The 139,184-nt window shown below is 45.6% G+C and overlaps 10 protein-coding genes across 17 annotated transcripts in view; 6 read left to right on the top strand and 4 right to left on the bottom strand.

Annotated features, from left to right (window-relative positions):
* znf593 (zinc finger protein 593) overlaps positions 1-1,471 on the bottom strand; it is a 1,488-nt gene extending 17 nt beyond the window's left edge. Inside the window, exons 1-4 of one of the 2 annotated variants that reach the window (XM_076157509.1) lie at positions 1,405-1,471; positions 867-1,111; positions 676-738; positions 1-584 (exon numbers count right to left, since the gene is read on the bottom strand). The exon at positions 1-584 is cut by the window's left edge and continues 17 nt beyond it. In XM_076157509.1, coding sequence (XP_076013624.1) covers positions 458-584; positions 676-738; positions 867-1,066 — 390 coding nt within the window. In that variant the 5' untranslated portion in view covers positions 1,067-1,111; positions 1,405-1,471 and the 3' untranslated portion in view covers positions 1-457. Of the gene's footprint in view, positions 585-675; positions 739-866; positions 1,112-1,212; positions 1,385-1,404 lie in introns of those variants that run through there. The other variant, XM_076157508.1, reaches the window with a different exon arrangement.
* Positions 1,472-2,305: 834 nt separating this feature from the next.
* Positions 2,306-14,935, top strand: rlf (RLF zinc finger). Of its 2 annotated transcripts, XM_076157804.1 has the most exons (8): positions 2,306-2,550; positions 4,446-4,600; positions 5,755-5,836; positions 6,370-6,505; positions 6,630-6,832; positions 6,924-7,060; positions 7,220-7,361; positions 9,873-14,935. In XM_076157804.1, exons 1-8 carry the CDS (start codon positions 2,371-2,373, stop codon positions 14,481-14,483), a joined length of 5,646 nt encoding a protein of 1,881 aa, XP_076013919.1. In that variant the 5' UTR covers positions 2,306-2,370; the 3' UTR covers positions 14,484-14,935. The 2 variants fall into 2 exon arrangements, with proteins under 2 accessions (XP_076013919.1, XP_076013920.1); XM_076157805.1 differs by lacking the exons at positions 2,306-2,550; positions 4,446-4,600; positions 5,755-5,836; ... (2 more) ...; positions 6,924-7,060; positions 7,220-7,361 and adding an exon at positions 7,439-8,841 and having other exon boundaries at positions 8,955-14,935.
* A 457-nt stretch (positions 14,936-15,392) lies between these two features.
* On the top strand, positions 15,393-19,224 carry zmpste24 (zinc metallopeptidase, STE24 homolog). The gene is made up of 9 exons (XM_076157806.1): positions 15,393-15,788; positions 16,046-16,192; positions 16,288-16,491; positions 16,597-16,749; positions 16,844-16,985; positions 17,072-17,256; positions 17,341-17,445; positions 17,592-17,735; positions 17,828-19,224. The coding sequence occupies exons 1-9, from the start codon at positions 15,681-15,683 to the stop codon at positions 18,050-18,052; spliced, it is 1,413 nt and encodes a 470-aa protein (XP_076013921.1). The 5' UTR covers positions 15,393-15,680; the 3' UTR covers positions 18,053-19,224.
* Positions 19,225-21,324: 2,100 nt separating this feature from the next.
* Positions 21,325-22,680, top strand: atp5if1b (ATP synthase inhibitory factor subunit 1b). The gene is made up of 3 exons (XM_076157665.1): positions 21,325-21,484; positions 22,037-22,149; positions 22,519-22,680. The coding sequence occupies exons 1-3, from the start codon at positions 21,416-21,418 to the stop codon at positions 22,658-22,660; spliced, it is 324 nt and encodes a 107-aa protein (XP_076013780.1). The 5' UTR covers positions 21,325-21,415; the 3' UTR covers positions 22,661-22,680.
* A 457-nt stretch (positions 22,681-23,137) lies between these two features.
* asb3 (ankyrin repeat and SOCS box containing 3) lies at positions 23,138-28,276 on the bottom strand. 2 transcript variants are annotated; one of them, XM_076157664.1, is made up of 10 exons: positions 28,198-28,271; positions 27,593-27,822; positions 27,318-27,485; positions 26,998-27,110; positions 26,341-26,473; positions 25,389-25,566; positions 25,022-25,240; positions 24,636-24,941; positions 24,422-24,555; positions 23,138-24,053 (listed from the first exon to the last, which is right to left on the bottom strand). In XM_076157664.1, exons 2-10 carry the CDS (start codon positions 27,789-27,791, stop codon positions 23,818-23,820), a joined length of 1,686 nt encoding a protein of 561 aa, XP_076013779.1. In that variant the 5' UTR covers positions 27,792-27,822; positions 28,198-28,271; the 3' UTR covers positions 23,138-23,817. The 2 variants fall into 2 exon arrangements, with proteins under 2 accessions (XP_076013779.1, XP_076013778.1); XM_076157663.1 differs by having other exon boundaries at positions 23,139-24,053; positions 27,593-27,819; positions 28,198-28,276.
* A 32-nt stretch (positions 28,277-28,308) lies between these two features.
* Positions 28,309-36,981, top strand: cdan1 (codanin 1). 2 transcript variants are annotated; one of them, XM_076157776.1, is made up of 28 exons: positions 28,309-28,400; positions 28,738-29,459; positions 29,540-29,740; positions 29,902-30,092; positions 30,254-30,361; positions 30,433-30,511; positions 30,625-30,745; positions 30,831-30,940; positions 31,093-31,182; positions 31,307-31,382; positions 31,539-31,744; positions 31,852-31,984; positions 32,177-32,320; positions 32,448-32,614; positions 32,723-32,807; positions 32,933-33,022; positions 33,113-33,167; positions 33,395-33,531; positions 33,630-33,733; positions 33,884-34,033; positions 34,163-34,226; positions 34,342-34,420; positions 34,815-35,038; positions 35,257-35,364; positions 35,553-35,616; positions 35,735-35,919; positions 36,067-36,174; positions 36,282-36,981. In XM_076157776.1, the coding sequence occupies exons 1-28, from the start codon at positions 28,323-28,325 to the stop codon at positions 36,402-36,404; spliced, it is 4,002 nt and encodes a 1,333-aa protein (XP_076013891.1). In that variant the 5' UTR covers positions 28,309-28,322; the 3' UTR covers positions 36,405-36,981. The 2 variants fall into 2 exon arrangements, with proteins under 2 accessions (XP_076013891.1, XP_076013890.1); XM_076157775.1 differs by having other exon boundaries at positions 28,735-29,459.
* Positions 36,982-37,422: 441 nt separating this feature from the next.
* Positions 37,423-71,703, top strand: stard9 (StAR-related lipid transfer (START) domain containing 9). 2 transcript variants are annotated; one of them, XM_076157332.1, is made up of 32 exons: positions 37,423-37,647; positions 40,162-40,231; positions 42,497-42,613; positions 51,025-51,141; positions 51,357-51,389; positions 51,497-51,558; positions 52,174-52,286; positions 53,698-53,840; positions 53,980-54,047; positions 54,291-54,388; positions 54,508-54,726; positions 55,291-55,388; positions 55,479-55,556; positions 55,706-55,780; positions 56,194-56,373; positions 57,081-57,132; positions 57,558-57,683; positions 57,953-58,035; positions 58,322-58,383; positions 59,009-59,193; positions 59,434-59,914; positions 60,185-67,039; positions 67,141-67,341; positions 67,433-67,610; positions 67,721-67,867; positions 68,071-68,170; positions 68,321-68,484; positions 68,568-68,632; positions 68,840-69,042; positions 69,154-69,233; positions 69,467-69,625; positions 69,712-71,703. In XM_076157332.1, the coding sequence occupies exons 1-32, from the start codon at positions 37,601-37,603 to the stop codon at positions 69,811-69,813; spliced, it is 10,761 nt and encodes a 3,586-aa protein (XP_076013447.1). In that variant the 5' UTR covers positions 37,423-37,600; the 3' UTR covers positions 69,814-71,703. The 2 variants fall into 2 exon arrangements, with proteins under 2 accessions (XP_076013447.1, XP_076013446.1); XM_076157331.1 differs by having other exon boundaries at positions 55,703-55,780.
* A 911-nt stretch (positions 71,704-72,614) lies between these two features.
* Positions 72,615-99,241, top strand: sptb (spectrin, beta, erythrocytic). Its single transcript, XM_076157544.1, has 37 exons — positions 72,615-72,974; positions 76,205-76,459; positions 82,600-82,751; positions 82,860-83,033; positions 84,235-84,332; positions 84,618-84,698; positions 84,867-84,982; positions 85,114-85,226; positions 85,311-85,498; positions 85,708-85,825; positions 86,005-86,163; positions 86,346-86,648; positions 86,742-86,892; positions 87,045-87,915; positions 88,019-88,156; positions 88,366-89,125; positions 89,280-89,482; positions 89,898-89,988; positions 90,223-90,369; positions 91,075-91,341; positions 91,504-91,728; positions 92,060-92,149; positions 92,335-92,625; positions 92,731-92,861; positions 92,950-93,154; positions 93,245-93,468; positions 93,597-93,747; positions 94,109-94,353; positions 94,995-95,133; positions 95,572-95,656; positions 95,925-96,121; positions 96,245-96,324; positions 96,457-96,520; positions 96,657-96,913; positions 97,003-97,176; positions 97,384-97,426; positions 97,777-99,241. The coding sequence occupies exons 2-37, from the start codon at positions 76,312-76,314 to the stop codon at positions 97,966-97,968; spliced, it is 7,071 nt and encodes a 2,356-aa protein (XP_076013659.1). The 5' UTR covers positions 72,615-72,974; positions 76,205-76,311; the 3' UTR covers positions 97,969-99,241.
* A 1,876-nt stretch (positions 99,242-101,117) lies between these two features.
* snap23.1 (synaptosome associated protein 23.1) lies at positions 101,118-111,847 on the bottom strand. 3 transcript variants are annotated; one of them, XM_076157547.1, is made up of 8 exons: positions 111,700-111,847; positions 108,486-108,600; positions 105,611-105,652; positions 105,286-105,334; positions 104,735-104,852; positions 103,826-103,990; positions 103,444-103,588; positions 101,118-103,343 (listed from the first exon to the last, which is right to left on the bottom strand). In XM_076157547.1, the coding sequence occupies exons 2-8, from the start codon at positions 108,540-108,542 to the stop codon at positions 103,281-103,283; spliced, it is 639 nt and encodes a 212-aa protein (XP_076013662.1). In that variant the 5' UTR covers positions 108,543-108,600; positions 111,700-111,847; the 3' UTR covers positions 101,118-103,280. The 3 variants fall into 3 exon arrangements, with proteins under 3 accessions (XP_076013662.1, XP_076013661.1, XP_076013660.1); XM_076157546.1 differs by lacking the exon at positions 111,700-111,847 and adding an exon at positions 111,529-111,689; XM_076157545.1 differs by lacking the exon at positions 111,700-111,847 and adding an exon at positions 110,812-110,903.
* Positions 111,848-116,936: 5,089 nt separating this feature from the next.
* The window catches only part of efna2a (ephrin-A2a), a 53,733-nt gene continuing 31,485 nt past the window's right edge, over positions 116,937-139,184 (bottom strand). The window contains exons 2-4 of the mRNA XM_076157553.1: positions 123,046-123,338; positions 119,359-119,424; positions 116,937-117,831 (exon numbers count right to left, since the gene is read on the bottom strand). Of these exons, the coding sequence (XP_076013668.1) occupies positions 117,707-117,831; positions 119,359-119,424; positions 123,046-123,338 (484 nt within the window). The 3' untranslated portion in view covers positions 116,937-117,706. The remainder of the gene's footprint in view (positions 117,832-119,358; positions 119,425-123,045; positions 123,339-139,184) is intronic.

The raw sequence follows: 139,184 nt of genomic DNA, 5'->3' as shown, positions 1-139,184 counted from the left end.
GTATTTATTCCACACATTTATAACAATAGTATTTACATACATGTTGCAAAAGATTACCTATTATAAGGAACAATTTCCTTTTTCTGTTGAGTTCTTGTAGGGTTACTGAGTAAGGTGGGCGCTGATCTAGTTCAAAGGCACAATTATAATTTGCAGCCAGCAAGGAAGTAATTAACAATGCACATTAAACTAGTTCATCTTACTTTGCACATGACAAAGCACAGAGCCTGAAATTGCAATTACTTCACTCAAATGAATGCATTTGAGGAACCTAAACACCAAATTTCTCACAAATAACATTGGGAGTTGAAATTGAAATAAGTCTCAGTATTTATCAAACCACCCTCATCACAATTGCCACGCTAAGCAATTAATGATGCATTTGCGATTTGTGATGGTGAGATATAGGAGCGTTATCCAGGGCTTCAATGCTTTTGTCTCTGGGTTAATCAGGTTTTCAGTCCATGTCCTCCTCCACAGTCTGTGTCTTCACTTCCACAGATTTAGGGGCGATATACGAGCCCATACCTGCTGCTCTCTCTGCCTCTGCCTGGGTGTAAGGTTCCTCTCTGAGCAACTTCAGACTGAAGAAGAGAGGGACACACACACACACTCTCAGTACATTTGGGAAACTGGATTTACAAACACTCTGCAATTGCAGATGAGATATCTTACCGTTTCTTGTGCCCTTTAGTTTTGAAGTGTTCTTTCATGGATCTCATATCCACAAAATATCTCCTGCAAAACATTAAAGGCATTATTAACACCATAATTTAGGAGTGATCACTGTCTGGGTTGCATTATAGAGAGCAGATGTATTACCCAGTGGTCCGATACCTCAGATAAACAAACAGTGAGATACTTACGCGCAGTGTAGGCAGTAATGCTGAGCACAGCCTGTGACATCCAAGTCCACATTTTGTTTCAGCAACTTGGTCGCAGTCTCTGGCGTCAGGTCTGAGTGGATCTGGTCCAGGTCCTTCGTCCTTCGCTTTGTCTTCCATGTCTTAGCAATGTGTTTCTTCTTGTCGCTCTTGTGGTTTTTTGTTTGCTTCGACTTTCCCATGGTGCCTGACTGGACTAAATGTTACGTTCCAGACTGTAAATAAGACTGAAACGGGGGGCATTTAAATGAATATATTGTTAAATGTGCATTCTGCTTTGTTGTTACGATCTATAGATTTAGTAACTGACAAGAGAGACTAGGCGGACCTTCTGTACAACGCCGAGAACCCAGTTGCGTCACAAACTAAGCTAAAACAAGCTATTCCACGTCTTCAACTCTTGTTCAGTACTACTTTATAAACTGTTTGACCAATCGATTTTCTCACATGACGGGGCAATCACAATATAGGCGTACTGTTAGTATAAAATCCTTAGAACACGTATCGCAGTTTTGCTTACCTTTCACCCATGCGGCCGAGACTGGGAAATTCACATCCGGGTCAAGAAAGTGTTGCATGCACCCGCCCGCCTGTAGAGGGCACCAAATACCACAAAAGCAATTCAATCCATGGTAAATAAATTATAAAATGAACAAATGTTCTCATACTTAAATTTAACATCCAAAGCAATAAAAAAAACGATATGTCCTAGTGATAATATTTCTTTCTTTCATTAATCATAAGACATTAGAATATACAATATAAACATAAAACAAACACACCCGCATGAGCAGTTATTAAGAATTCACAATTTAGCAGTAAGAGCAGTAGATCATTTATGGTCATGTTACCTTTATGAACTCTGTAAATTCCAGTGTTAAATGAGGTGCCTTTCATCGAAGATTGGGAAAAGAAACCATTTCGATTTTCATTCAAGCAGTTCAACCAATGCATTGGCCAACGTCAATCTATTTAGACGACTCATAATAATGCTCATTGTTAGAAATGTGCAAATTGAATGTCATTTTCAACACTTCCAAATCCAAGCATTTCTTTAATTTTAATTTATTTTTTAAAGTGCAATGCGAAGTCATAATTATGGGAAACACTCGGAAATTTGAGAAACGTTCTGAAAATAAAAGATATTGGGTCATAACGGAGACATCTACCTACTGTGAAAGATTCCCTGATCTTATCGCTTGTTTAGTAGAAATCATGTATTTTTTATTTTTGAGGAGGGGGACTTAATTATTATTAAGAGGCGGAGATGGGCTGCGATATGTAAATAAACCCATATGCAACACCTGCCACAGGCACTGGTGTCTGACAGCTCCTCCGTGTTCTCTGTCACCTAAACGTCACATTTCCCCTAAGCCACAGTATCATTCTACTGTGGCCCATCCAGGTGAACTTAACCGCATATTTCCTACAGCATTTGAAGGCGTCACCGGGCTGCACTGCATACGCGCCGTGGCGGAGAGCGAAGATGGCGGAGAATAATGTCGAACCAGAGCCCGAATGGAGCGACGGGGCCCTGGACACGACCGATGACACTCTAGTGGCAATGGAAACCCTGCTGGCCACCCTGAGAGCCTTCGAGGACGTGCTAAGACAGCAAGAAATATCCACGGCATCTTCCACGGAGTACTGCGACAACTTCTGTCAGGTAATGTGTACATGCACAATTGAAGCTACCATTAGCTTAGCTTAGTTGCCCCAGGATTGTTTTTCTTGCTGCCTGCAGGCGGCTGTCGCTGGCCCGCTGGCTGCATGTCTGACGTTCAGGCGGTGTTTGTATCTACACCGCAGTGGAGTAGAGATTAATTCCCTCCATGTTTACCTTATGCATGTAATTCACCGCATAACTCGTTAGGTTAAGGATATTAACACGCATTTGGTCCCCGGGTGATGCTGACAGTGTCGCTGTCTCCTAGCTCAAGTTAAACCGCCAGCTGGCCTTAGGCTGCATCCATCAAACCCAGATACACATTATTTGGTGAAATAGTGATGCATAACATGTTTTATGTGCACCCGATGACTCTACAGCTGACAAAACGCACATAAATCCATGCATGCGTGCTCGCGGGGCGGGGCGGCATCGTGTTTTGGTTTATCAAAATCTCCTATCTAACATAATCGCCTGCAGATCAGTCTAGTATTTGCACATATTACTATAGATATCGATTACCGGTGTTTGATTCAAGCAAACTAAATGTGCCCTGGCTTTGATTGCTGTGTCACTCCCTGTGTTTGAACAATTTTCATATCCAATAACAATGGAGTTGCAAGATTTACATTTATACTTTATTATACAGAACATAATCACACACTCTATAGTGTTTGTGACAGAAATGTGAGAGGAAACCATGCTGGATATCAAATCTGGGAAATTCCCTATTGCACAAGTATCAGGATCAGATTCATCATTGGAAGTTTGTGGAGTGAAGTTTTTATTTCCTGCCAAAGGGAATCTACATAAGAAAATGAAGTAAGCCACTCTATCAACTGGCTGTGCATTTACATCTACTTTAATTAAACATTTTGGTTTGAGGGGCAAAATGCTTTAGTTTGAGTCTAAATCTGATTTTCTCTTCAAAGCGGAAGCAGTCCAGATGTAATTAGCACACTGATACGGGTCTCCAGAGTTTGAGCTGTTGTCCCCGTAGAAGGATCTGTATATTTAGACTGAGGGGAATTAATTAAGTAACTCCGTAGACAAGAATGGCAGCAGGCAGCGAGGAACCTGCTGTCTGCAAAATGGGACTCTGGGGGGATGTTGATAGTGCTGTGATGGTTTAATGTGTTTCCTAACCAGCTGCATGGAGGTGACACACACGCTTGTCTTAACTAGTAAATATTTTTGTGCTTAAAGACAGTGGACAGCTAAGGAAATATTTACTGTAAACAAAGGAGTTATGATGCAAACCAATATGACATCGTGGTGGTTTAAATAAAAGAAGGATTCTGAACTTCAACTAGTTGTTTTTGTTACTTAACACAATTGAAGTGTGGGGTCATAGTGTTGAATAATCGATGACATGTATTTTGCAACTATTATTTGTTTATTACAATCAATTAAATGGGACAGCCCTAATATGAAACAGAGAAAATAGGTCAATTGTTGCATTTGAGAATGTGGAACCAAATCATTGCTTTCATTACTTATCAATAAAGTAATAGCAAACAATCCAATATTAAAGTAGTTCTTGATTGATTTAATTTCACCATCAAAATGAAACTTTCCATTTTATAGTGAGTTCTCATTATTCCCAGAGTCAGAAAGAGAGAACAGGTCAGACTGGCATCATTTTCACAATTTTGTCAGAATTGATGCAATGTTGATGAGGACCTGCAACAGTTCCCTCAGGCCCAATCAGGAAAACCTCACACCAGACAGAATGCCAGCTGGGATCAGTCAGGTACAGACTGACATCTCCCATAGGTGGGAAAACCCCTCTTTCCCAGACATGTTTGTCTCGTAGGATCTCTCCCCCTTTTTTGAAAATCTTGTCTAACGTATTTGCAAATGTTTTGCTTTGTGTTTTTCTGTGTGTTGTATAGGCACTGATGCACTATGCTGGGAGCAGGAACTCTGTGGAACACGGTCTGTCTCTTCTAGAGGTCTACTGCCTGTCCATCAACTGCTTTGCTGCTGCCAGATCCCACCTCACCGCAGAGTCTGACAGAGTGGCTCTGGTGTTGAAGAGACTAGCTTTGTGAGTTCATGTAATATGAAACATACTTTACTCCTAAAGACTCGAGACAATAAAATCCCCATTGTTAACATCAGTACGCACAGAAATGTTTCATTTCGCAGACTTGTCAAAAACCCTGTGACATTGTGCATTAATGACTAATTTACGTACTCTATGTTGGATGGCAGGGCTGCTACGAAGCGACGCATTGCTTGTCGTTGGTAAGCTAAAAGATTTGCAAGTGGATCAATTTGCAAAGTATGTTGTGCGCTTGAGTTGCTCAGAAAACACTTAACCGGATGAAACCTGATAACACACACACACACACATACAAACACTTGGCATACAAACACCATTCAGATCCTAAAACACAGGTGTGATATCACAGAGACAGAGAGTCTCTGCTCTCACGATTGAGAATGGGCTGATAATATTCTCCTGTAGCCAAAATCATTATTTTTTTTTTACTTTTAATATCCTCAACTGGCAGTTTTCTGTGCGAAGGGTTTGACTGGATTAATATGTCTTCTGGTTTGATGCATTCATGTACAGTCGTATAGTTTGGGAATATGACTGCCCTTGACATAACTGTTATCCAGTTCTTTAATTTTTTTTGTTGTTGTACATTTTCATCGAAGCAAGCATTTGACATGACAGTGTGCATACAGAAATAGGTGGAAGTGGAGAGAGATAGAGAAAAGAAAGAAGGTTGTATATTTGTTATTATCGTTGTTTTTTCAAAGGGAGAGAGAGAAAGGGGAACTTAAACCCTGAGGCAAAATAGGCAATCTATTGCTCAAGTTAAATGTGAAACAGCAATGGCAGGAAGCCACAGCCGCGGAAGGTTGTGAGAAAATGGCACAGTAGTGTGGACGCCTGTGGAGTCCTGGATGACATCAGTGTTCTTGGTTCAATTATCTCATAGGTCCAGTTTTTACAGGATAATGTCAAGCAGCAGTGTAGGCAGCTACAGATCGCATCATAGGCTGTGGTCAATAGAAGAAAGGGGGAAGGGGACACACGAGGGAGGGAGAAAAACACAGAAGATATCCCATCCAAAGACCCGACCCTTCCCAACAGTCACACAACCCCGTCCGTGCCCGCCTGGGATGAAAAATAAAATAAAATAAAACTGCGATTGTACAAACATTGTGCTTTGTTTTTCCTTCTTCCAGGAGCTGTTTTGAGCTGTTGCTTTCAGTGCCTGATAATGAAATCCCATATGAAGCCTGGCTTCAATTCCACCACTCTGTGCAGGTAAAGGGCCTCATTTCAAAAGGGGATTTGTTGCTAGGTGACAGATTTTTAAACGATAATGAAAGAAGGGTTTGATCAATTCATTCAACTGAGCTCAATACCTGGCATGTCCCAGGTGATGTAGTTTTCGTAACATGGATATTAATACTAAGAGGACAAAAACGATACATAACATTTCCCTCAGCCGTTTCCTGTAACAGCTGTCACTTTAACTTTGACTTAGCATTTATCATTATGTTTGGCAGGATGTATCATTAGTTTAATTGTTTGATGATCTCAGCTGTCAAATTTCCTTCAGACATCAGCTGCGCCTTTTAGAATAATTTACTTGCTCTATTTAAGGTCCAAAAATTGGGTCTACAACTTAAACTCGTTTGAACTGGTTTACCAAGGTCCTTAGGCTTGATCTATTTTCTGAATATGTTGTTTGATTGTTAATCAATTCGTTTTTCAAACGAGATAGATATTGTATAGAATAGGAATAGAGAGCAAGCGTCTTATGTTAATTCTCCTCTCGCATCCATGTATTGCAGATTGCCCATGATAACTTGCTGCAGTACGGGAGCACAGACCTCCAAGCTCTGCTCCAGATCACAGGAGAGGGAGGAGCATGGAGCAACCCGGTGCTCACCGCCCTCCTCACCGGCCAGTCCACCAACACAGAAGAAGGTTGGAATCTGGAATCTGTCTCACTGTCAGGCTGTAACCTTCTCTCTCTCTCTCTCTCTCTCTCTCTCTCTGTTGTGGTTGTTCCCTAAGCAGAATCTCTTTGTATTCCCCATGTCTTCTCCAGTGGATGCGTATATCAGCTTGGAGGGCGAGGGCTTCATGGAGATGCGAGTGAAGCACCTGGAGAAGATGGGCGAATTGGCGAAGGCGGTGGTGCTGGCCAAATCTTGTACCGAATGTAGCTTCATCTCCAACCAAGCGACCTTTCGTCAAACGTACGTCGCCCTGCTTTGTCATCTGCTGCCCAACGAAGAAGCCATTATGGAGGTACAGTATATCAATGATATAGCGGGATTTTCAAATGGTTCCTCTAGATTTACTCTTCCAGCATTCGATATTGTATTTTGTCCCTGCACAGATTTCCAGACTTGACTGCAAAGATGTGCTGGAGATCACTTGTAATCTGGAGACGGAGGGGGAGGAGAACACCGCCTTCATCTTGTGTACCACGTTCCTGACACAGCAGCTCCAGCAGCAGAACCTTTACTGTTCCTGGTGTGTAGACACTGTCAGGGAATCAAGGGGTCGGGGACATGGATAGGAACACTCACACACATTTCAGGTGTAATTCATGCATTGAAATGGTAGAAACTCCTGATTTCTGAATGATTTCAAATGAGTTTGTCTCCTGTCTTTCTTTGGGGGGGCCAAAAGGGAGTTGACCCTTCTGTGGAGTAAGCTTCAAAGGAGGATCGACCCATCTTTGGAATCTCTTCTGGAACGGTGCCTTCAGCTGGGCGCCATCGCCAAAACAGTCTACCATTTGCTTTACCTGGTCCGAGTTATTCAGACAGAGGTAAGCCCAGCAGCCATCTAGCGCATCTAGCAGCGCTCGGCCTGAATCCACTCGGTTACTTTGTGTGTCTCGCATCTATGTTGTGTCCTCATCACACGCTTGTTTCATTGATTTAAATCTCATTCAAATGTTTCTCCCGATGGACAGATTGAATTTGCACGGGATATGTAAATAGGCTTTAGATGTCTGTTGACTTCCTGTGTTGTTCCAGCATCTTATCATCTCCACAGTTAAACCAGTTGAGGGTAGTATGCTATGACACACACACACACACATACAGTATATACTCTCACAAGGGGTGACATGGAGGAGTAGTAGTAGCTGGTCTGTAGCCTTCTCCAGATTGTCTCCCCTTTACACTTTCCATCACTTATCTGGCTCAAGCACCATCTCAAAACTTTGAAAACTTCAACAAACCCAAAGTATACCAGTATTTGGTTTCCCTCTTCACACCGGGAGCCAGCAGAGCTCTGGCTTCTGGTCGGGCTGCTGCTGTTCCCTGCAGTGCTGTGGCCACGGACCGGATGACAATGGAATTTCCGCCGACCGACCACGTGTGTGTTCCCTCCATGTACTCCCTCCTGGGTTTGTTGTGATGGTGACATAAGAGCTTCCACACTGGGTCGAACCTAGTTGCGTAACTTTTTGTAATGGGCAGGCTCTGGTTGTCACATATGGCGTCTGTTCTAGATAGATAGGTTAATATCTGGTAAAACTGAAAGACTTGGACTTAAAACTGACATCTGTGCCACTTGTAAGGCCTGGCTATGAAAGCGTTATTGTGTTGGTCTAAGGAAGGAAGGAAGGAAGGAAGGAAGGAAACGTCACTGACATGACAGCAGAGCAGTTGAATGACCCAGTTTAATAAGTGATAGCTGTTCTCTCCTCTCTGTCCTTGAGCCCATTTTTTGCGACAGTCCTGGCTTGTGTGTTTTGGCGAAGCTTACTAAGTGGAATGTGGAATATAACCTTTCATCAATCAAGTCTCGGCTGGAAAGGACTTTTGAACTGAAGCGGTCTTTTGTAACAGACTGGCTAATGTTCGCCTGCGCCATGTGTTACCCACCCTACTCGCTCCGATGCCTTTCACCAAACAACAGCTTTCGTTCATTGAACATTCCCTGAATTTGAAGTCCTATTGAGTGTGTGGAGCGCCCCTTGACATGAGCCGATTTCTGGTGAGCCTTCTGAAGGACGCTCAAGTGCCCCGGCAGCTGGAATCCCATTTGAAATCTAACATGCGTTCAACCTCCGTTTGACCAATGAGCGTGTTCCTCCCGTGTCATTTACATGCAAATACGCAGCCAAAACTATGGCACGAAAAGAAGCACCTGGGCCGAAACAGCTGCCCGCACAGCAACAAGGACAATGGACAAAGACTGAGGAAGAATTCAAAGCTAGAAGGGAAGAAGCATCGGCCGTGCCTTTATTTGATGTAGACAACACAAAGACCAGAATGGTTCCCAAACTGACTTAACAGGTATGTACTTGTACTCTCTTTTTACAATTTGAATGTAAATATACATGCGGTGGAAATGCTCATTGTATCCCTAAACTTGTCTAATGTCTTTGTACGTCTCTGTGTGAGTGCAGCTTGTATACAGGAAGCATCCCGACAGCTACGGCCCAGAACTACGTAGACCAACACTGAGGACCTGGTTGCAGTGGGGACATCAGAGCGCCGGCTGACCCACATACAGTGTTGACTCATTCAGGAGCGGAGAAATACTGCTGATGATGTCATTAGTTATTCTGCATGTACTGCAAATTGTATATGTATTTTTTCTGTACGTTAAAGAAACAAACCGTGTCTTGCTTTTGTGAACACCAACACTCAAGATATTGTTTACCAAGTTTAATATTTATTCCTACTAATAAAGCCACTAAATCTAAACGTATACATGTGCCTTCACAAGTAGCCCTGACTCACTTGCATAAATCAACATCTACATAAAACGTCTCAAAACTACTGTCGAATAACAAAACAAAGGGGTTTAACTAAGTCTTCCAAAACAGCATGCAAGCTTTCAAATGCTACACTTCTATCAACTGTGCCTTTTGTTTGTGTAAATGTTTCATCTGTACAGAGAAAAATGGAGTACGACCTCAATGATGTGAAACATTCATCATATTTCCTGTTTGTTTTGTAAAACTGACCCTAAACAGAGTTTTACAAGAGATTACATGCTGGAAGTAGCAGTGTAGAGTACAGGCGCACCCTCTGTGTTTACTGTTATGTGTGCAGGAGTTGCAGGAGTTGGTGGGAGTGGGAGGATGGAGGCATTTTCGTTCCCTCAGTGATTCCTACAACTTCTCCCACTCCACAATCTTACAGGCTGATGCTTCAACTGAGACATATTTCTGGCTTGGGTTCCAAGAAAAATAATGTGTTGATAAATTAAATAATGATGAATCGTTTCCACCGTGAGATTATTCAGTAGTGGAATGTGATGTGTTAAGTGGTGTCGTTTGGAAATGAAAGCTAATGAGATGCTACCGTTTTCTTTCCAGGCTGAAGAGATGGGTATGGCTTCATCCGTGGAACTTTGTGTCAAGGCCCTCCAACTTCCAAGGCAAGACGACTTGGACACGAGGATCTCTGTCTGTAAGACGGTGACCTGCCTTCTTCCAGATGACCTTGAGGTGTTACGCGGCTGCTTACTCACAGAGTTCCTGCTCGGCCCCTGCCAGGAGGTGTTCGGCTGCCTTGAAGAGGTCCACCTGCGCCCAGACCAGAAGTACGATCAGGAGAAAGGGGTCATTCCCAACTCACTCCGCTGCGAGTTGCTCCTCGCGCTGAAAGCCTACTGGCCTTTTGACCCTGAATTCTGGGACTGGAAAACCCTCAAGTATCACTGTGTCTCCCTTCTGGGGCTGATGCCAGAGTCTGAAGGAGAAGAGGAGGACGTTGTAGATGGACAGGAGAGGAGTAAACAGCGTGAGACAGAGTGTGAAAAGGAGACTGCCATAGAATCCGAACACCATTACGAGCTAAATGGCCATCTGGGTGATCTGGAACAACACGATGAAAACGCTAACTTGGTAGAAGAATCGGAGGCACAGAAACTTAAGTTCTGCTGTCAGATATGTAAGAGGTCAGTTAGTGACACTCAGATAGTTCACCACTCCAAAAGACATGCAGAAGAAGACAACCACCCCTGCCCTGTTTGTTTGGAAAGGTTTAAGAGCAGGAAGGAACTCGTCCCTCACGTGAAAGAACACATTCAGAATCACACACACTTTTCCACGGACTGTGAAACGAAAAAGGACTCGCAGGAACAGCCGGACGAGGACGAGGACATTGAGCCGGGCGAGATCACCGTCGACCCGTCCTTAATGCTGTATTACAAATCCACCCACGATCCGGACGTGTTGCACCACATCGTGCAGCAAGCCAAGTCGCTCAAAGCGAAGCACGTGGACGACGACGATCACGTTACTTTCGATTACGTCGAACATCACTTCAATCTGCAGAACAGAGACGTGTACCCGTGTCCAGGAAGCGGATGTAAGAAGACCTTTAAACATTCCAAGTACTTATACGTCCACTTAAAGTCCGAGCACAAGGGTGACGAGAACGTAAAACACTTTCACGAGATGAGGGACAAGAGGGAAAAGTGTGCTTTTTGCAGACGCCATTTCGTGTCGGCCTACCATCACCGCAAGCACCGCAGGGTTCACTATGGCGATCAGCCGTACACGTGTGTGGTAATGGGCTGCGGCGCTCAGTTCGGTTCTTCCAACGAGCTCTTGGTGCACAAACAGACCCACGGCTACCAGCTCAACTACCAGTGCGAGCTCAACGGCTGTTACATCACGTACTCTGACCTGGGACAGATGTATCACCACGAAGCACAGCATTTCAGAGACGCCGCGTTCACCTGCTCAAGCCCCGGCTGTAAGAAATTCTATTTCTCCAAAAGGGAATTGGTGCAACATCTATCAACGCATAATATCACATTCACGGAAGACGACTTTGAGGCCCAGAGGAAGTCCAAACGGAAACGATTTAAGATTATTCCAGAGGAGGCGGCCTGCTTAAAGAAGTCGGAGGATACAGCGACTGGGCCCGAGGAGAATGTGAGTGTGGATGACCTCACCTCTTCACCGGTGAGTTGTTCCTCTTCTTTGCAGTCGGCAGGCTGTAAAGAGCCGAAGGGGACGATGACCTTGGTAGCCGTGTGTTTCGACGGGAGTAAGTTCACCTGCGGGTTTGAGAAGTGCGGCATGACATTCTCGAGAGCCCGAGACGTCCAAAGGCACCTGAAGTGTGCACACAGAGAGCACCTCAAGTTGGAGAACAGAGAGTTCAAACACGACAAAGAGCGAGGGCCCAACACCAAAGGGCCAAATACGGATGCTGAAGCAAACGGCGAGGAAAAGGGGGAAAACAAGAACGCAGGTCCACTTCAGCTGACTGAGGGTGGGAATGAGAGGAACGCACCATCGCATCTCAAACAAGACGAGACAAACTCCTCAACCGTTGCCAAAAACGACGTCCTGAGTGAAATCCTTATCGGACTCAGCCAGCTTGACCTGAATTCCGGCTCTGAAAGTGAACCCAGCGAGCCGGCCCCGTCCGCCCTGGAGCCACAAACGTCCCTCCACAAAGATGTCCTGGCCAAGCCGCCGGTCTCATCCCTCCAGAAGAGGCCAACGCAGTCTGACGACGAAGAAGCCGCAAAGGCCAAATGCGGCGAGCCACTTGTAACTGCGGACCAATGCAGTAGTGAAACCTTAGCCACTGCTAAGCCATATATCTGTCACATCGAAAGTTGCGGTTTCAGGACGGCGCAGAGTTACAGCTTGTTGCGCCACTATAAAAGCAAACATCGCCACACCATTGCACAGGCCAGAATGTTGACGTCTCTGAAAACCACGTCCTTTAAGCCGTACGCGTGCCAGCTGTGCTCCAAGACTCACAGAGAGAAGAGCGCGCTGAAGGCCCACTACCTCCACATGCATAAACTCAGCAAGGCACTGGTGGAGAGGATCAGCTGTACGGTTGTCCAGGACAAAGGAAGCAAAGCCACGGAGCCCACAGAGCATCCGCCTCAATCCCTGACAAACCATACAGCCATCAAGAAGGAGTGGGACCAAGCCGAGCCAGTCGTGACAAGTGCAATCGACACAAACGAACCACACTCTGACAATCATTCTCCTTCCGAAGAGGAGGCGGAAAACGATGCAGGGGATAAGAAAGAAGACGGCGAGAAAAAGGGAGATGAGGCGGAGAACGGGACGGCGCATCAGGGCCGGACCCCGAGGCGCCTGGTCGCCAAGAACAATCTGTGCTACATATTGGATAAATTCAGCAAACCCTTCCACTGTGTGGTGAGGGACTGCGACGCCGCCTTCTCCACTCAGGGAGGCCTAGTGCGCCACCTGCAGTTGGTCCACCACTACAACCGCTCGCAGCTCCTGTTGGAAAAAGACGTCGACACGTATCAGAACGCCGAAGTCCGGAAAGAGCCGGCCAAGAAGAGGCCCGTCCCTAACTCGGACGAACCCCAACCCCAGTACAAGTGTCACTTTGCCAACTGCACGGCGTCGTACCACCTGAAGAGCAGCTTGGTCCGGCATACGCGCGAGTTCCACTCTCCACCCCCGGAGCTCATCCAGTGCAAGTACGAGGGATGTACCCGGGTGTTCAGCCAACCTAACGCACTTAAAAAACATATTCTTTACTGTCACTATGAATATTATGATTCGCTGGTGTTACGTCTACAAAGCACTCACAAAAACTCGGTCAGCGGTTGCCAAAAGAAGCTCATCGTCACCGCACAGAGTCCACAGAAGGATGAGCCCGACTCGCCCAACGCGCCGCCTGGGGAGGCCAAGCCCGAGGAGGCGGCGGCACAGTCTGAGGAAACGGGCGAGGCGGCTCCTGAAGACGACAGCGCGTCCGACAGCAAGGAGGACAAAAACCAGTATGACAGTTTTGTCTACAGATCTCACGAGGAAGCGCTACAAATGTGCCAGGATCGCTGTCTGCGTGTTGGATACCCGTGCATGGTGCAGGACTGTGATTCTGTGGTGCGATACATGAAGAGTATGCAGCGCCACTACATCAAAGTTCATGGCATGAGTCACCAGGAGTTTGTTAGGAATGAGGACAAGCTTGTTTTTAATGCGGAGCAGCTGGAGGAACTAATTCAGAGGAAGTCAGCCAGGCCCACTGTGGCGTGTCAACCCAACGGGGTTCAGAAAATGGAATATCAGGCAGAGCCGGAAAACCCCGAGGGACAGTCCACGCCTATGAGCCTGCACTCCATCAGCATGGACACGCAGGAGGATAATCAGTACCCACTTGACGTCAAGGAGGAAGTACCACCCACAGAGAAAAACAGTGTCGTCCTTGGCACCGCCGATGTGATCTACGGTGAACCGAGCACCGAGCACCCTGAGGAGCCGCCGGCACCCACTGAGACGCAGAGCAGTCCCAAGCAGGAGGAAACACTCAGCTTGCAAAACATCAAGGCACTTCTCCGTCCGGTCACCGTCGACCTCTCCCCGCCATCCTCGCTGCGCCTCAGAATCGATGAGGGCTTCCTAGACGCGGCGAGTGGCAAAGACGCCAGTAAAGTAACAAACGGGTCAGCATCAGCTTTGCCCACCACCCCAGTTCGCCAGCCACTGAAGCGTAAAAACGAGCTGCCGGAGCAACCTTCAAACTTGAAAGAGGCGCCGCCCTGTAGCCCCTCGCCACGCACTTTCGACATTGCTACTTATAAACCGATGGGCTTCGAATCGTCCTTCCTGAAGTTCATCCAAGACACCACGCCTAAAGACAAAGACGCGCCGGTCAAAAGGCGGGACACTTTCCGGCGCAGCTGTTCCGTCAAGGAGAACAACCAGTTGGGAATCTCGCACACCCGCAACAAACGCACTCATTCCCCTCTGCTGAAGCCCCTCGCTTTGACTGGGGACTTATCAGCAGTCCAAAACTTGAAGTCCATCTTGGACAAAGCCCTGGCTGGGTGTGGGGACCTGGCCATTAAACAGCTTCAGTACCTCAGACCTGTGGTGGTTCTGGAGCGACCCGTATACCCCGACGCTACCGCCCTGCCTGAACTCTTTCCCTCAGACACGAGCAACGGCAAAATGCTCCTCGGAAGTTAGTTGATCAAAAAGAAATCTTTTAAGATGGCAACAAAGAACAATCACAGAATCGGTATTTCTTTTCCTCCAAAAATGTTTGTATGAAGTTTCTGATGGAAGTTTTTTTTAATTGCCAAGTTCTAGAATTTAGCGATCAAGAAGCTTTTCAACAATAATTACAGATAACAGCAATTCTGTTCAGCTGTGATCTCACAGATGTATATAGCTCATGATAAATGTACAGGATCTCAGAAAGGAATGGTCAGTAGTGTGGCGAGGCCTCCGCCCGAAAGAAATGTGACTGAAAAAAACATTTATTCACTGCAAAGATCTAAGTTTGGTTATTTTTCACCTCAGTTTCCATTCCAGTCTGTGTTTGGATTCAGTGGACAGATGATGGCAAGGAAGTATGTAACACTTTCTAATTAAATGTAAATTAAACAAAAAATACACATAAAATTGTAATTTTGGAATTGTGTCTTTGTTTTGTTTTTCTTGATCAAGTTCAAGTCAAGACGGCTGCTTTGGGTGTTCTGTCCAGATAAGCAGACAGTGGTGTGTCCATGGATACACAATGAGGGCACCACTCAATATACACTTTTATCATAGCAATTTCATTTTGGTTTAAGAAAGCAAACGATTAAAAAAGCATTTGTCATTGTGACCTTTAAAACTTTATAATAAGTGTTATTATTCCTGGGCTCCATTTCATTTTCTCCCATTTTATTTTCACTTTCCAGTCAAAACTTCATGAATAACTTTAAAGTTGGCCAACATCCGCAGCTAAAACATCTGGGGAAACGAAAAAAGCAAAACATTGAAGTTATAAAGTTAATAAACCATTACTTTGTACATTAAGTCCACGTATTTGGCGTGAATCATCGGAGCAACTCTCAATTGAATCAGCTGTGGAACTGAAAGCGGAGTCGATGTTTCAGCGGGGACGGAATACGATGCCGCTCTTCACGAACAAGCTCGCATGAATGGAAGATATTAGCTAGAAAGCCTTTACTTGAGCATGGAAACCGGGTGTGAAGATTCCCCAGTCAACTTTATTAGTTAATACATATTGCTTTAAAGTGAAAATACTCGAACTCAAAAGTAGCGTCTGTTTGTGTATAGAGCGGAAGAATAGCAGCTTGTAGCGTTTCCCTTTACATTTCCGGTTAGCTTGCGTTAGCTTAACTCAGCTCGCACACGAACCAAAAAACAGTAAAGATGGTTGAAAATCTATTTGATCTCCCGATAGAAAAGCTTATATTCTACGCCGTGTTGGGGTTTTCATGGACAGTGTATTTATGGGAGGCGTACCTTGCTTACAGACAGGTAAGATAATACTATAACATATGACTCCAACTTTGACATTTCTGCCTTTAAAGTTGTTTTATAGAGGGACAAACCATTAAATGAGGAGGTAAATCTAAACTATGGTGATTGCAGGTGACTAATGTGATTTAAAATGTAGACAGATTTGTGTTTTGGTGTAGTTATTGTTTATGGTGACATGTTACATCATATTTGGCTGTATATTGTAATAGAAATTATTAGATTGTACAGATATTCATATTCTTTCCACGCTACAGAGACGGATATACAGGTCAACCACACATGTGCCACTGGAGCTTGGGAAGATCATCGACTCTGAAACGTTTGAGAAGTCTCGTCTTTACCAGCTGGATAAAAGCACCTTCAGCTTTTGGTCCGGACTCTACTCCGAGACGGAAGGAACGGTAAGACGAGCGATAGATTACAACACGAGAAACAAGAAACGAGACCGAAATAAGACCAAATATAGAAGATGTGCTAACTTGTTTCCTCTCTGTAGCTGATCCTCCTCTTGGGTGGAATCCCGTTTCTGTGGGATGCGGCTGGTTCAGTGACAGCTCGCTTCGGGTTCGGCCCGGAGTACGAGATCTCTCAGTCCCTGGCCTTTCTCACGCTCTCCACCCTGTTCAGCGCCGTCACCGGACTGCCCTGGAGCTTGTACAACACGTTTGTCATCGAGGAGAAACACGGGTTCAACCAGCAGGTATGAACCCCAACCTGAACCTCCGTCATCACACACATCCTAACTTCTCCTTTGTCGCCCTGCCTTCATTTGTATCTTCCTCATATCCCGGTCTTCCCTCCCTAGACGGTGGGGTTCTTCCTTAAGGACGCTGTGAAGAAGTTTGCGGTGACTCAGTGCATCCTGCTTCCTGTGACCTCCCTGCTTCTGTACATCATCAAGATCGGTGGAGACTACTTCTTCATCTACGCCTGGCTCTTCACCTTGGCCGTCTCTCTGGTTAGTGTGTATGTGTGTGTGACAGCAGAACCACCAGAGACCTGAGTCACTTAGTCGTCATTATAATGCGGCGTCTCTCTTTTCTTGCTGTCAGGTTCTTGTCACCATCTATGCCGACTACATCGCTCCCCTGTTTGACAAATTCACTCCGTTGCCAGAAGGAGAGCTGAAGACGGAGATCGAGTCGATGGCCAAGAGTATCAGCTTCCCCCTCACTAAGGTTTATGTAGTAGAAGGTAAAGCACGAGGAATGAACTCAGCCAGCAGGTTGCTTTGTGTGTTTTGGAGATGGAACATTCTTTAATTGTTTCCACTCTTCCAGGGTCCAAGCGTTCGTCGCATAGCAATGCGTACTTCTACGGCTTCTTCAAAAACAAGCGCATCGTGCTGTTCGACACCCTGCTGGAAGACTACTCCCCTCTGAACGCAGCCGGAGAGCCGCAGGCCGAGCAGCCGGAGCAGCCAGAGGGCGAGGATGCACCCAGCGAGTCAAAACCCAAACCCAAGGTCATCATCATCATCATCAACATCAGGAACTTGGTCATAGTACGTTGTTATTTGGTGTAACTGTTCCCTGAAATATGTGTACAGAACAAGAAACAAGGCTGCAACAACCCCGAGATTCTGGCAGTTCTGGGCCACGAGCTCGGCCACTGGAAGCTCGGCCACACTGTCAAGAACATCGTCATCAGTCAGGTGTGGATTTCATGTTCTCCCTTCTTCAAATAGTAATTTTTGTCTCTCTGTATGTATCTGTTTACCCATTGAAACACGTGATCAGATGTATTCCCATCTCTGTAAGTGACGACATGTATGTTAATAAGCAAATTAATTTCCCGCAGATGAACTCCTTCCTGTGCTTCTCCCTGTTTGCCGTTCTGATTGGACGCAAGGAGCTGTTTGTAGCTTTTGGCTTCACAGACAGCCAGCCCACATTAATAGGCTTGATGATTATCTTCCAGTTCATCTTCTCCCCGTACAATGAGGTAACCTTGGGAGAGACATAAACATGGTGACAGTACTAAGAGGTTAACCAAACCAACAAGCAACTCATGAAAAATGTGTTTTGTCCTTGCAGCTCTTGTCCTTCTGTTTGACGGTCCTGAGTCGCAGGTTCGAGTTCCAGGCAGACGCCTTCGCGCGCGCCATGGGCAAAGCCTCTGAGCTCTACTCCGCCCTCATCAAGCTCAACAAGGACAACCTGGGCTTCCCCGTGGCTGACTGGTTGTTCTCCATGTGGCACTACTCCCACCCCCCCCTGCTGGAGCGCCTCCGAGCCCTGGGCAGCATCAAGCAGGACTGACGGGCCTGGAAGATGGGGCAGCGGCGAGAGAAGCCTCCCCCAAAAGGCCTCCGCAAACCGCTCCTGGCCCTGTGACGCACCTCCTTCTTGTTTCCCCCTTAATGTTTTATCTCATTTTAAGTTGTTTCATCAATAGGCCACAGTCGCCGCACCCTTCCTTTCGCTTAGAACAAAACCAAAACGGATCAGCACAAGCCAGCCTGAACTGAATTCAGCCTCTGCTCCCTGTAGAGAAACCTCACATGCACTTGTGGGGCAATGTGTGTTTACAAAAGTCGATATCAAAGCACAGGTCACATTTTTGCTCACACGGGTTGACCTGATTACATTTTTGAAATTATTTCCCGTCCGATTGTAACTGCATCCTTTTTGTTGAAAGACAATTAACAGTTTTTACATTTACCAAAACCCTATGATCACTTCCTCGCAGAGCATCCTGTTGTTACAGCAAGGACACGGTGTTCCGATTATTGAGCATAAGAGTGTTTGTTAAGTAACGTCTTGTCATAGAATTTATTTGGGGTTTTATTAGTTTTATGTAATCATGACAAAGCTTTTGCAAATGCCCAGGCCTCTAATTGTCCTCAAGTGCAGCCGGTTGTTGTTTCAGTATTTCCAGGCAAACTGAGGCTTGGCACACCACACATCTTGCAACCCTGAGTTTAATAGATGAAACTTTATAGATTTATGAGTATTTGAGTGCCTCTAATTCCCTGCAACTTGTTTTGACGACAGATAGCATAATGTACAGAACAGTGCAGAAACTTTCATTTGAACTTAGGTTAGAATTGTGAATTTGATTTTTTTTACACACATTAAGGGGGAGTCTTGTTTTCCTTTTTTTTTAATGCACTTGCTTGTACAAAAGGTTCCAACCGTACCTGTACATATGTAACTTGGATGAAAAGCTCAGTGATGTTTGAAGTAAATTGTGGAAAAATGTTGAATGTGGTGTGAAATTCTATGTTGATATGACATTACTTAGTTTCTTCTCGTTTTTTGGGGGGGCCAGTTTGAGCCCAGAGTTGCCGGGTAAGCAAAGAGTGTATTGGGGCCACAGGGACGGGGTACTGGGGTCGTGACCCCAATGCCACACAGACCAGTGTTTGTTAAAGAAGGGAAGCATATACTTTCTTCGCAGCATTGAATAAAAACCCTCAAAGCATCTCTCACACTGGCTGGATTTTGTATGTTGTTGCTTTATTGAAGTGAGGAAATTGAACAGAATTAGTGGTTCAGTTTATGGCACCACATCACCACAATGACTGCAATTAGGCAGACCACTGGTAAAGTTATGTATTAATCAATATGATGGATGTATTTTATTACTGGCAACATTTTGACAGGTTTTAACTCAACAGGTGTCACTAATGACAGATTATAGCTCACTTCAATTACAGTGCCAGCGAGCCATTATTCCCAAAAGGGCCCTGGCACAGAGCAGCAAAATTAAATGTTAAATTGATTTGTTACCTAAGATAATTAACTACTATAATGTTTGGTATTAGTCATAGTTTTTATACTATTTTTCCTATATTATGTCAACTATATCGTGTGAAATAGGCTGGAACTACTAGGAAATGCATAAAAATATAAAAAATCTTGTTATGATATGTCCCCTCTTGGTCACCTGTTGCTTCCTGTGTTGCTTACCGCAGTGTCTGACTAGAGCGCACTTCAATAGACAATAGTGATGTCATCTAAAAAGCAAAGTATAACAGTTATGTCATCTAAACAAACACAACAATGGTGACACTTATACGTTACTAGACCAAGTTCATGTTTGGCTCTTCTCATACGGAATTAGAGATGTGACGTTCGCGAACGATCCAGTTCTTTTGAACGGCTCATTAACATGAACGATGAGAGCCAGGTCGCGATTGGTTGGGAGCCGTTCTTTTTTTCGTCCATTTTTTTTCTCTCCCTGCGATCACGCCTCTAGCAAACAGATGCTTACAAAAGCTCCTCCCTCCACTGTCCACGCTCTCTCCACGCCTCACCTGCGAGGAGGGCTTATTTAAGTAGTGGTGGTGGAAGTGGTGGAAAAGTCGGGTCCTTGTGTACCCCAGGCTTAGCCAACTCATGGCTAAGAAGCTTTTTGTCGTGGCTACATCAGTTCCATCCGAGAGAATTTTCTCTAAAACAGGACAAATAATTACAGAGAGAAGTCGCCTCAAGCCCGAAAAAGTAAGGGCACTTACCTTCCTCAATGCAAATTTGCCAAGGGACAAGAAAGAGAGGCCGTAAAGCATGGTTTATCATTGCTGCTTTATTATTTATTTCATTTATTTTTTATTTTGTCTACAGTTGATGTTGTTATTTGAGTTATGGTTATGGTTTTAGTCTATTGTACAGTTTGTACCAGTATTTCCAGTAGCGTGTATGCACATTTTTTCCAAATTTATTGCAGTTTTATATGTTTTGATAACACTTGAAGTATTGTTTTAGAGTTTTGTATGCAAATATTTTGTCATTTATATTAGTTATTGTTTTCTTTAAAATGTGCACCTTTATTATAAGCCTGTGTTATATAATATTGTTTGTATTGAGGGTTTTTTTGTATTATTCTTGAAATCTGTATTGTAATGTTCTTGAATTTTTTGCACTAAAAGCTTTTGCAACTTCTTTGTAGCTTGCTTTGGGCTTTTTGTATGTATTTGTAAGTATTAAGGTGTTGGATAAGTAAAATAAGTCAAAGTAGGTTTACGCGCGTACACACACTTTATACAATGAGTAAATTGTCATCTCACTGTCAATCAGACTTAAAAAATCTTGTCCACACATGTCAAATGAAGCTATAATCTATACTATAGAATAATTAAAATTGAAATATTTGTGGGAAATCTAAGTTAGAAATTATTCTGATCCAAATCTCAGCCCATCATTCCTCCCTTCTTTCTTATTTACAGGATAATAGGAATTAACCCCAGACTGGCTTCTTAAAAAGTGAATATATAGAAAAGAGCCAAATGAGCCAGTTTTTTGAACGGCTCTTTGAAGTGAACGGATCCCAAATGAACGGCTCCCTCCAAAGAGCCAAAAATCCCATCTCTATACGGAATCAACGTGAAGTCACTCAGCACGCGCGTCCTCACGTCCCCCCGACTGTACCATTACGCGAACAAAGGGGAATTCTAAGTTTTATTTTCAGATAAATAGCATATAATTTCTTGTTAATCACTCGGTACGAATCCCCCCAAAAGATAAATACAAAAACAAATAATATCAGAAATTTTCAGGATTTTCCTTTGTTTAAAATCAAAGTGACGCGGATTTGATCACCCCTCTGTGGGAAATGGTGCCGTCCGGTGGTGTATTTTGGTGGACAAGGGCAAACTTCACTGTCATCGTTGTTTGTCAAACATGGCGAGGTTTCTAAGGCCTAATTTAAGGAGTTTTATCTCTTCACAACTGAGAATGTCATCTGACCAGGTAAATTGGATCCCGTTATTTAGAGACATCATTATAACCAGGCTTATTTCTTACTGTCGTGATGTGAAATGCCATTTTAAAACAATAAGGACATCGCTCAAAACGCGCGTGACACCTGTATGTATAATTTAGTGGCGTGATTATAGGTTAGAGCCTTTTGTATGGGTAAGTTTAGATAATTTATAATTCTATGTAGGTGAAAGAGCTACAACTGAAAGCTATTTTAGTCAGAGAAATATGCAGCCATGTGAATGAATAGCTTCTGCTATTTTGCTTTGTGTGAAGCTTCTGGTCTGTTCCAGGAAGCACCTATGCAAACAAACCTTTTTGAAATGATTGTGTCTTGACCTTCAGAACAGGCAGGCTTCCACATGACCACTGACTAGAGTTTCTACTGCCATATCAACTTGATCGACATGTCCAAGCCTTGACAACAAAGTCCATGAATGAAATTGAGATGAATTGGAAGCATCGATAAGACATTCACATGAAAAATCTCATGTTTTTGTTGAGCTTATTCCATGCACAAACTGTTTCCCATTATGTTTTTAGCTGGGCGAGCTGGGTAAAGGTGCAGGAAAAGGTGGTGGAGGTGGAGGGTCCATCAGAGAGGCAGGTGGATCCATGGGGAAGAAACAGGCCGCTGAAGAGGAAATGTACTTCAAGTATGTATTTCCCTACAGTACAGCAACCAACAGACTGAAGCACAACCAGCATTAGGAACAGCTACTAAATATAACGTGGTATTTCTTTCCCAATTTAGTTCTGAAAGTGTGTAGAAAACACCCAAGACAAGCCTTTACAACTATAAATAGCAATAATGGAAAATATCATTCAATGGAATATGTTAGTATGTGGTATGTGGTTTTTTGGTATGTGGTCATAAATGTTCATGACTTGAGGATTTCCAAAATGTTAAATGCTGACTAATGAACTGTGAATGTTATGAAAACTAGCATAAAAGGGTTCCATTAGAATTACCCATCATAGACCACAATTCCCCACAATTTCCCCTCTCTCTATTTCTGAATAAGGCGGAAGGAGCAGGAGCAGCTGGTGGCATTGAAGCAACACCACCAGGAGGAAATCGATCATCACAAAATGGAAATTGAACGTTTGCAGCGTGAGATTGACCGCCACAAGGGAAAGATCAGAAAGCTGAAGCACGACGACTGAGTGAAGCACAACAACTACATTTTGCCTTAAAAAAAGTTCCAGTTATCATTGCACCAGCCAGACGTGTTTCATTCATTGATTTCACAGATTGCTGCATGCATTGTCTCAGTGGGCCAGTCACTGATTTGTGTGTGTGTTTATTAAATGCTTGATAGTTATTAGACAGTTAAATGAAAAATTGAGGGCATCGCATGTTGAGTGAAACGAGCTTTATGAAACATGTTTCATTTTTGTATAGTAGGTAAGTGTGCATTAATCTGCATGCAAAACCTAGATGTTCTCTTATGCTTCATATGGTACTTTCAGCTCTTCTGCCCATTGTATGATTAAATTTGTAATGTACGTAACTGTGCCAACTGAGTACCTTTCTTTTGTAGCAAGTAACTAAGAACTGAAAGTGAACGCAGCCTGTGTTCAGAATCACAGATTAAGCACAGTAGCGGTCACAAGATATAGATTTTAGTGTTTAGTGTAAATTTATTACACAACTACAGAGGACATAGGCCAGCACAGGCATGCAAAGATAGTACTGATAATAGTATTGTTGTGTATTGAATGAACCACAAACACGGTCTAACTTGACACAACACTGAAATAAGAACTGGTGCAGCTTATACCTAACATAGTCAATTGAGACAGCAAGCTAAAGAAAGGAACAATGGATTTATAATATACTAGAATCATTCTGATATTATAAAATATAAAACCGTTCCCATCCACTGTGGGGAGCATCTGGAATAAAATTAGAGGTTTTACTGCTCCAAATAGGGCCACTAGATCATCTGTATGGAGTAAATTATGTGGTAAGGATGTAGAATTCTATCTGCATTCAGTTTCAGCTTTTTCCATTTACAACAATCAGACATGAGACAAAGTGACATACATTTTTTTAATGTAACAAACAAGGAACTAAGGTACAAATGCCACCAGTACAACTGCATTTAAATCCTGATCCATAAATTCATAAATAACAGTCAAAGAACTAATGAAATACTAATAAGGTGATAATATTGTACGCAAATGACAAATGTATCAAAACCCCTACTTATGTAAATCTAGCAATACCACAATGGAAATAGAATCAATGAAGAGTCCTTTATCTACGTTCTACTCAATGAAGAGATGAAGGAAAACAGTAAGTAAGTAAGTAACTGTGTTTATAGAACATGTATGTGTTGGTGTGTGTTCTGGTATCCATCAATTCGATATGAAACTGGAGTCGCTGGCGATGAGTGTGTATAGGACGACGGCTCCACGTCGCTGAAGTGGAGGTATCGGTGAAGTAAGGAGGGCACAGGGAGCTGCGAGACCACATCGGTCATCATCAGTCTGTGTGAATCCAGCATGGTGCGGACCTGGAGCCGGCACAGGTGGGACAGACTGGGAACGCTGTCTGGAGGAGGAGAGGAGGGAAAACAGGCATTCAGTGTCATGCTGGAACATCGAGTCAATACTTCAAGTCATCAATTATTCATGTTACAAAATCAAACATGGAAAGCTCAAATCAGACATGACATCATATTTTATTTCCCAACATCCATCCAACTTGACACACCTATGCCAATGATGGTGGAGGACATTTATGCCAGAAAAGCTAATATGATATCTGAAGCCGTAAATTATTAATCTGTAAGATTAGAATCAATAACCTCAAATGAAAAACATTTATCTTATTTCAACAGAATCCGTATATCAATGAGAATCTAAATAATTACTAATTAAAGCCTAATTAGCAATAGATCCTCATTGCATAATTCATACCAAAATCTATAGATGGCATCCAGGTCTTCTGCTCTTTTCTTCGCTCCAGCACGTGTTTTAAAGGTAGAGGCAGAACAGCCCAGTTTACAAACTCCAGCAAGTAATTCAGCGCTCCACTCTCTGCCTGCTCCATCCTAGGAAGACATCGGATATGGGAGGTGATGAGATAAGAACTGATCAAAAGGTGAAAAAGAGAGAGAGCGGAGACACTCACATGTTGTGCTGCAGCAGTAATGAAGGTTCTAGTCCTGCATTTAGAAGAACGGGAAGCCAGCAGGCTGCGAAATGAACATGATTGAGTGCCACACAGAGTAGATCCCTCAGCTCCTGCAGATTCAATGCAGTCTCCCCTGTGTGACTGTTTGGCGCTGAACCGTCCTTGTTGAAATGCTGCGGCGATGGGATCCACCTGTGCTCCAGTATCAGCCCCAGCAGCTCCGTTTTGTCGGTGGCCAAAGCGTACGTCCAGCTCTCCTCGTCCAGAGTTGCTCCTGCGACCACCAGCAACCTCACACACTCACTGTCAAGAGATTTTAAACAGTAAGCAGAACCACAAGAAAGGAAGAAAAAGAAAGAGCATGAATAAGCTTTCTTACAAACCTGACTTGGTGGTCAGACGTTAGAGTGAGGGCGAGGCAAAGTGGCGACTGAAGGCTGAGGATGTGTGTGCAGTCCTGGGCGTCTGGACTGTAACCTTCACTCAGCAGCAGCTCCACAGTCTGGCTCTGGTTGCTGTGCACGGCCACGTACAATGGACTCACCATGCCCTCACCGCGGTCGCATGCGCGATCACTCACAGGGATCAGCTTCCTGAGGATTCTGTGTGGTCACAAAAGCTTGATGAACACTGAACTTCTTAGACTTTTACCGCTAAACACAAATACAACATTTGGTTTCCTCTTCTGTGCGGCGACCATTTAGGCTAGCTCAGATTCAGCTTCAGGTGTGTTAGTGGGTTAACACGTACTGGTTGTGGCCAGCCTCGGCCGCGGCGTGTATAGGAAGCTGAGGCCAGTCCTGGCTGCAGGCAATGTTAGGGTCTGCACTGTGGTCCAACAGGAAGTCCACGCAGGCCTCATGGCCCTCCTGAGAGGCGATCATCAGCGGTGTGGCCAGGTCTGCTGCCTGGGCGTTCACATTGGCACCTACAGAGAAAACCAAGGGAAAATATATTAGATATTCCATTAATCTATATTTTACCTGGTTATTGGTCCCATAGACACACACGGAGAGAGAGAGAGAGAAGTAGTACATCAGTATGTATAAAACTCCCAAACAACTTTAAGTGTCTAATCAATATTCATTTGCCACTGCTCAAATATACGAGGGCTTATCGCAGATAGTTACAGAAATGTCTGTGTTAGTGAGATAACACTGAACTTTGTTGATTCCTAGAGGGGAATTCAGGTGATAGGGCACATTGAGCATGCCAAGAGGTAGACAGAGTACACAGTAGATTGTCAAGTGAAGATTAATTCTCAGGATTAAATAAATCAAACAAACATAGAAAGTTAAAAAGTAACCCTAAAGTGCAGTTGAATATTACGTCTGATTTTTACTACTACTACTAATTCTTGTACATATTCACAATTTCTTATGCATATTGAAATATTCACATATACCATTCCTAGTACTACTTTACTGTTATGTTTACTGCAAATTCTTGAATAACTCTTAAAGGGACATGTGGGCTACTTTGCTCATCATGTTATTTCTACAACCTGGACACAGGTGGCTGATGGGAAATGGACAAAGGTATGAATGGTTGGATAGACGGATTATTAAATGTAATACCTCCTCCATCAGAACATTGCAACATAAGTTTTGAGTATTGATATTGGCCTTACAAATCCATACAAAGGTAACTCAACCTCAGCTATACTGTACCCGTGAACACGCATTGGAAAAAAGTGACCTACCAGCACTAAAAAGGATCTCCAGGCACTCCATCCGTCCGTACTGTGCAGCTAGAAACAGAGGCGTCACCTTGTGGTCGTCTAGTGCCTCCAGGTCACACACCTTAACCAGCATACCCACAACTTCAATGTGATCCTGAAGGAGGGAAGGAAGTTGTTTGTTAGTCTTGCTTCCTCTTCAGCAAAGATGTGTCACTTCACAGGTCACATGCACAACAAGACTAGGTAACTCTCTTCTAAATGTTTAATTACAAAACACAACATTACAAGGTCAATTGTACGGTCAAAGAACTCTTGCTCAAAATGTAAAGCTACTTAAATACACAACAGGGACATCACCAAACGAGCAAAGTTACAATAGTGATGTCATCTTTGAAGAAGAAACATTATTGTGTCATGTCCCAGACGAACATGTGTATCGGAAATTTGTCTTGCAGCTCAAGGGCAACTTGGCAGTGCCCTGTAGGCAAAGTGGCAACTCTCCAGCTGCCAGTCCACTTTCTTGGTTCATACTGAGTCCCTATGAACTCAGCTTCTTTTGCTCTTAGAGTCAGGATACACCTTACAGAGCTATGTATGTATGTGTGTGTGTGTGTGTGTGTGTGTGTGTGTGTGTGTGTGTGTGTGTGTGTGTGTGTGTGTGTGTGTGTGTGTGCTTACCTTATAAACAGCTTGATGCAGGCAGGTCCAGCAGGATGCAGTGTGTATTCTGTTCACCTCGGCATCTTGGCTAATCAAGAATTCCACGGCATCCTTGTATCCTGCATTTACAGCTGTTAAAAAGCAATTAACAGCAGATAGACATTAGTGACTGATGGCACTCAGAGGCCATATACATATGAATTTGACATCAAGGCCACTGGTGTAACAAGTCTGACAAAAAATTAATCATTTATACAATTTACACAATCTTATCCCTGAATCTTGTCCGACAACAGACATAACAACATAAGCTTCCTGTTGTTGTGCTTGTGATGTACCTGCATAGAGAGGAGAGGACAGGTTATTGGTCAGCTGGTTGACGTTGGCGTGTGATGCCACCAGGAGTCGGATCATTGCCACGTGTCCACGCCGAGCAGCGAGGTAACACGGCGACTCCCCCTGATGTGTCACAGAGTTCACATAAGCACGGAACCCAGGGCCCGAGCCTGCAACACACACACACACACACAAGCAGAAGAATCAGATCTTTACTCACATGAAGAAGCAGGACGGCACAGGTGACAAGAAGGAAGCGATCAAACTCATTCCTTACCAGCTGCTTTCAGGATCTCCCTCACACACTCCTTGTTACCATAAGCCACAGCTTCATGCAGGGCATTCCAGCCTCGGTTGTCCCTGATGTCCACACTCATGCCTCTGTTGATCAGACTCCTCACCTTCTCCCAGCAGCCAGTACGAGCCGCCATAGCAACACTAGACACTGTGTCAGTGTAGCACTCTGTGAAGTCCATATGCTGCTCCCACACACACCTACAATTGCTGCTGACAGAGGATGGAGAGGATTACATCATCTCGGTTAAGAGACGATAGTTAATGTTCTGATCTTAACTAAATCACTGATGTAAACAAACCCCCACTAGCCTCAGAAAACATTGATAACTCTGCTTTAATTCTGATTACAGCGTTGGCCTCTTTATTAAAATACCTTATTTATTTAACCTTATCGATCCCAGGAAGACAGTCACATAAAGAGTTAGCCACCGAGCTACTAGACGCCTGACGTAAACAACCGCTTTATAGCCAGTGTTATACATCACCATTATTTTTTTTCACAATTTCACAATTTAATTCATGTTACGCATTTAAATACTCCATAAAGAAATTGTCACGGTGGATATTTTTTTTGTTAAAACTCACCCAAATGCCTTGTTAGCATGAATGGTCAGTCAGCAGTGGCCAGTAATCGCGAAGGGTTCAGAGTCTTGGCTGAGTCGCTCTTTAATGACGTCATTCCAGAAATTCCGCGCAGCAACTCTGGCAGAATGGCGGCTCTTTTGGAATCGCTCCTGTTACACAAAGTGGACGTTAATACGGCTTTGGGGTGGCTAAAAAACGCCGAGGTAGGTGTAAATTAAGTGTGAGCCACCCGGGTGCCGTACTTGATACATTATTATTATTATATAGTTTGAAATATGACGTGACATAGCGAATAACGGATTGTAAACAAAACTTTTAGCGCGCGAGCTAGCAAGCTGGGCCAATGTAGCCCTGGAATGGACCGCTAATCAGACTCAGCTTCTTTGCCATGATGTCTGCTTGGTTTGCAAGTTAAAACGAGCCATGTTTGTGAGGTGTTATCTAGTATTATTTGTTTGGACGCATCTCAAATCTACAAATGTACCATTTCAGTGTTAATTCTGCAGTTAAGCCTCACAGAAATGTCTCTCACTTCAGCAGGAGAGAGAGAAGCTGTCATTCAGTGACTCCAGGGTGTCGGTCCAGAAACAAGAGTTTGTCCCTTTCCTGTTGAATTTCCTGAGAGAGCAAAGCAGTCACGCCCTAACTCATGGACCCGCCACGCCTGCCAAGACCCCTAACCGCCCCAGGCCGGCCTCGCAGACCCACGGTTTCTCTGAGAGGAGGGGATGCAGGTCAGCAGGAGGCGGGCCCAGTTCTGGTTCTCGAAGCGCCAGCCGAGTCCAGCTGTTTTCCCCCGCCAACGCTTTGTCCCCTGGGAATGAGTGCGATGCAGCGGGTCAGCCGGGGTCTAACTGTCTGAGCGGGATCAGTGCCTTCAGCAGCCCCTCCTTTAACTCAGGATGGAGCCCCGCGTCCAGGCCTTCAGCATCTGAGCGCCGTTCCGGTCAGAGAATCAGTCTGGGGGACTACATGATATCTCCGGACCAGCAGAGCCCCAACTTGCAGTCACAGAAAGGCCGCAGGAGGAGCGCTGGTGGTGGCAGTGGTGGCAACATGCCGGCAGGGTCGCAAGGGAGACATGGTGGAGTTCGTGGCGGACATCACGGCGAGGAGACTGGAAGGTGGGAGAGTGGGGGGAGGAGATCAGGCAGAGGAGGAGGAGGAGGAGGGCACAGCAGGATAAACGAGCAGGTTTCACCTCCTCCTGACTTCAACTTGGAGGACTTCCCTCCTGTCGGCACGTCACCTGCTCCCTCAGCGTGAGTCCACACACTAATCTCAATCTCTACACTGCCATTTCCCTGCCTGTGCTTAAACGTACTATCCTACATTTTTACAGCACAACCAAACCATCGAGAAGAATCAACCCTACACCAGTCAGTGCAGAGCGGCCTCACTCCAAACCAAAGACTTGCTTCACCTCCACCCCGTTCAGTAAGCCCTCCAGTCCTCCATTAGGGACAGAGGCACAGGAGGGGTCAGTGACAGTGGGCAGTCCTCTCAGTCTGCAGGAGGAGAGGGAGCTACTAAAGAGGGAGAAGTAAGTGATTTAATAGTAGTAAATGGCCTATAAGTCAGTTTTTGTATATATAATCCTCTCATTTCCCTTATTAATTGTGGGAATGAATGAACTCTGTCTTTGCTGTCACTGCATCTCTGTTTATGTTTGCCTTTTCATAATGTGGATTTTCTTGTTTTCAGGACTAAACGTGCCCAGCAAATTGCCTCCCCTCTTCCGGCTCCTCTGGATGTCTGCACCCCAACCAAGTCCGGTCTATGCACGGGGTCAAAGGTTACACCAGATGCGCAGGTGGCGTGTCCCGAGCCATCCAAAGTTACCTTCGCCTTGGAATTGGATCTTCTCGCGGCACTGTACTGTACCTGCATTTCTGGTAAACGACCACAGGGAGGGGTTAATGTGTCAAAAAGAGGACTTCTGTTTGTGTGACACTTCTCAAGACAAAGACATTTACAGATAAAGGCGTTGATAATTTCAAAATAAGATTTCAAAGTTGAGCAAAAGAAGATGCAATTTTGTTTTCTTTTTTTACAGAAAACCTTGTGCCAAACGTTTTCCTGGAGCTTTTCTTTGTCGTGCAGTTGCTAACATCTCGGTTTCCTCCCAACGATGATGAAGGAAGTTTGTGTGCTGTGAATTTAGGTTAGTAATTATTTGTTCTTGCCATTAAAACCTATGATATTGTGTTTACCAATGTTATTTTCCTTTTCCAGATGTTCTGGAGAGAGGTTACCTGACACAAGTACACAACTGTGTGTATTTTGCCGTGAAGGTGCTGGAGAATCAGTTTCAGTAAGTCTCTGTAGTTGTGTGGTGCTTCGCTTATCTCATATTCAAAGAAACACACTGCTCTCGTAACTCTTCTCCTTTTGTGTTTTCCATAACCGTGTCCTATCATGTTACAGGTTGGTGGCTAATTTGGACAAGTGTACGCTGCGTCTGCTGGCAGAGAATGAAAGAGTGGCCTCGTTCTCTCCGGCTCTGAGGGACGAGCTGACTCGGGCACAGGACACCAGCACAGCCAAGGTATATATATATAAAGTACACGCCACTTTACTTCTTAACTATGTATTTGGTTGCTAAATTTTGTATTCTTTATTTCTTCTTTAAGCTCTCTCCTTCGGTCTCTACATTCATCCACTCAGTCTCATTCCAGCCTGCTACTGACAACCGGTCCAACTTCAGCAGTAACAAAGCCTTCCACACTTTTAAAAAACAGAGGTAACGTAACATAACGTATTCTTCTTTCCTTGACTACCCTCTTGCCACATCTTGAAAGTACAAACTGCTTATTGTGACTGAAAGTTAACGCTTCCAAACGGGCTGAATTTTGAGTTGATCATTGTTTCTCTTGCTTCTCCTCTTCCTCACAGAGATGTTTTCTACGAGGTGCTTAGAGAGTGGGAGGACTTTCACAAGGAACCAGGATGGAACTTCGATGCCGCTCTAGGAAGTAGGATCAGGCAAGTCCAAAATAACTACACATAACCTTTATTATGTTTCCCCGTGAACCAGGTACTAATTAGAGTAATTATAAATAGTTATGTTTTATCCCTTCATTCTTTTGTCCTGTTTTTTTATTTTTAGAGGAATGATGAATCAACTGACCGATGCAGGGAACCACTCACATTTTGCCCGTCTGTTCTTGAAGCAACTTGTTCAGGTAGGTGTACCATTTCATTTTACACTTGCACAATAGTTCTTGGATAAGTTCCTTTTAAGAGGAAGTTTTCTGGGAGTAAAAACAGCTTTTTGTGATTTGTTCTCGTTGGCACAGTGGGGTCCATAAAATCATGAAAATCTTCTTTTCTTTCTCCAGATGTGTAAAGACCCACGTGTAAACAGCTCTCCCGGGGACACTCCTGACGCTGACCTGCTCGGCATGCTGGGAGCTGACAGCTTGGGGCGCCTGAAGCGTCTGGAGGAGCGTCTCATTCAGCCCCACGGAGTCGTTGGCCCGTGCCCTCCCCCATCCTTTCCTGGCCACCAGGAGTTCTTCAAGGACTTCCTGCAGGCAGCCAGCTGGTGAGATGACACCATCGACACAAATGCCATAAACAGGGAAATGAAACGTCTTTAGCCTCATGTGGTGCTTTTGTGTGAGCTAACATGTCATGGATGCTGTGTCCTAGCTGCCAGCTGAACCAGCATCTGCAGGACAGCCTCTGTCAGCAGCTCCTGCAGCTGGATGAAGTCTCCATCCTGAGCCCTGCTGCTTCCATCGGGGAGAAAGGGGGGGAAGGAGATGGAGACATGGAGCAGCAGGTATATGAGAGTTGCATATTAAAATGAACCTCTCACGTGTTTGTTTACATGTACAAGACAACTGAATCTTTAGGTACAGGTCATTTGTCATGGCATAAACTCTAGTAATGGTTGTACTCCTGACTGATGCAACTCCATCTCTAAAACAATCCTGTCTTGTCTCTTTCTTCTCGTTTCATCGATTCCCAACAGGATGAGAAGCAGCGATTCTCCTCAGTGCTGCTCCTGGCTCGTCTTCTGGCAAAATTTCTGGGATTTATTTCCTTTCTGCCTTACCAAACAGCTGAGAAACCTTCCAGGGAGATACAGGAGGCTGCTGTTGCCCTCCGCATCAAGGTGAGAAACTAAAGCACAAATGTCTGTCAACTAGTACACTATAGGACAAAACTTGACTTTAAATGATTCAACGCTGTATCGTCGGAAGTGCACATTTGTTCAATCGTCTCTTCTCTTGTTCCCTCAGAGCTCTCCGGTATTGGATGTGTGTGCTGTGTTGCGTAACAGTATCCAGAGGAGGCGCACCGTGCTCACCGTCCCCTGGCTGGTGGAGTTTCTCTCCATGCTGGACTTTGTTGGCCCCCTGCTGCTGTGCTACAGGACTGTGCTCGGCTCGCTGCTGCTCCTGTACCGGTCCGTCTACATAAGTTACATTTGTCATTTACAAAATACAACATAAGTAGCATAACTAACTACCTAACCTTCCTGAAAAGAGTTGATGTTTTTGTCTTGTGCCTGTAGGAGAATGCTGCTGGGTGAATGCGGTGGAGAAATGTGTTACCTGAACAAGCTGCTCATGGTGGCTGTATTGGGCTGGCTTTTCCAGGTGAGTGATGACGCTGATATTAAATGTTTAGTAGTGTTTCAGTTGTGTATTTTGGTAGTGAGTTGCACCGTATTATATTATCTTTGTCATGGGAACTATAAGTCTTTCACTTGTGTAATCTCCAGATCCCAGTGATCCCTGAGGACCTTTTCTTCACCAGCGACTTCTCTAAGTTGTCTCAGCTGGAGGACAGCAACACAAGTGGAGCAGGACTTGTAAGTAAAATATTCATATTGTTGGGTATTTGTCTATTAAATTCAGCTGATGTTTCATGCATAGTGATATTTCCTTTCTTACATCTTTAGGACTACATTCCCCTGGTGGATCAGCAGCTTCTCTATACTTGTTGTCCGTTTCTGGGTAAGTAGGACTCTTTAGATATTGACAGATTTGTTTATGATGCCATGGTAGTTATAAAGGCGTCCGTGTTGTTCCACTGTAGCAATGTGGTCATGGAACTTTGTAGTTAGTTATGGACAGGTTTTTGAATTTAATTTGCGAATAAGCATTGAAACCCTGTCATTTCCTGTCGAGGATTAAGGATACATTCACAACAATTGATGGTGTTCCTTGTTTCTATCGATCAGGGGAATTCCGTAAGCTCCTAGCGGCCTTTGTGTCGGGAAGCACGGCCAAGAGTGGAGGAATTATCCGCAAGATCACTCCGACCTCTGCTGAGCTGAGGGATACACCTCCGACGAACAGGTCACAGCAGAAACTACAGGTGAATCATTAAGGGCGGGTGAAGAACAGAGAGATGGATTCACTTTCCTGTGTATTCATACCAATTATTTTAATCTTGACAAATCCCCTGTTGTAAAGGTCGACCTGGAGCAAGCCTTCTTTCACAACCAGCCACCATCCTTGCATCGCACTGTGGAGTTTGTAGCTGAAAGGGTCGGATCCAACGCCGTCAAGCATATGAAGTGGGTATCAAAGACCTGGGGGTGGTTGGGTCGGAAGTCTGTTTTTCCACAACATTTAACATGTGGTGTAGAGTGTAATGTGAGTGTTAGTGTGTTGGTGTGTTTGTGTTTGTGCTTGTTTTTACAAATTTGACTTTGGTTGTCATCCAGGGCTACATTCGTCAGTGAGTTAGTAGAGCGAGGTGAGAAGATGCTGAGAGACGGAATGGAAGCTCCGAACTCCAGTCCTTCAAAGCTCAACGACTCCATCTGTGCTCAGCTGTGTGATTCAGGCATGGAGGCCCTGACAAGAGCCACCAGGTACAACAGCATCTTTTACATGCACTTTGATAAAATACTTCTAATCCAGAGCATCATATGTATTCCAGATATCGCTACAAAGCTCCTACTCCTATTTGATTTGATGCATGGTATTGTGTGATTGTGTAGATTTTGTAGTGAGAAGAGTCCTGAAGCCATAAGGATCCTGCTGCCTGATGAGACGTCTCCTGCTGTAAGTCGTGTACAGATCAAGTTTCAAAAGCAACGATGCAAATGCTAATCCATTTACAAAGCACTCAAAGTATTTCTGCAACGGTCTCCTTCTGTATTCACGACACACTCTGCAGGTCCTGACCACGTCTGAAAACATCACTAAACGCCTCGCAACGGAGAAAGCCTGCAGCTGGCTGGCTGCCAACATTAAAGGTAGCTGGTTTAAACAGAAGACCTGATTTTGCATTTACCCTTTACATTCATACAAAGCTTTCTTACCCAAACTAGTCACAGCCTGAAACGACATCACCATGTAACTGGGGTTTCAGATGACATCAGGGATGATGTCACAGGTGCAGTTTTTACAGGATGACATCATTCCACTTTGTCAGTAGTTGCAAAATGCATCATGGGCTGTGGCAAGACAAACGAGTGAAGAAAAAAAGGAAAAGAGAAACCCCATCCCAGAAATCCAATAAAATAGCCCTGTAACAAAGCTGTCTTTGTGAAACTAACAATGTGTGGTTTTTATGAAGGACGTGTATGATGGAGTGCACGCCAACATTATAGATTTTTCTCTCCATCCTTGTTGACCTCTCAACCTCAGCACTGATTCGGCGAGAGTGGAAGGGCAGGTTTGATCGCGTGATGAAGGCTCTGACCCAGGTGACCCAGGACGCTGAGGATGCGGGGGGGCCTGCAGATGAGCTGGTTTTCCAGGCACGATTCACAGCGCCCAAACGAAAACAGAGCAGTGAGAGAGTGACCTCCTGCCCTCCACACTGCAGCCACAGCGCCTCACTGCCCTCTGACATCCTCATTGAGATAAAGGTACACTGCTGCATGTTAATATTGTTGAACTTTCCTTTGTCCGTTTGTCTTTTGATTTCTTAGATGTGATCTTAACATTGTATGAGTATTTCTTTCCTTTTGTATCTATCAAATGATGGAGGAAAGTTGGGACTGACTGATGCTCAAAGTTTAAGTCTCCAGGATGAAGTAAAGTTGACTAATGTCGAATAAATCGAGTTTGACTTCATGGCTTGCAGGAGTTGTTGAGTGTCGCAGTCGGCCCCAGGACCGATCAGGAGCAGGCTACTGTTCCTCAGCTCCAAGCGCTGCTGCAAAGAGTGGGAGACACACTGACCTGCAGAAAGGTACACAAATGCAACAGAACATTGAATTGAACTGATTAGTCTATTGTTTTTTCTAAGTATCACTCCCATGTCAAGTTCTTTTATCTACCTTTGTTGAACACACTTATTGTAAGTCGCTTTGGATAAAAGCGTCTGCTAAATGACCGTAATGTAATGTAATGTAATGTCCTCTTATCTCCCTCTCTTAGTTCTCGACTGCAGTGTCAGAGCAGATGCTCCTTCACACAACTGTCCTACTGGCATGCAAACTGGGTAAGATGTCCATCGATTGCCGTCAATGATCAGGGCAGGCAGATTGCCATGTGCTGCTCATGTGCAAGCAACATGAATGCTGCGTGATTTAATGCACTGTGTGTGTTTTTGTGCTCAGTGTCTGCAGAGCTGCCCCTGTTGTGTCTCCCTGTATGCGATGGCGTTGCTGGGGAGCCTCCTGTCAGGGCTGTGCTGGAGGTGCTGTCTGAGCTGTGGGAGAGAGACTGCTGCTCCTCCGCTCCTCTCCACCTGCTTTTCACGCCACTCACTGTCACTGCTGTGCTGAAGGCCAGTGACTCTGAGGTACAATTAATACTACTGCTTACTATTACCAACCCTCCAATGTTCAGGCATTTTCTGTGTATAAGCATTGATCTCTTTAGAACCATTCACCACAAAGCTAGTGACATAATAAAGTTACAATTAACTGATTTATCTGACTTTTTTCAGTGGAACACCTACTTGTTCCTGGTCAGAAAGCTGGTTGAAAGAGGAGTTTTGGGAGAGGAAGAAGTGATTTCTTATTGGAAGAAGCTGTCAAGCTTGGCCTTGCCAACGGTGAGGGGTCATTGTATTCATCTTCATGCTTTCTGTGGACATTGCTGTGGTTACTTCTGCACGTGACCTTTCACTTTTTTGCTTAATCTGCCGTCCTCTACTTTCAGGAACTGATAGAGAAATTCCATCTCCAATCTCAGAGTATCAATCCCTCATCACCTCTGCCGGAGTTACAAACTCACATGGACATGCTGCAGGTCTCACAGCAGACAGTAGAGGGCGCTACTTAACAAAGCTAATAATTCCCTAAAATGAGGGAGCAACAACCAGTGTTTTATTATTCCAGTTCAAGACAGAAACAGCTCTGGTTGACTTTGTAGTCTGCTAAGCATTTTCTTAGTCACAATCTCAGCACAGTAGGTCTCAGGATGGGTCCTGCAAACGTCCGAATCTGGAGCCTTTCTTCAATTTAAAAGTGTTATGTATTGCCATTTTAGTGAAGAATTACCCATTCACGGGCTCAACTTGTGTAACAACCATATGTTTATATTTATGACATATGGGGACTGATCGGAAGAGCTGTTGTTAAGAGACACTGCTTTACACAAAGGGGTCAAATTGGTTAAAACAGTTTTTAGTGTTGACTCCCCTAGAAAGACAATAAATGCCTTTATTTTAATATGGCACTTTTCACACAATGCCTTTGAACCGCCACTACTCGTGACTGCATGTTTGATTTCATGAATGCAGCACTGCATTTGTGATGTGTTTTTTAGTTCACGTTGAACACACTGTATTCCATGCTGCTTTTAAAATGAAGTATTTTTTATGTTGCAACAAAGTGAAATAATGATAATAAAGATGTATTCTGGTCAGACATGTCTTGGCGAGAATCATTATGAAGAAGAAGAAGAAACACTTTTATGTCATCCAAATATGGTGGCACTAACTGAAATATGACCTGACCGACGTATGACGTGTTTTTAGAGGAAGCCTATCTCTATCTGCCTGTCAGAGTTTTTAATATTTATTTGTAGTTATTTTATCTTTTATTAGTTTATTTTACACATTCGTAACATTCCTAGCCGGGGAAAGATTTAATACTCATTAATTCACCACAGCGTTGGTACCTTTTTGTGTTTTTACTAATTTTATTTATTTATTTAACAAAAAAGTAAGAGTTCGGGACTGTTGGAGAAATTTGAATAATAACAGCAATGCAAAAACTCCGCCATGAATATTCCACCAGAGGAGGAGTATCAGCGGCCTCTCCTCCGCCTCCTCCCGCCCCTCCTGTCCGGCAGGAAGTTTCAGTGCTCCGGGGAGTTTGAAGCGACTGGACTCTCACTACTTGACGGGCAGGAATGGCTTGAATGGCGGATGGTTCAGACGGTTTCGCCCCCAGCTGAAGACACAGAGCGCACACATGGATCGCTTCCGACTTTGTTTACTGCTGATTTGCGCGTAAAACCTATGACAAAGCGTCATGGCAAATGTCAAAGTTGCCATTCGAGTTCGTCCACTCAGCTCAAGGTATGTTCCCTTTTAGTTGTTAACTTTACGTGAACAGTTTTGACAATGAAACAGCCACTAAAACACATTTTAGTATGTAAATGTGCGGTTAGTTGTTAGACTTGTCCTCCATCTCTGTTGTTCCCACCGCCGGGAACAGCAGGTCGCTGACCCAAGCACAGGCTAAATGCTATGTTGTTATAAGTCAATTTCATCGTGCTCAGTGTTTTATTTCATGACTTGAGTTTCGCCAAAATCCAAGTAAAGTGCTGCTAAACGTATTTGCTGCGGTAAGAGAAAGTGGCACATGGTGAATGATGACAACTGCGGCTGTCAGTGTCGTTCAGCAGACGGGGGAGAAGGGGGTGTAACCTGCTGCATGTATGGCGGCCATAACAACATTGAACTCGCTGGTCCTCATTGTAAAGTGGACCAAGCTAACTAACTAAAGCAGGGCCGCCCCTAGCTGATTGGGGGGCCTGAGCGGGACGTCAACACTAGCATGCCACCAATCTATTAATATGAACAAAAATGGTAAAATTCCTCCCTAAAAAGTTGTTCTAAAGTGGGATAGGGATTGTTGGCAGATAATGTATGATGAAAGAGGATCTGGGACAAAAGTTAAAATAACTTCATGTCTTTATTTCTCTCCCCATTCAAACACTTGATTGAGCCTGAATTTGATGAAATGACCTTTGAAAATGTGGAGACACATTTACTTTGATGCCTTTGAAAATCTGTTGTGTTGGATGGAGGTTCTCATTTTTAATGTTAATGTGATGCTGCAACTAATGGCTATTCTAATCTTTAATGAATCAAGTTAGTATTTTTCAGTTACTTAATTGTCAAAAGTGAAAAGAAATGAAAGCGGTGAAAAGTTCCCCACGTACAGATGTTATTAGGTCTTAAAAATAGTTTAGCAGTAAATTGCAGTAGGAAGTAATTTACACTTAGATGGAACAAAGGAAAGCTGCAAATCTTCACTTTTCAGAAACAAAATACACAAATTCTGGATCTTTTTACTCAATAAAATGTCATTTATCTAGATTATCGATGGGTTTTCTGTCAACTGATCGATAAATCAATGTGTAGTTTCAGGTCTATTTTATTTCCCCCTTGTTCAGTGAGAAGCGTTCATGGAAAAGTTTCCCCTTATTTTACAGTGCTGTTAAATCCACTGTTGCAGTAGCAGGGTAACAGGCAGGTTGTAAAGTAGCTGTGCGCCACTGGAGCTCCACTTTACTTTCATGGCCAAATTGCTACAACATGTTGAATAACATGTCTCAAGGGGGTGGAGATACATACATTGAATTAAACTTATACTGTAGGCCACTAGAGCGCCATAACAAAGAATTGTTCAAGCAATGAAGCCCAGGACAATGATTCTTTCAACCGGTCTTCCAGTTATTTTGCATAACAAAAGGTGATCTTATACCAAATCCTTACTGTCATGCAAAACTGTGCTTCCTTGTTGTGCTTCTGACAGTCTTCCTGTCTTCTCTCCCTTTGGTTTGAGGATGAGTTTCATGTCACCTGCCGTGACACCAAGATATCATTAATAACATCCTGGTCAGCTGCATTCCTCATTGTGCCATCATAGCTGTAACCATATGTCGCTTGCGTCGACCAATAGGGGAGATGGCAGGCAGCCTCTCATGTGTGTAAGAAACATGTTAACTCAAACTCGAAATTGCCCTTCTTAGGTTTGTAAGCAAATAACTCTTTAGGCGGGTTTACTATTTTCCATCCCCCTCCTTCTCTCCTTCATGCTGGTGGTTTTGGGTTGGGCCACTGCTGGGGTTGGCAAAATGAGTCCCACGTGGTGGAGCACAGGGAGAGCTGACGATTACGACAGCCTCCTTGTCTGCCTCAAACCCACCGCACAGACCCCGAGCTCTCACTGAAGCAGCATTTGCCTTCATTATCGCTGTAGGAGATCGAAATTCACTTCAGTCCAAAGTGTGGTTGCCTCCAGTTTCACTTGTGTTGCATCAGATGTGCTTAGTCCAGCTGCTGTAGCACACACATCTGACCTTGTTTTGCACAGATACACACTGGATTGGATATACACACACGCACGACACATGCACGCACACACTCAACTGTGGAAATTGGCCAAGCTGCCTCATCACTGGAAGTCTCCGGAGAGTGTGAGGGTCTGTTTTCATTTGAATCTGAAATGATCAGCGGCATTCAAGACTGCTGCGTGGTGATTTCATACACAAAGATACATTGTTGCGACAGTCATGTGATGCCCTCATGTCAAGTGAAACTGCCCCAAATTAGTCTGGACATACGTTCCGTTGAATCCTCTACAAAAAAATAGCAGATTTTAAACTGGTCTGTATCCAAAGTGACCTCCATATTGCATTTCAATTGGGTGAAACCGATGAATCCTGACTTCACATCCTGATCTCCTCTTGTTTATTGGAAGCACATGTCGGGGTTTTCTCTTGTGTGTGCTCTTGCCTCTCGTCAGCACTCATCACATTAACCTACTATTCCCCATGCTCTTGCTTCTCTTCTGGCGCACAGGGAGAGCGTGGACGGAGGGCGGCTCACTGTTCAGGTGGAGGATAAGCTCGTTAGGGTCCGAAATGTGAAGGTGAGTATGTCAGTGTTGATGAGTGTCAGTTACACCCCATACTATGTAGGTGTGTTGTGGGAGGAGTGTTTAGAGGGCACACATCACATCACAGCAGCAGGATGTTTATAGCCTTGGGTCAGTTTCTTCCTGCTTGATTTTTCTATTACAAGTCTCTCTCCCTCTCTCTCTCTCTCTCTTTCTCTCTTTCCCTCTCTCTCTCTCTTTCCCTATCTCTCTCTTTCCCTCTCTTTCCCTCTCTTATTCTTCTCCCAAAACTGTTTGTGCTAAGGGAACCTTCCCTGTCAAATACAACCCACTCTGATATACCAAAACAAACCACAATACAACTGCAGCACACTTCAAGACTGGAATTACTCTGAATAGTTTTTGTGGAAATTGCAGCACTATAACCACTACAAATTACGATATGGCATTGAACGATGTGTTTTCAAGAGGAGAAGTGAATCCTGGCATTAGTGATAATAGCACTGCTATTTACAAGACAAACAGTTCATGAACTATCACTTGGGTTAAAAATGTTTTTGGGATATTTGACATGTTTCTGTGCATTTTGAAACAATTACCCTTATACATCTGTATATTATACTTTCACAAAATGTCCTCACAGAATTAACCCCTTTGTTTAGGCTGGGGCCATTAAAACCATAGAGTGAGGGTGGGGGAGGAGGAAATCTGAAACAAATGATGTGACAGAGATGAACCACACATGGCCTCCTTCTGTCGGGGACTCCTGGGCTCTCGCGGGTCTCACGGGAATAATTATTTATGGAAAGTTGGACAGTTTTAGACGATCCGAGACGGGGGAATGAAAACAACTAATAATGATAATAAACTCAAGGATCACAAACGGCCATAAATATCTACTGTATTCAACTAAAATGTAAAAGTTGTTCAAATTTGAAACAAAACAGAGGTGAGAGCAGTGTTTTCGTCACGTGTGGGAGCCGGGTCGGAGCTGCGGGGGCAGAGAGGGTCGCCTGTGGACATTGTTACTAAAGCCTCACGCTGCACGGCCATTGTCAAATGTAATAACAGCGCTGAGAGGTTAAACAGTCATGCTTTCACGCCAGTCAATTGCCGGTCACAAATTGATACCCGGGGCTTAGTTGTTGCCTCACGCTTCAGTCAAAGAAAGGATTTACGTGACCTAAGTGGAATCAGTGGACATGGCTCAGCTTAAATTGCATTATTATCCACAACTGTTGCATATTTAATCTAATTACAGGGTGGCTGATGGGTAGATGTGATTGTCTACTTGGTTGGGGTGGAAAGTATAGATCAAATCTTCTATCATTGTATATGTAATGTTATATCAATGTAGCAATGTGATGTCTTCTATTGAGAAACAAACGAACAAATCAACACATTTGTATCAATTCAACTTTCATTCCTGCCTATTAACTCGCAAAATTGCCTGCAATGTCTCTTCTGGTTAATAAACCTCTTACTCATCTTACTGGGTTTATCATAATATTGCCCCAAACTTAATTTATTTCCCTTGCTAAAACAGTCAAATAAGTTAAGAAAATTATAAATCTTATCTGATGTAGCCTCAGGGACTAAACGCAAACACATTTATGCAGTGTCCTGATATTTAGGATAATAAACTCCACCGGCAATATCCAGTGTCATAATGTTGACGTTACATACATTGCTCCGCTCTGTCCATTAGACACAAACTTACGTGGCTGCTAGACATTGTTCATACGGGAATAGACGGAGTGAAGTGAAGGTGAAGTCTTTCGTATCGACTGTGATAAATGACACACAGTCCAAAGGTGTGTTTTTCCATTTAGTCAGACTCTATTAGTGAGAAATAAAGAGCCAAGAGATGCCGTGCTGTTGTGCAGAGGCAATTCTAAATGCTGCTGCGATGTCTTTCCACAGTCCAGGAATCACTCCATAAGCAGAAAGGTGGTCGGTGTTAATTCACCCAGGCGAATGAAAGAGCCGCACGGAGGAGCGATCTGCATTTGCTAATGAATGGAAACAGCTTACCTGTAGTTCCACATCATCGCTTTCCCATAAAGCATAAAGCTATAGACGCCGTTTTCTTTCTGTTATTAAATGAGAGTATCTCTGCAACAGACCCACAAAGATAAATTACTGTACATTTCCTGCACGTATTAAGTGATGCTTGCCATTGTGAATTCCTAACAAGCTTCCATTTGTTATTCAAAAGTTCATATCATATAAAAAAAGTCATTTGCTGAAAATTCCACCCTCCATCTCACGTTTTTCCCCCCTGTCTCTTCCCTGTAGCTGGACGGACGTGCGGATGGTGCTGTAGATTCCAGGGAGAAGCTTTTGGAGTTTTGTTTTGACTACTGCTACTGGTCAGTGGACCCCGCGGACCCTCACTATGCCTCACAGGAGGAGGTAACGTACTGATTCCCTCACTGCTTCTGTTTACAGAATGAATGAATGAATATTGCCCTTGCTCTAAACAGGACAATAGGCGGATCAAGGCATGTTTACTTTGAATTATTCCGTCTATATTCCAGTTGACGTGTGCAGCTCGACTCGGCCCCGTCTTTGTACGCCTCAGCTTCAATTTCCATCCACTATTCAACCTCAAATCCCATCATTCTCTCCTGTTGCTGCTGCGGTTCATACTTGCGGCTGCCTCGGTGCAAATTTAAGAAAAGTAAACCGAGACATTCACAGATACACTATACATGAGAAGTATACTCGGATAGGAGATCCAACGCACAGATGAGGTTTTCCTGGAAAATATCACAAAATCCTGCACACATGACAGTTTATATTCTAATATCAGGTTAATATCAGAATAACTGTCTATAAGTCGACACCAGGCAGCGACTGAACCAAGACAAGAGCTCGAAAGGAAACCTTATCCTTGCAGACAAACCACAACAAGAGGAGTGTGTGTGTGTCGTGCGGTATTTTTTTTACGCAGATGGCCATACAGGGGATAGGATGTCAGCCCCATCTGATACCCAGAAGTCCCCTTGCCTCAGACATGGCATGGCTGGTTCAAGCTCGCCTTTCATGTCCTGGCTGTGATTGGATGTCTTTGTGCTCTCTGCTTTGATTGTAGGGTGTTGAGAATGGAGGCTAAACATAAGGAACCCGTCCTTAAATCACTTTGTCTGAAAGTGTCTCAATGTCTCAAAGTAGTATGAATGTACTGAATTCCATTTTAAGCATCGGTTTTCAAACAATAAGCACTAAAGCTGCACCTTTTATCCATGTGGTCCCCTCCGCTGCCACTCCCTTACTGGCTGACTCTAGTCCTGTCAGAGCTGCCTTTGTCCATTTTGGAGAAACACGCGGCTGTGATGACGGCCTACACACAGCGCAGGGCGACAGACAACACAGCACTTCTCTCTCTGTCCTTTCTCTCTTTCTCTCTTTCTCTCTCTTTCTCTCTCTCTCTCTTGCTCCCCCTCTGGCTTTGACTGCCAGTCTCCTCAGCAGAATTGTGTCCAGTCAGGGTGGCCTGGTTGCCTGCACACATTCCACCGTTGACCCGCGGTGGGCGAAAGGACAGAGCCAGAGGGTTTAAATCCGACCACTTTTCCACGAGTGGAGAGGAATCGTCTCTTTAACAAAGGCTCTGGGGCCGGGTCAGTCCTTATTGATCACATGTTACCGTTCAATACTTTTTAATTAAGCCGGGGGACAGTGTTTTTCTGGGATTGAAATAAACAGTTCATAGGAAATAGCAATAGGAAATCTGTGTCTATGTTGCAGGGCAGGAAGGCTGCTTAATGGATCACCTTGGTGCCGCTTGAACTATTTTACCAGACAAAAAGCTGTTTGGAAGAATATATCCTATCAAATTGTCTGGTTGAGTGCTTCTGAGATGCTTCTTCTCCACAAGCAGAATTTATCAACTTTTGGTTGGTTGATTTATTTCCAACCATGTTGTGCTGCCTCGTTTCCCAAAAGTGGCATTACATTTCATCATCATCAGGAACTGTCTACAATGAGGATATGGCCAACACATTCTTTCATTTAATGCTGTGTTTGTCACTCCTGTCTATGGTTTCCACTTCCAAAATGCTTTACTTAGTAAAGCGTAAAAAGCAGGACTTGCTCTAAATTCTTTTCACTGTATAGTGCCCATGGGACAGAGTCAATCTGAATTTGTGGTGGAACATGACGAGGGGAAACTGGATCTTCACTCCCGCCTTTCCAGTCCAGTGCTATCCCACCACACCCAGCACCCCTCAGAGACTGACTGGACTCCCACCCCACTGCCGCTCTGCATAGAAATCTCCATGCATCACTGATGCTTTACACCAGAGTCTCCTGGCTTCTGTCTTTATAGACGCTGTTATGGTGGAGAGAGAATGGAAAGGAATGCAGTATCTTAAACTATATGTTGAGATCCAGGCTTGGCTACATACTTGACACCCACTGGAATAAAGAAATAGGTTTTAATGACTTGTTGTTCCAGGGTGATTGTTATTTTCAGTCTGGGGGGTTAAAAAGTTCCCAGAAGAAAGTTGAGGAGAGAGGAAGGACAGGGACTCTGTGAGGTGAGGAAAACATAGAAACATAACCATTACATTACATTTACATTACATTACGATCATTTAGCAGACGCTTTTATCCAAAGCGACTTACAATAAGTGTGTTCAACAAAGGTAGATAAAAGAACTAGCCATAATAGAACCCAACTGTTGAGAGAATGGGGGATATTTGTCTAAACACTGTCTTTGTGTGGGATATAGATATGGGACTAATAAATAGCATTTCCCACTCTGTAATCACCACTAACACTTTTGTGTGATTACTGACTTTGACAGTAAAATGCAGGAGCACACAGAGAGAAAGAGACGTGTAGAGAGTTTGGATAGCGAGAGGGGGGGATTGGTTAGAGTAGCTGATAAGTGATAGAGAGAAAGAAAGTGGGGGAGGAAAGGGAAGAGGGGAAAGTGCGGGGGTCCACTGTGCCTCTGTAGCCCCCCTCCTTCGATTCTCGCCTGCCAAATTCACAGCTGCCTCGCTAAGTCATTTTAAAATTTCAGTGCAAAGACGTCACTGCTGAGGATTTGGCTGGGAGCACAATGTAGGGACTTTATTGCCAAATGGAGGCAGCTCATGGGGGCTTCCCCGCCCCCCCCCCCCCCCTCCCGTTGGTTTCTCCTCCTCCTCTTCCTCTTCTTCGTCGACGCAGTGCGTGATTTGATTCTGCTCTCTGTGTTTGTGGGTCTGTGTGTCAGTGGAGGAAGAATAGTTTCTCTTTGTTTGTAAGGAATCGTCCACATGGAGCTGGAAAGAGAGCAGCAACTCCACTTCAGTCTGGAATGAGTTAAACTGCACACAGGACAGTGACCGAACCACATGCTTTCAATAAATAAGTAATATGCAATCTGTGCCTTATGGATCTAGGTAAAGCACCAGCACCTGCTTCTTATCTGGGATGCCAGAGGATGAGAGGAAATTATCCTTAGAAGGTCTGATAAACTGGTATCTGTATTCACATCACCGAGGTGCAGGGTGAGGATAAATAATCAGACCAGGGAATGTTGCATGTACATTAAAGCCGCACAAAGTTTTAATGTGCATGCAACATTCCATCTGATAGAAGGAGCTGGGAGGGGCTGTGTTTACCAAGTTGGATCTTCAGGGTCTAGCCTGAGGAAAATCAAACTCAAACAGAAACTTGGCTCATGATGTAATCTGACCTGCTTGTTCTAAACGTTACAGTGTGCAGGCTGTACTTAAAGATGAACCATATTTAAGTGTCAGAATTACAGCTGCAGATATATGTTGTTTTATTCATGCTCTATTTCCATAAGACCTATGTTGCAGAGGCAAGAGAATAATCATCGATGGGAAAAGCAGGAGATTTCTTGGCAAACTCCCTCCAACTAAGTAGCTTAATGCTGCAGTGTGCATTGCAGTAGTTTGTGGTACTGTACCCGGTGGAGATCAGTCAAGGGCTCCCATCAGTCTGCAGGCTGGAGAAGTTATTCCCAGCCCGCCATTAAAGACTGACACAGCTCCGCTCCACAGTGTTGTTTTCCTCTAACAAGCATCGTGGGAGGAGCAGCAGAGCCCAAACCTCCCCAGATATGGTTTGATTTATTTGCTTAAAGTCTCGCCTTTGCCCCACTATTGGTAGAAACAACAGTTGGGGGTCTGTAGTGCATACTGAAAATGGAATGCACTGCCAAAATGCCCCCCTCTCATTTTTTTTTTTTCTTTCCACGATCCCCCTCTCCCTTTTCTGTGTCGTTCCCACCCTCCTCCTCCTGTCCCGTGCGTAGGCTAGTCTGGGTAATGAAGAGCAGCCTGCACAGCTCTATCTCTCCCTCCTCCCACTCATGTAACCTCCCTGCCCTTCCATGCTAATTTGACCTACAAATTCTGTCCCAAGTGTGACAAATGCGGGCGTTGTCGAACTCTAGCCAAACAGCTTTCCACTCTGTCTCCTCTTGCTGGACGTGCTCCTGTCTCCCGCTCTGAGTCCTCCCTCCATTTCTCTGCGGTACCTCTGAGGAAGCCAGGACAAGGATCACTAGTCTCACGTCCTCCTGTGCCTAAACAAAAGTATTCAGGTTTCGGGGTCCAGCTGTTGTGTTTGTGTAACCCAGTTGGAAATTGTGGGACGGGAACTGTGCAACTCTCAGCTCCTCTGCAGCTGTTCAGCCCGGGACATGGAGGAGGAGAAAAAGAATGTCTTTTATAGGACAGACTGATTGTGCTCTGGAGACTTCAGCGTGAAGGCTCGTTCCCAGTGAGGGTGGTTGAGGAGGAAAACTCAATCTAAGTCCTCTTGGTTGCGTCAAAGCTGGCGAAGGCACTGAGACGCTGGAGTTTTTAAATGTGGCGGAGTGCTTCGGTTTGCTTGGCTGGCCTTCAGCCATCACCCTTGACAACATCTTACACACACACTACACACCAAGAAAGACTTCTCCAGGATTGTGTAGAACAGGCCACATAAAACCTCCACCAGCAACTGACGTTTTCCACACAGCCAGTGATTACAGGACTAACAGACATGACACCCTGACTCTCTATCTCTCCCCCTCTCGCTCCAGCACTCTTGATTTCTCACTCCTTTCCTTCACCTCCTTTGTTTTTTTTCTGTGTTAACACGCCACACGGCCACAAGCTCAACTCCCTATCTGAAAAACAAACGCCTTTCCCATGTTTCAAAACAAACACGGAGCACGGCGTTTATCACGGGACAGATCTCTGGCATGAAAGCCGGCTGGTTCCTTGTTTTTCAGGGCACCTCATTCGCCTCTTCAGCAGATCTGGTCCAGGTCTTTGCAGGAGGTACATGTGGCATTTTTCCCATTACATTTAACATAGGCTGCCAGAATCTACCACACTTGGTTTGGAAGTGTATGTTAAGCGTCGTAAGGGGCCGCATTAATTTGAAACATATTGTTAACCGCTCTCTCAGCCTCTGCATCTACCAACACTGGATTGCTGGCAACCTCCGGAGACCCGTGAGCGAGGTGTGCAGATTAGATTAGCCGCATCGAGGCCTCAAATCAGACTTTGATCCACGACATCTTGAAATCAGAAATATCTTACACAGGCCATAACCAAAGCAGACCCCCCTCCGACTGAATCCTGCTACACCAGAAGTGACTCAGCCCCCCCCCCCCCCCCCCACTTGCAGCCTCACAGCCCCGTTGCTGTTTTCTATCCCTATCTCCTGTTTGGACCCAGTGAATGTGACCTGCATTTCCCGTCTGAGAAGAATGAAATCTATATTCTGCTTTCCTCCCTCATTGTTGAGCTGTTGGTACATATTTTTTCAGTGAAGGACGCAAACTCTGAAGCCTTTGTCTTTGTTTTGGATGCTATTTCCTCTCCGTCATGTAATTAGAGCGCAGTCTGCCCGGGCGAGATGGATACGCGTGCAGGAGCCGTCCGTCTAATGGGTGTTTAGTCTGTCAGAAGCGTGTTTTGTTGCAACCAGCCTGCGCACTTGTTGCCACTCTGACCCCTGTTGCTTTATCCGTGCCCGCTTCTTTCCCTGCATTTCCTTCTGGAGTCTGTTTCCATTCCCACAATGCAATCTGTCTCTGACCTGTTTTGTTCAACCAAAATACCTCCTAATGCCGGGGGGCGCTTCTTTCCGTGTAGTAGGTTGTGACAGAGGAGCGTTGTGTCTGTTTAAGCTTTGGTTATTGAAGCCAGAGCAGAATCACCTCAACTGCTTTCTACGAAATGAATTTGTTGTGACGGCAATTTTAAGGCTGTCAACACTTTATTTCCCGAAAGAGGAAGTAGTAAGTTTATGCTTCAGCTTGGTTTCGTTCAAGTCAAAGGTCTTTTGTAGTGTTTTGCAGACTTGTGGTAGCAAAATAACAGCGGCTAAACGATAGAAATGCACAGAACAATAGAATTACTGAACAGAGAGAAGGAGGGAGGTGAGTTCAGCGATGGAACGAGTGGTTGAAGTGAAGTCCCGTCCCTTTTGTGCGATGCCAGGAGGGAGCCTCAGCCTCGTCTCTGCTGCCCAAGAGTAAATTTAAGAGGGTCAACTTTAACAAGGGCCGTATTGATTCTTTGTGTTTGAGGGAGGAGAGCGTGTCTTGTCTGTTTTTTGAACGGTGGGATGAGGACAAGACAAGGGCGGTGCTGCTCTTTGTCCTCATGTTTGAGCTTCCATTCAGCTAACAGGCAGGGGGCTTCACTCGGTGGTCTCGACTCCAATGGACTGGCACTTTGACATTTCGAGTTGCACCATTGACTGAGCAACAGTTACATAAGGTTCTCACACTGGAGTTCATCTCACAGTACAGAATGAAACAAGAGGGCTCATTTGTTCTTCATCACGAATATGTTGTTAATTCAGGTTTCATTCATGCTGTATTTGTATTTTCAGTATTCTAAATGTATGACTTCTTAAAAAATTTCTCTTGGCTTTAATCCAAATTGGTCCATAAAGCGTAAATGTCATCAAAGCAGGTTCTCAGGGAGGGAAGTAGTCACATCTGCATGGTAAATATGTGTTGGTGGTGACTCGGCCCCAGTGCATGGTGGGTGATTTATAAGGTCATCCAGTGCCACAGCCGTAACAGCAAGTTTTACTAGTCACACGTGGCTGATGGATGCACACGGTTGGCTTGACAACCATGGGCATTGGGCATTGTGGAAACTAATTGGTATCTATTGTATTTAGTGTAAAAAGGAGGATGTATGTTATGGAGTAGGAGTAGAAGCACAGGTGTAGCCAATCGCATTAACGACGGCTCCTTTCCAAATAGCTGTGCCAGAGAGGCAACGCCAGAGCTCTGGCACCTAAATGGAATGCAGCCATTATGATGTTATTAGTTACACCTGTGTTTGACAATGTGACAAAGCTCTGGTAACAGGTCATTAATATTCGGCACTCTGCACTCTCTACACACTTTGTGTGACCCTCAACCCTGGCTGTTGGCTTCTTTGCTTGCACCCAGAGTGTTATTCTTTATCAACCGGCTGTAATGGTTTATCTATGAACATGTGTGAGTCATATCAGTGTTGAACATTTCACCTCTGTTTGAGAAAACTCTGGGCTGTTGAATATTAATTCACACAGATTCACACACTCCTAAGAACAACCAGATGACCAGTAGATCTTTTCACAGGGCCTCAGCCTTTCTCAAGAGCTTTAAACCGCGTCCAACCTAAACCTGTTCCCACTGTTTTGTAAGCCCGAGTATACACAGGCTTAGATCCAGGTTCTAGGTTCTCCTGACAGTGGTTGGTATATACACACACACAGCACACACGGGGAGGTCTGTTGAAAGAGCTCCCGTGTTTGATCCTGGGAGATGGCCGTAGCATTGGAAGCATTCCTTCTCCCTCCTCTTGTGTGCTTACCCACTAGTTTCTGTGATCCGGGATGGAGCCCGGGGGCCAGGGAGGGGACCCTTCACTGATCCCAGAGTGTGTTATGGTTCTGGGGGAGAATGTGCTGTGTCTGGGGTCTGGTCTAGATCAGGTTGCTTCACCCCAGGCGTGTATTTGCTTGGGACTGAGCCACGGTGTTGCCAAGTACATGACTTCAGGACCTGTTTCTGATAAAGTTTCCTCGGTTATCAGTAACAAACACGGCAGAAGAAAAAGAAACCAGAAAAACAGAAGAGAGAACAATACACAAAAGTGATGATTTATTCAGTTGGCCTTCTACTTAGATACTAATACCAAGATTAACATCTAAAAGTTCAGTTCTTTTGTAACGCTGTTGAAAAAAAAACATTAAGTCTGTCTGTCTGTCTGCAACTTTTACGCAAGGATTTAATTATGCTGGCAGGCCGTTTATCAGCTCCGCAACTAAATGAGTTCCATATTTGGAGTTGGCAGTTGGCAGGCAGTGGCTCAGTGGTTAGAGCTTCCGCTTGGGAACCGGAGGGTTGCCGGTTCAAGTCCCTGCCGAGGCGCCCCTGAGCAAGGCACCGAACCCTCAATTGCTCCCCCCTCTGCGAAGGGTGGTAATGTAATGTAAGTCGCTTTGGATAAAAGCGTCTGCCAAATGATCGTAATGTAATGTAATGTAATGTATATTTGTCTGCTGGCATCATTTTGCCCACCAGTTTGAATGGGCCTCGATTGGTTTCTAGATGTGGTTAACAATTTGATGCTGTTACCACATGTTTTCAGCCGCCCCACTGCAAAGACAGACTGCAGCTCTGTGTAACCCGTATAATCAGATTTTCTAAATGTTTTCTTGGGCATCATCATTCTCCAGTGTTTACTCATTGTGTACGACAACTCCACCCAGTTATTTATAGCCATGTAAGTTTAGCTGGCAGTTGGTTAGGTGTTTATGCTTCAAGGTGTGTTTATGTGTTAATGTTCATCAGGTGTTCCAGGATCTGGGTGCGTCTGTGCTGGCGGGAGCGTCTGAGGGCTACAACGTGTGTTTGTTTGCTTACGGCCAAACCGGATCTGGAAAGACGTACACCATGATGGGGACACCGGTGAGGAGGGATTGTGGTGGTACTTCAGGGATCATAACATTTAATAAGTTACACAGGGACACTACAATTGTCCCACAAACCACAATTGTTGTACTTCAAAGAGACAAATGTAGACACTGTTGGGAGGCATGTGTAGTCGACCCAATTGTAGTCTAATTTATTCTGGTTGTAACCTAATTTTCCTGTCTCTTCCCTTTTCTTCTGTATGATGTCAGGACTCCATTGGCTTGACCCCTAGAATCTGTCAGGTAAATCAGTGGAATATACTCATTATGTGTCTGTTTCAGTATCAGGTATTGTGATTTGAAGTACATTACAGCTCGTCAGTCACTCACTTCCTCTCGTTTCCTCATAGGGAATCTTCAGGTCTGAGGATGCTTTTCCTGATGGACAGAACTCTAGTAGAGTGGAGATCAGGTACCATGTGGTTTTCTGTTTTGACTCTTTGTGTGATTGTGTTATTTCCTCATCCTGTTTCATATCCGATCTGGTTATTTGAGTGTGCTGAAAGCTGCAGACAGTACGAGGGCTTCTTGTTCAACTTGGAGCCGTCCTCAATTTTGAACATCTGAATGTTTAAAATATTGCTAGTTTGACAGAGCAAGAATTATTCTTTCCCTTTTCCCCTTGACAGTTAGACACCAGTAAGAATGTGATGTTTTTACAATGTGACTATAAGTCAGTGAATTTTCCACAGTGAAGTTTGGTTTCCTGGGCCGTCTGAGTGTTCCAGTGGTGCAAGACGCATATCGCCTAACATCCCAGATTTGGCTCTTGAGAGGGACGTTAATCATATGTCACCCTCCCCTCCCCCACATTTCCTGTCTATCTCTACTGTCAACTGTACAATAAATGCAAAGTGCCAGACAAACCGTCTTGTTTCCGAGATGTGGGTAGAAATAATAGGTGTTTAATTGGTGAACGAAAAATGTGCGTGATGTGTATGGGTGCGAAAAAGAGCCACTTTATTATCCCGCCACAGCAGTGTGTCAAGATTGATATTTTATTGCATTTTTCCTTCTGTCAATGTAGCTTTTTGGAGATCTATAACGAGCGTGTGCGAGACCTGCTGACAGGAGGAGAGCAGAAGAAGAGAGCCTCCCTAAGAGTGAGAGAGCACCCAGAGAAAGGACCTTATGTACAAGGTGAGGCCCCCCACCATCTGTTTATACATTTTAGTAATGCGGTTGATACCAAGGGGCTGAAACACACTCTTTCTCTGCCATTTCAGGGTGATTTAGATCTATACTCTGCTGTTATTATATAGCGTCAGAGGCTGCAAATCTCTCTGTGAGCACTGGGGTCCCTGTTTGAGAAGCCCAGACATAGTACTTGGCATGTTTAATCGCTTCTGTGATTTGGTGTTAACAACAAGCTAGAGCTTTAAGAAGTGTCGAGTAAACGTCTGGAATGTTAAGGAGTAATCATCTAAGGATTTTGTTTAAGAGAGATTTAATTCCAAACACTTGGTATGGAGGATGAGAGTGGATACCCAGGAGTAAATCTTCTGTCTGCACACTGTCATACACACTCAGACACATCATTTGGTCAGATTATGGATTTGGACGTGTAACATGGTCTGCAGTATTTTTGAGTAATGCTTTATGTCTTGTAAGTTTATTTTTTAAGTCACTGTGGTATGTGATCTGGAGTGGGATCATGTTCCGAGTTTAGCGTTTGATTATGTCCAGAATTGGGCTTTCTGGCTCTAATCCAAACTCCTCTCTCAGTTTATCTTTCCTTCTTTCTGTCTGTCTGTCCATCTGTCCATCTTCCTATGATTTCCCCCTTTTCTGTCTCACCCTCTCCCCCCTCCCCTTGCCTCTCTCTGCATGCTTGAAGGCCCACATCCACTCATTGTCTGTATCAGGAGAAATCCCAGCTGACCAAAGGAAGTGAAGTCATTTCCTTTTGATTCTAAGGGGAACGCTTCACCACACACACACACACACACACACACACACACACACACACACACACACACCATGTCTAGTGCTCCCATTTTTTTCCTTCCCCATTCGTGATTTACTTATTACTGTTCCTAAATCTGACCAAACTCTCAATGACAGCAATTGATAATGTAACCACACGTTAGGAGGATTGTGAAGTATTTGTAAGAATGTATGTGTGCATGTTTTTAATTTGAAGTGATTCACCACTGAAAGTTAATCATTGTCATCACTCATTTTTGCTGCAACATCCGTTCGGAAAATATCGATGAGACATTTCCTGGCTGCATCCAGTTCTGTAGCTTGTCTGCGCCAACATACCAAAGCTGTCTTTGTCGAAGAAAATAGTAAATTCTCCCCAAGTGTTATTAAAAAGATATTGAATTAGGCTTTTAAATCTGTTTGTAACGAGGTGTTTATGCAGCAACCAAGGTGTGAGATTGCATCTGTTCATGGTGTAATAGTTATTTATAATCACATGCGGTTAGGCTGTGATTACTTTTATGTGCAGTTTCCTAAAATCAGTGTGTTGCTGTAAGAGTGTTCTCAAAGGTATCGCGTTTGAGGGCCGGTGGTTTATTTACTCACATTTCTCACCCTTTTGCAGACCTGTCACAGCACGTAGTGTCAGACTGCAAGCAGGCGATGGACCTGTTGGAGGAAGGCATCGCCAACCGCATCACAGCCGCAACCCACAACCACGATGCCAGCAGCAGATCCCACGCCATCTTCACCATCCAGTACACACAGGTGGCGAACACACTTTGCTGTACAGTTGCATCTTTCACAGGACTGCCGGACACTTTTCTGCTTGTGTGCAAAGAAAAGTATCATTAGTGACATAACCACATTTATTTTATAGTCTGATTATTTGTTTTCTTCCCCACAGGCAATACTGGAGAATAACCTTCCTTCAGAAATTGTCAGCAGGATTAACCTGGTGGACTTGGCTGGGAGGTGAAACTTATTATCTTCCTTTATGTGTCCTTATACAGATTGGAACATCTTTGTGATTTAATTGATCAGGCTTTATTGATTTCCCCAGAAGCTTCTCCATCATAATCATTGACTGAACTGCCCCCTAGTGGATTACTTGTGCCATAAGATTTTCCCACATGCTCAATTCCACAACAAATGCATTATTATGTCTAGGATATCCATTAAATTCGATTGACATGAACCTTACATTGTGTGTGACAGTGAGAGAGCAGACCCCCATTACTGCAGGGATCGACTGACAGAGGGGTCCAACATCAACAAGTCCCTGGTCACTTTGGGCATCGTCATCTCTGCTCTTGGTAAAGAGTGTGCTTTACTCTATTCTCTTTCTCATTTTCTCCAACCATTATTCCCTTACTTTCCACACACACTCATTGTCCCTGCACCTTTTTACCTCTTCTGTCCGTTTCCTTCACAGCCCAAAACTCGCAGATGTCCAGCAGTTGCCAGAGCATCAACAGCGTGGCCTCAGAGGGCGACGGCAGCACATTGGGCAGCCACAGCAGCTCTCTGTCTGGAGGAGGAGGAGGAGGAGCTGGGGGGAGGAGGCACTGCTTCATCCCCTACAGAGACTCGGCTTTAACCTGGCTGCTGAAAGACAGCCTGGGCGGAAACTCCAAGACTATCATGATTGCAAGTATGTGCCACAAGTTGTGATAAAAAAAAAACAACCAGCTGTTTCACATTTTTGATTCAGTCAACTATAAATCCAGGAAATGTGTTGCTGTCATTGCAACACATTTTGGGTTTGATTCATGAACAGACTGAATATTTAGTTGCCGTCTGTTTTATTTATCTTACCATCACACATTTGGCACACGGTTGCCCGCAGGCTCTCTCTCCTGGTGCATTGACAGGCTCAACATCTGAAAGTGGAAAAACATTTGATAAGAGGCATTGCAATTGTAGCTGAGTTGAAGAAAAATCAAACCTAGAAGGAAAACAAGAAGCAAACTTCCCTGGAAAGGAAAGTGTCATAAATTTGATAGTTCTTGTGATTAACGGTTTTTGTTCAGCAGCCAAGTTTGCAGTCTGTCGTTTCCCTAAGGCAGCTGATTGCACCAACCAGAGAACATCTGTATCGAGATTTTGAAATTAATCAAAAAACTTGGATATGAATTTTGAACTGGTTTGCTCTAATACTTCATTTGTAATTGAGTTCTTATTTCTGGCAATGTGGTTGTTGTTGTTTTTTTTGCAGCTGTCTCGCCTTCAGTTAACAGTTACAACGAGACCCTCAGCACACTGCGCTATGCTGCCCATGCCAGAAATATTGTCAACAAGCCACGTGTTAATGAGGTCAGTGGCCATTCGAAGTCCATTACCAGGATTTAATGTTTGGTGTGAATGTGCTTGGGCGGGCTAATATCTGCTCTGATTTGGGTGCAGGACGCTAATGTTCGGCTGATCCGGGAACTGAGGGAGGAGATAGACCGGCTGAAGAGCATGCTGCTCAGCTTTGAATTGGTATGATCACCGGTTATCCGTATTGTTACTATGCAGGATTAAAAATAACATTACAAGCTCTTATATCAATCATTTCAAACATATCTTATGTGAATATATTGTATTTTGAATGACTCTTCTTTTTTTTTTACCCTTTTCATTGACAGCAGCGTAATCCCAGTCCATCGCTGAGTGATGAGAGGGATGGAAATCTCTCTGACATTGTACTACAGAATGAACTAAAGGTAAAACAGGGTGTATTGTGTAATCAGATTATCAACAAATCCCCTGTCAAAATTGGAAATAATGTCGCTCCTGCAGAATTTAAGCGAATGCAATGATGCAGCCATTAAAACGACACTAAAATCTCACTTTTGAATGTTTTCAAATGCTTTCAATGTATGCATATTGTTCTCTTGATCAAGTGTTGGAAAATGCATTTGTGGCATTTTTGCTGTGTGAAATTTGTTTTCTAAGACAAAACTGGAAAATTGAAGGAGAGTTTAAGAGGTTAATATTTTCCAGACTGTGACAAACCTATTATAGCATAGCCATTCTTTATTGTTAGTTGTAGTTCTGACTGTAACGGGTCCACAAGCAGTGCCTATCATCATCTCCTCCTGACCTTCCTCTGCCTTCGTCCACGTCTCCTCCTCAGGTGGAGCAGCTGACGAAGGCCTGGTCCGAGAGCTGGAGAGACAAGAAGGAGCTTCTGGAGCAGTACAGCGTGGACATCAACCGAGACCGCGCCGGCTTCCTCATCAACTCCCTCCAACCACACCTCGTCACCCTGGACAGAGATGTTCTCAGCACCGGCGTCATCTTCTATCACCTCAGGGTATGCAATCTTATTTGTAGCTGGTGGTGTTAGAGTTCTCACCTTCTCTTCTCCTTCTCTTAGTTTCATTTGATCTCCAGAGGCACGTGTCACACGTTACACATTTGCCGGAAGACGTGATGCAACCGCACACATTCTTTGCATTCGCTCTGCTTCTTTCAGCCCTCAAGTTTCTGTCAGCTGTCTTGACTGAACCCATCTCTCTTTTGTCTGTTAGATTCCTCCCCCTGCTCCTCCTTCTATTTCTCTCTGTTCTGCTAGAAAAACTCATGAGAAAAGGTGCGTTTCGATGGTGTTCTTTTCTCTTCCCGCCTCCCTCCTATCCCGTCGATCTCCCATCTCTCTGTGTTTTTGCCAAAACGTAGAAAGCTTCGTTAGATAAGAGGCTCTCAGTTCTGAGGCTAAGACTCAGGGGAGCTTAAGCTGTCCTGATTCTGACAATGACAAGCATACCCTCAGGCCTGACAATTACACTACGTCCTGCATGTGAAGAGTTTAGGCCACCTGGGATCACATGTGGTTTTGACATGATATAAGAATGCCTTCAATCCAATTAGATAAGACTTCTAGGTAAACAAATGAGCTTCTCCTGCCGGAAAATGTTTTCACGATATGAACCTCTTACTGCTACGACCGAGCTGTGTACAAACAGCATGAGGCTTGTTTTGATGTGTCTGCAAAGTTAAAGCATCCTTTTTCTTTTTTAGGAAGGACTTACCCGCATTGGACCTCACGACCAATTAGAGGAACCGCAAATAGGTATTAGTTGCATCATCTGATTTCTACGTTTGCTTAGTCAAACACCAACATTTTATTTTTTTAAAACTGTATTCTGTTTTCATGGAAAATGTTTTTCTCAGCTATAACACACCACAAGAATGCAAATCCTCAAATCCTCCCACAGCCATGCATAATCAGAGTAAATCTACAACAAACTGACACCTTTAAATAATGCATAAAGCTCAGAAAATGGTTGTGGAACATAAGTATAATGCAGTAGGTTATCAAGGTTACTAACTATGTCACCACACAAATAGGACGAATATTGTAATCTGTAGTGGGATTCTTGGTATTTAATGTGCTCCAAAGTAGAAAATGAGCTTTTCATTAAATTCTGTGCAGAATAAACTTAACATCACATTAGCTGCATCAGCACAGCGCTCTGAATCGCACTCTGTTTCCAGTTTTGCAGGGCTCAGCTCGCTGCGAGATCGAAAATCAGGGAGGAGTGGTGACGCTCAGGCCGCTGCCGGGCTGCGTCTGCCTGGTCAACGAGAGAGAGGTCACGGAGCTTTGCAGACTGGCTCAAGGTCAGCACGTCTTCAGCAAATCACACAACTCATGTTTACACTGCTTTGCTCCCCATTTTCCTTAAATTTTAGATCAAAATGACATACAGGAAGCCTAGTGGTGTCACGCCTAAATTAGGATGTATAATATAATTTGACTTTAATTTCCAGCATGAACACAAACGACTAACAGTCATCCCCATTCACACACAGACACACACACACCTCTTTTCCTCAGTTTAAATCAGCACAGCTTGCCATCAAAGACATGCGTCTCTCTCTGTCTCCAGGGACAGTGATCACCTTGGGAGGCGCGCATAAGTTCCGCTTCAACCACCCGGCAGAGGCAGCTGTCCTGAGGGAACGCAGGCGGGTGGGTGCCGCTCTGCTGATAGTACAAATGATTGAGCTGGTGATGATGAGTTTGATAATTCTGATGATTAGCAATGACTGGGAGCTGTTGGTGACGCAGTGAATGTGATCAACATAAATTGGTTTCCAGTAGTTATGTTGATTTATTCTGATAGTAGGGTGGAGGTGGTGCTGATAATTAAATAATGCATTTCCTGGGTTTATGAAGATGAGTTGATAGTTGATAGTATTTCTGTTTTCATGATGGCGTTGGTGTGTAAAATGCTTTATCCCTTGACTATTCTCAGGCCAGTGAGGGTGGCCTGACCTGCAGCTACACTGACCTTTGCCCCGTGACCTCTGACCAAAGGTACCTGCCACCTTCATCTGTAATTAATTCAGAAAACGTAACTGGTAATTCAGAGTAATATTCACCCACATTTGCTACTTTGTGTCTGTGTGTGTGTGTGTGTGCAGCATATTGAGCTTGTTTTGCATCTCACTGCATACATATTTGATAGCAGGAACAAATGCTCCTCTGCTGTGTGTGTGTGTGTGTGTGTGTGTGTGTGTGTGTGTGTGTGTGTGTGTGTGTGTGTGTGTGTGTGTGTGTGTGTGTGTGTGTGTGGTAGTAATAGACTCAGGCTTCATGCTTTCCTTCAGTTGCTGGAGACGATATGTATTTCCATCAGCTCTCCCTCTTGAGCAATTCAAATGAGCTGTTTACAGGACAGGCTCAGGTGTTGCCTGGTTACTGTTGAGACACTGCACTGAAAACTAACAACAGTAGCGTTAACTTCAAGGAGTGTCCAAGGAGTCTGTCAGCTTTGCTCAATATTTGTTGAAATCGATATATTCTGGACATATATTTTGACTTAAAATGATTGGTTGACTTTTTCCATTACGTTTGTTTTGATTTTTTTGTTCCTTCTCTTCCCAGCTTTTGGTCTGCGTGTCTCATCCTGGATCTGTGCGTCTGTTTTCTGTTCTCACAGTGTCAGAGAAGTTGAGCTGCAGAGGGCCTGTCACCCCCCCGGTGAGGACCCCCCCATGAGGCAGCGTGTGGAGGAGCAGCAGCACTACGTGGAGAGCTTACGGCGGGAGATACAGGCTGAGCAGAGACGGGCTGAGAGGGAGCTGGAGAGGGAGCAGGCCCACCTCCGACAGCAGCACAAAGAGAGTAAGTACATCTTTCTTGCACGCTTTTAGAAAATGTTATTTTGGTATTATTACTGACAGGTGCTCAACTGCAAAGCTCCTTTTGTTTATTTCCATCCGTATTGAAATCCATGCCAAGAAATTGTCACATTAGTTGTAGAGCACAATGAATAGCTACATCAAATTCAGTAAATTGATATATATTGTGTTTGTGTAAAATTTAAATATACCTACTTACGACCACTTTCTCTGCATCTTTCAGTCCAGCAGTGGATTTTGGCAGAGAAGCAACTTCTGACAACTGTAGAGCAGAAAGACACTCAAGAGTTTGGAGTTCAGACAGACCTTAACCCAGCGCCTCTCCTGGAGAGACTGACAAGTCAGGGATCCGTGGTTCAGGAACGTCAAACAGTGGATCGCCCGTCATACATTGTCCGGCTCAGGAAGAAGGTCGTGCAGGAGGAGTTGCTAAAACATCACGCCGTTTGCCGGGCCGAGAGCCGCATCCGTCGCAAAAGGCTGCACTACCAGCTGCAGAGAATCGCTCGCAAACGTCACCTGTTGGAAGCTAAGAGAGAATTGCAGCGGTTGGAAGAAACCCTACCCCAAGGTCTGGAGAGCCCCGAGTCTCCTGAGATGGGATCCCCCACAAAGCTCAGAGGACGACCGTTTGTTTCTCGAAGACATTCGTTCTCAGTAGATCTTCTGTCCCGGCTCTATCAGCAGCACACCCCCATCTTCAGGTCAGCACATTAGGTTACAGTTTGGTACTTACAGAGTAAATTGCATGCAGTCGACAACAGCTTTGTCTGATTATGGCTCGTACAATCAAAGTGGCTGCTGGGAGATCAGAAAACCTTTTTTATCAGATGAATATATATAAAACTCAAAACGGAGATTACAGAAACATGTCTATTATCTTTTCTTCACAGCCACTTCTGAACAAACCGATTTTCTTGTCTTGGTGTTCTATGTATTAATAATAATTATGTCTCTCTTGTTCCGCTCAACAGACATTTCCTGAAGAGAAACAGATCCATAGAGCTGACTCCAAATTCTTCCGTAACGGAAGATTCAATCAGCTGCAGGAAGTGGGTTTCAGATGAGTGTCTGCCACGTGAAAGGACGCAGAGTTGTTCTGGCAGGGTCTTCTCAGGACAAAGTCAAGCCTGCACTAGTACAGTGAGCTCCTCTGAAAGCATCAGGCAGCCTGCCAAGGAGGAGCCCCAGGTGCAGCTCTGCCGTGAACGTCCGGAAAGAAAGCCTCTTCTCCCTAAACGGGACCTGTCTTTTAAGAACACCCAGAACTTCTCGGTTTCTGTAAAGCCACCACATAGAAATGTTATACAGGTTGGCAGTGAAGAAAATATGCAAGTGCCCACGACAGACAAACCCAGTCTTCAGAGGGTCCCAGATATGAATGTGAGAACTCCAACCCTCGCAGGTAACAAGGGAGTAGAAACGATTAGGGAGGCACTCTCTTGTTCTGTCGGGCCCAGATTTAAGTCAGCTCTGTTTAGAGTGCTACGAAAACCAACATCAAGCGCAAGTGCAGGTCGAGGCCCCAAACCTCTGGGAAGGATTGCAAGCAGGTTTCACTGGAGACAAAAAAGAGACAGGAGCCTGAAAGATGCCAAGATGAGCAAGAGCAAGTTTGCTATTACTATGGCCGCCTCGTGTGAGGAGCTTGACCAAAGGCCAGGGTCAAAGGGCATCGCACTGAGGAGGTGGCATAGCACAGAGGCTCTCATGAACAAGACTAGTCGATGGGTGGAAAGACAGCAGGGACTTTTGGGATGGGAGGAAGATGATGGGGAAGAAGAAGAAGAGAGGGATGAAGGAGCGTCAGACTGTGAGAGCCTTTTCTCTCTTGATTCCCTGTCCTCGGCTTATGCCACAGCCCTGGCAGAGCAGCTGAGACGCGAGGAAGCGGCTCAGAGTGAAGCGGAGAGTGAAGACAGTCAGATGTCTAAAGACTCTTTGGTTCTGGAGAGCACTGGGAAGTATTCAACAGTGGAGAGATTTAGTCACACAGTGGTGCCAACATACTCACTGGTGACAGACACCTTGTCCCTGTCAATGCCACACAATAAAATGACGGAGATCAATTCTCATTTGGAACATGGCAGTTGTCCTCAGGTTTTCCCAGCAGAGGCCTTTTCGAGCCAGCATGGATCCACCAAAACAAAATCAAGTGGGAAAATTGGCGCAACTAGCAAACCTCTTTCCTACAGCACACCAGGAGCAGAAGCCACAGACAGAGACACTGCATGCAAATCCATTGAGGACTTTGGAATCAAACAAACCGTTATGAGCAACAGCCCGCGCTCCCTTAGCAGCTCGAGTGTGAGGGAGCCAGAAAGCTTGCTGGCACTAACCGATGCCTGGTCCTCCACTGATGCAGCAGACAGTCCCAGGATTGACAGCGATTCACTACCTTTCCATGCTACAGTGGTGTTCAGAGGTGTAGAGCGCAGCTGCGTTCCCAGCACAACTGTTAATAGCCTTTCTGATTCTCTGAGCGGATCGAGAAGCTCAACATCCAGCAGCAGTGAGGCAATAAATGTAACCGTGCTAGAACAGAGTGATGTTCCAGGGGCCGGATCAGATGTATTGGAAGATCAAATTGAAACGTTACAAGTCGATGCCATGATGCCTGAGAGTCAAGAGGAAGAACAAGACTTTGAAGGATCTTCAGAAAGTTTGGTGAAGGAATCTGTCGACCTTCCAGACTGCAGTAGCAACACGTGTACAGCATCCGTGTCTGCTCCTCAGCAAACTACTTGCACAGTATCTAGTGAGATTCAGAAAACCACCAAAGCCAACAGTGCAACTGCTGCAGGCGTACCTGAGAGGGTGCCTGATGACATTTCTGCACCTGGTGACACTGAAATGGATACCGCAGGTTTTCTTTCAATAACTGGTTGTCCTGGTAATCAAGTTGAAGTGTTGGAGGTTAGTGACACAAGCTCGTTGAAATCATTCACTGAAGATGAAGAACTATGCAATCCAGCAGGAGAACCTCAAAGGTTACAATGCATACAGCAATATGAATTTGGGAATACCAAAGACGTCTCACTTAGTTGGGACAAAACTTTACATGAAGTTGAAACCAAAGCCACTGAGCAGCACTTTGCACTACAGCAGGAGCCGGTTAACTCTGCTTGTAAAAATTCCAGGAAGAGGAACAAAGACCTGCAGGATGCTTTCATGGTTAGTGTGAAATTTCCAAAAAAGAGCGATAGTGAAAAGTTGGTCACATTGTGCTCTACACCAGCTGGCAGCCAGGAAGTTGTAAGGCCCGATGGCAATAATAACACCAGTGACTATAGAGGAGAAGAGTCTGTGGAAACTGCGGAAACTACGGAAACCAAAAAGCCTGAATGTAATTTTGCTCATGCTGATGGCAGCATTGGACAGAACGATGGGGCTGCTGGGACATTGTGGGGTTCTGATCCCATGTGCAAACTTGAACAGATCTGTGAAACCACGTGTTCTCAGAATAATACCTCTGTTGAAGAGATGAAACTGATTGAAAAGGCAGTTGTAACGAAAAAGGTTTCAGATGCAGAAAAGAAGGATGGACGTTCCCAAAGCCATAACTGGAGAAAATGCCAAGAGAAGAGAAACAACTTGAGTCAGTCGGATGTTATAATCAGCTCCATTGACTTGAGAATCTCAGAAGTGGTGAGAGAGCACATGACATTGTCTCTGATGGGTGAAGAGTGTGTCAGCAAGAGCTGGAGTCCATCTCTGAATGCGCTGACATCAAACAAACAAACCATGGTCCCATCTACTTGGCACTTTGGCCATAGCAATGTTTATCGAGAGGAAGAGAGACTACTGAAAGATGAGAGGAGTGATCAGGGAAAAGAACCAATCAACAGTGAGATGACCAATGTAAACACAGCAGACAAATGTGAGCACCTGGTGTCAGAAACACAAACAGAAAGGAGTACTGAGCATCAGAACAATGCACTTGATTCAAATGAAATAACACGATCCACGAAAGTCGATCACGCAAAAAGCTTTTCTGACAGGATAACAAAGAAGCCAATAAGTGAATGTTGTGATTTTCAAAACAGAGAAACATTTCTGACACTGAACTGCCATGGAGAGCAGCCTGTTAGTTTGCCCACTGTAAGCAATGACACTTGCTTTGTTTTTCAAGGAGACGCTGTAGAGGGAGGTGATTTATCAGGAGATGTGGACAGTAAACAAGATTTAACAACCCAACTTAATCCTACCAAGCATGGTAAATGGTCAAACACAGTAGACTGTTGCTCTCATATCCCTGCATCAGATCCAGATGGCAGACAAGATCATCAAATCCACCCTAACACATCGTCTACCAATGACTCTAATCATGGAAACGTCAGTGTGGAATCAAAATCAAATGTTCACTGTTCTTGCAAACATAATTCATCAGGGACCGTTGAACATTCACAAAATAGTCACGACATCGCAATCAAATCATTCGCTGATGGAGGATTTCATCAATTCAAACCCCACGTGCATCACAACAACCAGACAACCTCCACTAGTGAGACTGCAACCATGAAAGCGTTTTCCATTACTTCCGGCCACGATGTCCGCGGGGAATCCGACGCCCCGACAATAAGTATAAAGCAGAATCTGTTCAGCATGCCTCAAACCCAGCCAGACAAAGGAAGTCAGACTTGTGTGGTCAATATGAATTATAATAACAAATGTCGAAATGTGCTGAATTTGCAGTGCAAAGTGGATAAACACACCCAATTTGACAACAAAGGAGATTGTGCGATCAGAAACAACAATAGGACTCCTACCCGTCAAGGAATGTCACAGGCGTCAACAATCATGAGAGAATGTAATGCAACTCTATCCAACTCTATGCAATCTCTAAACAAAGCACCTCAGGGAAATGGTGTCGCGAGTATAAACGGGTCTTTCATGTCCAAAGATGAGAAGATGAAAAACGAATCTGCTGGTAAACAGGTTGAGCCAAAAAAGGGAAAGCCAAAGAGATTTCGAAGGTCCAAGAACCAAGATCATGTTTCCTCCTCCTCCTCTGACTCATCCCTGAAGTCTTCCTCAGATGAAGAGGACCACCTAAACGGCAGGATACATTGCAGCAGGCCCTTATCAACAAGGGTCAAGCCTGGGACTCAAACTGATAGTAAACCAGAAGTCAGGCAGCCTGGGAGTAACAATGCCAATATCTCCACAGTGAGGTCCCTTGGCAAATCCAAACCGGAGAAGAGTTCTACTGGAAGCCTGGATAAAGATGACGGACAGGTCAGCGGCCAAAGAGAGTGCAACCAAACAAGATATCAGGCAATCCACCAAGCGATGCCACAGAAGACAGACAACGAAAAAGTCATACAATATGCCAACAAACATGAACTGCAAATTCCACAAAAGTCTCGTGACTCCCCGATGCACTTTGCCTCCAGTGACATTAACCCTTTCATTCACCAGTGGCAAGACGGTGACTCAAATCAGCAGTGTTTTAAAACCCCAGCGTTTGGAAGTGCCGCCGACCTGTCCAGCAAATCTCCGCTTTTAAACTCTGCCGAGAAGCACATGGCACGATGCTGCAGCGTCGACAACGGTTTGAACGGGCAGAACTGTCCTTTCAACTCCCATCTCAGCATTTATGCCAATAACAAGGGGCTCTCGAGCACGCTTAGCAGTATGGAGGATTACAAAGCACAAGCGACCGACACATCCGAGCACATGCCGTGCCAGCAGGCGGCCTGCAATCACACTCGCCTAGCCAATCCTTCTGCGCAGAGCAATTCTTCAAGCAATGATGCTCCTTGTGGTTTTGGTAATGGCTCCAGTCTGGTAGATGAGATCATGTTAGTTTACTCATCTGAGCAAGAATCACTGGTGAGCAGAACACCGGCCCAAAAAAAGAGGGCATCTGAACATGGCACTCAGACTGACTGCGGTGTTCAGACGGCTGTGGCTAATACCATCTGCAGCACTAATATGCTGAAGAGGAAGGAGCGCCACAGAAGGAGCAACACTCATGTACCTTCAACGCAAACAGCCAAAGCAGATATTAAGGAGTCTCCCACGTGGGCCAGTTTGGAAAGCATGTCTGCTCACCTATCCAAGCTGATTGACAGCACGTCAGACCTGCTCGAGGACGTGCAGGGAATGAGAACTGGAGAGATCCTCAAATCAAGTCCGAGGAGGAATATGTGCTCGCCACTTATGAGTGTGTCCTATAGCGACTGTAAAGATTGGGCCAAGAGAGACGGCTCCACTCAGACAGCAGTAGATATTGGTGTCCAGACAGACAGACCTTCAACAACAGTGGAGAATAAAGTGGAGGTTCGTCGTAGAGCACCCAGTGGAATCTCCAAATCTCATGAGGTCAATGTAATAGTCAAAGTGATTGGTTCTGAGGTTGTCAGTGTGTCTCAAGACAAGGACGTCCGCTGTTTCATCAAAAGTGAATCTAACATGGATGAAAAGCCACAGAGCTCGCCTGATGTCAGAGCTAACCTCCCTGCTGCTACAGAAGGCTCTGTGGTAAAGTCTCCTGCAGTCGATTGTCAGAAACGTGTAAGATCTGTGTGTTCTAGAAGCTCAAAGCAAAGCGCGTCTGAGGCACCGTCCCCTAGAGGTGTTGCAGTGTCTGCAATCGCCTGCAGATCGTCAGGAAACAGCTGCCAAGGAAATCACACCCCGACGATGGCAAAGGACTCAAAGAAACTAGCGAGATACACAGACCGCGCTTCATCCCCCATTCTCACTGTGGGAGCACGGCTGTGTGTGAAACAGAAAGCAAAACAACCCACGCCGTGTCCTACAAAGCGTCAGGATAAAACTAAAGACCATGTTTCAGAGAAAGAAAGCTTTAGTGTGACTTCTGTTAGTGTCAGCAAACAATCGGTGGCAGACAGCGATCAAACCCCCAGACAGGTTTGCAACTGCGTTTCCTCTCGTAAATCAGTGGAAGCCGTATCGCTGGAGAGGATGAATGAAATGAATTGCCCCAGCCCTGAAGGATTTGATAAGAGCGTGACGAGTCATGGTTCATCGCTGAATAAATATGTAGACACTGACAGGAAAAATATTATCTGTAAAGATGCGGAGAACCCAAAGGCACGCTCCAAATGCCAGATGACGTCTCTGCAGAGTCCTCCCTGTAGGAGATCCACTTGTAATGATTCAGCAACGCAGAACGACACCCCTGCCACTTTTAGACACACTGATTTCTGCAAACAGTCTAACGGTAGACATGGCAAAACACTGCCAGCACATGTGGAATACCAAACAAGACCAACGGTTCCTGTAGACTGTTGTGATGACGTCTACGACCCATCACATGTTAGTGACCGGGCAGTTGAAGAGGACGATGTTGGGTCAGTCGCACCCAGTGAGTGCAACACGGATGTCCTCATCAACGTTGAACCCATCACCCACGTGTCCCTAAGTCAAGACCGCCAGAGAGTCCCAGAAGACCTGCCCATGCACAACAAGTTCACCAACTGGTCCGGCATCAGCCATCGTCAATCCGCACGCTGCAGCCTTCCCAACGGGGCTTCAAGACCCCTCAACGGCCGTGACAAGACGGATCATGGTGGCGAGCGGGGTGAAGTGGAGAGTTACGGTTCAAATATGGAGTCTGTGGGGATAAATGACAGACGGGCCAGAGAGATTGAGCGGCTGCGTCAGGAGAGGGAGCATGTGATGGCTACAGTCAGTCTCAACGCAAACCCAACACCGCTGACAGTGGAGCTGACCGAGGCCAAGATCCATTATGGCCTGGGAGAGACGGATACGCTCTTGAAAATGCTGTCCTCGGGGTCCAGAGGGGTGCCAGAACCACCAGCAGCTTCTATTCCTACCAAACAGCAGCTATATGATAGGTAAGGATCTCATTTTAATTGTGAAATGAGTCGCACACATTTGAGATCATGTTTTAATGTGGTGTTGTGATGATTGGAATGAAACTCCACTTCCCTGCCAGACACCGGAGGAGTATCGAGGGTTTGAGGCAAGAGAGGGAGGAGCGCCTGCAGACCTACCGGAGAGCTCGCAGTCTGAGTCCCAGTAAGCATCCTCGCTCCCCGCCTCAGCAGGCCCCTTCCTCCTCCAGAGTGTCTGCCATGCCCAGCTGTCGCAAAGAGCACCTGCAACAGCTCCGCCAAGAGGCGACAGACAGCAGCAGGTACAAGGTCACAAAGGCAATCTGGTGTTTGATGGCGGCCGGGGTTTCCTTCATATGTTGTCAACGTTTAACCAATTTTTCTTTATGACAGAATAACAGATGTTCCCAGAGGGGAGGGCCAGTACCCGTCTGACATTGAGCAGCTGCTGCGCGACTATGGCCGCGCCCGCGAAGAGGCCAGGACGGAGATCGCAAAGGCAAGGGAGCGACTACGAGAGCGGACAGAACAGGAGAAGAAGAGGCTTCAGCAGCAGGCCCAGGGAGTCAAAGTGAGTTTGCTGTCAAATGAGAACGGTTAAGTTAGTAAATCAATACTACTGTTGTATTTTAGCACTTCACTAATACACTCCAAAACATTTTCATTCCTATTTCTGTCCAGGATGATCTGAGGTATCGAACAAGAATCAGCAACAGCACCTTGTGCACAGGATCCAGCCTGAGTCTCTCCTCTGGGCCGACGTCCGGTTACAACAGTGGCAACATATCCCAACTACAAGATGGCACCAAACTCACTCCCACTGGACAGGTAATGATGCAGATTTAACTTGAATTCATTAAGTATATGAATACATAACTTAAAATGTAAGACTGTCTTTGTTGTTTTGTGCTGGTAGTTTTAGCAAAGGCACATTATGGCAAATTTCAAAGTGTAATAACTCACCGCATGATAACGTCCTTGTCACAATGTTCTTTTTGAACGAGTAATACAGACGTGCACTTTTGGTTCAGACAACAGGGTTCCAGGAGGAAGTGTTGAAGGTCAGGACACGTCCTCCTCTACGCGTCCCTCAGAGTGTGAAGGCACAGAGAGTCTGGCTGTCTGCCCAGGGTAAAGACCTGAAAATGACTCACAAACCCTTAAACACACCTAAACCAAGCAGCACTCCAGATTAATCTCACATATTCAATAGATCTTGACATACTTTATATTAAGGGAATCCTATAATCATCCTATAAACTCTTCTCTTGCCCTTGTTAGACGTTCACCTGGAGCCTCCTGTTACAGCGTTTGAGCCCCTGATGACCTCATCTCCATCATCCCCACCTTGTACTCGTCAGTGCACGGCCTCCTTTGGCTCTTCCTCCATATCCATCACCCATCAGGACGTCACATCCAGCCTCCTGGGCCGAGCTCTGGCTGAGGTACGGCAGAGGGGATTATAGCAGATCTTTGTAATCCATTGCTCAGGCATCGACTCTGATTATGAACCTAATGCTCTCCTCAGGTACGCCTGGCGTGCTCTGGAGATTTTAGCAACTTGGTATTGGGCAAGGCTACAGCAGGCTGGAGGTAAGTTCACTCATGTCCCTTTGTTGAATCTGTTTAAAAGCCTTCAAGTCACGATCTGCCCCGTCTTCATCAGTCAACCACAATTGGGGATCTGCATTCTCTATACTCAGTCTCCATCTAGTTCAGAAACTGTGGAGCTTCACTTCACACCCTAAAAATCACAAATTCCATTTAGATGCTAAAAATATTGAATTTGCTCTTCATCAGGTACTACGGAGCAGAACGAGGTATCCAGGCTTACTACAAACCCTCCTCCAGTCCATCTGTCCATGCTTTCCTGGGGGCTGGAGAGCTCGACAGGCCCCTCGTCAGCCTGTGGAACCTGCTCTGCCAGCCATCCAAGAGCCATATGTACCACCAGTCAGTCCGCTCCGTCTGGACACGGCCACTAGATGACAGCACTCAGCTGGGTGAGGGATAGCTCCCGTCTTCCCTTCATTTAATCGTCCCCTCTGTTATTCTTCAGCCAAGCAATGTTTTAACATTTAATGTTCTAACTCGCGGTCTGTGTTTCTGTTCAGTCTACCTTCTCACAGATCCGGCCACCTGCCACCTCAGCCAGCCCCGGGACTTCTGCTGCATCAGTACCGAGTCCAAACAGGTGAGTGCAGCTGTAAAAGCAATCTGCTGATTCAGCCGATTTCCTGAATAGAGCATCTGCAGTACAAGCGTACACAAACTCACGCTCTTAAGAGGAAACTAAATGTTGTTAATGTTGTATTTGTCAGAGTAATGAAGCTGAGTATCAGCAGTGCTGTCCAGAGGCACAGTGGGCGTGTAAAGACTCATGTCAGCGTCCAGTTGTCAGTCTATTAATGGGATTTTATTTTCCAGGCTGGCCTGTGTGTGTTGGCAATGCAGTCTGTGTTCGAGGAGTCTCTGCCTCGTCCCAGTGTGGACGCTGTCCGAGGGGAGATGATGCCCAGCTGCTGGGTCCTGCAGCCAATTAGACGCGGCGGACAGGAGGTCACCAGGGTCATCTACCTGCTGCAGGTGCGACAGAGTGATTATGCAATGCGACCACTTGTGATGGTCAGTGTTTCTGTTTCTGTCCGTTGACTCTTCTTCCTCTCCTCTAGGTGGACCTGGGGACGCCATCGTTTCCTCACCGGCTATTGAACGCCGTCGTTAGGAGGCAGGCCGCTGTCATCGCCGATCTCGGCGATTTCCTTTCTTTGTAAATCCACAGGACGCACAGAGACGCATTAGCAGTGAGCACTTAGACCGGACTGGGCCCAGCATGCAGCCTGGGGTCAGCCTCGTCTTTAAATTTGCACCTGAGATGTATTTACTTGAGTTTAAAGAGCACTGAGATGTTGATATCCAATTACGAAGTTAAAGAAGCTTTTTGTATGAAGTTATTTTTTATATTGAAACTGTGTTTTATATTTGAACATCAATGTTTATGAGTGCTTTTACCAATCATAATGCTATAATACCAAAGATGCGATGCGAATGCCTTCATGACTTGGCACCCATTCAGTGTCTCGCATTCAATTTTTTAGACTTTATAGTTAATTAATCCAGCCTGCAAAGCTATGAAGCACCTCCTCACTAAAGTCTTTATTAGGTAGCGTTACTTCTGCTAACCTGGTAATTACAACCCAGGTAGTCTTGAACCAATTAATGTTTGTCCGCAATACAATTTACCTTCTGCTCGAGCCGTATTTGGAGTCATTTAATGCTTTGCTTTAGCCTATGCAAGTATGGGATGAAGTGAATCTGCCAAATAGGATTGTGTCAAACACACAAGATAAAAACAGAGAAACAACCAGTCGACTGTTAGGAGCCGCTTGCCAGGAAAAGAGTGGAAATATTTGCTGGAATTTCTGATGCACACAGATTTGACTAAGTACTCGTAATCTCTCCCAGCAAGTTCCTTCCAACTGTCTCTTTGTTGTCTCCCTCAGGAAGGACAGCAAAATTTGAAAGTCACTTACTGTATGTGTGTATGTTCTTGTGAATTACATCACAGCAGTCTTAAACTAAACCCCACAAGCTGTTAAGGGATTATTATTATCTGTGCCTACTGTTTAGCTTTGATCTGTTTGTGTGTTTATCTCTGCAGGAACCACACGTTTAAACCACTCAGTTCTGTAGCAAAAGGAGGATGGTATTCGTGTGTAATTTATTTAATGGGTTGTAGAATGGTGTGGCGATAAAGCAAACTCCGCTATTTACAGCCACCATGACGTGTGTGTTTTGTTTCTGTAAGGGCACTGCAATTCTAAACCACTCAGCTGCACACTTTGTAGAAAATGTCAGCCAAATTGTACAGCAGACTTAACCTTAAGGGTGTTTTTGAGTATATGGGTGATGTAATGATATGATTCATACCCGTGTCAGAAAAGCATCTAGTCTGCTGAAGTTCTATGAGCAAGTCCTCCGACACCCTACCAGCTCCAGGGATGCCACTATGTAGCTGACCCAGACCTCTGACCTCCCTGTACACGAGGGTAAGCAGGGAGAGGATCGAATTATCGAATAATTGTTTCATTCTTTTTTTTTAAGCTGCAGTCAAATATGACCATATGGTACCAAATCTATATAAGCTGAGTCATAAGGGCTTTAGTTCTCCAAGTCTTAGTTAAGTAGTATTTATTTGTCCTTGTTTGAAAGTGCTGTTGATTCCTGTTTTGTTGCTCTGATTGTTTTGGTGCTGTGTTTACGGCTGCTTGCACAAAACGGCAAATGCATTTCTATAAGGGGTCCAATGAAAGAGTTTGTACAGTGTTGAAACTATGCAGAAGCTGATCAAAGGCATAACCGTGTCCAGATATGAAGCCATATAAATTACTGTAGTTGAAGGTTCAGGACTTTTCTGGGGCTTTGCAGTTGCAGTGCTCAGTTTGTTACTTAAGACGTTTCCAGGGGAACCAAAGAGAAAGGAACAAACAGTGAAGTTCAGTCTTTCCTGGGAGACAGAATGAAGGAACTTAATGACAACTTTTTGTACTGACTTCCTTTTATGTGCATCTATATATATTTTAAGTTTTTATTCACTGTATAAAATTTTTTTTATTTATGTTTTGTAATGTTTTAATGTGTTATAAATGTATTTTATAATGACATCTGGTTCATTGTTATTATTACATTTTTTTTTTTTACATAAAACCAAAAATCAATGTTCTAATTTGTAAGAATCAAATTTCAATTAGTTTCAGGATCTTAATATCTGTTAATCTGTTATTAATTAAGTTTTGAAATATGAGTCTGGCAGATTAAAACATCAGATTTCATTGTGAGGAACAATAAAGTCTAAACAAAGTTAAAATAAAAACTTTAAATAGATCTGTTTTCTGTAAGATTCTGTAAGGGTTAGGTTTATGTTTTTTCTCAGGAGTTGGTGGAGACCAAAGCAGGGCTAAAAGGAGGTAGAAAAAACACACAGACACCTGCATCCTAATGTTGTCCCACTTGTGCTGAATCTGTACAAACTATTTGGCAGAAGCGTCAGCCAGGGCAACCTTAGAATGAATAACATGTCAGGACTTAGTGTGAGGTTGTTTTGATTGTTTTTCTGCCATCTAGTGGCAAAAATTTGTTCATGCAGCGAAAAAAAACAACAAAAAATGTGAGTTCAATCACGTGACAGCAGAATGTCACACTGGTTTTGTATGAATATGGTCTTGTTGTTGTAAGTACTTGATAAACCTTAACTTTACAACTTCTACTTCTTCTGTAGTGGCCACAGACCTCTGAGCTGGTCTTGGTAGTTGCTCATGCTTGGCTCACCTACAACCCTCAAAGTGTTCAGTGTGGAAAATGGAACGCACCTGTTGCATTTCTGTAACATGGGGGGGATCAACTCCATTACTCCTGGATCTTGATTGTTTCCCCTCTTGTGAGTGGTGGCACAGTAGTGGAGGTGACATTTCCAGAGGAGGGGGGGGAGGAGGGGGGGTGGGGTGATGGTGTGTGTGTGAGATTAGAGTGACAGGCGGGTTTTGTCCGGGGCGGGGTGGAGTGCAGTTGGGGGGGGTTTGCATAGTAGACTAGAAGTGTCTCTGTGCCATTTAGAGTCACCAGCTCTTCCCAGGAATGTCCGTCCCCTGCCTGCACACATCATGTACTGGATGCGCCCACTTTTATTTTTAACCCGGCAGCAGGGTGGGTCAGTCGCCGCGGGCTCTCGGGAATGACCGTGGAGCGCTCGGAGCCTACAGCCCCTTTCCCTCATCCCCCGTCCGGGACCGTGACCGCAACCGCCGCCGCCGCCTCCACCACCGCCGCTCCAACACCACCAGCACCCCGCAGCTTCAATGGGATCATAATTGGTTTATTGGCAGGCGAAGACGACTCAAGATAAACACGTTCAGGACAGGACAACATCCAGAAGCGAGTAAGTGTAAATTAAAATTGTTAAATGAAATTATTGATCTTTGGCCAAAATAGTTTGTGTCAGTGATCACTTCTTCGGTTCTTCTCTCTCACTACTGTTTGTTCCGTTGTTTCGTAATGGAGTTTCAAGTTTCCTCTCAACCACCTGTTGGGTCCCAGGCTGCATTTTAAAACAAGGTCGTTGTTCCCAAACGATGTAAACTAATGATTTTATTTTAAACTGACGTCTCCTGCGGGTGTTGAATAATTGGTAAAATTTCGTTTCTAATGCATCTTTAACACTTAAACTGAAACTTAAAGCACAATGAATCAACTTCTGTAGGCCGCAGAGGCCCGTCGGTGCCGCGTTGTGACACATTTGCCCTTTTGCGCGCCCATAAAACCTCTCCAAGTTCATTCCAAAGCGCTTATCCAATGTTATTTTCCATTATTTGGATATTATCTGTTTTAAATCACTTCATAATCCGCATTTTATCAGTGAATGCAAGCAGCTGTGTGATGTCAAAGCCTTGGGAATAACAGAGAAATGACAACTCCCTCTGTACAAATGAGTTCCCGTTATTCCCCTTAAAAGGACAAGTGTGCATGTCGCAGGGTAACAGTCTGGACTTTATGTAAACACACTCCAGGAACAGTTTACTATCGATTCCTTATAACCTCTCACAAGATCAGGCTCAGAACTGCTCCAGACAAAACAACATTGACCACAAGAGTAGAATTGTTTCGCACACTAATCAATGTAAAGTATGGATTGTGCAGAATATGTGTTGGTAAAACACACGCACACAAACGCATACACACACCCCTTTGTAAAATGTTTCTTATCCAGGAGCAAGAGACTTGTTTGGTTTTTGTATTGGCAATTGCAGGAGAAAGTTAAATCTCTTCGTCATCACTCAATCAAGCATACCGGCCTCCTCCTCCTTCTCCTCCTCCCTCCATATTGATCGCAGTACACTTTGTGTTGATGTCTCAGTTTTACTCTCCACATAGTCTCTGCTGGACCACAGGCCCTGTCTCCTTACAGCTGGTGTTTCAGTTATACACACACACACACACACACACACACACACACACACACACACACACATACACACACACACTGTAGGTCACACCCATCTCTTATTTCATCTCCATCTGATTCCATGCTGCTCAGACAGAATGTGCTCACTCCCTTCCTGCTGCTGATGTGTTGTCTTCTTCAGATTCAAGACGTCAACATGGATTTGACTTTAAAAGCGACAAGATACTGCAAAACTACATAAAGATTCAGGTCTCCTTGCACCAAACATAACATTTCAGTGTTGTAGGGATACATAATGATATAGCAAAGGAATTTATAATAAAAAAGGTATATTTCTTTACGTGAGCAGTAATTTATCAGCTGAAATTCCAATGTCGTGCATCTCAAAGAGGAGCCTCACATGCAGTGTGGGAGTGTGTGTGTGTGTGTGTGTGTGTGTGTGCAGGTGCAGGTGCAGGTGCAGGTTGTGCCGCATTGTTACGTTGGCTTTCTTCCGCAGTGTTTCCATCATATTAGAGGGCGATAGGATGTGTGTGTTACATTATAAAGCTCAAGCTGGAGGGAGAAGTTGGAGTTTTGTTAGTTTCTCAAGGACGCCACAAAAGCACTTCATGCTATTGACCTATGACCTTTCGTCCGCCCCATCCTTTCATATCACTCGGTCCTTACTAGGCAGGATAGACTTTTGTGAATAGCTGTTAGTTCGGACTGCTTAATAGTTTTTGAGGTACAGTATGAGTAGTTGTGCAACAGTCCCATCCAGGTTTGTGTGTGAGGTGATAAGGGGATCCCCGGTGGTGGGTGGAGCATCAGCAGACTGATAAGACCCCCTCTGCAGAGGCCTGATACCGAGCACTGAGGAGGAGGAGGAAGGCCTGTGGGACGCAAGAGTCGCACATCGCTGAGGGCCTCTCTTCCCCTGAACGCACCAGACAAACTCTCTGACTCTGAGGTCACGTTATGAGTTCACTTGTGTGACTACAGGAGCGGAATATGACAACATATTTCACTAAAAGAGGAGAAGGAAGGAGCTGATCATTAATGTGCGTCTCCATAAACATAAGAGATGGGTTCAGAAAGAGAGAGAACACAGAGCAAAGAGTGATGAATGAAGAAGGGACGAAGGAAAAGAGTAAAGAGAAGAAGAACAGAATGACAAAGCAGCATGATGTAATGACTCAAATCAGACAATAGGCTTTTAAAAGGATGAATTTAAGAGATTTCCAAATGAATATGAATGAATATGAGGAAAGCGTGATTCAGAAACATCTATCTATCTTTACACACACGCACACACACACACGCACTCAGAGTTCAAACTACGTGAGCGGCGTCATTTAAACTTTGGCGGCTCGACGCGCTCTCGTCATGTTCTCCAGTAGAGGCGGGTTGCCCCCCCCTCGGTGGGAGACGATAAGGGAGCTATGCTGCACACAGATAGCTCTATCTCAGCAGCTACCCTTCACCCGCCATTCCAAACGAAGAATACACACACACACTGCAGGGTGACCGTTGAGCCAAGTGTCGCGCTCAAAATGGAGATCGGTGGTGGTGGCGGGCGGTGAGGGGGGCGAACACAGAAGCTTTAAATCAGCCCGGGACATCATTCTATTCACAGAAATGGGGCTGCGGCAGAGGAAAATAATCCTATCACAACTACCTGACACCGACAGGGATTTGCCCCAAATGGCCTAAATTAAATTCTGTTGCCAAATATAGACACAAGCCCACACAAGCCACTGTATTATTGATTAATGGAAACACGACCTCAAAATACAAACTGTGTGTTGTACAAACTGCAACAGAAATATTGCTCCAACTATGAGAAATCTAGAATCACCAATTGTGCATCACTTGCCCCTCTTCATCCTATGAATAAGAAGCCTCACTGACCATTTGGCTAAATTGTGTTAAGTTGCGTTGTGCAGCTTCAGGGCTCAAATGAAAGAGAAACTGGATCTTGCTAAAAGTCACTTAATAAGATTTCCCTCTGCAGCGATCAGGCTGATGTGTCTTGTTTGACTCCTCAGTGGGAGATCTGTCCTTATCTAAACATCTGCATGCTACCACATCTGTCTATATCTTCACACTCAAACCGCTTCTTGGTGTTTGTTGTCGATCTCAGTCTCGGTCTTGTGTTTGCCCAACCACAGCTAATCATCACAATCAATCATAATGGCATCTCTGTCTTCCCACCTCCGTTCTAGGCTTCCTGCCTGCTCATCTCTCCCTCCTGCCCTCGACTACCTGAGGAAGCCGACCGCCGTCCCCGCTCCCCCGCCACCCCGACCCGCTCGCCAAGCTGGCCACCGCGATGACTTCCACCACGGACTTTGACAATGTGGAGATCACGCAGCAGTACAGCCACATCAACACCCGCTTCCAACTCTCGGACGAGGAACTAGACAATGACAACTGCTCCGCTCGGCTCTTTGAGCGCTCCCGCATCAAGGCCCTCGCAGGTGAGTGAGTGTGAGCGGTGTAAACAGGTTAGATCCGTATCCGTGACGCGTTTGTGTCTGTGCCTGAGTCTTTCTCAAAATGTGGGCTTGCGAAACATAATTGCCGTTACTTACAACAAGCTCCTCCCTGGATACCCTGCAGGTGTTGTGTACGGTATGTGTGTTTGTTGTGCGCATGTGGCCCGTGGTCACACACACCCCCAGCAGCTGAGCCCCGCCGCCAGTCCGCACCCTGCAAGTTACAGGGATCGTTTGCACATTCCCAGAATGTCCCACATCTGACTGCTCTGGACAGCTGCCCTGCCCCCCCCCCCCCCCTCCCCCGCCTCCCATAGCTTGCATCTCTGGCATGTTCTGGATGAGCCGGTAAGCCCCCGGCCCACCTGCGGGGCGGCTGCTTGGAGGTTTTAAATAGCTGCGTCGTGGAAAAGGGTAGTTGAGGGTCACGGCGTGTTCATGTTGGCAAAGCCGCAGACATCGCAGAGGTCAACCGTGATGTGTGCGGAGTGTGAAAGAGGCTGTGCGGAGCGAGGTAACACACTCCAGCGTGGCCAGTATGGTTAATGTCCAGGCTGGGGATGAGGCAGCACTCGCCTCACTTTTCCTGCTGTCTCTTTAAATGAGGAGAGCTTGTGTGTACGTGCCTGCCTGTGTGTGTGTGTGTGTGTGTGTGTGTGTGTGTGTGTGTGGGAGATATTGTGTTAGAGTGCTGCTGCACTGATGTTTCCGTAATGCAATCAGTGTTTCCTGTCAGAGAAAGAGAGAGAAAGAGAGAGAGTGAGAGAGAACTGGAGAAGAAGGGAGGGAAGTGGAAAGGGGGAGAAGGAGGGAGGGGATGAGAGAAGCTTGTGAAGTCTGAAATCTAAACCCCGCGTGTGGATTGAATGTACGGTCACTTACATAAGCAGTGGGATACACATGGCTGTTTGGGATTGGAGATGGTTTTATGTTTGATTGCTTCACGACTGTGTCAGGCATTCACCTCCCAATAAGTGACGTCACTGCTGACAGGGAGTGTGTGTGTGTGTTTGTGTGGGGGGGAATCAGAGGAGCACGTGGACATGGAGTCAGAAAACATATTGTATGCATGGACGAGGCTGGAGAAATCACTCTGCACTGAGCTGAAGAGAGGGAGCACAGCATCATCACAACAGCAGTGAGGAGAGAGAAAGAGACCTGAGAGAGAGAGAGAGAGAGAGAGAGAGAGAGAGAGAGAGAGGAGGGGAAGGAGGGAGGGAGGGAGGGAGAGGGAGCAGGAGCGACCGCGAGAGGGAAGTGGAAAGGAGGACAGAGAGCCAAGAGAGAGAGAGAGAGAGAGGGAGAGAGAGAGAGAGAGAGGAGGAGAGACGTGGAGTGCCAAGCTCCTCTCCCGGCTCCAAGCTGTGTGTTGTTGTTGTTTGGGGGTCAAGATGAGCAGCCCGTGCCTGCTGCGTGCTGCCCCTATAAGCCAACCCCGGCTAAGAGACGTCAAGCTCAGCCTGAAGACGGGCAGCAGGGAGACGGCGTCTGCCCGGAGCAGCACAGGGAGCAAGGAGGCTGCCAGCAGGCCCCATGCTCCGGCAGAGAGAGAGGCGCCTGTGCGGGTGGGTATGAGCATCAGCCGGAGCCGGAGCACCCCGCCAGTCCACCGGGCCCAAAGAGCCGAGAGCAGGAAAGCGGTGAGGGCCGAGGGGCGCAGCAGCAGGAAGCAGGAGCCGGAGAACCATCAGGACAGGAACGGCACCCTCCTGCAAGTCCCGGTGGCACCTGCGGGAGTCTCCCCCATTTCCTCGTCCTCTTCCTCCTCTTGCACCCCGAGACGTCAGCGGGCCCCTGCGCCCCAGCCTCCCCCCCACTCCTCCTCCTCCTCCTCCGCCTCTTCCTCCTCCACAGCCAAAAGTATGAAGCGGGCTCGCTGGTTGAGCTATAGCACCTCCAACATCTGTTTCAACTCCATCCTGGAGGGACGCTTCAGGCAGCTGCAAGGTACAGAGTCCGGGGGTGTTTGTTTGTCTGCGAGAGGGCCGAGAGAAAGTTTGTCCACCCTGTCTCACCCCCTCCCCCCCCTCGCCCCCCCACACTGTGTTTGTGTTTTGGGCAGGAGGGGATTGTTGGGGCGGGTGGGTGTGATGTCAGCGTGAAGTTAGTTTGAGACCTGTGAGGACCGGAGCAGAGCACAGAGCTTCCGTGCTTAGTGACCCTTTTATTAAACGGATCAGGTTGTGATTTATTTATTTTCAACACGCTTGGCTTTTGCCCCAATTGTTCACTCGACTCCACTCTGAATATTTCATGGATAAAACTCCTAAATGGTTGCCAACACGCTCACATTCCTGCTTATTTCCACCGAATCCTTTCTTTTTTTAATTCCAAAAGTCTGATTAGGTTGTTCGTGCGGAATAAAATCAATTCCTCCGACGGTTTAACGTCTCCCTGCCCGTGATACTGAGGCTTTAACAGAGTGGTTTGCCGTCACTGAGGAGTTTTGTGAGCTTAGCACTATTCCATCCAACTCCCTGATGACAGCAGTGCATTAGTGAGAGGAGGAAAATGGAGGAGACGTCGAAGGAACCGACAGGGAAACATACTTTTTCAGCTTCTGGTTGATTTTCAAGTATCGAGCGATTCCTTTGCAGAGACTGCAGAGGAAACTGATATGTGAAGCGTACAAACTTTAAAGCTTTCCCTAAATCACTGAGGCGTTCGGTGCCAAGTGTATCGACCCAACAATTGGATTCCATTAAATTTTATTTACGTTTGATTTCGCTGTTGTTTTTGTCCAGCCGAGGATCTCTGTAGCGACGGACGGCTCCTGCAGAATACAGTTTGACAGAAATGAAATGAAAATGAAAGTAGAACAGACAGTGAGACGGTGAGAGAGACGAGGCCAGAGAGGGGAAACAACAACAACGTGTCTGTGGGGGTTTTGGCATTCATGGATTGAAAGTTTGACAAGTTCATTTATGTACCTGAAGCATCTCTGCTGTCCTCTTCTGCTCACCTAGATGAGGTTTGTTCCACATTGACCTTTGACCTTTGAGCTTTCCTCAGCTGCGTCTCACCTCCACATGGTTCACTTCGGTGAAATCTCTCGTTAGAATGCTATCGTGTCGGCTTGAAAGTGAGGCCGACAGAGCCGAGGTTGGATCCCAGAGAGCCTCGGGGCCCGGAGCAGGAAACGCTCTCACGCCTGCTGCACAGGTACCATGACTCAGGCATGCAAGGGGGGGCTGTGATCTGGGAGTCCAGTAAGAGCTGACTGTGGGAAAAGACGGATCAAGACGTAGCTACAGGGAAAATCCATCAGCATGAATAAGTCATGGGGCTTTCACCAGAGTCAAAGACGGCATGAAAGATTACTAAGTAAAAGCATGTGAAACAGAGCCGCGTGTTTAGCAAAGCTTGTTCTGATACGCGCGGTGACGAGGTGCTGCTGCAGGCCGGCGTGACCCAGACGTGATGCTGCACGGCCATTGCGAGGCGAGGCTGAATGCGGAACACACAGACAGGTCACTCGCCATGTTTATCTTCTTCGTCTTTCAAAAAGGACGCTTTGTACTTTTTTTTCCACATTTTTTTACATTTTTATAGAAGAAGAAACTTTATTGTTGCCTTTCTTGTTGCCTGTTGCCTTGGTCAAGGGCGATGGCAGGAGTAATTAACCTAGCACAGATGTTACCGGGAGCCCGGGGCGCCTCAATCCAAAAGGGATTTGAACCCCAGACCTCACTGATGACAGCAGACCACCATCTATCAGAGCAGAGCAACATTCAGGGGGCAGCACAGAAAATAGCCGGTTTTCACTCAGTATGACTGTAGTGCAAAGGTTTTTTGATGACTTTTTGAGTCTTTTTGGCAGCGCTCTTTTAGGATTCCTTGCTAAACAACAAAAACCTCTGCAAGAAGTGTAAACAAAAAGAAAGAGAAAGAGTCAACAGAAAAGTAAACAGAGGGAATAAAGCAGCAAAACGTCACGCTGAGCTCGTTAAACTCCTCAGCAGGAGGCACGGAACGGCTGCTTAAATGGCCGAGAGCATTACACTTCTCCTGTTCCTCTCCTGCCAGGGTGATGTGAGACAGCAGAGGACCACGCGGATGTTATTGTCCTCTTATTGTCTCGTCTAAGTCCCGCTGACAGATCGTGTCGCCCGTGTTCCAAATCGACACTAATGGAGCGCTCAGACGGGTGTGTTTGCGTGTAGCGTGTTGTTCTGCTGAGGGGAGCAGAACCAAGCATGATTTATTTACCGAACGGCGCTCTGTGTGTTTTACATACAATAAGTGCTGATTCTTTGCATCGCAGCTGTTGATGACGCGAAACTCCGGAGCATTTGGTTCCTTGCTTGGTTTATTTTGAGCAACTAATGTTTCCTGTTCTATTTTCCGGCCCCGGGTCTCTGTAGACTGAACCTGAGAGCCTCCGTTACTTTACTGTCTGATCTGTTTCTCCCGCCATCACTCTGCCCCTTCCCGCCTCACCTTTGCTCCAGCCCTCCCCCATCTCTCCTCTCCTCTCCTTCCATTCCTGACTGCACCTCTAATCCAGTATCTTCAACTTCCCCTCTCTCTCTCTCTCTCTCTTTCCTCCATCCTCTCATCCATTCTTTTTCTCTCAGCACTTCTCCTTCTCTTCCTTCACTCGTTCCTTGCCTCTGCACAGCCTCGGGGCCTGAATCATTTATCACAGGAGTCATTAAGGATGCAGGCCCTCGCGCTCGTTTGCAGTCATGTTTGGGATGTGAAATATACAGGTCAGACTGGGGCACATGGGACATCAGAGGGAAGAATGTCTCATCAGAAACGGCTAAACCGGTTAACCGTTTCAAACCCGGAAGGGATGAAGCAGAAAATCAAGTTTTCCGCCTTAAAAAAACTCATTAAAACTTAGAAAAGACCATCATGATTCTAAAATTCCTTTCTAAATTTGCTTAATCAAGGCAATAGCAAATGTTGTACCAAATTTTGTGTGTCGGAATGATTACGAATTTGAAAATCGCCATGTTTGAGCTATAACATGTTTCCCCCGCTCACTTTCTGTCGCCATGTGGCCATATTTCTTTAATATAATCAGTCTGCACAATTCCCAGTTCCTACATGTGCATTTAAAGGAAGAAATGTTCATTAGAGCACTTGGTAAGTCTTCTCCAATCGAACACGCCGCCCACATACCCCACCCTCATTCCCGTTCATTCCAAGCGTCTACACACAACATGGTTCACTCGCTCATGCTTGCAGACGGCAAAATTTGACATTTGCTGGCGAGTAGGTGGAACATCTGCCGCGCACGAGAGATACCATGAATTAAAGGCGTGAAACCAGGACGTGGGCTGAGCTCAACCTCCCCAAACCCTCTCTAAGCTTCTTCTACCTGCTGCTGCTCTCTGCTCTGCTATTCCCAAGATTTCATGCAAAACTGCACTCCAGGAATTTTCTGCATAAATCCACCTACACTGCACGATGCCTGTGTAGCTCCATCTGTAACGTCTTACTGCAGGTGTTGGAAATTTCATCTTTTTGTCTTTTATAAGGACAAGGTCAAATTCCAAGGCTGACGTAAATAAGGTTCGACTTCATTATGCGGCACGGCTTCTGTGAGTTTCTGTACATTTTGTGAAAGGATGTATCCTCCCATTAACATAAGGCTTCTCTCCCAGAATTCCAAAACCATTCCATCAATATCAGCAAGCATGAAAGGCAGAGCAGTGATCGGTAGTCAATGATCTCTCATTGCCGTCATTGATGCATTAACTTTGTAACGTTATTGACATTACTCAGGTGCTGATATCTGTACAGGGGATGATACCATTAGAGTAACATCCATTACTTGACTTGCTGCATTAACTTGAAGGAATACAGGAAGTCTTAAGTATTCAGCAGTGAAGATGTGACTGATCCAGATCTGACACAGCGACCTCCTTTTAATGGTTTCCTAATTGAACACCGTAGTGAGGCGGCAACGCAGCTCTGTGGCCGGAGGCGTCACTCAGCCAGCTGCATTCAGGAGATAGTGTTTATTTGAAGGTACCGGAAGTATTGATAATCTTATTGGGTGAGTTAGAAGTCAGATATTGATACAAGTACGTCTGCCTCTTTCAAGCGAAGGTCCTGGGCGCAGAAAAGGCCTGATTCATTTGCCCTCTCATCTTTACTTCCTCCATCAGACGAGCGTGAGGCGGTTCAGAAGAAAACCTTCACTAAATGGGTGAACTCCATCCTCTCCCGCGTTGGCTGTCGCATCTCTGACCTCTACCTGGACCTGCGAGATGGACGCATGCTCATCAAACTGCTGGAGGTGCTCTCCGGTGAACGATTGGTAAGAGCCCGTTTCCTCTGTGTGTGTGTGTGTGTGTGTGTGTGTGTGTGTGTGTGTGTGTGTAGGAACGTATCTGATCCGGTTGTGACCATCTGTCTCTCCTTGTAGCCGAAGCCGACGAAGGGTCGCATGCGCATCCACTGTTTGGAGAATGTGGACAAGGCCCTGCAGTTCCTCAAAGAGCAGAGGGTCCACCTGGAGAACATGGGTTCTCACGACATCGTCGACGGCAACCATCGCCTCATCCTGGGTCTCATCTGGACCATCATCCTACGCTTCCAGGTAAACTGGGACAGGACAGGTTCCGATCAAAGTCCAGGCAAAGATCAAAATCAAACTTCAATACTCTAAAATGAGGCTTAGAGGTTTAGAGCTGCACTTCTCAGAGGAAGGGGAAATTGTGATGATCAAATGTTTCAATGTTAAAAGAAGTGTCAACTTTACTCACCAAAGATGACCAGTGATCCAGGGTTCTTCAGATCTGAAAGATACGACTTTTACACAGCATTCTTTAAGGTTTTGTGACATATGATGATCTGTAAATAGCACAATTCAAGTCACATGTGCAGCCTGATCAGTGTTCATGTGCCAGTGAACTTCCAATATGTCACAACAGCTTCAACTAAGAGCAAACGAATGAAGGAACACATTAGAATATGAATGCATTATCACCCTAAACGCATTCTAATCGCATTTGCAGTCTTAATGCAACATGATATCGTTGAAAAGCACAGTTTTTATTGTAATATTTGCGTGAAAACGGCACAGAAACCATTCCAGCCCAGGGATGTTTGTGACTTTCCATTTTCTTGGAATGTGTTGCCTTCAGGTTCCGGTTGTTATTTTCTGCTTTTTGAAGCACATCCCAAACATCAGAGCACATCTTGTTTGATTCTGTTATCTGCCCGAGGAGGGGGGGGGGGGCTTATATTTATTTTTAATTCCACAAAAGCAGTATTTTTAGACACGTCAGTTCAAACAACGCAGCCTTTTGCATTATTCAACGTTTTCAAAAATAAAAAGAGGAAGAACGGAGTCGACCTGCTCCTGTCTTTACAGTCTGAATGCACCCAAGCTGGTTAAATTTAGCCGTCTCTAAGGGGCCGTCGCTCAGATCACATCACCGCTCTAATTACTGAACTACTGCGGGCGAAAAGAGGAAGTTCAATATATGCCCGCCCCTCAATTCATCAACTGGCCCCCTCGGTTTAGATTTGCACTAATCCAACTGGGTAGAAATCTTGCCGCTGTATCACAGAATCAGGTTTGTTTTACACAAATCAAATCTTGTTTTCCCTCAGTGTGATACATTACGTCTTTTCCAAAACGTTCCCCATTGGTGCATCCTATTAGAGACATATTCAATAAGTCAGATTTTCTTGCTCCCTGCTGTGCGTCGCTGTCGCTTCATCGCTAAAAACCCCACAGTCGTTAGTTCGTGTTCATTATTCATCACCCGGCTGTTCTTGCGTGTCTCACTCAGATCCAGGACATCATCGTGGAAACGGGCCAGGCGGACCAAAAGCAGACGCGCTCCGCCAAGGACGCTCTTCTTCTGTGGTGTCAGATGAAAACGGCAGGGTAAGTGGGGCACCTGACCCTTTGGCGTGACTCGCCCGCTGGCAGTTAAGCGGGTCAAAATGGGTTCAGTCTTTCCTTAGAATCAGTTCATGTAGATTCCCACGAGTTTCCTTGTGAATGTTCGTCGTCCTTTTGATGCCATGGTAACACACACACACACACACACACACACACACACACACACACACACACACACACACACACACACACACACACACTGCCTCTGCTCAGACCCAGACACTGATTTCAAACAGTCAATGACATCCTGTGGCTTTTGTTTTGCAGATATCCCAATGTCAACATCACTAACTTCACCACCAGCTGGAAAGACGGCATGGCCTTCAACGCTCTCATACACAAACACAGGTAAGAGGAGATGAATTGCCAAATCCACTCTCGCAAGCTCTGTATAAACACACTGAACCCATCTGCTCAGCGTTCCCTCCTCCTTCATCACTGTCACCGTCTCTCTCTTTTCGTCTCCATCTTTCTTTGTGCCTTTGTCTCTCTCTCTCAATCTCTCACTCCCTTTAGGCCAGACCTGGTGGATTATAGCACCCTAAAGAGGTCCAACCCAACCCACAACCTCCAGAACGCATTCAACGTAGCAGAACAGAGGCTCGGCGTGACCAAACTCTTAGACCCAGAAGGCGAGTGACGGAGGCTGCGGCGTCTCGTCGAGCTTAATGTTTATAAGCCTTAAGCCAAATGGAATGAGACCTCGGACCGGCCATGTCTCTGTCTTGGCTGTGACTAACTTGTCTGCTGTTCTGTTTAATAGATGTGTTCACGGAGAACCCAGATGAGAAGTCCATCATCACGTACGTCGTGGCTTTCTACCACTACTTCTCAAAGATGAAGCAGCTCGCCGTCGAGGGCAAAAGAGTAGGAAAGGTGAGGATGAGCGTGAACCTGTGCGATTGACACACTTTGAATACTGGCGCGTGACATCAATGCCCATCTCCTACCCCGTTTCAGGTTCTCGATCATGCCATCGGGACGGAGAAGATGATCGACAAGTACGAGACGCTGGCATCAGACCTCCTGACCTGGATCGAGCAGACCATCATCGTGCTGAACAACCGCAAACTGGCCAACTCTCTGACGGGCGTTCAGCAGCAGCTCCAGGCCTTCAACACCTACCGCACCGTGGAGAAGCCGCCCAAGTGAGTCGCCGTGGCAACACAACATCCCACCACACCACACCTCATTCCATTCTTATTCTATTCTGCTGTAGTCAGACAAATACAATCCACTCCTCCATTGAAAACTCTATTTTAAGTATTACCAGGAAAATATACTCAAGTTAAATTCTGCAGATTTATAATACAAATATATAAAAGTTTTATGTAACGTGTGTGTTTGTTCTTCACAGATTCCAGGAGAAAGGAAACCTAGAGGTGCTGCTGTTCACCATACAGAGTCGTATGAGGGCCAACAACCAGAGGGTCTTCACTCCTAAAGAGGGAGCTCTGGTCTCAGATATCAACAGGGTGAGACGTCCCACAGTTTAAAAACCTCAAATCCTGAATCTCTGCTGCTGCTTTGTGACTAACGATGACCTCTGAACTCTCCGTGGGTCAAACAAAAGAGACAAGACAGTGATTAATCACATCTGCCAACTAGCCGAAAAGTTGAAATTCCTGTAAACCGCCTGAGCATCTGTGTGCAGGCTTGGGAGCGTCTGGAGAGGGCGGAGCACGAGCGGGAGCGCGTCCTCCGAGACGAGCTGATCAGACAGGAGAAGCTGGAGCAGATGGCGAGGAGATTCGACAGGAAGGCGGCCATGAGGGAGACATGGCTGCTGGAGAACCAGAGACTAGTGGCTCAGGTAAAAGATCCTAGATTCTATTTCGGGCCTTCACACAGACTCGTTACTGTCGGTGGGAAGTGAGCGGTGGAGATGACACTCATTAAAATGTGTCAGTTGCAGATAAAGGAGTGAGAAGTTTCTCGGCACAAAGAGTTTTGTTTCTCTAATGAACCTCTCCATGTTCTCTGCCCTTTCTCCAGGATAACTTCGGTTACGACCTGCCAGCTGTGGAGGCGGCGAAGAAGAAGCATGACGCCATCGAGACGGACATCGCCGCGTACGAGGAGCGTGTCCAGGCCCTGGTGGACATCTCCAAGGAGCTGGAGTCCGAGCGTTACCACGACGCCAAGAGAATCGACGTGCGGAAAGACAACATCCTGCGTCTGTGGGATTACTTGCAGGAGCTGCTGAAGGCCCGCAGGGGGCGTCTGGAGAAGAACGTGACCCTGCAGAGGATCTTCCAGGAGATGCTCTACATCATCAGCTGGATGGACGACATGAAGGTAAGAGGATTCGAGTCGTGTGGCGGACGCCATTAAACCTTATCTGAAGTGCCTCTAAGCACCGTCTTCCCTGTCCCTGTCCCCTCTCCTCAGGCTCGGCTGCTGTCTCCTGACTTTGGGAAGCACTTATTGGAAGTAGAGGACTTGTTACAGAAACACGCTCTGGTGGAGAACGACATCGCTCTGCAGGCAGAGAGGGTACAGAATGCCAGTGCTGCCGCTCTGAAGTTTGCCAATGGAGACAGTAAGTGCAACAGCTGATCTAAGTCGCTTGGCAGAAGAAGCAGCCGCACATTAACACATAAACATGCAGCATCCTGAGGAGAATAAAACAGAATGACGAATGAAGTTGATATGTTAACACTCCTCTTGCTGTTCCTCCTCTTCCTTCCCCAGGCTACAAACCCTGTGACCCCCAGGTGATCCGTGACAGGGTGCAGCACCTGGAATTGTGCTACCAGGAGCTCTGCGCCCTGGCAGCCCAGCGTCGGGCTCGACTTGAGCAGTCCCGCCGCTTCTGGAACTGCCTGTGGGAGATGGCCGAGCTGGAGAGCTGGATCAAGGAGAAGGAGCACATTTTCTCCACCCTGGATTATGGCAAGGATTTGACAAGCGTGCTGGTCCTCCAGAGCAAACACAGCGCCTTTGAGGACGAACTCGGGGCCCGTCGCGCAAATCTCAGCCAGGTCATGGCCGAGGGAGACAAGATGATCCAGGCAAAGCATTTTGGCTCAGCGAAGGTTCAAGAATCCATGGATGACATCGGCAGACAGTGGCAGCAGCTGGAGGAACTTGCAGCGTTCCGGAAACAAAACCTCCAGGACACCCAGAAGTTCTTCCAGTTTCAGGTAGATGCTGATGAACTCAAGGCCTGGCTGCTTGATGCCAAGAGGCAGATGAGCAGTGATGATGTGGGCCAGGATGAACACACCACCCAGATCCTACTGAAAAAGCACAAGGACCTGAGGAACGAAGCGGTCAAGAACGGAGCCACCATTGATGCTCTGTCCAAACAGGCCAACGGGCTGCCGGAGGAGCTCAGCAACACCCCAGATATCCAGAGACGCCTGAAAGAAATCAAGGACCTGTACATGGACCTCTTGTCTCTGGCGGACCTGAGACAGAAGAAGCTGGAAGACGCTATGGCCCTGTACACCATCTTCAGTGAAACAGATGCCTGCAAGCTTTGGATGGGCCAGAAGGAGACGTGGTTGGTGGGATTAGAGGTGCCGGAGAAGCTGGAGGATCTGGAAGTTGTACAGAATAGGTAACAGTCAACAGGCAGATCAAATTCATGATAATGGCACCTGTAATCAATCTTGTTTTAACCAGTGTTTTGTTCTTTGTTGTCTTTGTTTTCTTCACCTCAGGTTGAGCATGTTAGCTCATGATATGGCACACATGCAGTCCAGAGTTGATGATGTCAACAAAGCTGTCAAACAGCTGGAGGACAGCAGACACCCTCGCACCAATGAGATCAAGGAATGTCAAATGCGTCTGAATAAGAGGTGATGTAAATATGTACACAAAGATGTAAATGAAATATGTAATAACACTAAATACTCATTAGTGTGGATATCTCAGCCATGGCATTAATTATGGCTCCATATTTAGTGAGTCAAAGCAACATGAGTGAAAACATCATAAACACTGTATGTATAATCCGTCCTCTCTCTCTCTCTCTCTCTCTCTCTCTCTCTCTCTCTCTCTCTCTCAGGTGGGAGGCCTTCAAGGCCATGGTGGAGGACAAGAAGAGGAAAGTGGACTCTGCCGCTAGTCTGAACAACTACGGACTGGAGTGTGACGAGACGGAGGCCTGGATCAGAGACAAGACGCGGGTGATTGAGTCCACACAGGACTTAGGCAATGACCTTGCAGCCGTCATGACCATCCAGAGGAAACTGTTTGGCATGGAGAGAGATCTGGCTGCCATTGACACCAAGCTTCAGTTCCTGAGGAGAGAGGCCGACCAGCTGGCCAAGGAGCACCCAGAGAACGCAGAGGACATCCTGGCCCGCAGAGGGGAGCTAGAGGCGGCTTGGAACGCGCTTAGAAAGACCCTGAGTGACAGAGAGGACTCCCTAGGCGAGGTCAGCAAGCTACAAACCTTCCTCCAAGACATGGACGACTTCCAGTCTTGGCTCTTCAAGACCCAGAAGGCCGTGGCATCTGACGAAATGCCTGGCACGCTGCCTGAGGCCGAGGAGAAGCTGAGCCTTCACGATGCGGTGCGTGAGGACATAAACAACCACGAGGAGGACTATCATCGCGTGAAGGACACGGGCGCCCAGGTCATGCAAGGGCAGGAGGACGACCCTCAGTACCAGCAGCTGGAGCAGAGGCTCAAGGGCTTGGACCGCGGGTGGCACGAACTCCAGAAGATGTGGGACAACCGCAAGAACCTTCTGGACAATGGCCTTGGCTTCCAGCAGTTCATGAGGGACGCCAAAGCTGTAGGAACCATTCTCAACAACCAGGTACCAGGACCGATTGTACTCACCCATGAGGTCTAATGCAGATCCACAATGTTTCCCTCTCAAATGTAGAAGAAGACTAGAATGAATGTAAATACAGGTATTTAGCTGCAGGTATTTCGATCTGGTTGTTGACACGTGCGTTGCTCTGTTGCAGGAGTACACCTTGGCCCACGTTGAAAAGCCCGACACGTTGGCCGGGGCGGAGCAGGCCCTGAAGAAGCACGAGGACTTTGTGAGCACCATGGAGGCCAATGAGGACAAGATCGACGGCGCCCTGCAGGAAGGACAGAGGCTGGTGGACGGCAATAACCTGTACGCCGGGAATGTCCAGCAGAAAATGGACGCCATCCGAGACAGGTAGGTCAGACTCTCAAACACGGTTTCAGACAAACCGCTTCTCTTCCTCCTTCTTCCTCAGCGCTGTTTTGTTACAGACAGAGGAGACACGAACACGGGTCTTTTCCCCATTAACTCCCACAATCCAGCTTGGTAGACAGGCGCCTGGTATAATGGATATTGATCTGTAAATGAGAGCTATTCTTCACCGGGCATCAGAGAGACAGATGATTGTTTTAGGTTACTGTGTCAGGTGTTTTGCTGTGGTGGAGGAGGAGATCGTGGTAAAGTGCTCGCTGATATGGATTAGATACTCGACACTGGTGGTCTGAGTGATGTCACAGACGGAGATACAGTATTTGCCTCTGTGTGTGTGTGTGTGTGTTCTGTCTGGAGTGATGTAGATTTGATGTTTTTCTTTGCTTTTGACCCTCAGGCATAACACCAACCAAAGGAGAGCTCAGGAGGTGTCGCAAAAGCTGAGAGATAATCGTGACCTCCAGCACTTTCTGCAAAACACCCAAGATGTGAGTCTGTCGTCCTTTTACTCTTCATTGATTTGTTTGGAAACATAAATCAATGACTGAATCAGTATTTCAGACGATGACTTTGCTCTGTATTCTCCCTGTTTGGACCAGTTTCCCACTAAGCGTTAAGAAATGTTATTTCTAGACTTAGATGTTAAATCCTGCGATGAGTCCAGGATTTAAAACCAATTTTATTACTCGCTTGCTCATATTTTGTCTTCCTCCTCTGCTCAGCTGACTCTGTGGATCAATGAGAAGATGCTGACAGCTCAGGATACGTCATACGATGAGGCCAGGAACCTCCACAGCAAGTGGCTCAAACATCAGGCTTTCATGGCCGAGCTGGCATCCAACAAAGACTGGCTCAACAAAGTGGACCAGGTCAGTGCAGCTCCGTGTGTGTGTGTGTGTGTGTGTGTGTGTGTGTGTGTGTGTGTGTGTGTGTGTGTGTGTGTGTGTGTGTGTGTGTGTGTGTGTGTGTGTGGTGTCTTAAATGGGTTTAATATGGAAGACAGATGTGTAGGAATACGCCACTATTGCTCCAAAACGATTATCTAATGAACAATCAGTTTTGTCTAATTAGCCCTCGACAGTAACTAATTAAGCACCACTTAAAATCTTATTCATGCAGAATTAAACTCTACGTTCATCTTAATAAATTCACTTAGTTGGACCCCCAGCAGCAACAAGGCTGTCACCTGTCACATTTAACCATTCATTATCAAGTCAAGAAGTTGTTCTAAAAATGAGACACCTGCTGTTTAGCCTGAGATTAGGATGTTAAAGCATGTTAGAGATTTATATTTATTTACACACATTCACTCAATCCTCCTGAAGTGAAAACCTGATGTCCGAATTTTCCTATTTTAGGTGATATTACTTCTCAGTTTAATATTTTTACTGCTTTTATTTCCTATTTTATTTTCATATGTTTGTTTTTATTTGGATTTACAGGATGTCTTGATATCAATGTTTGATTAAATCCATCTAAGTATTGTTTGAGAGTGTTGTGTGGAATGAGAAGAATAATGAGAGATTAAAGATAATTCTAACTGGGAAAGAAATTCTCCTTTTCCATGGTTACAGGAGGGCCAGGAGCTGAAGGAGTCCAAGCCGGAGTTTGAGCCCATAGTGACGGAGCGTCTGGCCAAGCTTCACGAGCTGTGGGACAAGCTGGAGTCCACCACGCAGGAGAAGGCCCGGCTGCTGTTTGACGCCAACCGCTCGGAGCTGATCGACCAGAGCCTGACGGACATGAAGAAGTGGTTGGCCGAGCTGCAGCAGCAACTCGGGAGCGGAGACGACGAAGTCAAAGACCTGACCAACGCAAACATCCAGCTCAAGAAACATCAGGTCTGAGAGTACACGGACATACTGTCAATATGCATGTTACCGTCTGTGATTCCTCTGGATCTGTGGATAACGTTGACGTTGATTTTGATCTGCACTCCACTTAATGTCTACAATGGAGCGAGCAACAATACAAACACACAATCTCACATCTCCCTGACTCAGATGACGGAGATGCAGGTGCGTGATCGTGCACGTGAGCTGGAGGAGCTCCAGGAGGCCGTCAGGAAGCACGGTGGCAGCAAGGAGGACCAGCCGGAGGTGGAGGCCGAGCAGCAGGCCCTGCAGGCAGACTTTCAGCAGCTCCTCACGCCGCTGGCCCAGCGCAAGGGCAAGCTGGAGGCGGCCAAGTCTGTGCATCAGTTCTACAGAGACCTGGCTGATGAGCTGGTGAGCACCAATCCAATTTTCGGAGTCGAAGTTAAAGCGTTGAATTTGCTTAATCTACCAAATGATTGATCACAGGATATTAGAGGAGAACAGATTGCTGCTGGTGTAACAGTAGCTCTGGGCTGACAGTGAGGTAACAGATTCAGACTGAATCCTTCAGGAAATAGGATTATTAAATGCTGAAGCAGAGTTTCCCCCCGAAAAGTGTTAACATATTAATTTAGATAAAAGGGAAGCCCACCAGCTCTGTTAGTAAAAGGGTCTGATACATTATCTTGCTTTTATCTACTATCAACATCTTCTTCTTCTCTCTCTTGTCGTCCTCTGGCAGCTCTGGATCGAGGAGAGGATGCCCCTTGCTATGTCACAAGCTCACGGCCACAATCTTCAAACTGTGCAAATGCTCACGAAGAAGAACCAGGTAGCCAGTCTGTCCTACACAAGATAACAAAGAGTTGGAAATCACTACACTACCACTAGTGACAGACCTCAACCCACAGATAATCTCCAAATATAAAATGCTCCATCCATTAAGCATCAATGATGATATGTTAAATGTTGTGGTTCTTCCTCCGTGACCATCCCGTCTCGTCTCCTGTCTACCAGACGTTGCAGAGGGAGATCGAGGGCCACCAGCCTCGCGTCAATGAAGTACTGGAGCGGGGAGGGAGGATGGAGGCCGCTGCCAGTGCGGAGGGCCGGCCGGAGGCGGTGAAGATCGCCGGCCACGTGAAGGAGCTGGAGGAGGCGTGGGAGAGGCTGCAGGACGAGACGGACAAGCGCAGGGAGAGGCTGAGCGGCTCCAACATGGCCCAGGGGTACTACAACGACGCAGACGAGGCCGAGGCCTGGATAGGGGAGCAGGAGCTCTACATGATCACTGATGAAAAGGCCAAGGTACGCACAGAGGTCATTAGAAGAGGAGACAGGAAGCGGCGTATGCTGGACTTGTTCCCTTTCACAATTCTCCCTCCTTCTCCTCTCCCTCTTCTCCTTGTCCAGGATGAACAAAGTGCCATGCTGATGCTGAAGCGCCACATGATCCTGAAGCAGGCAGTGGACGATTACACAGATCCCATGCAGAAGCTGGCCGATCGCGCCCAGAAGATGTTCGCCGAGGAACATCCTGACGGGTCCGCGCTTTGAAGATTTGATGTACACAGAAACTCGGCACAGTTACGATGTTTCCCTCATGTTGTCCCTTCCTCCTCTTACCTGCAGCGAGGCCATCATCAGGCGGCAGGGCCAGGTGGATAAGCAGTACGCAGGGCTGAAGGAGCTGGCAGAGGACCGCAGGAAGAAGCTGGACCACACCTACCACCACTTCCTGCTGAGCCGCGAGGTGGAGGAGCTGGAGCACTGGATCGCAGGGAAAGATGTCGTGGCCTCCTCTCAGGAGATGGGCCAGGACCTGGACCACGTCATGGTGCGACGCAATCATACACACACACATGCACAGCGACACCACCCATACAAAAACTTAGACCTAAAACCTTCTACCTCCAACTCTGCGTAGCTTCTCAGGGATAAGTTCCGGGAGTTCGCTCGGGAGACGGGGATGGTGGGTCAGGAGCGTGTGGACATGGTCAACCAGACGATAGACGAGCTGATCGAGGGCGGACACAGCGAGGCGGCCGCCATGGCAGAGTGGAAGGACGGCATCAACGAGAGCTGGGCAGACCTGCTGGAGCTCATCGACACTCGCGCTCAGCTCCTCACTGCGTCCTACGAACTGCTCAAGTGAGGAAAACATCTGGATTCATTCATGTCTAATCCAATAACGCCACACAACATATCCAAACAAACACAAATGATACAATGTGCATCAAACCAGAGGAGCAGAAACTTATTTAGCTCTGTCTTCTAAGGTACTTTGACGACGGGAAGGAGCTGGTGGCTCAGATCCACGACAAGCAGAAAGAGCTTCCCGACGACGTGGGAGAGGACTTCAGCAAGGCCGAGTCCTTCCACCGGATGCACGCTGCCTTTGAGAGAGACATCAGCGCTCTGGGCAATCAGGTACAACACAGGAAATCACAGGAAACACAGGAGGGCACAGCAGGAAGTGGACAAGAGGCAAACGCTGATGGCTCGTGTGGAGACGGAAGAAGAGGGAGGAAATATTTCAGCAGCTGTGAAGTGGGGGATTGAATGGTTCATTAGCAGTGCATATGCTCATTTATTCAAGTAATACCTGAAGAAGTTGTTTCTTCAGCACTAAACAACAGCACCTGGAAAACATGAAGTTTCAAGCCACTAAATCTATTGCGAAATTCGTCTAAAATGCTTGTTAATATCAGAGAAAGTCCATGTAAATGTGCATTATCTCAAAGTTTGGCCCTCCCATTTTGACCCCCTCACTTCTTCTTCCATCATTCAGGTCCAGCAGTTCCAGGAGACGGCTTCACGTCTCCACGCCCAGTACGCGGGGGAGAAGGCAGATGCCATCAAGACCACGGAGCAGGAGGTGCTGGACGCGTGGAAGGGCCTGCTGGAGGCCTGCGAGGGGCGCAGGGCTCGGCTGGTGGACACGGCGGATAAATTCCGCTTCTTCACCATGGTCCGAGACCTGATGGCCTGGATGGAGAGCATCATCCAGCAGATAGAGACTCAGGAGAAGCCCAGGTGAGCACGGCTGGGAGCTAGACTTCCACAGTGGATCAGATATCCCTGAAATAAAATGGAATTGTTCATATAGAGAGATTTTCACTCACTGAATTCTGACATATCAACTATGATTCCTGCAATTGCCAGAGGCAGCGTTTCGTTATTCTCCAGGGAAATCTGCTTCAGAGAGCTGAGAAACAACATATTTCTACCTGTTTGGAATCTTTGCCCTTTGAATTTTGGAGCTTCACTTTCAATCCACATCAGTTGTCAGTCAAACAAAAATGTGGATCTCTGTATTTGGGAGGAAAAGCAGAAGAATAAGAATGAGTGTATAGCTCCCAGCTCAGAGCTTTCATAACCTGACTCAGCAGAAGGTGTTTCTATATATGTTTATTCATAAAGACATGATGATGTAACCAGTTGTCATGGATGTATTGTCCGTTACTTAAGTCTCTATGGGGATGTGTTTTGTTGTAGAGATTAGTGGATGCAGAAGGAAGCCTTTTCTCAAACACAAGCTGTAGGCTTTATCTTAAACCATGCCTTACCGAGCCTTACTCATGTTGTTGCAGTTCCAGCACTCACCAACAGAGGTCGGTAAGCCACATCATCTGTCATCATTATACAGCGTGCCTCTCTTCCCTCTCTTGCTTCAGGGATGTCTCATCTGTGGAGCTCCTGCAGAAGTACCACCAGGGGATCCGCTCTGAGATTGAAGCCCGGGAAGCCAAATTCACAGACTGCGCCGATCTCGGCAAGGCACTGCTGACTCGCAAACACAGAGACTCCGCTGAGGTGAGGCTTAAGTAAGAGAGACTGCCTCTTCTCAGGCACAGCCAGCACTCAACTCGCTCCTTGAAATGGATTTAATTACTTTTCTGGGAGCGATTGTTCTTGACTGGCACAATGGAACCAATCGGATTGCCTGGAAATAACAGAATCCTCTCATCTTACACTCATAGTGGAGACCACAGAGCATACACTAATTAGAAATGGGAACACCAAAAGGTTTTAAATGGCCCATTGACACAGGTCTGAATTAAACGTGCGGATAATTGCTGCACAACACTAATGCTTTGCAGATAATAACCAGTCTTGGGGCTAAGATGTTTCATAATACTGACATGCAACTGTGGCTGTCTGTGTGTCTCTGTGTGTGTGTGTGTGTGTGTCTGTGTCTGTGTGTGTGTGTGTGTGTGTGTGTGTGTGTGTGTGTGTGTGTGTGTTTGTCAGATCAAAGAGAAGCTGGTGCAGCTGGTGGACAAAAGGAAGGAGATGATGTTCAAGTGGGACGACAGATGGGACTGGCTGAGACTCTGTGAGTGAAAGTGCTCTCATCAGACGAGGAACTACTCACACACACACACACACACACACACACACACACACACACACACACACACACACACACACACACACACACACACTGGACATGTTACTCTGACCAGACAGGTATACTTAAACTTTCCAAGGTCATCAAACTAACTAAGCTCTTATGAAGTAATAAGGCTTCTGACACGACTGTATCACTAAATATACATGCTCAGATTTGTCCTCACACTCACCTGTGTCTTCACCGTGTGCAGTGCTGGAGGTGTGCCAGTTTGCACGCGACGCCTCTGTGGCCGAGGCCTGGCTGATCGCTCAGGAGCCGTACGTGACCAGCAGAGATCTGGGCCAGACGGTGGACGAGGTGGAGAAACTCCTCAAGCGGCACGAGGCCTTCGAGAAATCCACCGCCACGTGGGAGGAGCGATTCTGCGCATTGGAGCGCCTCACTACGGTACGTACACACACACGCACACACACTGCAGGGACGCGTGGAGTCCAGTCGTCTTGATATGATGCTCGACTGAAGGAAGGCATTGGTTTAGATGGTGGATTATGTTTGCTCACTGTGCTGCAGCTGGAGTTGTTGGAGCTGAGGAAGCAGCAACAGGAGATGGAGCAGTTCCTAAAAGAAGAGCGCTCAGAGAGAGAGAGCAGGTAACACACACACACACACACACACACACACACACACACACACACACACACACACACACACACACACACACACACACACACACACACTGAAAGGTCTCTGATCTTGACCCCATGCTGCTCTTTGCCCTGCAGGAGAGAAGACACAGGCTTTGTAGAAGACTCCTCACAGCTTTACACCACGGAGGATCAAACTGTGGTCAGTGGCCCCCCTCAACGACGGCCCTCTGTATTTAAGCAGGCGACACGTCTAAATGTGGACGCCTGGGCACTTTAACAATATTCAGTGAGTCATAAAGCAAAGACACACTTGCTTCTCTTTGTCTAACCCATAGTCTGGCTCCGGTGCCATGGAGCCCAGCTCGGTCCTGCTGGAGGGCACAGTGGGCGACTCCACGGTGGCCATAGAGTCAGAGATGAGAGAGAGCGGCTCCCTGGAGCTGGACGCCTCCGTCTCAGCACCGATCCCCGCAGAACCCGAGAGGGCGGCCACACTGCCGACGGAGCCCCTCAGGACCACGGCTGTGCTGCAGGAGGGCGTGATGGGACGCAAACACGATGTGGACGGCTCAGGAAAGAAGGCGTCCAACAGGTACAACATGACACACACCTGAGCCTCGTAGTTTGAGCTCAACACCTGAAACGATCGATTAGCAATGACGGATCTCTCCTCGCTCTCAGGTCATGGAACAACCTGTACTGCGTGCTGAAACCCGGTCAGCTGTCGGCGTACAAAGACGCCAAGAGCTTCGGCCACGGCACGACGTACCACGGAGAGGAGCCGCTGTCTCTCAACAACGCCACCTGGGAGATCCTCAGCAACTACAAGAAGAAGAAGCACGTCACCAAACTACGGTGAGAATCTCCACATCCCGAATCTCTCTCTTATCCTAGGCTTTCATTTCACTGAAATTCATTCAGATGAAAAAGGCAAATCCCCTTTCAGACAGCTGGGGGGAGGAGAGCAGCTTTGATCGCTCCAATTAAAAATTTAAGAGGACACAAATATTCCTTCTCTGCAGCTTGATGGACAGAATGTCTCCTTTCTTGTCTCTCTCACAGTCTTGGAGACGGCAGTGAATATTTGTTCCAGTGTAAAGACGAGGTGAGTTTATTTAACTGCTCTACCAATTACGTCACGCTTCTTCAGCTGTTCTCTTTTGACCATAGATTGTGAATTATATATTTCTACATATATTATATGTATGTAACCGCTTGGCAGTAGTTACTTGACAAGTAAGATTCATTTTATTTTTCACAACAACGCAAGGTTATCCATGTTGCGATTCCTTTTTGACTCGTCGGTGCCTCATTTAACATTAAATGCTCGACATGTGACCCCTGCCAATTGTTCATTTTCCCAAATAAAGTAAAAGGCTGAAACATTCATGGCCTAGCGGAGGTGGATTTCAATTTGTGAGCCGCTGTGCTGCGTTTTTTTGTCATTCCTATCAGGAGGAGCTCCAGCGTTGGAGCCAGGCCATGCAGACGGCCGTTCAGCCCCTGCCAACAGAGGAGGCGTCGGGGCCTCCGGGGGCCAAAGCCCACAGTCTGCCCCCGCCCTCCTCCTCAACTGCCCTGCCGGAGCCCAGCGCTGCCAAGAAAGACAAGGAGAAGAAGTTCAGTCGCTTTGCCAAGAAGAAGTAGTAAAAGGGAAACGGGAAGGGCCGTCGGGAGTGTTACCCAGGCAACCGGGAAACAGAAAGTAGTATTTGTGTACAATCAGTGAGAGCAAGCTTTTTATCACGAGAGTTTTTATATTATTTTGCAAGTATTAAGATAGATGAAATGTTGTACTTTAGGTTGAAGCCATCACTCTGTCGCCTGTATCTAAGCCTGTTTATCTTTGCAAAGGTCCACTCTTTTTCTTCTTTGTCATTTTTTTAACAAATGCCAAATTCAAAGCATTAAAGCACAGGAATGCTCCTTTCACACTCAACCAAAGAACGTTTGTAAAACTTTTTTTTCCCCTCTATAGTTTTGTTACCTTTGCTGCAGTTTATGCTTTGGAATGCCACGCTTGGATCGCCGTGTACGATAACGCAGGCCTGTAACGAAGATAGGGCGACTCAGACGTACTTCACTCCTATGAGTACTTTGATTCATCTGCCTTGTAGAAATGGTTGTGAACTGTAATACTGTGCTGTTTGAATTTGGAGCACTAAACGCTACTGATAGGAGTCGATTGCGCATTGGGGGGCTTTGAAAAGCTCTGTGAATGTGTTGGTAAGCAAAGCATTGTGGAGTGCTGTACAGTGCGCACACACACACACACACACAGACACACTGATGTTCACTGCAGGTAAAAGCTCTCTCTCTCTATGCACTGTGAAGGTGGAATGATTTTATAACCGACTGTCTCGTCACACCACCATCAGTTTGGACTATAGATCCATTCTTGTTCTATTTTCAGCTGAACTGTGGCAGGTTTTTGTGAACTTGAAATATATCCAACACTTTATTGTATTGAACCTTACATTTCTAATATATATATTCCTATAACATATACAGTATAGCTACAGATGCATGAAGTATGTTTTAGTTTGATATGGTGCTATGATGATATTCTTGAACCGTCAATCAAGACCAACTTGACTCTGCCTTATTTGTCTTTGGCTTGTATTTGAAAATACATTCTATTAAATATTTGGTCTCACATGAAAATTTGAAATAAGTGTATAAGCTTATAACTTATGTATATTCAACAGCAGGTCAAGTGAGAAAAAGCCTGGAACCTTACGGATTGGTTTTAGGCTACAATTACATTTCAGGTCTTTTAGTTTTTGCCTCATTATATTTTTTGGACTAGATTAGTTTAGACTATATAAGTATATAAGGTCAAATATATGGTACAAAACAACAAAATGCAGAAATGGAAATGTATGGAAATCAGAGCTATTCTTTCTTAATAATCCTTAAAGGTCTCCAAAAACTAAATCTCGGCCTCTTTTCTTTCTGTTAAAGCTCCAGGCGGAACTTTTGAGGAACACTTTTGTAAAAATGTGCTGCAATCCTCATAATATCCTGATGGAAGAATCCATGAAGTGCTTTCTGAAAAAAATATGAAATATATGTCTCTGTAGCGGCCGCCACAGATGGCATCCGGCTTGGGAAAAACATGAATGGCGAGACATTCCCAGTCTGTGCTAGATGATGGTATATCCACTACAAGCTAAAGTATAAAATAAATAAATACAATTTGAAAATTGTGCATGGTCAAATAAAGTGCTTAACTTAATTAAACTTATACTTAAATAAAATAATGAGAGCAAAAGCTTGAATTTCCCATTTTGCTGAGGCTAGACGTAATGAAGAAGAGCTCGACACCACCACCCTCTTCCACTACAGGCAGAAAAATGAAGCCCACAAAGAGGGCCTGGCCAGCAGGTCTAGAGACCCCCTGGGCGTCTATACGCACATTAAAAGATGTTTATTGTTATACTCAGCTGTTGCCGTCAACAACATGAAGCATCTGCCAAGTACATTTCAAAAATGTACAGACCTCTTGCTCAGTGCGACATCTCAAGTGAGAAATTTGGGCTTAGAGATTGCAGCTATTCAGAACAGGGGATTCAAACATGCACTGGGAGTTACAGACAAGCACAGTCTTCATTTTTTGGCAACGTTTCTTTATTTTTATTTGTTTGGTACTAAACCATGGAAAACATTGAAATGAGGTGTGCAGTGTGTCTTTAAATCCCATTTTGATTAAATTAGGTTTAAGCTTAATTACATTTAAGGGGGGACCCTTTTGACCAAATTCCAATTCCTTTAAAAGCCTATATCTTGGACAAGGGAAAAGCTAGAGAGCTAAAAAAAAAAATCTACACACAGCCTCTGGGGGCACGAGGATCCATTGGCATGAGTTTGAAGAAAATTTAAATTTTGGTGATTTTTTTTTTCAGAAAAGGTAAGGGGGGACCCTTAGCCAATTTGCTAATTTTTGGACGAGCCATATCTTAGCCTAGGAAACACACAAAAAGCCAAAAATTCCTACACAACATCCCCATGGCACCAGGATTCTTTGGTTCAAGTTTGGAGCAATTTTAACCAAATTTCAATTCCTTTAAAAGCCCATATCACTTACTTGGTTTAGTGTTTGCAACCAAATGTTATTGCACTTTTGTTCATATTGCAGTACTTTTGAAATAAAAGTGCACAATACACTACTTTTGAATTCATTCTAGCCATAATTTATAGTCATGCTTTGTCAGATGACCTTTGACTGCTTTCACATGGCAGGAGCATCAGTTTGCAGATGAGGGGATGCATCTATGAACGAGGGGGGGAAAATATGTTAGTGTGTCACATTTAAGTTAGGGTTAATGGGATACGTGGTTTTAAACCTATACATGAATACAGGGAAGTAGGTACAGTATGATGTGGTTTATTTCCTGTTTTAAAGACACACCCATTGCCACATTGCTCCTTTTTCCTCAGTGAAATTTATGGACATCTACTTTTGAAAGATGAGAGACAGTTTGCTCATTACATTACACCATCACATTTCTGTTTGTCATCTGCACCAGTTGGGGAAACTGTGTTGCACATGTTCAGTCTTGTTTCCACTGGTCAGACACTTCCTCTACTCCTTCCTTCCTGCCTGCCTTCTCTGTTGGGTGGTTTTTATATTCTACTAGTCATGTAAAATATCTAAAAGGTCTCAGGAAACGGAAAGTGTTTTGAGAGGACTATTAAAAAAAAACAAAAAACAAAAAAACTTGAAATTGTGCAGCTTGGTTTAGTCTGTAAATAATTTGTGGTTTGATTTGTCACATTAAAAAAATACAATAAACTGAATTTCACAAGACATTTATTTAGTATGAACAATTTTACAGGATGCAAGAAACAGAGCCAAGTGTGAAGCAGAAGTCACTGTGATAATAATAAAGCTTGTTTCAGATAAGATGCACATTCAAAATGCACAAAAATGATTGTATTTACATTCCAGTGAATCAACAACCTGCAGCCTGAGGACAGACTCATTAGATCTCAGCTGAGGAGTAACAGGCTGGAGATAATCACTTACAGCAATATGAAAGCCCTGAATAGTTCATTTCAATTTTTACAAACTCAAAAGGTGTTTGCCTGGAGCACAACAGACAAATTAGCATTTCTCTTCAAAACAATGAAGTCAAAAGATGCATACAGGAGATATTTCCAGCGGATTCTATTACTTCATCATTAGCCAATTTTCCACAGCGAGGCCCGACGGAGCAGCCAGGATTTATTACGCCTCTACATTCACCCCCTCCTAAATAGTATCATTTATATGATATACTTCTGCATTTTGCCACCAGCAATAATTTCTCAGCCCGCCAAAGGTAACAAAGTATGCTTTCCATCATCAGATGTTCTCGTCTTATGTAGCTGCGCGGTGAACACTGGCTGTTCATGCGTCGGGTCCAAGAGGAGCCGTTTGTGATACAGCGGCTGTTACAACACAACCAGGAACCCTGGACAAACGCTGGGTTCCTGCACGCCTTCTCATTTGTGGCAAATTTTCAAGACTCCAAGTCATTGTGGCGGTGACATACTGTATGCAGCAGTCTGACACATCTGCATATTATACAAATGCAAAATGACACAGTGTGCAGCCATGCATGCAGAATAAGAACTGTTTTCAAACTTTTGACAACTGTGCAACTCTAGAACTTTAAATAAGTTTCCACACGTTAATAGACTGGTGTAGGAACCCTGCATAGAGCCAGCTTCTCCTCTGGGCGCCATAGACCTCTATTAACCAGGAACTATGGAGGAATCCAGATCAGATTAATAGAATTCAGGCAATCAATGAACAGCTACATTTCAGAAACCACATCAAAACTGCATCAGAAGAGAGTAAATCTGAAGTACAGCAGTCGATGGCAGCCACAGATGGGATCACAGTAAATATCTAATGCTTAAGGATCAATGCCCACACGCTTATTTTCACCTATTCAGCGTTAAAGTACACAAAGAAAGTGAAGAGCATCCCTCAGACTGCTGGCTGACCTCAGCTGTGACTCTCCAACAGACATAAAATGAACAAAGAACATATAGTTGAAGTTGCCATCACTCAGGAGTAGATCATACGACACGCAGCATATTAAATGGTTTGAAATAGCTTTTACATCTGAAATGGCATAAATGACATGGAACAAAGTGTTTTAAAAAGGCCAACTTTATTCACAGGTCATTTCTGCTTGATAAAGAATAATTAAATAAGCATATAATCTCAAAATAACACAAACGTTACATTAAACTTAATTATACATTAAACCAGTACTATAAGTTGAATGAGATGCGTTTGTTACAGATGAACGTCGCCGCTTCCGTCTGTAAACTAGATGCAGACGTATCGAGATAGGACCGACAGGGGGGGATGAAGGACAGCTAATCAGTTTCCTCATACGCGTGATCGGGGACGCACAGTGACAAAGACAGGGACGGACACACAGAGACAGGGACGGACAAACAGAGACAGGGACGGACACACAGAGACACGGGTCGTAGTTCTGAACCCACACAGATTTGACTTGAGCTGAGACGTGATGGAGAGAAAGAGAGGCAGAAAAGCAGCCGACCTCTGCTGCCTCCCTTCCTGTGAACTCTGAGATACGATACGACAGGCGTGTGTGTGTGTGTGTGTGTATGTGGTATCAAACAGCAGAGAGAGGCAGTCAGTCACTTCCTCTTTGAGACAGTTTCCGACGCCCAAGCTGCTTCTCAATGTCCAGCATCACTGTGAGACAGTGTGTGTGTGTGTGTGTGTGTGTGTGTGTGTGTGTGTGTGTGTGTGTCTTCTATTTACAATGTTTTGCATAAAAGGCTGGCAGAGAGATTCTTCCTGACTGAATTTCCTTTTATGCCATTGTGTGTGTGTGTGTGTGTGTGTGTGTGTGTGTGTGTGTGTGCTCTATGGAAGGCTGGATGTGGATGGATACAACAGGCTGAAGCAGGAAGGTTTGCCGGTCGGTCTAGCTGATGAGCTTGTTGGCTCTCTGGTTGGCTTCGTCAATGCGAACCTTGTTCATGTCCGCCTGGAAGACAAAGGAGGACACAGAATGTATGGATGTATTGAATTGAATATTTGATCACCCGGTCCAGGTCATGCATCAGTTCTTCTCATCAGACTCTTACCTTCTCCATGATGCGGTCGACCTGTTTGTTCTGCTTGTCGATCTCACCGCCCATGTCCACCGCCATAGTTTTCAGGTTGTTAATAATGCCGCCGACTGCATCTAGGTTCTCCTCCATCTCATCTTCACGCGCATCATTGGTTATCCTGTTACACACACACACACACACACACACACACACACACACACACACACACACACACACACACACACACACACACACACACACACACACACACACACACACACACACACACACACACACACACACACACACACACACACACACACACACACACACACACACACACACACACACCCCTTTAATCTTCACGCAGGCAGCCACCACCACAGTGTGTCTGACTGAACTCAGTGACCCCCACCTCTTAATGTACGGGCCGGACTGCTGCGGTGCGTTCACTTGCACGGTCTTCCCGTTGCGAGCGCCCGATGGCTGCCTTGAGATGGCGCCTCTGCCTTCGCCGCCGTCCCCTCCTCCGATCCCCCAGGTGCGTTTGTAGCGTGCGTCGTGCTCGATGGACTGCACACTGGGGGGAAAACAACAACACTGGACATCAGAACAGAAGAGGAACGCTTGAGGAGCCTGGTAAAGAGCTCAGAGAACAAAGCTAATGCACCTACAGACGTTCATTAATCATCATGAAGGTCAACACTTTGCCCTACCTTATTTTTTTGTAATCATCAAAGAAGCCTCTCCTCCAATGTGAAAGCATTATAGGGAGATTGTGTCATGTTTAGAACCAGGGAAACACACACACACACACACACACACACACATATAGGCACTGTGACACTTTGGTTGCAGTAAGTGCGCTCACTTTACTTTTTCACCAATTGCTATAAACTGTTTTGGACCATGAAATGCAAATTTGACAGTTAAATTTGTGAATATTGCATTTCCTCTCATGCACACCATCATGGGCCCCTGTTCCTCAACCAAAGTGCCTTATTTCTGTATTCACTCCACTGACATCTCAAAGTAGTGACACAGAGGCACTTAACCCCGTCATAACTCACGCCGTCAAGACCGACACATGAAAATGGTCCTTTTGCCTGTATCCTGGCAACCGCTAATGTCATTTGGAAGATCACATTTCTGCTGTTGACTTGAACCAAGACTAGCAAACTGCAGTTTCGATCTAACCCAGCCCCAAAACAAACATAAATAATAGAGGAGGACACAGGGAAGTAGATGCAGAGTGTGATGAGGTTTCTCTTGAAGCGGTGGTTTGGGGGCATGTGAGGGGGCTGTGATGGATGGAACAGCGTACCTGTCACAGGGGCAGACACACAGGCCGCAGCACTTGGAGAGGTCGGTCAGGTTTTTCTCAGCCTGTCTCATGTCCTGGTTGATCTGGTCCATGCCTTCGTCCACGCGCTTCAGCTGCTCTGAAACACAGCGAGTGGGAAGTGTATTTTATGAAGCGGGGAGTCGGGCTCTGTGTTTAATGTTAAAACTTGTTTATTACCTTTATTCTTTGCCATTTTTAGATTAGATTTAATTAAACTTTAATGATCCCACAGCGGATTGTTAAATTGGGTCAATAACTGGGTCATTGCAGCGGCAAAGAATGAGACAGACAACAACAGAAAAGGAGAACTTGCTGAGGAGAGTAATTACACATGTGCAGGGCTGACACAGCACTTACACATGAAACTACAGGCAGAACAACAAAATAAACCCTTTATACGCAAACACGGAGACAACTGAGTAGTCCTGAGACACAAACAGGAGCAGACACTGGACTTTACCTGAATTAAACAAGAGGAAAGCAAAGAGATGAGTGTGTAAGGTGGTTGTAATGTTGTACAGTCGTATTACCTCCCTGCTGGTCTAACATCACCATGGTGGCGACGCCGGTCTGTTGGCTCTGAAAGCACAAAGGATGACAGCGTTTTGAATCATAGTAAGATTGAATATGAACAGGGTTGCATTCATGTCAATCAGGATAACCACCAATATGTTGATTGACTCTCTCCTTCAGTCAAGTTGTGAGGATGATGAACATTCTTCTATTCTTAATGATATGAAGTAGAACATTTTGAAATAGACTTTTGTAAATGTACTTTTCACTTTTGACATAATTTGTGGTTGTGGTAAGTAAAGGCGTTATGTCATTCGGAGCGACGAAGTGTTGATGTCTCACCTCCTCAGCCATCCGCATCATCCTCCGTGTGCTCTCCAGTGACTGGGGAGGAAGAACAGGAGGCGTTAGTGAATCACAAACGGCGAGGAAGTTTCCCTTCCTCGACATCTTGAACAGGGAGCGAGGACAGAACTGAAAGAAGCGGGCCGGAGCCGACGCCGAGCGCTTTCACTTCTTTTTGGCTCAAACCTCTGCTGCATTCATTCAGAGGCACCTTCAGGTCCAAAGCGCCCCGGCTGCAGATGAAGGAAGAGCTCATCGATAATACGGTGATTGTTTTTGAAATTAGATGGAGTCAAAATCAATGAGCGAGCAGCCTCCTCTAACAGACTGCTCTTTATCACTTTCGCCTCCATCTCTGCTGTTTGTGCTTGTTAAGGAGCTGACAAAATGGACGTAAACTTTCCCGCCCTGGTTAACTGCTCATAAATGCCGACACCTGTCTCCTTACAGCCTTGAATGTTTAGATATTAGCTGATTAGAACAAAAGAGAGAAAGAAAACAAAGGAAACACAATTACCGTTTCAAAAGACAGCATGAGAGAGAGCAAGATGAAGAAGGGGGGGAATGGAAAATGGAAAGATCCACAGGATAAGACGGCGTTCATATCCATGAAGACATGAATAATAGCTGGGACATAATTCAATATCCCCACTAAAGGCTCTGAAGCAGTGAGATCCCATCATCTTGTGTCCACACGTGTCCTGGAAATGGCTGTTACTCAACTCCTGTGGCTGTAATTATTTACATCGGTGTCTGAATTACTGTTTCTCTATACGCTGCTGTTCCAGTAGAGCTGGTCGATAGATCAATACGACATAGATACTGTGACACACACGCCATAGCATCAGGCACTTTGGTTATGGCATCACGGTGCTGCGGCTTAGGTTTGGGTGTTCCTGGTGGTGAAGGCTGCACTATGTTGTGATTTTGTGCGTCCTTTCTACAAGATTAAATATTAAAGTCTGACTGAAATAGCAATCATGTCTGTAAACTGCATTATTTAGCCCCGAAATCAAACCTCGGCTCTGAGTCTGGGCCTGAACTCTCCCTGATCAGATGATTGCGGTGAGTAAGGGCGGCACAAAAGGCGACGGTCAAACACGGAACAGACAGAACAGGCTCAGACGTAAAGTGATGACGGCATAAATGGAATGCAGTCGGTTCAGGTGAGTTCCGCCATTGTGCCTCTATAAATAGCAGGTTCCTTCTAAAGAACGCAGAGGATTCAAAGGAGCGAGGGGCAGAAAGGACTCTGCTGTAACGTCGCTAATGAACTGTTAGCGGCAGCGAGCGGGGACCAGATTCCTCGTCCTCTCGGTTATGTTTGCTCTGAATACATTAATCACCGAGCTGAGAGAAAGAGAGAGAGAGAGAGAAACACACACACACACACACACACACACACACACACACACACACACACACACACACACACACACACACACACACACACACACACACACACACACACACACACACACACACACACACACACAGGTTTCTGCTGACTCACCCAGAACATCACTTGGGTGGATAAACTTCACATTATGTCTCCTAAAATTCTTGAACTTGGCTAATTAAGACGGGAATTGCGGCCTTTGCCAAATGTTGCAGATTGTGGCGACGGGGCTGTGGAATATTCATTATGATTGTTATCATTTGGCGTGGTGTGAACATGGCGCTGGCAGGTGAGCCACCAAAACACCTGTGGAGGCTTTTAGTAATGTGCAATGATCCAGGGGGACTGGGAAGACAGCCATGAACTAACTTTGATGGTAACTTGAAGACTGAGTTTGATTCTGGTCTTGACTAAAGGTTCAAAGGTCCCGTCCCCCTTTTGTTTCCCCTGCCATGCTTTGAGTGTTCTGCGTCTGCGTGGTTACCCAGAGCCTGGGCGGCAGGCAGCATTAGGGAGGACCCTCCCACGCCCTGACCCTTCTGTGATCTTCTAAACGCAGCGCACGAGTGAGACATCAGTCAAGCAGGCGACGGCGGCGGCAGAGAGAGAGAAAGAGAAGATCAGGCGTTAGTCAACACAGAGGAAGAGGAACACACAGTTAGCACAATCAAAATAGCAGGTAAGTGAAGCACACAGCTGATATCCCAGCTAGAGGAAGTTCATTTGTCTCCATTTGAATCACATGGCTGATCACGATGCCCTGGGGTGCTGATTAAACAATTATCTCCTTGATAATAAACCTCTTAGATATAGCTGACAACATTCAAACTGTCAAAACCACAGAGGGCTCCGGGAGCCGTCAGGATAAATTAGGCGTAAAGCCTCGTACGCTTCCTATAAACGCCTTGCTTCATAATCAACTGTGAATCTAATTACACTCCTGCTCCTTCCATGTAACACAACAGTAACATACAGTATGTGTGTGCGTGTGTGTGTTTGTGTACACACATCTGTTCCTTTTACTGTTCGCCTGCAGATTTTCCTTGACAGCGTTTCTTCCATTCTGCTTCATTAACACAACTAAAGCACGATGGTTTTCACATACAATGAAAATCTTTCAAAGAGTCCGGATGCATCGATTACATGAAGAAGCGTGCATACAAATAACTACCCACACTGCCGTACTGTCAGGGTTAGGACTTTTGATATTAATGAAGTAGAAGGCTTTGTATTCTCAGCTCCTCAAGTGTTTGTGTGGGAGTTTATGTTGAGCAATTCTGGTTTTGCATCAGAGACAAATGTGTTGCTGCGCCTGCTCCAGAGCTGCTTGTGTATAATTAGCATCTGTGCATTAGTCATTTTGACAAGAAGTTTCTCTCCCACTGAGAAGGAGAACTAGAGGCAGAGAGAGAGAGAGAGTGAGAATTTTGTGTGGGTGTGTGTGAGTGTGTGTGAGTGTGTGTGTGTCCGGACCTCGTCGGTCACTTCGTTAGCCCTCATGGTGATCTGTTCCACAGTCATGTCCGCCATGTTACTGCTGTCCTGTTTGGAGTTTCCTCCTGAGGCACCGAGCTCGATTTTCTTCGGCCTGGGAGAGAAGAAGGACGGCGACATCATTACATCACAACACAGCACAACCGTAAAAGGAGCAAGATCCAAAACAGTGCTTTCCAAAGAGTCAAATTAATTACATCTGACAGGAAAATAATGTCATTTCCATATTCCATTAATGCGTCAAATCTCTTCTTTCCTCCAATCAGCCAATTTATTGTTGAGGGAATAATATATGAGAAAATAATAAGCATGCTTATTTTCCCAGAGCAGAGATTCAAACACTTATTCAGGAAAAAAAGAAAACAGTCCAAACACCCAAAAGGTGATAAGAAACATGTTTATTCATACAATTCTGCAGTCTGAACCTCTGCGTCGCACACTGTTGTCTTATTTATGCCCCCTTTAAAAGCCGGCAGCCAGGCTAACTTATGTTAACAGTCACACACACCGGGATGGAAGAAGATGCAAAACCTACACAAATGACTCGTTTCTGGTCCCAGAAGGCATCTAAACGCACGCACACACACACACGTACACACACACACACACACGCAGGTTTTGGGCACATCCTTGTTGGTACTGAGCGTAGCGGCTGGTGGCGCGCAGAATGTATGCAAACGATGCAGAAATGGTGACAAGGGGCCCTGAGTCAGGAGATTCAACGCTGGTAAGTGTCAGAAGTGGAATATCATTACTCTGGTTTATGAGGCTATAGTGGGGGGGGGGGGGGAGACTAATTATACTGAGGTATGGCTCTTGTAAGAAACTGGGCCCGGGCGGTTATGCTTGTTAAGAGGATCACTCCGGAAAAAGTTACCGACAGATATTGTGGAGGTTTTTTTGTGGAGAGGTGGAGAAATCCATCTGTTGGACGTGAAGGCAAATCAGGGGGAAATGTTCCACCTTAGCAGAGGTTTGGGCTTTTCCCTTCACGGTGGCGTTAGAGCGAATGAACACACAAAAAGCAACAATCTTATCTTATCCACTATACAATCAGATTTGTTGTGCACAAATACTGCGTCTCTTGATAGAAACAGTAATCATCCCTAAAATATCATCGCATTCTATGATTTATAGGCGTAATTGTGTGTTTACACTCTATTCATACAAGTGTCAGTGTGTTAGATGATATGGCAGAGTGATTAATCCAACTGACATAAATATTTGACTATTTATGCAACAACTTTATGGCTTAAAGGCTTTACAGTTATTTTTATTGTCATATAAAAGGTCAAATCAGTAGAGATCCATTTAATCAATGAGAAGGAGAAGTATTTGTATGTTCCCTTCATAAATGAATGAAACAAGGAACTGGTGTCGGTGTCGATTGATTTGCAGATCAAACACACAAAACAAAGTGGATGTGAGAAGCGACGGCACATTGAAAGCAGCGGTCTAAAGGCTGCTTCAGAAAAGGCAACGTAAGCTCAAAAAGAAACCTCGTAAAACAAAAAATTTAGCTCATATTGTGCAAACTCAGTGAGTTAAATATAAACGTGGAGCGCTGGACTTTACTCCATGTCCAACATTTTGGATTAAAACATTTAGGACAGTGTTTTATTCCCCTTTCATTCTCTTCCTCTCCAGCTTTTGTCTTTTCCTCTGTTCCAATGAGGTTTTCCTGTTGTTGCAATAACCCCTGATCTTCACATTCTGTTTGGAACCTGCAGTGGCTTCATGTCCTGATAAGAGTAACAGGGGAGAATGGATCGTCTACTTAGCAGACGGTTCCCATGATTTAATGTTGTTGACTCTGCAGTTTTTTCCGGAAGGGTCTACTTAGTTCACACAGGCCTGACTGCTTTTACTGATTTATTCCTGGCTTTCCCAGGCACTGAATAAAGCTGGATCAGTACTGAAGCCAGACAGACACTGGGTTCTTGATGTTATACCAACTATAAAATGAATAATTAATAAAGAAAAACAACAGGTTAGATAAAGATAAAACCCTGCCCAACATTTATTTAGTTCAGTCTCTTTCTGCACCTGTCACTTAATCACACAGATGATGTCCTTTTCTGTCAGGACACACAGATAGGGAATGAAAACGTAAACACTAACAGATCGCTTACATGTCCCGGTATAGCAGACATGACACACAGACCAGGATATTGATTAAATCTCACATATTTTTGGGTTCCTGTGCAATTTGAGCCGATCATCGCCTTACCATACAGTTCAAGAGGCTGACACCAACTCGTACGTGATAGTATAATGATTCATAAAAAGTTTAAAAAGGCCCTACCCATTCATGTTGGCTTGGCTGTGGTTTCTTCCCTGAAGCAAAATTTAATCTGAAACACAACTGCTTCTACGGGGACACATTTCCCGTTCTTCAGCCCAAACCTGTTCCCCCAGGTAGGAGTGCAGCAAAAGTTAACGTCTTGGCTTATTCCCATGTTATCCACTTGTTCCTTTCCTCTACCTCATGCTCTTCACACTCTGGTGCATTCGGAATTTCCAGATTTCCATTCATGTCTTTGCTCTGGGCTTTTGTTTAGCTTGTACTCAATGATGGAAACACTTATGGGGCTAGTTTCTGAATTGTGAAACGTGTTCAGTGGGGGATGACTGGCCATGTGTACACAAACAAGCCACAGGAGGGAGAATGACATCATCAGGAACAGGCAAAACACCAAACCACGTCCCACGTTTCTCCAGATCATGACTTCAATCGCTGTTATTAACTATATATTACGGTAAAGAAGACCTGTTTAAAGTGTTTCTGTAGCAACTCTAAACATTAATGAACGATCAGGGAAAATGTGATTCGAGCAGAAGCAGGTCACTTGATAAACAGGTGACGTTAAGCTGAACGACTCACTTCAACACCGCTCCACACCCAAAACACAAGGTTACAATCATAAAGTACGAAATAACTTGTTAAAAACTGAATTAAAAGGCAAATTAAAACAGCTAATAGCGCCAGAACCTCAGTTAAAGCCGGATATCGTTGTCTTACATTGTTAAGAAAGTTGCAGTAGTTGTATCCGGGTATCTCGTTCACTCGGTTGTTAGCTCATGCGCTAGCTCGATAGTTAGCTAGTTCCGCTTTCAACAGAGCCAAGTTCCAGTCCGACAAATATGTCGGTGTGAATCGAGGTTGGTTGTTATCAAAGTAGTCAGTACTTACAGGTTATCCTCCTCTGCTGAAGAATAGCCTCCAGCTCCTCCTCCTTCTTCTTCTTCTTTGCGCTTTGTGAACTTGGCAGCAGCAGCAACTTCTGGATTCCTTCAGTGAGTCCACCGCCTGAACTACGTCGAGTGGTGCCTTTACGTGATGTCGGAAATGTCACACGTCGGTGGCAGGGCATGTTGAGTTGAAGTCAATATAAACAAGGGACACTATTTTCTTCGGTATCGTGGGGAAAACACGCGTATTAATTGAAAACGCTGTAAATATACATGATTATGGAAAGCTTTAGCTCTTAATGCCCTAAAGTACACATTTCAAATTAATTGCTTTTTTATCTTTACTTTTCGTGGAATTTTATTCCTCAAACTCATTTCCATCTATTGTTGATCCCAGACTCAGTAATATGTGATGATAACTCATCCTCATCCAGAGTTGAGGGCGAATTTGCTCAGAATTTTTTTTTTGCATTTTTAGATTTGATGCGTTTGCTTACTGCCAAAATGGTGCTTAGCCTTTTTTTATTGGACTCCATTTGTTATCTTTAAACAAATAACAGCTCTTTAACGATGCTTTCAGCCAGACATTACATGTGGACTTTCTGCCATATCATACTGGAGGAAAGTTGCTGGTAGTAAGCTTTTATTATTTCCTCTTTATTTATTCATAGGTTCCAACTAAAATGTGTTTTATTATGACAGGAACTCTTACACAGTCTTATTAAATTGCACATGAGAAAAACAAAGTTGTTCTGAATTGATGATAGATGACATTATATTACATTTAATTTGTAACTGAATATATTACAAGTGCTGTAACATCTGTAGCCTTTGGATTATTTTATATTTTCATCTTTCATAAAGTATGATTTACAGTATTTGTACTTCATTTTAATCTTTCCCTCAGGCTTGCTTTCTATGTTTAGATACAACATCTGTGTGATTGTTGTTTAGTTGCTGAATGTTTGTTATCTATAATGAATCTATAATGACTTCTTAAAGTTAAGTTCTTCACTCTACAAAGTTCGACAGGGTGAATGAGTAAAAAAAAGATGTTATTGCTTAATGTTCTCAGTTACACAAATAGCATGATGGTGTTTTTCTATTCTGTTTTTTTTTAAAAACAATTACTTTTTGTACAGTCGATTAGTTAAAGGTAGGTAGGTAGGTAAAATTTCAATTAAATTTGAAATGCGTCTGATTAATTCATCTGCTGTTGCGGAGCGCTGCGTGACTTAATCGATTAACTTTTAATTTATTTTCATCAAACAACCCAATTTTAATATATTTTTGTGCAGCCGAACCGGGTCCAAACACACTATTTAAGGCTGTCGTGCAGGGAAGCAGGAGCCTTTGAAAGCAGCAGTTGCTGGTGCATGTCCTGTCATATGACTCCAGAGGAAAAGAGGCGCTGCGCCTTCTCCCCACATGAGTGCAGCATTTACCCTTCACCCGGACCTCCCCACCCCACCCCCACCCCTCACTATTTTACATGAAGACACACTGCTGGATATTTTTCATAGTGTGTCTGAGAGATGCTCTGAAATTCGAGCCTCTAGCCTTGGATCTGCTGTGTAATTCCCCAAGTTTTATGGTTTAAACCACAAAAGCCTGTTCAAGGTGACTGCAAAGACACTAGGCAGAGTGCCAGACACCATATCAACTGACAACGTCTAAGAGGCTAGTGTGTTTTTCTTTCCTAACTGCATTATTTTCCCCTGTTGGGTCACCTACAGCTAAACACCTACAAGCAGAACATTTCGTTACAGCTCCAAATTGCACAAGGGACACTCCAGAGCTGCCCTCAATGAACTGCAGCGCCTCAACGCTGCCCAGCTCTCTCTACCCATGTATCTTTAATACAGTCTACATAGCATGCATTATTCAGGAATAACACAAGGTCCATCTGGACCGTGTGTGTGTGTGTGTGTGTGTGTAGGTGTCTATGCATGGGTAAATGGTCCACAGTTAACTTTCCTGACGTGCCATTTCACCATTTCACGCCACATCCAACAGTCCTTGAAGAGCTGAGAATTAGAATTTCCACTGTAATTACAAGTAAGGTAAAAAATGTGTGGGTGTATTAAACAATGTGTGTGTGTTTGTGTGTGAAAGTAAGAGCGGGAAGAAAGGAGAGAGAAAGAGAGAGAGATTTAGTGAATGTGTAATAGTGGCTACAGATGGCACGTTCAGGATCAAGCTCTTTCATCATGCTGTTCCTCATTAATAGAGTCGGGAGCAATGTCCTAATTCCTTAATTCCTAAATCATGCCAGTTAGTTGAATAAGAGGAGACAAAAGTGCAAGAGAGAGAGAGCAGAGAATGAAGAAGCCCCATCGCCTGATAGTGTGTTCTGAACAACAGAGGGGGAGACAAAGAGGCAGGGAGAAAGAAAAAAAGTGGGGAGAGGGGTCGCCATCTGTACTTTCTGGCTTTCCTTTTTCGCTGTTGCCAAAACAAACATCATAAAGTCCAAATTTATCCTCACCGATAATTGTCACACAGAGTACACCAGCCAATGAAAATAGCAGAATTAATCAAATGATTGGTTCGAGCTGGACCAGAACACAAAGGGATATGTTGCGAGTGTGTGTGCGCGTGTGTGTTTGTCAGCAACATATCCCAGATCACTTGTTTCTCATGATTTCATCGAATACATCTGTTCACATTTGGCTCCCTTCCAGTTCCTCTACACATCCATCTCTGCTCTCACAAGGGCTGAGACATGGGAAACTTAGAGGCTCTGAATGATCGGGCTTCATTTCACGTTAGGCTAATTCTGTTGGTACCCGATAGCTCCTAGGCCAAAGAATTGGCTGACCACGCATGCATCTCAATATTCGGAGATAATTCCATTCCCTCGTCTCCCTCCGCTGGAATCTTCTTTTTCTCCGTTTGAATTGAGCTCTCATATGAAGCAATTTGATGGAAACCCGAGACATCGATAGCCATTAGCTCGCTTTCCACAGGCGGGCCAAACATGGCAAGCCAAGGCTCATCTATTATTCATGTGCCTCAGCTTTCCCCCCCCCCTCAAAAAACCCCCAACATTTCTGGTATTCTTTTTGAATCACGCTGCCAAAAGAGACGAATCAGTGGGGCGGAGGTTTCAGATAACGCTTTTTAAACAACGCTGATAAATGTTTCAAGCTAATCCTGCTCCTTACAAGCCCCATAGGGGGAAAGTGTCTAATGTTTATCCGTCTATTCCAAAGAGGGGAGGACACATTTCATATTCACGTTTTAGACATTCAGCCTTTAGGCATTTAGCCAAGGTAAACTGAGCCAACAAGAAAAGGTCCCATGCCTTTCTCAAGGACACGTCCACAGGTCAGAGCGGCTGTTGGTGGACACGCTGGCTGTGTCGGGGGATCAAACCTGTTAGCTTTCGGTTACGGCGCAACGCTGGTCCACCGGGCGTGATGGAAACCAGAGAGGAAAGGTTATCGTTGTACTCAGCCGCTTTGTTGTCAGCGATTCAGATTGGCTGTCGCGTCGCTGAGGGAGAAACAGCGGAAGATCTGAGCGAATCTGAATAATTTCATGCTTTGACTGGCAGAGCTCAGTGCTCGCTGTCCCGAGAGTTTGATGGCGAGGAAAGATAGACGGTGCAAGATAAAGAACCCAGGTACACACAAATACAATCATCTACCTTTGAATCAAAATAAATCAATCAGATTAATAATAATTCACTGAAGAAATCCAATTTGAGTAGACAAAAAGACAATCTTTATTTGTGTGTTTCTCTCCTTGCTCTGACTTATGTGTTTACGTTTGACTTGCCGACTTAATGACTGAGGTCAGCTTCCACAAAAACACCACAACAGAAAAGGAGACAAACTCATACATGACACTCAGACCTGGAGGCATCCTACCGCTACCGACCATGGATCACAAACCAGAGAAGAAGAACGATAAAAGGACAGCATCAGTGGAATAAAAGAAGAGAAGACATTTTTTTTAATCTTCCACAGGCTATACACCCCCCATCACTGCGTCCCACACAGGAGTAATTAACAGTGATTGTAAATGCTACAAAAATAAGATGAAACGGGAAATGCGAGCGCCTCCCCACGTGTTTCCCTGGTGTGTGTTCATGTCTTTGTACATGTGTGTATCTGAGTGTATGTGCATGCACGGTTCTGTCTGCATACATGTGTTCTTTTCTACATGTGTGCATATTGTATCTGTACATGGGCGCTTGGTGTATGCATGTATGTGTGCATGTGTGTGTTCACAGTGCTTACTCGTTATGCTCTCTACCCAACATTAAAGACCTCTCAGTCCCCTGATACACACACACTTCCTCCCCTTCTCCTCCTCCTCATCTTCCTTTCCCTTTCATATCCAAGAATGCTCTGTGTCTGTATGTGTGTGTGTGTGTGTGTGTGTTTGTGTGTGTGTGTGTGTGTGTGTGTGTGAGTGTGTGCACACGCGCAGGTGTATGCCGCTGTGATGCTACCACGCGCTTGCTTCTTTTGCCACAGTCCAGGCGCCTCCCTCATCAGTTTAACCCTCAGATCCTGGACCGGCTTCGGTCAGTGTTTATGTCCGTAGCGATCTGGTCTGGGCCCTGAGTCCTGTCCTCCAGTCAGTTTCATCCTGCGGGTCCATTTATCTCCCGGCTCAAACTAATCCATCAACCACCAAAAGTCAGACATGAGGGACCGTGTGAGGAGAGAGGTTGAATTCCCCTCTGATGTTTGATAAGTCTCAGGGAGAGCAAGAGCGCGTGGTAGTCAGGTGTTTCCGATTTTCCCCCATGAAAAAATATATCATCATTACAAACAAGATTGATCGGAAGGTTTCACAGTGGTCATGCAACTGAGTGTCGCCTCCTTTTCTCACCTGTCCTCCATCTGTTCACCCCCCCCCCCCTCCCCCCCCCCCCCTCCCTTCATCCCCAAATCCCCAAATCGTCCGTCCCGCCAGTCCGAGAGAAGGAACTGTAAGTGACCACAGTCAGAATAATACAAGATAGACAAAAAGGGGGTGACCGGTGGTACATTCATACATGAGAAAAGTCATGGTTCCAAAAAGTCACCCGACCGCATCGACGTGGGACAGTGCTGAAGACGCCCGCGCTGGACCAGGCCGTGATAAATGCTTTGTTTAGAAACACGAATAAGACGAACACATCCCACCCTGGACATTTACACCTCGCCAAAAACCCCAAACCCACCCGGAACTATCCCCCAAAACAAAGACTCCCCCCCTCCCCTCCCCTCCCCCACCCCGTCCATCCACACAGGCTATGGTTATACTTGTCATCATGTGACGTTGGAGTTTTTCATCCTGATTTACCGGTTTGAGTCTAAACAGGGTTGGAAAATATCAACAGACTGTGTATAATATTACATTTCCCGTATGGTTGTATTTACTTAAATCTGTGGCTGCATCACTTTCTCTGTTTTTCCTCTTCATCTCCATACATTGCTCTTATAGATGCTGCGGTTGGATTGTGTCCAGACAGTATAGAATTCCAATTACAGTGCAAGCTTAGACACTTCCAATTCTTGCTTTGAGGATGGGGTAGCAATGGGAGCAAAATCCAATTTTTGTGCATCCAAGCCTATCGCTTAATGCATCCTGGTGTGATTGGGCGATGGGAATTGCACCGGAACGACAAGTTTAATCATAGCCACAGTGACCTGTTCAGTGGCCAAAAGTCAATAGTCAAATCAAAGGACCATCTGATATGAGTGCAGAGCTGTTTCCCTTGAGTCTTCCAGCTAAGCAAAGCTACCCAGAACAGAGCTTCAAAGTCTCCCAGACATCTCCAGGTCAGTGACCAAACGCTTCCATCCAGGCCTGGGAAGGGTGTCCGTGCCTGGGCCATGGAGGGGCTGGCAGTGGTGGTGGTTGGTGGTAGCATAGAGGTGAAGGTGGGAGGGGAGGGGAGGGGGGGAGGGACAGAGAGCTTCCCTGAGGGGGTGGTGGATTTAGAGGGACAGCCAGCCCAGCCCAGCAACCCTGGGTGTGAGCTCCATGAAGAAGGGGTGGAGGGGTCACAGCCAGGAGAAACGTCCCAGGAGCAGTGAGGCCAGAACGGCTAACAGGGCCACGGACCCTGGCCTCCAGCTGTGACCTCCATCAGTCAGGAAAGGCTCGGGAGAATCATATCCTGACCCATCTGAAACAAAAGGGAGAGAGAAAAGAAAGACGACAAAATATCTGAACTGAGAGGACGCACGGACAGATATGAAGACGAGACGAGCTGAGACGGAATGACGGGACTTTGGGGTGGTTTTCATAGAAGGCAGGAGGAAGACAAGTAGAACCATTAGGAGGGGGGGGGGGTGTGAAATGTGATTCAAAAACCACAAAACTCTCCGGTTAAACAGCAAAACAGAGGCAGAGAGAAGAAGACAAACGGGGGATGAGGGAAGGAAAAGAGGGAGGAGGAGAAGACGATAGCAACTGAGCTCTGCAGGGGGTTTAACCAACCTAATTATAGTTTAATCACAGAGACTTCGAATCTGGAGCAGCTGATACACACACACACACACACAGACACACAGACACACAACATTAAATCACTCGGAGCTCATTCTGGTGAGAACTTTACACAGATGACAGGGAAGTTGCAATGTCAGACAGATGACTTTAACAGCGCACCAGAAGAAAAAAAAAAGGTTAATTCTCACAGAAGAAGACGAAGATTGACGGAATAAAGGAAAGTATGTTGCTTCAGTAAGGAGATAATTACTTTCCTCCTTACAAATGGAGCGATCTAAGTCTTAGGAGCTTACAGGCTGACTGTCGTGCTTGTATCCAGAGAAGAAAAGCCGCGTTATTATCTGGGGAGATGTGTGTTACTGTACAGATTTGATTCTTCACTGAGGCTCATGTTCAATACTGAACCTGAAATCAGCTTAGAAAGCACTCAAGACACACAGGTAGGTTTTCAAGATAATACAACTACATTGTAATGCTCTCCTGCAACTCGATCTGCTGCTGTATTCCAATGTGAGATATTTTTAAACTGGACTATCATGGGACACTTGTGTGAGCAGGATCTATGCGGATGCTATTTTCCTATCCGGCTGCGGAAAAGTGAAGAAAGGTAATTTTGTCGACAGAATTAAGAGTCTCCTATCAGATTGTGGAGTTTTTACTGTGTTGCTTGGTTTATTATTAGGCCGCTCTCTCCTTTGCTTTATAGCCGGCAGGGAGATTTTGAATTTCAGCACCATTTTTAGAAGAGAAGTTTCAGGCTGCTCTCTCTCTCTCTCTCTCTCTCTCTCTCTCTCTCTCTCTCTCTCTCCCGCTCACTCTCTCGCTCTCTCTGCAAGGACAGAAGGTCTCGCTCACACCCGGCGTGATGTGATTCGATTTGATGTGACGTGTGTGTATGTCAGTGTGTGTGTGTCTGTGTGTGTCTGTGTGTGTGGTCAAAAGTGTGCACTGAGAGTGTGAATCTGTTCGAAAGTGCAGGGAAAGTGTTTGTGCGTTTGCGTGTGTGTGTGTGTGTGTTCCCGTGCATGTGTGTGTCTGCCTGTTAAGGTGTTAAAGTGTTACCAGGCTGGTCTGTGAATCAGAGCAGAGAGTTCGACCAGGGCATTCTATCAGACCTCTCATTCTCCCCTAATTTTACTTTGATAGCCAATCTGGACCATACTGTGTGTGTATGTGTGTGTGTAGTTAGAGCGTGACTTACCTGGAGGTCTAACATACACCTTCAGCTTTAGACATGCCCGCCCCACGTGGTTTGGGTGAGGAGACGCTGTGAAAAAGCAAAAAGAGATTGAAAGGGGAGATTAGTGGAGAGAGAAAATGATTTGGGCTCCTGATTGCACCCGTAAAGTAATTGAGAACATTCAATAAAGGCTTTGTTTGGTGCTGTGATGGAGGTGCTACACCGCATAGCTTCAGGTGGCACTTTGAGGAAGGTGTTTGAGGCTCAGAGAGTCACACAGGTTTGATCCTCTCCACAATAACGAGCAAGACACCAAAACCTTAGCTCATCCCAACACACTCATCGTAAATAACTGGAATTATGGCAGACAGCGAGACACTTTGGACGGGGCTAATAAAACACATAGATGTCGTCTGAATTACAATTTCCAAAGGTCTGCGACAGGGAGCCTTCACGAGGACGGGGACAGTGAAGAGTCTAAACCTCCCTGCAAGGACAGCGAGGATGATCTTAGCTGCAGTACTCCCGCGGGAACGATAATGAGATGTACTGTATGTCACAAATCCTGTCTGAAGGATCCCTAACAAGCTTGTTTTTCAGGTCAGACTCAGAGGTTTATGTCACATTATTGCCCTAATTGAGTTTGGAAGACAATGAAATTCCCACAGATATAAATGTTCATGTTTTGATCTGCACTGGGAAGACCTTGGGGGGGCGGCGAGTGATGGGATGGAGACGGTATTTTGGGCATGTGGCGATGAGGTGAGGATGGAAGAGGACAACAGACACTGATTGGTCCTTTGCCAGAATCTATGAAGTGTTCAGAGGTTTGATTCAGACATTTGTTGTTTGTTTTCAGGGGTTTCCTTGCGTTCTGTGGTTAACAATAAAAGCCATAATAATACAAATGTAATTCACAAAGGGGGGAAGTTATCAGTGTGTTATATTTCACATAATTCTAGGAATTAATGAACCCTATCAGCTACAATGTGCCTCAACTGCTTTGTACAATAATACAGTTGGAGAGTTTCTTCTATTGCAGCTCTTCAACCCAACATGCTGCGCACCTCAGGCAACATGAAAATATTCAAAATAACGTCTATGAGGTGTCGTCTCCAATGGGATTCAGCCACAGAGAGAAACACAGTCTCTCAGGTCGACCTGAACAGGGGAAAGTTCCGCATCGGCTCAGGTCCTGAGGTGACAGCGATAACCACGGCAACCTCAGCTCACCTTCTTCAAACCTTATTGTGATTCAAACTTCAAAGTGGAGTAAATGAAATCCAATCTAGGTCTTTAGTTCCCCCCCCCCCCCCCCCCGGTTCGATGTGAAATAGAGCTGGAGACTTAAAGGACATGGTGACCAACTCTCTAACCACCCGTGAGACATACACACAAACACCCACCCCCACACACACACACACACAAGGAACACAAGAATGTGAACACATGTGCATGAAAAAGTGTGTGGTGACCCATTGGCCTTTTCCCTTTCAGGAACTCTGTGCAGCCGGAGCCCCGAGTGACCCGGGAGAGGACCATCATCAAGATCCACGGCACACAGGAAATAAATCCGACCCTTCTGCTGCCCTCTCCTTCCTCCCTTTCTAACCCCAACTCCTCCCTCCATCCTTCCCTCTGCCCTTTAGCTCCTCTACCCTTTTCTGCCGTCACCAGCCCACCTCCTCCGCCTCACATTTCTTCAGCTCAGCCCCTCATCTTCCCCTGAGCGTGCAGAGAAAGTTGAGGAGTCCCGTTTGAAGCCCTACTGGCCTCGTATGAAGCTTCCTCTCCCCTGGTTGTGTCTTTGTGTAAACGTTCTCGCCTTTTTAATTAAAATGGCGATATAAGACAGTAGGGGCTAGATAGATAAGCGGAGATAGGCCATCCTCTCATCTCCCCCTCTTCTCTGCGTCCTCTAACATTTTCCACTATCAGCTCTCCCAGCGTCTCTGTTTCCCAGAGCATCCACTGTCCAAAGTCGGCTGAAAACCCATTGAAAATCACTCAACCTCATCAGATGGCAGCTGGGAGAAGTAAGGGGTGGAGCGGGCCTGTCAACATGTCAAACACATGACAAACACATACACAAATGTGCACACATGAACACACACTCACCGTCCCCGAACACACACACACAAAGGACAAACATACGCTCACACAGGTCTGGCCAGAAATCGCCATCAAATCAATCTATTTTATCGACTGGAGAGAGCAATATACAGACGCAAACACACCCACACACACTCTCACACACATACACGCACACACACTGAAAAGGCTGGGTGGTGAAAAATGTCAACATACCATAACGGCACATCAATACTAGCCTGTGTGTGTGTGTGTGTCAGAGGAACACAGACAAAAATGTGTGTGTGTGTGTGTGTGTGTGTGGTTGTCAGTCAAGATGATGGACATGGCCTTTCACAAACTCACAATCGGATGACAACTGACCCCAATGACCAACCCTCCCCCAACACACACACACACACACACACACACACACACACACACACACACACACACACACACACACACACACCAATACTCCGATCTAGCAGAATACACACTGTCCTCAGGGGTCCCAGGAACACAATACCAGAGTCAGCAACTATACAATTCTGGAGGGGCCCCGTCCATCCTTACATGAGAGCCAAAACAAAAGCCAGCAGCAGATCTGTGGCGGTGGCCTCTTCAGCTCTCTGACTCTCGCCTGCTGCGGCTTTGTATCCGTGCCGACAACAAGCGTGGGCCAAGTCGTGTTTATATCACATCCTAATATTTAAAAAAACTTTTGTTATTGGCAAATGTGTGTGTGTGTTTAATTCATTCGAGGAGGTTTTTGCTGAGCGCGCACACTGTCTCAGCAACAGCCTGGATTCATTTCCATTCAGTCTGAATACACACACGCACATCTGGAGGTGAACCAATACATCACTGCAGCTCAATTATAGCTGGGGTGGGGGTGGGGGGGGTGGGGGGGGGGGGGCAGTATTACTCATTTACACTGAGGATTCGAACAGATAACCTCCTGATCATGAGCATGCAGGCCAACATGAAGTATCGCTGCCAGAAAGTTTGGATGTTGACCCGGAAGCTTTTGAAAGTCAATCTTCTGTCATCATCGACTGATCGCGCACTAAATTGTCTAGAAGGAGCTCCCACCCATCTGGTACACCAAGCAGCCAAAAACAATGTCTAAGAGAAAAAACGATGTCTGCTGGGGAAGTGATGGCTTTTTAACGCCGCTCAGGAAACAGCCTCAGAGGACACGGCCCGTCTGTAATACTAATACATGACTTGTTGAAGCGAGGGGAGACATCAATACAGCTAATATAAAAATGATTACAAACTATGCCTGGTGACATTTTTACCACTTTGCTGAGCACACCACTTATGATCTAGTCAGGAGCGCAGAGATACATCGAAAAATAAAGACGGAAAGGGAGAGAGCGAGTGAGAGAGAGTGCGAGAAAGAAAGAGAGGGAGAGAGAAAGAGGTGTGTATGTGTGTGTGTGTGTGGGAGTCTGCTGTGCCTTTCGTGAGTACTCTCTCAATCAACTGCTGATTGCATATTTACATATCCACTATAAATGCATATTGAGCAGACAAACAAGAGACATGTACACACAAACAAACCCTCTTATTTACACACACGCACGCACACACACACACAAACACACACACACACATGTACATGTAACTTACAGATGTAGTAGTACTCGTGTCCAGGCCTGAACTCAAAGCCCAGGGAGAACGGAGTGAAGAGCTGGAACTTCTCCGAGAAGCGCAGGGGTCCGTCTGGACCGCTGGGGCGGTTGCACTCCCAGCGCTTGAAGCCACGCATCCTGTGCTGGCAGGAAGTGTAGCCCTCGTGGTTGACCATGAAGAGGATGTAACGCTCCATGCGCCCGTGGGACGGAGGACCCTCGTAGTAAGGACAGTAGATGTCCAGGTAATCGTTGATGTTCACTGCCACTCTGTACTCTCCGTGCCAGAACCTGCCAGACACAAAGGGAAACGCCCGTCAGCAAATGTACGCATTAACACACAATGTAAAGGCGACCATCCACTGTGTGTAGTCATAAAATATAACTGTTATATAAACCATATGACACCTGTGACCAATATGTTTTGCGTTGGCACATCCACAGAAGGGTCAGGGGTCACATTCCTCTTAATTACAACCACCCTGTAGCTGATGCAATATGCTGCTCAAGGACACTTTAGCAGATGGTTGTTGCTGTAGAACAAACTATACAAATAAAACCCTAGAGAGTTCTTTCCTGTCCTTTGGTTGCCATAATGATGTTGTTTATGATTACGTTTACGATTTAGTACCTTTGTTCCATAAATGAACAGGTGAAAAATAGAGACGTCGATAATTATCCCTACAGTTTCTATAAAGGTATGAATAAAGTGATATAAGAGTGTGTCTTTTTCCAGTCCAGCCCAGAGTGTGTAGATGAGGAGATGCTTGGCTGATACTGAAGGGAAGTAGGTCAGGAGTTGATAGTGAGTGCACATTATTATCTTAACCCCCAGAGCAAAGAGCGAGGCAGCTGTGGTAAATGTCCACTTAGCTCAGCAGTCATGTGTACCAGTGAAGGTGACATGATGAATAGAACTGGGTCATGGGTTAATGCAGAGAAAACATTATCTTGTTCACACTGAGTTCACTGTAGATGCTGTATTGTGTTCCGTATGCACTCTGTTATGACAGCCGTTCTTTTCTCCCTCAGGCGCATGTCAAACTATGGAAATGCAGTTTGCATCTTCTTACTCAACCTCTGACCTGAACTACATCAAAAACATACAATGTGATGTGGTCTTACTTTAGTTTTGCATCGAATTAATAACACTGGAATAATATATACAAAACTAGTCTTACTTTTCTGGACGAATGCACAGCTACAGCCTCAGTTAAATACCCTTATTCTAAATCTTACAAGACCATTATCCAAATATTCTTTAGTCACACACTCATCAGTTAATGTTTCGAATCTGACGATGAATCACTCAACGCCTCAGGATATCAAATTAGATAATATAAACAGAAATAATACAAATTTGCTGTCCGGATAATTGCCTCTGCACAGGGGGTCGTGTTTTCACCACTGGTTTGTTTGTCAGCCACATTTTTCAAAAAGGAATTTCCATATTTCAGTGAAACTTTGTAGAGAGAACCAAGTGGACCTCAGCTTCTTCAAAATAGATTTAAATCCCATCCGATGCTATCAAACAATATATGTTGATGCAATTTGAGAGACATACTTCTTCTCTGAAACAAACGTAATCAAAGCCAGTTGCCAGGTGAGCTTGATGTCTCCGATAGATCGAGCACTTTAAGCGTATTCATCATTTTCCCCCCTCACCTTGACAGTAATTGATTGCCTGAAATGAAGACATTTTGGGCTAAGCACTTTTGGTTAGCGAGGTATTTAGCTTTGGGACAAATTATGCCCATAACAGGAGTCTTATTTCACTCCCAGAGGGCAAATCAGGAAGTGAGTTAGATGTGAAATGAGCGTCTTCATGCTTCAGTGCCCTATCAGAGTGAGTTTTGCAGGTTCTAAAGGGATCCATGAACAGATCATTTAGAGGCATTGATCCACTGGGGAGCTCCTCTCGGCTCCCCGTGCTCCCAATCAACTCTGATTAACCACTAAAAAGGAAAGGCAGAGAGAGAAACAGAGGAAGAGACGGGCAGAATGAGAATAAAAAGGAGCTCCACGAAAGAACAGAGGGAATGGGACGAGGAGAGGGAGAGCTGGGAGAGAGAGAGAGACGGGTGTGGGGTTATGTGCTGAATGAGGATACAAGAAGGGGAAGGAGAGTGAGTGAAAAAGGAGGGAAGGGGGGTAGAGACAGAGCGAGAGGGGATAATGAAACTGGTAAATTGCACCAAATCAGGGTGAAAAAAGACAAAAAAGATGAGGAGGAAGAAGCAGAGCAGCAGAAGAAGAAGAAGAAGAAGAAGAGGAGGCCAGCTGGAAGAAGAGCAGATGGAGGAGGAGTTTTCGAGTCTTTCATTTCAATTTGTGTGACTGTGGCGTTCCATCTGAGACAAACGTGCCTTCCCATTGATTGTGCACCGTTACATTTAGGGTTGACTACCAATCTGAGCATTAGTGTGTGCACGCCCGGGTGCCCGGTGTGCATATAATTTAAAACCCCAAGACACTTCTAAAGCCTTTAAGGAAGCTATAACAATCGTGACTTACTGCAAAAAAGAACTACAAACCTCCATTAATCCTTAAACAAGTAAACTCCACCACTGGGACGAGAAATCCCAGAAGCTCCGTGTCTTATTTTGCAGGTGATAAGCCTAGATTGTCTTTCATTTTCGTGTCTCTCTGGGATATTGACTGTCAACATAATTTCCGCACGTAAAAGCGCCAAAAGGAGGAAACTGTCACCGCTGTCTTCATTAAACGGGGAGACTCATAACTGTGTTGTTAAAAGTCTTTTCAGTTTCCCATTCCACCTCTCCCACCCGTTCTGTTTTCAAATTAACTGCGTGCAATATGATAGTTTGCCTCCCTCCTGTTTCCCCCTGACAACTCACAGATCTGCTCCTTCCGTTTCAGCGACACTCCGATGAATTGTTAGGCGAGGGAAGCGGACACGCGTCTGAGACTGAAGACTAAAAGTTGAAAAGCAACACGAAGAGAGAAAGAGAGTGTGTGTGTGTGTGTGTGTGTACAGTATGAGTGTATGTGTGGATTATGTACGTGTGTCTGTGTTAGTGGTCACTCCTTAGTATTCTTGGCATCAGCATTGTCTCTCAGCATGGCTCTGATCAAAGCATCTGGTAGAAGACAATCGGGATGTTTACCATACCTGCCCGCGTCCTAAACAGCAGGCCGGATCTGCCAACAAACATCAAAGGGTGCTTCCATCTCTCCACATTCTCCCTCTCTCTCTCTCTCTCTCTAACTATGTCACTCCTCTGTTTTTTTCCCTCAAACTTTTTCTCTTTCCTCAAGCATCACTTGATCTCCCCTGTGTCCCCCTGGCTAATACTGCATTCGCTGTCTGGCCGGGGAAAAAAAGAGACAGCAGCACTGGGCTTGGGTGAAGCTTTCCGGTTCCTGCCATGGTTAACAAGGATCAGCATTTGAGTTGATTGTACTACTGCAAAAAGTTACTAAATCATATTCAACTTTAAAACAAAAGAGATCAAACCTAAGAAAGCGGATTCTCCCAGACTTAAGTCTCGAAAAAACAAAAAAGAAATCACACAGCTGCCTATTTCTGGGAGGGAATCAAGGAGAACAGGTGGACTATCTGACAGGATCACTTGTCAGATTTCCAGCGTCTATCACTTCACCACACCAGGGATGACAAAAGCTGGAGAAATCCAAGGCACAAACGTGAGATGTTTCCTGCCAGCACTGAAGTGGCATCGCTCGCTGATTGAACATAACGAACCTCCAGCTTGCTGTGAAACAAACAAAACAAAAAGTGTAAGAGGGCTTTAAGTATCTGCTGCAGTGTCCCTCATATTAAGACGAAATCACTCCTCCTCTCTCCTCTTCTTCGTCTCTCACTTTCTCTCAGATATAGTTACTGTCTCATTTTCCGTCTCCTATACATTATTGTCTCTGCGAAAACGCTCTCTCTGCTTTCTGCTCGTTGTCTTTGAACACACACACACACACACACACACACACACACATCCATCTTCATCCTCCTTAGTTGCTCCGCACTCTCAGCGTGAGCTTTATTCCCATGCTGTCGTCTCCGCCTGTGACTTCCGCTGCATGGCTGCCAATTCTTACTGTACGTATGTGTGGCGAAGAGAATATGATAACCTTCACATCACAAGCACACTATGCTCCTATACTGTACATATAGAACACACACCCACACAGCCACACACACACACACACACACACACACACACACACACACACACACACACACAGAAGTATTGATTCATTAACACAGATATTTACCATAGATTAGCACACATTACAATGTCTGACCACATGTGTGTAAACACAATAACACAATGAGACACACACACACACACACACACAAAGGAGTACATGTATCCATTGACACACCAGGATGTGCAAACACAGATGTGCATGTTTTACTATGGAAATCAGCTCGAGACACATGTTGCATATGCACAAAATAAAATAAAATAAAAAATAAATAAAATAAAAAAAATAAAATAAAATAAAATAAAATAAAATAAAATAATTTTCTTCTGTAGTTCCAGTTGTAATCAATTAACAGAAATACATGTGTTTAATATAAAGTTAAGCTTAATTGAATCCTCTTTCAAACAGCACAGTTAAAATCTATTTGTTAAAAAATTCTCATACAATTTTCCAGTAAAGTAGAAGCAGAACTCTGACATATATTGGCATTTGAAAAGTATTTTTGTTAATATATTACTGACATATATAAATAAAGACATGGGGGAAAAAAGTAATTGAGGCAACTTTAAAATTTTTATTAGGTTTCTGTTAATTTATTTTGCTGCCTCTACTTCTTTCCACCCACAAATCTCTGTGGGAGCACGCATGGGCTGCGTATACTGCAGCAAACATGAAAAATAAACCAGCAAACACCCACGAACAGCTCACATTCACATTTACACAGAGATCCAGTTGTGTTATTGTGACGAGTGCCACATCTGTCTGTCTGAATCATGTCGCCATGAATCGCCATGGTGACACACAGCACATCTGAGAGGTTATTATGGGTTTCCTCTAGATGGGCCCGTCTGGGACCAACAGGAAACCTAACACTTTTGCGCCGAATAAGCACAACAAATCTTGTCGACAAATCTCCAGACTCCTTGAAGGATAATTGTCACCTTGTTAAAATCTGGAACACACACACACACACACACACAAGAGATGGAGCATAAACAGCAAAAGTGACACTATCGGATGGACAAGCAGGGCACATCAGACGGATGAGATGAGCGATGGGGCACTCGTGGAGCGTCTGACAAGCTGATAGACAGGGTGGATGATATGCCTGTATCACTCTGCTGGTGTTCTAAGGGGCATTCACCATGATGCAGCACCGGCTCTGGCACCGCCGACAGCTTAAACAGCAACTGGGCTGTATTACTATTGACAAGTTTGGCCCTAAGCGAAGCTAGAGGGAGTTGATGGCCGTCGTCCAAGCACACCAATAAGAATCTCTCATCACAAGGGGGGTCGGGGGGGCAGGGGGCGGAGGGGGAAGGGGGGAGGGGGGGGGCAGACGGCACAGGATTTGTGTCAACACCCCACAGAAACGTCAAATATCCGCAGTCAATGTTTAAAGAAGAGCCATTTATACTCACGCATTCTTGCTGAATTAATGATTCAGCTCCGTCCTACAGTTAGTGGTTGGTTGTTGTTGTTTGTTTTTACACTTGGGAGAAACGCTTGGCTGTCAGTCAAAATCTTCCTTTTGGTTCTTTGTTTCATTTTCCACAAACATCCAGCCCACGTCTGGGCAGGATCGTAAGTTAGCTTTTTTTTTTTTTGGTTCTGCAGAAGAACTCACTGGAGTTTGTTCCCTGACTGAAGCCGACAGATTAACAGACTGAATGAGTGACAGATTGATGGCACAATTAAGCGCTATAACCTAGGAGCGACTATCTCGCTGCACGGCCCAGCTGAGTGACTGGCTCATTAGGTGAATACCTGGAGAACTGACTGTCCGACCGGACAAATAAACTGACTGACTGACTAATCATTCTCATGAGCGAACTGGCCGGGAGTCAAACTCGCTGGCTGTCAGGCGGCACAACAGACCGGCGGACTGATTCATTAACTGACTGTGCTGCTCCGGCGTCAACCTCTGGCTCGAGCGTCTTCATCTAATATGGATGGGTTGATCCAGATTGACACGGTGAACAAATCCATGTAGTTTGGGTCAAAGCGTTTGAGCCTCTGCGGGCTGGAAGTCACAGAGGGCAGATGCAGCAAACGTTGAAAGCTGGTGTATAGATTGCTTTGCAGCATCTCTAATGAGTAATTAAACACTTGAATGGAGTCCAATTAAGATACACACTGGGTCTGCACATACATACGCACAGTCACACACACACGCATACACCCATGCATAGGAGTAAACAAATCAAAGGCACACACATACACACGCCAGCACACGCACGGGTAGCTGCACTAATAAAAAGTAAATAAGAAAAACGGGCACATACACAGAAAGGAAAGCATATAGAGAAACACACACACACACACACACACACACACACACACACACACACACACACACACAAACACACAAACACACAAACACACACATACAGACACACACAAACTGGTGCAAGTCTCGCCATACTAAGTGGAGCCATATGCTGAATGTCTATGGGGTTCTGAATGGATTGAAGGTCAACGCCATCAGACTCTAATAGCTGCCATCTCCTCTCTCCCTCCCTCTCCGTCTGTGTTTCTCTCTCTCTCTCTCTCTCTCTCTCTCTCTCTCCTCTGTGTCTGACCCCCGCCTCCTCAATCGCCCCTCTTGGTCAGCTCTCTCTCTCTCATGTGTGCCGTCCATCTGTCTCCGTTTCGGTTCGGGCCTCAATGTCTCATCAATCTGACTCATCGATGACAAAAATGGGTTTTCCGCCACTCCTTCCATTTTTTGCGACGGAAGGGAGACGACTTGCTTCTTAATTGTTAGTACAAATCAAAAACAAACCCCCCGTCATCGCCTCTGTTCTCTCTCTGTCTTTGTGAGACATCCCACACACTCACCACATCTTGGAGTAATCCCACTTTGCCAGGATCCTCGTTTCTCATCTTCTTCCCTGCCACTGATCTCCCCCCCACCTCCCAAAAAAATCCCTCCTCCCACCTCTCTCCCTTTCAAAATTCCTCTCTGCAAACATTACATCTCCGGCTACACTCATACGAATCCCTCCATACGGTTTGAGAAAAACGTGTCTGTTTCTATCCCAGCGTGGCGCCGGATTTGGATTGAAGGATCCCCGGAACAGAGAGACTTTGTAACCGTGTGCGCGTCGTTTGCATAGCCTCATTCTCAGGCCTTTATGAAATTTAAATACGCCCCAACAAGCAAAGTTACAGCACATTTAAGCGCCGTGCACAGAGTTGTTCATTTTGTTTGAGTAACTAATTCAATGCATTATCGATTAGTTGACACTTGCATTACAGCTAAACCAAAGAACCACTAAAGAGTCGTCCTTATTTGGTGTGTCGTTTCATCTTCCTCTCTCTTCTCTCTCTCTCTCTCTCTCTCTCTCCCTCTCTCTGATCATGTTCTCCTCATCCCAAATTTCACCCTCTACCCCTTCGTTCCCTCCCATTCCCTCTCTCTCCATCTGGCGCGTCTCTATGAGCATTAATCAGAGAGCTCAACCACCATGACCAAAACAACTCCTCAGAGAATCGGCCCTTCTTCTCCCCCCGAGCGTCTCTCTCTCTCTCTCACTCTCTCTCTCTCTCCCCCTCCTCTCTGTCTTACTCTGTCTCATTCTGCTTCTTTTTTTTTTCTCAGACAGACACAGATAGCTTGCAGCCCTCTCCACTCCACACACACACACACACACACACACACAGAGAAATCCATAAACATTAGTCCATCTTTGGTCATGATTGTAACCTGGCTCAGAGCTACTTTTGGTTGCGATTGCCTAAGTCTTTCATCCCCCTCAGAACTTAGCGTGGTGTGAAAAAAGCTTTTCACGAGACAAATTGCTTAAGGATGTCCTGCAGTAATGTTTTTCATTCTGCCGTTCCTCGTCCGTCCATTACCAGCGGGAGCAATGCAAATCACTAAGTGAAGAGTGAATTTAAATGATCACCTGCACCCTCAGCTGGAGCTCAGTGGAGGCGATGAAGGCTGCAGACGAGCCCGCTCAACATCAGCACTTGCAATCACATCTGGAGAACGTGAGTCATGCGATAGCCCCCAAAAACACGGCTGTTACCATTTTTTTCCAGAGATCAGGAGGAACACACATGGCTTAGAAATGCAAATACATGCTTTAAAGTTGACCACTATTCATTCCAGTTCACGTATCTGAAAATGTACAAGAATGGAAGAGAAAAACAGACGAGGAACACGTGAGCAAAACATAAAGTGAAGCCCAAGGTCATATATTAAAACATAAATATGTAATATCTCATGATAATGGGAGAAATATGATGATGTGCTTTGTCTCCAGCAGCGTGGGGGACAGAGACGCTGGCTCAGGATCGCTTCATCCCGTGGCTCTGATGGGACACGGCGGCGCTGCAGTAGCACCACTTTCCTATTTTAAGACTTTTTTCTTCCCCAATTTTTTTTGGGAGTGGGGTGCACGCCAACTGCAATTATATCTAATAAAAAAATATGCCAGATGATGCCAGCCGGAGGGATGCAGGCAGGCGTTCTGCACACACCAAATCAGGGCCAGAAAATTGACACCATCCATCATCTGAGCGCTGCCGAGCTGGTGCGCTGTTTAGCAGTCGAGCGGCTGTAAACTGCGGTGAACGCCTGGCCCGTGTTACTGTAAAGCAACCGGAGGTGCCGGTTTGTCTCATTTCAAACAACGAGATGACCAACAGATGCTTGTTCAAGGATACAAAATGGTTCCTAGAAGCAAATTTCAGCTCTGATCCGTGTCTTTGCGACGATTCTGAGAGTCATTAATCCTTTAATTACATTCAAGGGAAGTGGATTTGCTAACGTGCCGGCTTGATTGACAGCCGCAGCTCCACCGCGTTGCAGGGAAACTGAGTGAAAACATACGACAGCGAGAGCGAAATCAGATTCCGGGGCTTGAGAAACACATGGCATGTATCAGATTCCTGTTTGTTCTGCAGTCAAAACTGATTCAAGAGCAGAGTCAAACCTATGAGTCAGCGTCTGAGTCACCCAGAAGAGTCAGATCTCAAACCCCGCCGTCAGATTTAACCAAAAGACAAAGGTGAAAATGTCAAGATGGTTGCATTTGGACTTAACCGGCACGTTTTATCCCTTTTTATGAGGAAGAGCAGTGAAAGGGTTACACAACCAAGGCTGGCTGTATCTCTGATGAGATCACAGCCAGGGAAGAAAAAAGGAAAAACATTACATTTGCTCAGTTGCCCCTGGCCTTGACAAACAAAGCATTTGGATTGAATTTTTTACAATTTGACAAGCAGCTTAATGGACGGTGGAAATGTGAGAGTCGCAGGTTTTCCAGGCTTTCAGCTCGTTTGTTTTATTCATACGGCCGCTCTGTAGCACAGCGGTCACGAGAGGCAGCGAGGAGCTATAAGGCAGAGCAAAGGGTTAAGGCTTTAAGAGGACGCTGTGAGTGTTTGCGTGTGTTTGAGTGTGTGTGCGTTCGCTCTTCTTTTCATTGTGAGGAGAGGGAGAGCGATGGCCTCTGTCTCTGTCTCTGTCTCTGTCTCTGTCTGTCCCTGTCTGTCTCTGTCTCTGTCTCTGTCTCTCTCTGTCTCTCTCTCTCTCTCTCTCTCTCTCTCTCTCTCTCTCTCTCTCCTCCCCCCCACCCCTTTTAAATGGGAATGCAGCTTTTCTCCACCGGTGGCCAAACCTTGACCCTCAAACTGATCTAGAAATAGGCATCCACTAAGGGAGGAGAAGAAAGAAACACGCTCGCAACACAAAAAGCCCCCTAGCCTTCCTTTCACCACACACATACACACACACACACACACACACCGCCTGATTATAGATGGATACACACACATACGCGCACTCACGCAAGCATGGTTTTTCACTTTTTCACTCAGGGGAGAAAGTGAACTCGCATTGTCGACCGCTGAGTTAAACACAGCAGAATACACACACACACACACACACACACACACACACACACATACACACTGCCTGTAGCCACAAACCCAGACTGTTGTTCCAGATGTCTCTATTTTTCTAACCCCAAAGTATGTCCCAGGTGATTGGTTAAAGGGCGGAGAGGGCAACGATTTCTAAACAAATCTCCGTCTTTGTGCTGTGTTATCAATCGATTGATCTGTTTTTCTGGGGTGTTTGAACTATTTTGGAACAAGTTAAGACACGGCAAAGGTGTGTGAAGCGACAAAACGGGGGAAAAAAAGTGGTTTCGAGAGGAAAAGTTGGCATTTCAGGGGCGAATTGAGCTTAAAAGATGAAAGTTGCGCTCAGGAATACTGTGTGAGGCGTCGTCATGTCAGTGAAATGTTTGACAATCTAGCTTTGGTTTGCTCTTCATCTTAGAACACGACTCAGACGGCTAGCATATGCAAATGTCCTCCCTCTCCCTCTCTCTCTCTCTCTCTCTCCCTCTCTCTCTCCCTCTCTCTCTCCTCCTTTCCTTCCTCTCTCCCGGATCTCTTCCTTCCTCCCTCTTCCTCCCTCTTATCCCCTCGGCGTCGGGTCCAGGCCTCTACTTTTTTACGACTTTGTGTATTTAACCAGATCCGCTCAGATCCGCCAGCCGCCATCACGGCGGTCTGAGCTTTTCTTTTTTTTACTGCCTTTGCGTCACTAGTGCAGTGAATCACTCGCGTCGTGATGAAGAGGCAGTAAAACAAAAAATCTCTGCTCTTTTTTTGTTGCTCAGTTTTCTGTTGCCTCCTGTGTCACTCGTTAAATAATGAATGTAGGATGGAGAGCTTTTAAATCAGCGTCTGCAAATGAACAAGACACGCCTGGACCGCCTGGACCGCCCGCCCCGACCGGCCCTCGCAATCACCAGTCTGGGCGGCTCAGGATCTCGTTAATTCCTCCGTACACATCTGGTAAATAAACGATACAGATACAGATCTGCTTTATCCTGCTTTTTTTTTTTCTTTTTCAAATTGGCGCCCCGATCGACGTGCGTCCACATGGCGATTAAATAATGTAAAGGAGAATGGATTTCCACTTAGCTTACAGATCTCCTCATCTCAGACTTCAGCGGCTTTTTCATTTAACTGGAAACCCACTTCCTCCAATACAATTAATTGAAAAAGGAATAGAGCCTTAATTTGGAACTAAGGGCCGTAACTGTGGTCAGCGGTGAGACTAATGACATTCTGCTTAAAGGGACGAGCCTGAACGCCGGGCCCAGACTTGTTTGCCTGAAACTCCCTGACCAAAGCAGACATCGATCCTCCGCGGCAAACTTTGTGAGCCCTGGTACACAAACACACACACGCACACACGCACACACACACTCACTCACACACACACACACATAGACTACGTGGAGGGAAAAAAAAGATCAAGATTTTACTTCTTAATAGAATGTTGGGCAGCAGGCTAAGCTCCACGCCTGAATAATTCACTTTATCCAAACTGTTGCTTCGGGTTCCATTCATTTTTAATGCTGCCTTTTGATGTTGATTAATTAAGCAGTGCTAGCGCTGCTGTTTCTCTGCCGGCACCGCCTCGCACGCACACACACACATGCGCGCACACACATGCTCGCACGCGCACAAAGATCTTTCTCCCTCCTTCCTCCTCCTCCTCCTCCTCCTCTCCATCGCCTCGATCCCTCTAAACCCCAAAGCCTCAACACCCCCGTCTCCATCCGCAATCGCATTCACGCACGCACACCAGCAAACGCTTGTGCACGCGCTTTGCTGTTACACACTCTCATACACACACACACACACTGAGGCGCACACAACCTCTAAAACCTCTAAGCCACCCCGAAAAAGTGTTGAGATCCGTAAATCTTAAAAGTCTTTTCTTTTAAGGCAGTTTTTTGGGGGAGAGGAGTGTGTGTGTGTGTGTGTGTGTGTGTGTGTGTGTGGGGAGGATGAGTGATGAAGGGAAGGAGAGACATTGGTGAGAGAGGAAGGGGGAGGCAGGAGAAGGGAATGCCTCTGAGCAAACACAGAGCAGATTAGTGGAGGTGTGTGTGTGTGTGTGTGTGTGTGTGTGTGTGTGTGTGTGTGTGTGTGTGTGTGTGTGTGTGTGTGTGTGTGTGCGTGTGTGTGTGTGTGCGTGTAAGACAGAAAGAGAGAGAGAGAGAGAGAGAGAGAGAGAGAGAGAGAGAGAGAGAGAGAGAGGATGAATTCATTGTTGGGGGTTGGGATGTTAATTAGAAGACATGCATGCCTAAGCTGGTGGTGTGTGCGCGTGCATGTGTGTGTGTGTGTGTGTGTGTGTGTGTGTGTGTCAGTGTGAGCGCGCGCGTGTGTGTGTGTGTGTGTGTACGACTCTTTCATGTGTTTTTAACCAATGAAGACAAGAGCAACTAACCATCGACCAATCAGCACTCTGAGGTTTATAAATAGTTTTGCTGACTGGCTTCGTATTCGCTCCTCCATTGATCTTGTTGTTAAATTTGCTCCTTAAACGGCAGTAAAACCTAAACCACAAGATTAGAAAGAGTGCAAATGTAACAGAGTTTTTCGCGTGATTTGGAGAGATTCGTGACACACACACACACTACCCACTCACACACAGGGCATGTTCGGCGTGACCATCGACGTCCTAGAGCGCCGAGCGAGGGACGGCGACATTATTTTCCACTTTCCCTGACAGACTCCTTTACACACACACACACACGCACACGCACACAGACGAGGCGAGAGAGATTTGATTTGCTCCTAATGATGAAGCGCCGGTGTCTCTCCGTGTGAGCGAGTCGAGGCCGTAGCGCCGTCGTCTATAAATACCTGCCAAAAAGCCCCCCTGTCATGTTACATCGCTCCCAGCATGGCGGCGGGAAACTCTTCCATGCCCCCCCTGGCCCCCCTCTCCTCTGCCCCCGTCCCGCCTACACGGCTCGCCGCTACACCGTAATGGATGAAGGGGAAGAAAGGAATGAAAAGAAAGAGGAAGGAGAGGCGATGGAGGCGATGGAGGCGATGGAGGAGACGGTGATGTATCTGCTGCTGCTGGCTTCGGCCAAACGTGCGTCACGCGCTAAAGGCCTCGTTTGTCTCGGCCGGTAATCGTCCCAGAAGCGTGAGAAGAGAAAAGTAAAGAGGCGAAAATCTGCACTCCGTCCAAACACAACCACACCTGCAGCTCCTCTTCTTCTTCTTCTTCACGCATACATCACAGGGGGGGAAACTTTTCCTTACGTCGCGGCCTAAACACAGCAGACTCTAATTTACATAAACTGAGTGTCTGAGGCGATAATGCATTTCTGCTGTTGCTGTAAATTGAGATAAATGCGCCTGACTTTTATTTTCAGGTGTTTTGCCATAAAAAAAAAAAACCCTGCAGGAATACACAACCCGGGGACTCTTGTCAGGAAAAACAAACACACATTTATCCAGCCGAGGCACACGGTTACAAAAGGTTAAGGTAAAGCGTTTCTGTCCGGAGAAGTATGAAGAATCAGAGCGAAATTCAAAAGGCGGAGAGTTGAAATCGCACGGAATACTAAGCAGCTTCTCCTCCGACGCGGCCATGAGGCGTAACTCATCATAACTCCTCTAGAGTGCCGGTCCGATAGATACACATCTGTGCCGGTCGGGGCGATCAAAAGGGGTCAAACCTGCCTCTTGGTATCCGGGTCAAAGGGTCACAACTGGGCCCGTTTCTCAGCGCGATTAATCTGACAACCGGCCATTTTGTTTGCCAGAGGGTTAGGGTTAGAGCAACCAGTGTCGCGTTGAAACAGCACAGTGCGATTTCCTCCATAGATGTCGAGATGTTAAACACGCGATTTAGTTCCTAACATCCTGATCCGATCCGCCGCCTGTTTTTTCCGTCCCTCCAAAAGAAAGTTTGTCGCCGTTCATTCCTCAACAGCGTGAATAAAAAACTTCCGCACAATCGGAAATTGCCGAAGCGAGATAATCCACCGGGGTAAACAGAAAGAAAACTCATTTAGTTTGGAGTTATAATGTGTCCGCCATGTTCCGCCTTAGACGGAGGAATCCCTGATCTCCAGGAAAAATAACTTCAGGAAGTGTTTTGGCGGGATAATACGTCGGCTACCGTATGTCTAGTTACTATTTCAATGCTTTAATGCACAGGGAAAGAGTGAGACAGGTGCAGAATTTTGAGTGTGTGTTTGTTTGTGTGTCTGTGTGTGTGTGTGTGTGTGTGTCACGTTTGATGCCCTCACAGTCAGGGTATCTCTGAGGGTCCAGCAGGCCACTAATGAATGGCGTGGCTGCAGTGTATCAGAGGAGGGCGAACAGAGAGAACACAGATCACACAGAGGCAAAGCCCAGACTCGCATTCTACTACCACACACACACATACACAAACACATACACAAACACACACGCGTATCCTCTCGCACGCATACATCACCCGCTGAACAGTCCTAACAAGAAGAGGTAGAGGCATAATGCTGACCGATGATGTTTCACCATAGAGAGTGTGACATGTGTGTAGGTATACTGTGTGTGTGTGTGTGTGTGTGTGTGTGTGTGTGAGTGTAAGTGAGTGAGTGAGTGTGTGTGTGGCCCTCAGCAGGGGATAACAGCTGGCATGCTGAGAGCCAAGAGAAGCTGTGGCATAGGGGAATTGTTATTATGCAAACAGGCTCACATGCTTGCCTGTACACACACACACACACACACACACACACACATACACACACACATCCGTCTAAGATTAAATTTAAAGGCTGCACATCAAACCGCAAATGTTTAGAAAACACTGTCACAACTACTTAGGCTAGGGAACTCATTATAAATACATGTAAAATGAAAACACATAATTACTACAGCAGTTACACTCATGAGGGAAAAGATACAAGAGCAAAGATCTCCATCACTGTGTGTGTGTGTGTGTGTGTATCAGGTGTGTGAGTGTGCTTGTGTGTGTGCTTGTGTGTGAGTAAGTGCGGCCCATTGGTGGGAATCTGCACACCATGCTAAATCGATACACTCGCGCCTGCTTAAGTATGCTTGAGTTTGTGTGCTTGAGAGCGTATGCAAGTGTGTGTGTGTGCGTGCATCTGCCTTAGTATGCAGCTCAGATACGCATGGGGGGGATAGGGGGAGAGAGAGAGAGGGAGAGAGAGAGAGAGAGAGAGAGAGAGAGAGAGAGAGAGAGAGAGAGAGAGAGAGAGAGAGGTTACATAAGAACAAAGAGGGACACACTTAAGTGGTTTTGACCTTGGGTGCCCCCCCTCCCCCCACCAGCTAAATAAATAAACTTTATTTCAAGCCTGAAGTGTTGACATGAAGGCTCAAATCCTAAGAGTGTGTGTGTGTGTGTGTGTGTGTGTGTGTGTGTGTGTGTGTTTGTGTGTGTGGGTGTGTGTGTGTGAACGCAAAACCGTTTCGTTTGTTCATATAGATTAGGAACCTCAAAGCGGAGCGGCATCAAAACGAGGGGACACTGAGATTCTTCCCCTCCATCTCTCTCTCTCTCTCTCTCTCTATCTATCCCCCCCCTCTCTCTTCTCTTCTTTTTCATCAATTCCCCACATTCTCTTGTCTCTCCATCCTCCTCCTCCTCCTGACAGTCACTGCCTGACCTCCTTTGTTCTCCGGGTGTCAATCCATTCTTTGCCCTGCTTCATTTGCCCACGTCTCTCTCTCTCTCTCTCTCTCTCTCTCTCTCTCTCTCTCTCTCTCTCTCCCCCCCAGTTCCTCCTCTTCCTCCCCCCCTCCCTCCCAAATCCACCCTTCTCCCGCTCAGATTTTCTATGACTACACTTCTCCTTTCATGTTGCATTCTTTCTCTGCATCCCTCTGTTCCATCATCCTCATCCTTCATTCTGAGTGACCGCTTCTTCCCCCCCCCAGGCTGCGAGCACATCAGAGTGGCAAAGCTCGATCTTCCATCACTCCCCCCCCCCCTCCCGCCCCCCCGCACACACACACACACTCTCTCTCCCTCTCTCTTTCCCCCTCTCTTTACCTCTCTCTCTTTCTCTTGCTCTATCGCTCCCTCTTTTGCTGTTGGCAGCATTGGCAGCATGACAGTGCTTTCCCAGGGCAAGGCCTTATGTAAACAGCCCC

Source organism: Genypterus blacodes, unplaced genomic scaffold, assembly GCF_046128005.1.
Source record: "Genypterus blacodes isolate CSIRO-AG114 ecotype Tasmania unplaced genomic scaffold, CSIRO-AGI_Gbla_v1 ptg000073l_1, whole genome shotgun sequence".
Taxonomy (NCBI): Eukaryota; Metazoa; Chordata; class Actinopteri; order Ophidiiformes; family Ophidiidae; genus Genypterus; species Genypterus blacodes.
This window is presented reverse-complemented; position numbering and strand designations above follow the sequence as displayed.

Bases quoted from the DNA above. Each gene is read 5' to 3' on its own strand.
- rlf (XM_076157804.1), top strand. From the start codon at position 2,371: ATGGCGGAGAATAATGTCGAACCAGAGCCCGAATGGAGCGACGGGGCC. The intron at 7,061-7,219 runs GTGTGTAGACAC...GGGGGCCAAAAG, and splicing joins CAGAACCTTTACTGTTCCTG to GGAGTTGACCCTTCTGTGGA. The intron at 7,362-9,872 runs GTAAGCCCAGCA...TTTTCTTTCCAG, and splicing joins TCCGAGTTATTCAGACAGAG to GCTGAAGAGATGGGTATGGC.
- zmpste24 (XM_076157806.1), top strand. From the start codon at position 15,681: ATGGTTGAAAATCTATTTGATCTCCCGATAGAAAAGCTTATATTCTAC. The intron at 15,789-16,045 runs GTAAGATAATAC...TCCACGCTACAG, and splicing joins CGTACCTTGCTTACAGACAG to AGACGGATATACAGGTCAAC. The intron at 17,446-17,591 runs GTGTGGATTTCA...AATTTCCCGCAG, and splicing joins AGAACATCGTCATCAGTCAG to ATGAACTCCTTCCTGTGCTT.
- atp5if1b (XM_076157665.1), top strand. From the start codon at position 21,416: ATGGCGAGGTTTCTAAGGCCTAATTTAAGGAGTTTTATCTCTTCACAA. The intron at 21,485-22,036 runs GTAAATTGGATC...TTATGTTTTTAG, and splicing joins TGAGAATGTCATCTGACCAG to CTGGGCGAGCTGGGTAAAGG. The intron at 22,150-22,518 runs GTATGTATTTCC...TTTCTGAATAAG, and splicing joins GAAGAGGAAATGTACTTCAA to GCGGAAGGAGCAGGAGCAGC.
- asb3 (XM_076157663.1), bottom strand. From the start codon at position 27,791: ATGGACTTCACAGAGTGCTACACTGACACAGTGTCTAGTGTTGCTATG. The intron at 26,474-26,997 runs GTAAGCACACAC...TCCCTCCTTCAG, and splicing joins TGCATCAAGCTGTTTATAAG to GATCACATTGAAGTTGTGGG. The intron at 24,942-25,021 runs GTTTGTAAGAAA...ATCTCTTGACAG, and splicing joins ACGTCTGACCACCAAGTCAG to TGAGTGTGTGAGGTTGCTGG.
- cdan1 (XM_076157775.1), top strand. From the start codon at position 28,323: ATGGCGGCTCTTTTGGAATCGCTCCTGTTACACAAAGTGGACGTTAAT. The intron at 29,741-29,901 runs GTAAGTGATTTA...TCTTGTTTTCAG, and splicing joins GAGCTACTAAAGAGGGAGAA to GACTAAACGTGCCCAGCAAA. The intron at 33,532-33,629 runs GTGAATCATTAA...CCTGTTGTAAAG, and splicing joins GGTCACAGCAGAAACTACAG to GTCGACCTGGAGCAAGCCTT.
- stard9 (XM_076157331.1), top strand. From the start codon at position 37,601: ATGGCAAATGTCAAAGTTGCCATTCGAGTTCGTCCACTCAGCTCAAG. The intron at 40,232-42,496 runs GTGAGTATGTCA...TCTTCCCTGTAG, and splicing joins TTAGGGTCCGAAATGTGAAG to CTGGACGGACGTGCGGATGG. The intron at 55,557-55,702 runs GTATGATCACCG...TTTCATTGACAG, and splicing joins TGCTGCTCAGCTTTGAATTG to CAGCGTAATCCCAGTCCATC.
- sptb (XM_076157544.1), top strand. From the start codon at position 76,312: ATGACTTCCACCACGGACTTTGACAATGTGGAGATCACGCAGCAGTAC. The intron at 91,729-92,059 runs GTGAGCACCAAT...GTCCTCTGGCAG, and splicing joins GAGACCTGGCTGATGAGCTG to CTCTGGATCGAGGAGAGGAT. The intron at 93,469-93,596 runs GTGAGGAAAACA...CTGTCTTCTAAG, and splicing joins GCGTCCTACGAACTGCTCAA to GTACTTTGACGACGGGAAGG.
- snap23.1 (XM_076157545.1), bottom strand. The intron at 104,853-105,285 runs GTAATACGACTG...GCTGTGTTTCAG, and splicing joins GATGTTAGACCAGCAGGGAG to AGCAGCTGAAGCGCGTGGAC. The intron at 103,589-103,825 runs GTGGGGGTCACT...TGTGTGTAACAG, and splicing joins TCCGGCCCGTACATTAAGAG to GATAACCAATGATGCGCGTG.